The sequence below is a fragment of the Pleurodeles waltl genome, chromosome 8 (assembly GCF_031143425.1).
Source record: "Pleurodeles waltl isolate 20211129_DDA chromosome 8, aPleWal1.hap1.20221129, whole genome shotgun sequence".
NCBI classification, from domain to species: Eukaryota; Metazoa; Chordata; class Amphibia; order Caudata; family Salamandridae; genus Pleurodeles; species Pleurodeles waltl.
The window spans coordinates 1,067,628,756-1,067,772,934 of NC_090447.1; positions in this window are offsets into that span (position 1 = coordinate 1,067,628,756).

Sequence of the window (144,179 nt, forward strand, 5' to 3'; positions counted from 1 at the left end):
CCTTACGCTCCTTAGATGGGGCTCTCGGGCCCTTGCCTCCCCTAGACGTTGTGGCAGGTGAAGTGGGCGAACTCTGCTCCTTGGGGGCAGCCGTGTCAGTCTTCGCACGGCGGCCCTTGTGTTTCCTGGTCCTCTTGCCGGGGGGGGGGGGCTGGATGTGTCCTTGCTGCTGATGGAGGTGTCACTGCTGGCAAAGGGTGGGCTCCAGAACCCATGCACAACAGTGACACCCGAAGTTGGGCTGGTGGTGGCTGTGGTGCTCTTGGGACTCTTTGCAGATGGAGGGGGTAGGTCATCGGAGGGGAAGAGGTCAAGATTAGCCAGGAAAACTTTTTTAGGGCCAAGGTAAAAGGTAGGAGAAGTGGAGATGGAAGTGGAGGAAGAGGATGTGGTTGTAGGAGAGTCAGGTGTGCTGTAATTGGGTGAAGGTGCAGGTGCTGTAGGCTGTTGTGAGGTGGATGTCTGTTGGGTGGGTGTCTGCCTGCGTTTGTGTGTCTTGGAAGGGGTGGTGACAGACACAGTGGGAGAGGACACAGGGGACGTGTAAATGGCAGTGGGGGTGGTGACTGCACGCGTGCGGACTGTACAGGATGGTGTGGTGGTGATGGAAGCACTGGCTGATGTTGGTGTGCATGCAGGTGTGAGTGGAGACGTCACAGGGAGGGAGGAGGGAGACGAGGAGGAGGGGGACACAGGGGTGGTAGTGACTGTTGGGATGTCTGCATCTGTGTGTTGCTTGGGTGAGTGTTTGTGGGATCTGTGGTGCTTGTGTCTGGATGAGCTGCCCTTGGGTGTTGAGGTGTGTGCAGGCTGGTCAGATGGTGTGGATGGGATAGGCTGAGGAACAGGAGACAGAGACAGGGTGGAGGCAGTCAGAAGAGGGAGGCTGGAAACAGGGACAATGGCTGCCGTCAGTGCTGAGGCCAGAGCATTGAACGATCGTTGATGGGCAGCCTGACCCGAATGAATGCCCTCCAGGTAGGCATTGCTCCGATGCACCTCCTTTTCTACCCCCTGGATGGCATTCAAAAGGGTAGTCTGCCCAACAATGAGTGTCCTGAGGAGATCAATGACATCCTCACTGAGGGCAGCAGGGGTAACAGGGGCAGGGGCTGAGGTGCCTGGGGCGAAGGAGACGGCCGCCTTCCTGGGTGAGCGGGCACGGAGCGTAGGCTGAGGGGCTGCTGGGAGGGCGGGGCTGGTGCGCTGGGTGGCGGCTGTACATGTAGAGGCGGGGGGCCCGGATGTTGCCGCCACCGCTAGGGAGCTCCCATCCGAGGATGTGTCGCTGTCGCTGCTCTCACCAGCGGTCCCCGTCGTGGTGCTCCCCTCGCCCTCCGGCTCACTTGGGCCCTCGGTGTCTGTTCCTGTGCCCACCGGGGCCTTGTGGCTTGCAGCTCCCTCGTGCTCCGATGCCAAATCTCCTCCGCCTGATGATGCTAATGCACACATGCACAAGAAGATGAAGAAAAAGGGTGGGGGGAGAAAGAGAAGACCTGGTTGAGTGCATGCAATGTCAACACCGTTGGCGGAGAGGACAGACACAGGAGCCGCATGCACTAAGCCGCGCATTCGGGGCACACTACTCAGTACTTCTGACTCGGACAACAGGTCAGGAGACGACAAGCGCGCACATGTGTGAGGCTGGACCATCAATAGCTGGACTTGTCACCCTACGGAGGTGGGGGCCGGGAGCACAGGGCCATGCCTAAGGGAGAGGACTACACTACAGAAAGCGCCCTGGCCTAATGTCACCCCCAACCCTCCTCCCCCACCCAGACGCCTCCACTGCGCAGAAAGATAGCTGAATGTGCTGATACTCACCCCCTTGTGTCTGCTGTGATGCTCTCAAGCGCCCATCCAAATCAGGGTAGGCCACCGCCAGGATCTGGGACATCAGGGGGGTCAGGGTACGACTGGCACCCCTCCTAGGTTGGGAGGCCATCCCCAGCAGTGACTCAGCGGTCTTCCTGGTTCCGCGGCGGATGTCCTCCCACCTCTTGCGGCAGTGGGTGCCCCGTCTGACGTGAACCCCCAGGGCCCGGACTTCCTTGGCGATGGCACGCCAAATCCCGACTTTCTGATGGGCGCTGACCTATGTGAAATGTACAGGGTGGGAAGGAAACAATCATCAACTTACTGCATGTTAGATGTGATTGGCCCCCCTCCCCAACCTTGCAATATAGCACATGCTCTCATCTGTCGTGCGTTGCACTCCTCATTCGCCCCCCACCCCACCAACTTACATCCACCCCACTCCACACAGGCATCGCCCATTCCATGTGCACCTGGTGTACTCACCTGTTGGTCTGGAGGACCGTAGAGTAACGCATACTGGGGGAGGACCCCATCCACGAGCTTCTCCAACTCTTCAGACGTGAAGGCAGGGGCCCTTTCCCCAGTCGCAGCAGCCATTGTCACTTCCAGACCGAGTTCACAGCAGCACTTGCAGTATAGGTCCTCTCCTGTGGATGATCAGGTCTCGAGTGATTAAGCAGATAGAAAATGGCGGTCACGCCCGCGGCGGTGCGTACCGCGGCGGTGCGTACCGCGACCGCCGGCGCACATCGTCATTGGCTCCTGAAACCCATAGGCTTCAATGTTATCCAATGCGGCTCCGTATAGCGGTCTTCGACCGCCTACCGCCACGGTGTGCTCCACCAGCGCAGTGACCTCACATCCCATTGTCCCACTTCACAGGTCAGGCAGCCACCATTTCAAGGGCCCACATGGCATAATCTCTACTGCGACACACAGGCCTAGGCCTGGCATTGCCACACATACACGCCTTTCAATACCTAGATAACCGTGTGCCATGCAAGCAGTGGTGAACGTACCAGTGATTATCTTGACTCTGTGCTCCATGTTGTCCTTCCTAGGCACCGTCCGCTGGGATTTGCGAGGAGAAGGATGAATCCTCGCGTGTACCGACCGCTGGTGGACCTGTCGACAATGGAAGAACGCCACATCATACTACGATACCGACTTGACCGTGCCACCATCCATGAACTGTGTGCCCAGCTGGAGCCAGCCCTGATGTCCCCCATCCGCCAACCCACAGGAATTCCCCCTCTGGTGCAGGTGCTGTCAGTCCTCCATTTTCTTGCAAGTGGCTCATTCCAGACAACAGTGGCCATGTCATCTGGAATGTCTCAGCCAATGTTTTCTAAGGTTTTGTCTAGAGTGTTGTCTGCCCTGACGAAACACATGCGGAGTTACATTATATTCCCAGAGGAGGTTGATTTGCCCACTGTGAAGGGTGATTTTTATGCCCTTGGACATATTCCCAACATAATTGGTGCCATTGATGGTACCCATGTAGCCTTAGTCCCCCCAAAAGACGATGAGCAGGTGTACAGAAACAGGAAGAGTTACCATTCTATGAACGTCCAGGTGGTCTGTTTGGCTGACCAGTACATCTCCCATGTGAATGCAATGTTCCCTGGTTCAGTGCATGACGCGTATGTGATGCGTAATAGCAGCATCCCTTTTGTGATGGAACAGCTACAGAGACAACGTGTGTGGCTAATAGGTGACTCTGGTTACCCCAACCTGCCTTGGCTATTGACCCCAGTGAGGAATCCCCGGACCAGGGCTGAGGAACGGTACAATGAGGCCCATGGGCGAACTAGGAGGATCATAGAAAGGACCTTTGGGGTTCTGAAGGCCAGGTTTAGGTGTCTGCATATGACAGGGGGATCCCTGATGTACTCACCAAAGAAGGTGTGCCAGATCATCGTGGCCTGCTGTATGCTTCACAATCTGGCATTGCGACGTCAGGTGCCTTTCCTGCAGGAGGATGGTCCAGATGGTGGTGTTGAAGCAGCTGTAGAGCCTGTGGAGAGTGAAGAGGAGGAAGACTCAGAGGACGACCCAGACAACAGGGACAGAGTTATCCAACAGTATTTTCAGTAGCACACAGGTAAGAATCACACACGCCATTTTAATTTTCCTGACTGCCTCGTTTTTCTCAACTTTGTCTATGACCCCCCAGTTATTTGAAACTGATGTTTGATTCTCCCTTCCCTTCTCAGTGCTGTATGACCCACTGCGTGACTTCTGCTTGGTTAGCCCATGGACTAATGCTGATTGATCTCGGTATGTGTTCAGCACAAAGTTTGCAGAACATAATTGATCGGTAATGTGTTTTACATTTGTAAATAATACAGCCTGACTCCAGCATGATTTCAGTGCATTGAGTGATTTATTTTTGGTGCTAGATAATGGTACATGATATAAACACGGTGATGGGTGGGGGTGGACTAATGTCCATGGCAGAGTCCAGTTCTCAGTCTCACAGGTGCATTGTCCATATGCCTGTGGAAGGATGGAGCAGGGGCAGTTCAAGGTTGGACAGGGTGGCAATGTGGGACAGTGGGATGACTTCAGGGGGTATCTCATGCTGGCGGGGGTCTTGACATCCTACTCTGTCTTTTTTTTGGATCTCAGGCTCCTCTTGCGGAGTGGTTGTTCTTCAGCAGGAGGTGGGGTTCTGGTGGCCTGTCATTGTGGTGGGGCCTCCTGTCCACTAGCGCCGGCGGAGGTGGTAGGCTGTTCCTGGTCCGGGCTAGTGACAGGGGCCCTGTGTGGTGCCACATGGTCCCGCAACGTGTCTTCTATCCGGTGGAGGGCCTGGACTAGGCTCCCCATGGCGGTAGAGATGTTGGTGAGATGATTGTTGAACCCCATGTAGCGTTCCTCCTGCTGTGCCTGGATCTCCTGGAACCTGGCCAGTACCGTCGCCATCGTCTCTTGTGAGCGGTGGTAGGCTGCCATGATGGTGGTGAGGGCCTCTTGGAGAGTCGGTTCCCTGGGCCTCTCCTCCCCCCCTGTCGCACAGCACCCCTCCGAGTTGCCCTGTTTCCCCCGGCCTCTGTCCCCTGGACGGTGTGCCCACTACCACTGCCCCAGGTCCCTGTTGTTGTTGGGGTGGTGGGTTAGCCTGGGGGCCCTGTAGTGGCAGACACACCGCTGATTGACCTGTCCTAGAGACAGAGCCATGGGCCCGCTGGGTGGGAGCTGTGCTGTTGTTCACAGAGGGGGTTGGGTCTGCTGTGGCCTGTGTGTGGGGAACCGACTGTCCAGAGGTCCCCGATGGTCCGGGCTGGTCGTCAGGTTCCAGGTCGACAGAGCTGCTGTCATCACTGGGTGCCTCTTCCGGGGGGGGGATGGACATTTCTGGACCCTCCTGGCCGGTGTGTTGGCGTTCGGGTCCTGCATGGGGTAAGAGAGTATGGTTATTGTTTCTGTGTGTGCTATTGTGTGTGATTTATGGGTGCCCTTGTCCCCCAGTGCTGTCATTCCCTTGGGGGAGGTGTTGTGGGGGTGTTGGGGGGGGGGTATTTGCAGTGGTCATGCTTAGGTGATGGGTGTCCATAGTTTGTGGTGGCATGCAGGGGTTGGTGTTGGGTGGGTTGTGCTGGGGAGACATTCTCAGGGAGGATGTGTGATGGGGGGTTGGGGGTGAGGGTGGTGGTGGGGGTTGGCATGCTGGGGGGGGGTGAAGTAGTTGAGATTGTACTTACCAGAGTCCATTCCTCCGTGTACTCCAGCGAGGCCATCAGGATGCAGGATGTTTAGTACCTCTTGCTCCCATGCTGTGAATTCGGGTGGTGTGGGTGGGGGTCCCCCGCCAGTCTTCTGCACTGCGATGTTGTGTCGCGAGACCATCGAGCGCACCTTTCCCCGTAAGTCGTTCCAACGTTTGCGGATGTCCTCTCGATTTCTGGGATGCTGTCCCACCGCGTTTACCCTGTCCACGATCCGCTGCCATAGCTCCGCCTTCCTGGCTATAGTGGTGTGCTGCACCTGTGAGCCGAAGAGCTGGGGTTCGACTCTTATGATCTCCTCCACCATGACCCGGAGTTCTTGGTCCGAAAAGCGTGGGTGCCTTTGGGGTGCCATGGGGTGGTGTGGATGAGGTGTGGGGTGGTGTATATGGTGAAGAGTGTGTTGGTGTGTGGTGCTTTGTGCTTCTATGTGGTGTGTGTGATGGTGTAGTGTGCCTCTGTGTGATGTAGCTCTCTATTCTGTGATGTGTCTCTCTCTCCTTCGTATATGATCTTCGGTCGTAGGGGTTTGTGGGTGATGTGGGTGTGTGTTTTATAGTTGGTTGGATGTGTGGGAGTGTTGTTTGTATGTGTTTCAGGTGTGTGTATTTCAAATTGTCCAATGTGGCTGGGTTTTGGAGCTGTGTGTGTATTTTGACCGCGGCGGTGTGTCCCGCCAATGGAATACCGCGGTTGAAAGACCGCCGCGTGGATTCGTGGGTCAGAATGGCATGGGCGTGTTTGTGTTGGCGTGACGGTGGAGGTTTGGTCATCTCCAGTTTTCCGCGGCCCGCTGATGTGGCGGCCTTCCTTGGATGTCAGGATTTTGGCGGTTCCGCCGTTGTGGGTCAGAATGACCGTGGCGGTTTACCGCGGCCGCAGCGGTAGAATGGCGGACTTCTGACCGGCGGTAAGGGCCTTTTACCGCCGAGGTCAGAATGACCCCCTTAATGATTTTTTATTCATAAATTTAAAATTGAATTTAAAGATTTTCTGATATGCATTTCCACATAAAAGATATGTTTTTATTTTTAGGAATTTGTATATAACATATTATAAATATTGGTTGTGTAGTGGCTCTATATTTTACACATTTTGCTTGTGGTGTCTGCTCTGTGGCACATCTAGCAGGGATCTGATTTAGTTAATTCACTCAGTTTGTTCTTCAGACTAACAACTTAGGGCATTATTACGAGGGTGGAGGTCCTCGCGGTGACAGTTAGACCACTGCAACTGTGGTGGTTGGACCGCCACATTACGACCCTGGGAGTCGAACCGCCTGGGGGACACCATTCCTGCCAGGAATATGATTACCAACAGTCCAACCGTGGTCTGAGTTGTACTCAGAAAGGGTGGCGCTGAATTTAGTGCTACCTGGCTGATTACAGCTCTACTTGCCTGTAGAATTCTGACGGTGCTGGGAGGCCCCCTGTGTGAAGGCATTGGCCTTGGTTTCATGTGGAGCTAAGACCAATGCTGTTGCACAGTTTCCATTCAGTTGACTGATGGAAACATAAGCCCAGTGGAGACTAGTAATGGGGCTGGTGGGGAGACCGCCAGCTTCACTGCAGTCTCCTCACCACGAGTCTGGCGGTCAACTTGTCTGAACACCAGTCTCATAATGAGGCCCCTAGTGTTATTATTCCTAGAGGTGAGTGACATTAACCATAAATAAGAATCCAGGCTACAACAGTAAATTCAACATAATTTTTAAAATGTAGTTTAATTTACCTATACATGTGTCACATCTGATATAGTCTAGAGATGCCATGACATTCTAAACATTGTAACTAAGTCTACCTTTACATATATTTTACAAAAACTAAATATGTACATCTAAATAGCATTGTAATTATTTCTAACATGCAGGTTTTATGTTAATATAATAAAAGTGACACTTACAAGTACTAAATGGATCATTGAAAATGAAGATTTTCATATCATCAAAGGATACTAGTCTATTTGCAAGAAAGAAACTTAGGCCCTCATTATGACCCTGGCGGTAAATCCTGCTTACCATCACACTGACAGCCACCAACTTATCACAGTGGTGGCGGATATCCGTTTACCATATTATGACACACACACACACCAATCCGACAGAATACTGCCACAGACACAAATCGGCCAGCCCAAAGATCAGTGCCAAAGTGGCAGTTTCAAAACCCACACTGTTACGCCAAAAGAACAACGCCCATCACATTTTGACCCATGAATCACCACGCCAGATATTCAACGGCGGTAAACCATTGGTGGTACATACCATTGCGCTCACAATGGACATGCACAGACAAAAAAGCACCACATTGGCCAATTTAAACAACACACCTGACACCCATTAACCCCTTCGCTGCCAGGCCTTTTCCCCCTCCTGTGCCAGGCCTTTTTTTGGCTATTTGGGGCAGTTTGTGCTTAGGCCCTCATAGCTTTTTGTCCACATAAGCTAGCCAAGCCAAATTTGTGTCCTTTTTTTCCAACATCCTAGGGATTCTAGAGGTACTCAGACTTTGTGGGTTCCCCTGAAGGAGGCCAAGAAATTAGCCACAATACAGTGATTTTTTTTTTTTTTTTTAAATGGGAAAAAGTGGGTGCAGAAGAAGGCTTGTGGTTTTTTCCCTGAAAATGGCATCAACAAAGGGTTTGCGGTGCTAAAATCACCAGCTTCCCAGCTTTCAGGAACAGGCAGACTTGAATCAGAAAATCAAATTTTTTAACACAAATTTGGCATTTTACTGGGACATACCCCATTTTTACAATTTTTTGATGCTTTCAGCCTCCTTTCAGTCAGTGACAGAAATGGGTGTGAAACCAATGCTGGATCCCAGACACCTAAACATTTCTGAAAAGTAGACGAAATTATGAATTCAGCAAGGGGTCATTTGTGTAGATCCTACAAGGGTTTCCTACAGAAAATAACAACTGAAAAAGAAAAATATTGAAATTGAGGTGAAAAAAACAGCAATTTATCTCTACGTTTTACTCTGTAACCTTTTCTTGCAATGTCAAATTTTTGAAAGCAATATACCGTTACGTCTGCTTGACTCCTCTTGTTGCGGGGATATATAGGGCTTGTAGGTTCATCAAGAACCCTAGGTACCCAGAGCTAATAAATGAGCTGCACCCTGCAGTGCGATTTTCATTCTATACCGGGTATACAGCAATTCATTTGCTGAAATAAAAAGAGTGAAAAATAGCTATCAAGAAAACCTTTGTATTTCCAAAATGGGCACAAGATAAGGTGTTGAGGAGCAGTGGTTATTTGCACATCTCTGAATTCCGGGGTGACCAAACTAGCATGTGAATTACAGGGCATTTCTCAAATAGATGTCTTTTTTACACACTCTCTTATATTTGGAAGGAAAAAATGTAGAGAAAGACAAGAGGCAATAACACTTGTTTTGCTAATCTATGTGTCCCCCAAGTCTCCCGATAAACATGATACCTCACTTGTGTGGGTAGGCCTAGCGCCCGCGACAGAAAATGCCCCAAAACGCAACGTGGACACATCACATTTTTTGAAAGAAAATAGAGGTGTTTTTTGCAAAGTGCCTACCTGTAGATTTTGGCCTCTAGCTCAGCCGGCACCTAGGGAAACCTACCAAACTTGTGCATTTTTGAAAACTAGAGACCTAGGAGAATCCAAGATGGGGTGACTTGTGGGGCTCTGACCTGGTTCTGTTACCCAGAATCCTTTGCAAACCTCAAAATTTGGTTAAAAAAACACATTTCCCTCAAATTTTGGTGCCAGAAAGTTCTGGAATCAGAGAGAAGCCACAAATTTCCTTTTACCCAGCATTCCCCCAAGTCTCCCGCTAAAAATGATACCTCACTTGTGTGGGTAGGCCTAGCGCCTGCGACAGGAATTGCCCCAAAACGCATCGTGGACACATCACATTTTTTTAAAGAAAATAGAGGTGTTTTTGGCAAAGTGCCTACCTGTAGATTTTGCCTCTAGCTCAGCCGGCACCTAGGGAAACCTACCAAACCTGTGCATTTCTGAAAACTAAAGACCTAGGGGAATCCAAGATGGGGTGACTTGTGGGGCTCTGACCAGGTTCTGTTACCCAGAATCCTTTGCAAACCTCAAAATTTGGCTAAAAAAACACATTTTCCTCACATTTTGGTGACAGAAAGTTCAGGAATCAGAGAGGAGCCACAAATTTCCTTCCACCCAGCCTTCCCCCAAGTCTCCCGATAAAAATGATACCTCATTTGTGTGGGTAGGCCTAGCGCCCGCGACAAGAAATGCCCCAAAACGCAACATGGACACATCACATTTTTTTAAAGTAAACAGAGGTGTTTTTTGCAAAGTGCCTACCTGTAGATTTTGGCCTCTAGCTCAGCCGGCACCTAGGGAAACCTACCAAACCTGTGCTTTTGTTTAAAACTAGAGACCTAGGGGAATCCATGATGGGGTGACTTGTGGGGCTCTAACCAGGTTCTGTTACCCAGAATCCTTTGCAAACCTCAAGATTTGGCTAAAAAAACAAGTTTTCCACTCATTTCGGTGACAGAAAGTTGTGGAATCTGAGAGGAGCCACAAATTTCCTTCCACCCAGCGTTCCCCCAAGTCTCCCGATAAAAACGGTACCTCACTTGTGTGGGTAGGCCTAGCGCCCACTAAAGGAAATGGCACAAAACACAACGTGGACACATCAAATTTTTTCATAGAAAACAGTGCCTACCTGTGGATTTTGGCCTCTAGCTCAGCCGGCACCTGGAGAAACCTAGCAAACCAGCACATTTTTGAAAACTAGAAACCCAGAGGAATCCAAGATGGGGTGACTTGCGGGGCTCTGACCAGGTTCTGTTACCCAGAATCCTTTGCAAACATCAAAATTTGGCCAAAAAAACACTTTTTCCTCTCATTTCGGTGTCAGAAAGTTCTGGAATCTGAGAGGAGCCACAAATTTCCTTCCACCCAGCGTTCCCCTAAGTCTCTCAATAAAAATAGTACCTCACTTGTGTGGGTAGGCCTAGTGCCCATGAAAGAAAATGGCCCAAAACACAACGTGGACACATCACATTTTTTCACAGAAAACATAGGTGTTTTTTGCAAAGTGCCTACCTGTAGATTTTGGCCTCTAGCTCAGCCGGCACCTAGGGAAACCTACCAAACCTGTGCTTTTGTTTAAAACTAGAGACCTAGGGGAATCCAAGATGGGGTGACTTTTGGGGCTCTGACCAGGTTCTGTTACCCTGAATCCCTTGCAAACCTCAAGATTTGGCTAAAAAAACAAGTTTTCCACTCATTTCGGTGACAGAAAGTTGTGGAATCTGAGAGGAGCCACAAATTTCCTTCCACCCAGCGTTCCCCCAAGTCTCCCGATAAAAATGGTACCTCACTTGTGTGGGTAGGCTTAGCGCCCACGAAAGGAAATGGCCCAAAACACAACGTGGACACATCACATTTTTTCATAGAAAACAGTGCCTACCTGTGGATTTTGGCCTCTAGCTCAGCCGGCACCTGGAGAAACCTAGCAAACCAGTGCATTTTTGAAAACTAGAAACCCACAGGAATCCAAGATGGGGTGACTTGCGGGGCTGTGACCAGGTTCTGTTACCCAGAATCCTTTGCAAACATCAAAATTTGGCCAAAAAAAACACTTTTTCCTCTCATTTCGGTGTCAGAAAGTTCTGGAATCAGAGAGGAGCCACAAATTTCCTTCCACCCAGCGTTCCCCTAAGTCTCTCAATAAAAATGGTACCTCACTTGTGTGGGTAGGCCTAGTGCCCACAAAAGAAAATGGCCCAAAACACAACATGGACACATCAAATTTTTTCACAGAAAACAGAGGTGTTTTTTGGAAAGTGCCTACATGTGGATTTTGGCCGTAGCTCAGCTGGCCCCAGGGGGGGCAGAAATGGCCTAAAATAAATTTACCCTCCCAACCCCCCCCCCCCCTGGGAGCTACCCTAGCCTACGGGATCACTCCCAGTGTAACATTGGCCCCAAAGAAAAAATCCCCGGTGCCTAGTGGTTTCTGCCCCCTTGGGGGCAGATTGACCTAAAATCTGCCAATCTCCCCCCTAGGGGGGCAGAAATGGTCTAAATACAATTTGCCCCCCAGGGGAGCCACCCTTGCCTAATGGGTCGCTCCCCATCTCTAACAAAACAAAAAAAAATAAAAAATTGCCCTGGCGCCTAGAGGTTTCTGCCCCCCCTGGGGGCAGATCGGCCTAATAATAGGCCGATGAAATGGCCTAAAATAAATTTGCACCCCCACCCACCCCCTCCTGGAGCGACCCTTGCCTACGGGGTCGCTCCCCCTGTGTGACATTGGCGCCAAAAAAATAAATCCCCGGTGCCTAGTGGTTTCTGCCCCCCTAGGGGGGAGATTGACCTAAAATTGGTTTGCCCCCAGGGGAGCGACCCTTGCCTAATGGGTCGCTCCCCATCTCTAAAAAACCCCCAAAAAATCCCTGGTGCCTAGTGGTTTCTGCCCCCCTTGGGGGTAGATTGGCGCAGCAAAAAATGGCCAATGGGGCAGAAATGGCCTAAATACAATTTTCACGTCTAGGGGAGCGACCCTTGTCCAAGGGGTCACTCCACATCTGTAAAACAAAAAAAAACAAAAAAAATCCCTGGTGCCTAGTGGTTTCTGCCCCCCTTGGGGGCAGATCGGCCTAATCAAAATAGGCTGATCTACACCCCAGGGGGGCAGAAATGGCCTAAAATAATTTCCCCCCTGGGGGGGCAGAAAAGGCCTTCCTAAAAAATGCCCCCCATTGGGAGTGACCCTTGCCCAAGGGGTCGCTCCCTTATGTCTATTTAAAAAAAAAAAAAAAACATCCCTGGTGTCTAGTGGGCGTTTCAAAAGCCGGATTGCAAGCAGTCCGGCTTTTGAAATGCTTGGAGAGACTTCAAAGGGAAGGAAATACATTTCCTTCCCTTTGAAGCCTCTCCGTGCCTCCCCCACATGATCGAAAGAGAAATGCAAAGCATTTCTCTTTCGATCACGCTGGAAGCTGAGCTTCCAGCGCGATGGGGAGGCCCTGTGACAAATCACTGCGCGCTCGCGTGCTGACATCACAGGGGGGGTCGGGGGTGGAATGGGAAGGGCTTACCCTTCCATCCCTGCCTTGGGGGGGTGGAGGGGGAGCACAAGCGCTCCCCCCAGTTCCTGTGACTTGGACGAGGTGACCTCGTCCAAGGCACACAGGAACTGGTGCCTTGGACAAGGTGACCTCGTCCAAGGCACAGAACAGGTTAACATACCACACACACACACCCCCACATTATCATAAAACACACACCCACATTACCCACAACTCCTTATGAATACAAATCATTGGCATAGGACTGACACTAAGACCACTGCGACAACTACACACACACCACATACACCCACACATCTCTTACGCACCCCACTTCACACACCCCAACACATTACGCAACACACTCTCACAAACACACATCACATAATACCCATGGCACCACAAAGGTACCCCTGTTTCACTAAGGAGGAGTTAAGGGACATGGTGGAGGAAATCGTCAGGGTAGAGCCACAGCTATTTGGAGCACAAGTACAGCAAATATCAATAGCCAGGTAGATGGAGCTATGGCGGAGAATCGTGGACAGGGTCAACGTCGTGGGACAGCACCAAAGAACAAGGGACGACATCTCGCAGAGGTGTAATGGCCTACTGGGGAATCACGCTGTCCAGAGGACTGCCAGTGGACACACACTCCTCCCCACATCTCACAGTATAGAGAGAGCAAGTCTTTGCAATACTGCATCCTGAGGGTCTGGCTGGAGTCGGAGGAGGACTGGACTCTGGTAAGTCAACTTTCAACAATTATCACCCCCCATACCAGCATGCCGTCACATACCCTCACCCTCACTCCCACCATTCCACTCCATCCCACACACTCCACCATCACATCGCACTAATCCCAATGCCTAGTCCTGCATGCTATACCAATGCATGGACACCTTTCACAGCTCTGCATGGACACTCATCACTAAAGCATGCACAGCATAGGGAAACTAACAATCCCACCATACACCAACATACACAAGTAAAAGCTAGCAGGGCAACGGCAACTATAGAGGGGAAGCCAGGGATGTACAATATGTCATACACATGAAGCATAATACATCATTTACATCCCCACAGGTACCCCAGCCAATGTCACTGGAGAGGAGGTGCCAGCACTATCCAGTCCCCCAACAGAAGAGGCCACAGTGATGAGAGTAACTCTGGTCTTCAGGATCTGGACAATCTACCTGGCCCATTAGGGACCATGGACAGTCGGTTACGCGAGCCCAGTCACAGACCACCACAGAGCCTCCCCCATCAGGAAACAATACCACAGCACCCACCCAGCGTGTACAAATTTCTGTCCCCAGGACACGTCAATCAGCAGTGTGCCCACATATACAGGAACCCCAGGCCACACCTTGCTCCCAAGACAATCAGGGACTTGGGGTCAGTGGCAGTGAGCACACCGTTCAGGGTACAGAGACAAAGTCCAACAGGGACACTTGGAGGACTGCTGTATGCCAGGGGGAGGACAGGAGCAGGGAACCGACTCTCCAGGATGCGCTCTCTGAGATCCTGGGAACCAATCAACAATCCCAGGACACGATGGGCCAGATCCTATACAACATGCAGGAGAACAGGCAGCTGCAGGAGGGACAGTATCAGGGGATCAAGGAGGACTTGCAGGCCATCAACAACATCCTGATCCCTATAGCAGGGGTGCTGGCACACATGTCCAACATTATGAGAGAGGCACTGTCACATCAGTGGGCCCCTGCCACTATCTAGTAATCTGAACAGCCTTCCACTTCCACTGCCGCTAGTGGCCAGGAGGCCCTGCTACAGGACCAACTGGCCACCAGCACCCATCCAATGCAGAAGGTGAACCACCCCACAAACATTCCCTGTGATTCAGACAGAAGCTAGAGACACTTGCCAAGACCCCGCCAGGAAATTAGACTTTCCTGGTTGTCCCCCTTGTGTCCCACACAGTCACCTTGTCCACCGTGAACTGCCATTGTTCCCCTTTCTATGTCCCCTTGGACACTGCACCTGTGATACGAACAGACTGGAACAATACCCTGGACTTTCCTCCATCATCACCCCATCCCATTGCACTTTCCCCTCTAAATATTAGTACCACAAAAAAACACCCTTTGATATAAATCGATTTCGAATATGTCATGTATTTTAAATATGTATTGATTGAAACAGGTACAACCATTGCAAATAAACTGAAAATAGAATGAGCATAGAATGAATGACCTGTAGCTGGCTGTTGAGCTCACATCAGGGGTATTTGTTAAATCACTAACATCTGCAAAATGAATAGACAGAGGTAACTGCAAGTGGGCATAGAAGTGAGAAATACCAGCATGCCAATGCCACAGAAAACAACCAAAGACACCGAAATGTAAAGCTTCACTGCCTTACCTGTGTTTCATTGGAAGTACTGACAGATCACAGATGTTCTGTTGTCCACACCCACATCTTCTGCCTCCTCATCCTCACTGTCCACAGGGTCCACTGCTGCCACAGGGGCATCTCCAGTCTCCTCCTCTTGAAGAAAAGGTACATGGCGCCTGAGGGCCAAGTTGTGCAACATGCAGCATGCCACGACTCTCCGGCAGACCTTCTTCTGTGAGAAGCACAGGGATCTACCTGTCAGATGGAGGCACCAGAATCTGGCTTTGGCCAGGTGCTTTCAATGATCCTTCTGGTTCGCCCATGTGCCTCATTATAACTTTCTTCTGCCCTTGTCCTGGCATTCCTCACAGGTGTCAGCAGCCACAATAGGTTTGAGTAACCAGAGTCACCTGCAAATATTGAGGGACAACATTCAGCCACACGCTATCCTATATGGCCCACATCATAGGCATACACCAACATATACTCGGTGGGTACCAGGGCTCACCAATTAGCGACACCATGTGCCTCTGTAGTTGGGCCATCACAATTGGGATGCAGCTATTCCTCAGGACAAAGGTATCATGCACCGACCCAGGATACTTACCATTGACATGGAAGATCTACTAGTCCGCCAAGCACACCATCTGCACATTTATTGAGTGGAAACTCGCACGATTCCTGAACACCTGTTCATTCGGCTGAAGGGGGGACAAATGCAATGTGTTCCATCAATCACCCCAATTATATTGGGAAAATATCCCATAACATAAAACCCGGCATTCACAGTGGCCAAATCCTCAACCTGGGGGCATACAATGTAGCTGCACATGTGTTTTTATCAGGGCAGACAACACTCTTGTCAGCACTATTGAGAACATTGGCTGTGACATTCCTGCTGCCAAGCCCACTGTCACTTGGAAAGAACCAGCTGTCAGGAAATGGAGAACTGATAGCACTTGCACAAGAGGGGGGATCCCATTGGGCTGATGGATAGCAGATATCAGGTCAGACTCCAATTGGGCACACAGCTCTGTGATTGTGGCCCTGTCCAGTCTATAGGTGAGGATAATATGCCTGTCGTACAGTGTAGCTAGGTCCACCAGTGGTCTGTATATGTGGGTATGTCTCCACCTTCTATTCATCCGCAGAGGTAGGTATCTAAGGGACAAAAGAGTGAGGAGGCTATCACAAACAGAACAATGGGGCCACAACAGAATTCTGCAATCTGTAAACATTTTATGGGACAGTGTAAATAGTGAGGTATGTGCCTATGTATCCTGTGATGCAGCATTATTCCATAGGCCTCTTCCACCTCCCCTGAAATGGCATCCGCCTGCCCTGTGTAGAGGGACAGGTGGAAGTGAGGTAATGCCGCTGATGTTGTGCGCCGTGGCGGTAGGCGGTCGGGAACTGCTGTACAATCCTCATTGGTTATAATTGGGTCCTATGGGGTACAGTGGCCAATGGTGATCAACACCTGTGGCGACAGTATGCCCTGCTGCAGACGTGACCGCCATTTTCTATGTGATTCCTCACTTGTTTCCTACCTTCCATAGGAGAGGACCTCTACTGCATGCGCTGCTGTGACCTGTGTCTGGAATCTACCATGACACGTATGACCAGGGGAAGGACCCCAGCCTTCACTTCTGAGGAATTGGAGACTGGTGGATGGGGTCCTACCCCAGTACGGGCTGCTGTATGGGCCTCCAGACGAACATGTGAGTATACTGTGGGCACGATGGATGTGGCATGAATGCATGGTGTTGTGTGTGAGGCATTGTGTAAGGGGGGATGTCCACTTGGCAGTGTACACTTTGTGTACTGGGCTATGTGTGTCCCAATGGTGATGGTAACAGGTATGGTGGGCCAATGTGTGACAGGCTGGACTGTTTGTCTAATGGCGTTCTCCTGTCTGTATTACCACTGCAGGTCAGCGCCCATCAAAAGAAGGGAATATGGTGGGCCATCGCAACGAGGCGTGGACCCTGATGGTCTATGACAGATAGAACACCCACAGTCGGAAACGGTGGGAGGACCAGAGATGCTGGGCATGGAAGACCGCGGAGGCCCAGCTGGAAGGGGGGCCAGTCACACCTTGACACACTTCACACGTCACGGCAGTCACACCCTGACACCACTGATTTGTCACACGTCCCCTGTGTCCTCTCCCACTGTGTCTGTCCCCCACTCCTAAAGTACACAGACGCAAGCACTCAGACACCCAACAGCCATCCACATCACAGCAGCATACAGCCCATGAACCTGCACCCAAATCAGCAGACAAACACATCCAACAACCACTCCCTCATCCTCCACTCCCATTACTCCTCCCTCTTCCTGCCCCAATGTCCCTAAAAGTTCTTCTTTTACACCATTGACCACTCCCTCCCCCTGCCCCCATCCTGCATGTATGGCCAGGGTGTCAAGGACCCTGCCAAGCACCTGAGCCATTCAGTCCAGGGGCCCAGTTTCAGCAGCACCTGGTCATGGTGGAAGGGATTCCAGGCCACAAATACTGAAGGGGAAGGAGCCTGCACCAGCCACCAAGAAGGGGAGGGAGCCTTCACCAGCCACCAAGAAGGGGAAGGAGCCTGCACCAGCAGCTGTCACAGAGCCCCCACAGCCAGCCGTGGTTGTGCAGCCATCAGAGAATGCAGAGGCTGATCTCACAACCACCACCACAGTGCAGTCATCGGAGGGTGCAGGGGCTGAGCAGGATCCTCCTACAGCCACCACCACAGTGCAGCCATCGGAGGGTGCAGGGGCTGAGCAGGAGCCTCCCACAACCACCACCACAGTCCTTCGGAGGGTACAAGGGCTAAGCAGGAGCCTCCCACAACCACCACCACAGTCCATCGGAGGGTGCAGGGGCAGAGCAGGGGCCTACCACAACCACCACCACAGTGCAGTCATCGGAGGGTGCAGGGGCTGAGCAGGAGCTTCCAGCAACCACCACCACAGTGCAGCCATCAGAAGGTGCAGGGCTGAGCAGGAACCTCCCACAACCATCACCACAGTGCAGCCATCACCGCTGGCATACGCCATATAGTCCAGTAAACATGGGCTGCTGTGCGGCCTTCCCTCACCAGAACCAGTGGTCAAGTCACCCACTCCAGAGACTGTGACCTTGCCCTCCCCAGGGCAAAGTAATGGGCATTTTGCCACCTCCAGAACCAGTGGGGAAGACACCCACTTGAGAGACTGTGGCCTTGTACTCCCCAGGACAAAGCAATGGGCATGTTGCCCCCTCCAGAACCAGTAGTCAAGACACCCACTCGAGAGACTGTGGCCTTGCACCCCCAAAGACAAAGCAATGGTCATGTTGCCCCTCCAGAACCAGTGGTCATGACACCCATTGCAGAAACTGTGGCCTTGAACTCCCCAGGACAAAGCAATGGGCATGTTGACCCCTCCACAACCAGTGGTCAAGACACCCACTCGAGAGACTGTGGCCTTGCACTCCCCAGGATCAAGCACAGGGCATGTTGCACCCTGCAGAACCAGTGGTCAAGACACCCACTCCAGAGACTGGGGCCTTGCACTCCCCAGGACAAAGCAATGGGCATATTGCCTCCTCCAGCACCATTGGGAAAGTCACCCACTCCAGAGACTGTGATCTTGCACTCTCCAAGACAAAGCAATGGCCATGTTTCCCCCTCCAGAACCAGTGGTCAAGACACCCACTCAAGAGACTGTGGCCTTGCACTCCACAGAACCAAGCACAGAGCATGTTGCCCCCTCCAGAACCAGTGGTATTTTTTCTGCATCCAGCTGAGGTGCCCCCCGAAGTGCCTGCCAATTTGCCAACTGATGCCCCTGCAGTGTTCTCTCCATATTGGTGCAGGAATCAAGTGGGGCCTTGGACTTTGCCCTGTGGCCATGAGGCCCCTGTGAACTATGGACTGAGCAGTGCCCCTTTTTTGTACATTTGTACTTATCGGTTGCATTACCCCATTGACTGACTATTTTGATGTTGATTACAATCACTTTAGTCAATTCATGTTGTACTTGCATTATTCAGCCGTTTATCAGGGACAAATTGTTTTCTTATGCAGCTGGTTGTGTGTATGGTGTGTGTTGTGCATGTGTGTGTCACTCTCATTTTCCTCCACCCCTCCCTTGTGTGCTAGGTGGCTGTACTCATTGTCATCGTCTTTGCCGGTGTTGGTGTTCGTGGTGGAGCATGACGTAGAAGATCATCGGTAAGACTTGCAGTTCTGGTTCCATGGTGGCGTGGTTCTTCCCTGTGTCTCCAATGATGAGTCCTTTGTCTTCTCTGCTCTGGTTCCACCAGGCATTTGATGGCTTTGGTACCGCCCCAGAAAAGGGCGTCAGATTGTGTTGTCATGATGTGGTGGGTGGAACTTTGTCTTCCGCTTGGCTGTAGGCGGATACTGCCGTGGTGCCTGTTGTTTCCTCCCTGTCGGTCATTGTGGTACATTGGTTGTCTTTCGGAGATATCACTGCCATGGTCATAATTTGGCAGTAGTTACTGCCAGCCTGTTGACGGTATTACTGTCACTTTATCACCAACCGCCAGGGTCGTAATGAGGGCCTTAATTTTGTACATCAGTACCTAAATATATTTGCTAAGCTGACAATATTTGTGTGATAACACTAATTACTTTTTTTAACAAGATTTATTTTAAAGATGATTAGCTTCTTTTAACAAATAGGGCACCTAGGATAAATTGTATTGGTACAGGGAATATTGAAAATATTATTAAGACTTACCCACTTCCACTTCCACTCCAATCTTAATGCCAAGATTGGCAAGAAGATCTCTTTCATGTGATCCAAAATCAGCCTGTCTGTTTCACACTTGCAGAATGCCCTGGGACACTTTGGGCACATCAGCAGCTGCCTTTCATGTAAATAGTAACTTTGACCGTCTCATACCCTAGTAGTAAGCATGCATAGAAAGCAATGGACTACCAGCCATATTAATGTACAATCTCAAATCTATGGGCCTCATTACGAGGTTGGCAGTACGAGGACCGTCAACCTCGCATTTGCAGTCGGACTGCTGCATCTGTGGCAGTCTGACTACCACATTACAACCCTGGCTGATTACAACCCCACTTTCTGCCAGCCTTTTTATGGTGAGGACCCCTCAACAGAAAGGCCACAGGGAGGCACCTGCACTACCCATGCCCATGGCATGGACAGTGCAAGGACCCCCATACCCAGCACAATTCATTAAGGGAGCCAAGCCCAATATTGTAACACTGTTCGCTCCGGTCATCCCGGCAGTAATGTGTAATACAATGTTCCCACTGGTCAGTCCGGTGGAAACATTGTAATATGCTTGGGGGGAATGTTTCCGCCATGGCGGTGGCATCCTCCTCGCAGCTTTGGTGCTCCCATTGAGGGAATCCCTCAAACCTATCAAAAAAGTGTAAAACAATTAAATGATGAGGTGAAACATTTACAAAATAGCATTGATCTGTGTTAAAAAAGTGACCAAACTACAACATTTTACTGTCACTGAAAAAATGAGGGATTAATTTATGCAGCATAGTTTATTTGACTTGCATGCAAAATATCCAATCAAGCTTACCTGGCTGCGTGCTTTTTGGACAATTATTGGCATATGACATAACAATAAATTCAATGCTGTTTTTTGTTTATTTGTTTTAAATAGAAAGCTTTCTTAAGCTCACCTGAATCAATCACAAAGAGGTCCATGTGACATTTCTAAAGAATGTTGCTGGAAAACTGACAGTCTCTGGTGGTTAATGCTCAATGTGAAGTAGTAACACCCTATTGTTGAAATTTCTGGCTTTAAAGAAAGAGAAAAGGAAAAGACACTAAGATATTCTTACGTTTAGAAGTATAGCATATTCTAAGGCAAAACAACGAATCAAGAAGCTATGTTATTGTACATTTGTTAGTATTATTTCTTTTATCTCCGTAGGTTCACCTCTGTAAGTTATTTGTTGTTTTCTATATCACCATCTATTGTGTCCATTCTGTGTCCCCTTTGAGGTATTATTCTCACTATATTAAACAGCTTATAAATAAGTAAAACAATAAACAAACTTGGCCTGCTAACAAACTGATGCATTTAGTTGCAGATGAAGTGGTTAGTACATGTGTCCAAATGTCCTATTTGCTACATCTACAAATACTGAAAAATAGACAAGTTAACACAATTCTTAATGAGTTCTAGATGTTATTCTTACGATTTCTGTAATTCCAGTGAACATAGTAATGTCCATTGACATTTTGCTCTCCTTTTGTTGTCCTAATCCAGTGATTCAAAACATACATTACTAGAAAATAGAGTCAAGGGTCGTGGCTAGGAAGCCACCTAAGGTGGCAACCTAACCGTGGAGCTCCGCACCGCACCGGAACTTTGGAAGCTTTTTAAAAGGTCATATTTTAGTATGGGGTCGATTTCTACCAACATCTTTATGGCAGACGATGCCAGTAATTATTATCTGTGATTACAAACCATTTTAAGGAACTCTTTGTTTTTAAAAATGCAGTTTTGCTGACTACAGCCACCATTTCTTTTTTTTAGCACACTGTTTCTTTAATTCTAGTTACCTCATGAAAGGTCATTTTGCTCAAGTATGTCATCATTTTTTATATCTCTTGCATTTTTTGGGGAAATCATAGTGAATATTTGAAACTGGATTTTTTATGCTCCTTGTCTTCCTGGATTTGCTCTGTGAAGGTTTTGAGAAATCACTATATTAGTTGAACTTCAGTCCTTTTTTCTTAATACTAAGCCTGAGGTCTTGTTGGCTAGTATCTCGCATCGTCTTCTTAAGACTTTTCTTCAAATTTGCCTGATATGGGAAAAAGCAGGAAACTTTTGCAGTCTCTTAAACCTTCTTCAAAGAAGGTCTCGGATAAATCTTTTATGTTTCATTTGATGGAAGCTTCAATCTCTCTGGTTGACATGGCTCAATCTAGTTCCCTTCATCCAGCATCATCCACGTTTCTGCCCTCAAAGTCATCTTTATCATCTTCGGCAAATAAGAGACGTAAACAGGGTCCTGCTTCTCCTCCGAAGTCTACATCTCCTATTTCTCTGGATACTGTTTTAGAGGAAATTAAAGCCTTGAGACCGTTTATCGAGGAAACCAACACTTGCATTCACAATCTGGATGATAAGTGGTCTTCCATGGAATCTAGATTAAGCTTGGTTGAACACAATGTCACCATCATACAGGAGTCTGCTTCTAAAACTGCATCTCTGGAGAAGGATGCTTCACTACTAAAGAAACAGGCTGAAGATCTTGAAAACAGGAATAAACATAATAACCAGCATTTATAAGGTCTTCCAGAAGGTATTGAGGGTGGAGATCCAGTTGCTATCTTCACTTCATTTCTACCAAAACCATTGGACTTACTTTCATCTTCTACCTTAAGTATCCAACAAACCCATAGACTGGGACCCCGTCTTACTCTATTTCTGTGCCAACAAGACCCAAAGGTGTAATTATTCTGTTTCTGAAGTTCACAGATCATCAACAAGTTTTAAATGCAGCCAAAACAAACAAAAAACAACTTATATGTTGCGGTGCTTAACTATTTTTGACCCATGATGTGTCTACAGCTACTGCTAAATTAAGAAAAGACTTAATTGAACTTAATTGTGCATTTATTGGGTGCATGATATGGTTTGTTTCATCCTTGCACTTTCAAAGTGACATTCCAGAGAAACACATCCTCTTTTGAATATCCTGCAGACCTCAAAAATATAACCATTCTCACTCAAAGGATCTGATGATTGTTACTGGCTTCTCCTCTCCAGGAAAAATTAAATATTGACTCCAATTGTTTTTGCTTTTCATCATTTGACATATAATGAATATATATTAGTGTTTATTGCTGGTTTAATCCATATTTCTTTATTCTTTTCACAGAATCATTCCAGTCATCTATATCTCTGTTTACTCTTTGTACTCATGTAAAGTTCTGGTGTGGTCCGCTCCTTCATGTTGATTGTGCTATCTCCTGTGTGTTGCTACTCCCTATTTCCTTCTTGTTTCCTAAAAAGGTAAGTCGATCAGTCGTCATTTAGTAATCAATCAATCAGGAATCTGTAAAGTACACTATACACCTGTGAGGGTCTCAAGGCACTGAGGAGGGTGGGTGGAGCAGGGGGGAGGTGTTGCTACTGCTCGAACAGCCAGTAATGTGCTGTCATCTTTTTCTGCACTTGCTTCCTTCCTCCTTGTTCCTTCCTTTTTCTTTTTTCTTTTTCATAGTTCCTGTCTTTTTCTTTCTCTTTTTCTTTTCAATATACCTGAAAGTATTTTTGGCTTCACTTACAAGCCATGCCTTATTAATGTTTGTGTAGTTTTATATTTATTTCTTGTAGGTTAGATTCAGAGTGATATCTTGGGATGTGAAAGGTTGTGTTAATCCTGTGAAAAGGCAGACAATATTATCTCATCTTGCCTCTTATAACCTAGATTTCGTATTTCTGCAAGAAACTCACCTCACAGAAATTGAGGCATTAAAACTGAAACGTAAATGGGTGGAATCAGTCTTTGTCTCCCCTACCTTTACTAAGAAAAATGGAGTAGTTATTCTTTGTCACAAAAGGTTAAATTGCATTGTTGTATCTCAAGAAAATAATTCCAAAGGTAGATGGCTGATTATAAAGTTTGATAATAATGATATTCCGTTAACTGTTCTTAATTTATATAATCCGACTATGCTAGATTCTTTGTTTTGACCTACTATTACTAAGAAATGTTTGCAGTATAAAGATGACTTTTTTATTTTTGATGGTGACTGTAAGCAGATTATGGACCCATTTATTGACTGGAAGTCTCAATTTCATTTTCTTCCAAATAAATCCCTTTAGCAATTCCATTCCACCATTTTCCAGAACTCTTTAGCTGATGCGTGGAGATTATTTAAAAAGAGTATTGCTTTTATTCCCACCCACATGGTTAAATTTCTCGCCTAGATCATATCTTTCTTAGTAAATCGCTAACACAGAACCTTAATTCTGCCTCAATTAAACCTATATTCATATCTAACCATGCCCCAGTCGTTGCTTATTTAGATCTGGTTCAATGACATCCCAAATCAGCTAGGTGGAGATTCAATAATGCACTTTTGTTAGACTCAAACTTTTCCTCCTCCTTTAACTCTTTTACTAATGAATTATTTTTATTCAATCCTACTACTGACACAACTCCCCAATTGGTATGGGATTCCTTTAAAGCCTCTGCTCATGGTTTTGTTACAGATTTTGTTTCTAAAAACTATATATTTTTTTGCTTGTCATCAGAAACTCCTATTGTCTGACATGAAACATTTAGAGCATACATTTTATTCCTCATCTTCAGAATCCTCTTTGCATGAACTAATTCAGGTCAAATGATCTTTTAACAAAATTCACCTGATCAAACTTCCTCCGCATGATTGCTTAGTAGTGCCCATTATTATGGTGGTCATAACAAATCAGGAAAATGTTTAAGCAATTATTTGAAAATTTGTAAAGAACACTCTTTTATTGAATCCATTAATTTATCAGGTGGGAAACTTTAATTTAAAGATGGGGACACTTTAGCTGAATTCACAAAATTTTACAAAAATGTATATACTCCGGAACAGCCAATTCATTCTACTTCTATTGGTTCATATCTTAAAATTGTTTTACCTCCTTTCCAGTATTACTGTATTTTGAGCCTCTTGAATCTGATTTATTGGTTATTGAGTTGCTCAAAGCACTTAACACAATGAAAAAAGGGAAAACTCCTGGCCCGGATGGGTTTACTGCAGAATTGTATTTACATTTCTATAATATTTTGCTATCTAAACTTCTACAACTCTATTAATTTTTCTTCCTTACTAATAAAGCTGGTGGTACTTTTCAGGAGGCTACTATCTGTCTAATACATAAAGATGGATGAGAACCTACACAATGCAAGAATTATCGCCCTATATCTCTTGTAAATGTAGATTATAAAATATTTGCCAAATTACTCGCTCTTCGAATTGAGTCCTTTTTTCCAAATTAGTAGGTAAAGGTCAATGTGGTTTTGTTAAAGCAGAGTAACTTCAGATTTCTCTTGTTTATTTTTTAATGCATTAAATAAAGCCCCTTCTCTTTCGTATCATTTTGCAGCTATTTCTATCAATGCTGAAAAAGCCTTTGACAGAGTAAGTTGGTCTTTTTTACTTAAAGTGTTGAAATAGTATGGTTTTGGTCCCAGAATTATCTCTCGTATTTCTTTGCTTTCTCAGGCTGCAGTACTAACTAACGGTTGTGTATCTCACTATTTTTCCTTGCAACAAGGGGTTCGTCAAGGTTGTCCTTTAGCTCTTCTTTTATTTTTTTTAGCCCTTCAACCTTTCCTTTTTTGTATCCGGGACAAAACTCTTATATCAGGCATTCAATATGGAGATAAACATTTAAAACTATCTACCTATTGTTAGACTTGGCATCCTGGGCGTGGTCTCCCCTAACTTTTTGCCTCTGTTTTCCAGGTTGTTGATGTGTGCTGGACTCTGTTTTTGCTGTTTGTTGTTACTCTTGGCTCTTTACCACTGCTATCCAATGCTAAGCTCCCAGATAAAATGTGTATGTAATAGGCTTTCCCTGATTGGCATTTTTGATTTACTGGTAAGTCCCAAGTACAGTGCAGGAGAGGGGCCCAGGGCCTGTAAATCAAATGGTACTAGTGGGCCTGCAGCACTGGTTGTGCCACTCATATGAGAAGCCCTGTAATCTTGTCTCAGACCTGCCACTGTGTGTGCTGTTTTAAACTGCCAATTCAACATGGCAAGTGTACCCATTAGCCAGGCCTAAACCTTCCCTTTTTTTACATGAAAAACATTCCTAACGTAGGCCCTAGGTAGCCCCAGGGGCAGGGTGCAGTGTATGGTTAAGGTAGGACATATACTAATATGTTTTATATATCCTGATAGTGAAATACTGCCAAATGCATTTTTCACTTTTGCAAGGCCTATCTCTCCCAGAGGTTAACATCGGGCTGCCTTTAAAAATGATTAAAGCGTAGATTCCCCTTGGGAGCAGATAGATATATGAAGTTTGGGGTTTCTGAACTCACAATTTAAAAATACATTGTTCAGTAAAGTTGGTTTTTAGATTGTGTGTTTGAAAATGCCACATTTAGAAAGTGGGCATTTTCTTGCTTAAACCATTCTGGGACTCTGCCTGTTTGTGGATTCCCTGTTTGGGTCAGTTTGACAGTTGGGCTGTTTGCACCTCTCTCTACACAGTGACACAAAGGGAGCTGAGGTGTAGCCTGCATATCCTGATGAGCCACCTGTGCTAGGTGGGAGGGGAGGACTGGTCACTTACACCTGAAAGGGCTGTGCCTGCCCTCACACAATGCAGTCTCTAACCCCCTGGTGTGTGTCTGGGGCCCGGCCTGGGCAAGGCAGGATTTCACAAACAAGAGAGACTTTCCTTTGAAGTAGGCCTTCTACAAAGGCAGAACTGGGAATAAGAAGGGCACCCAAACCCCTGAAAAATGTGAACCCTTCTGGAATCAAGAGGAACCTCTGCCTGGAGAAGAGCTGAAGAGCTGAGGAGAAGTGTTGCCCTGCCTGTGACTGTGCTTTGTGGAGCTATCCTGTAGTTGCTGCTTCTGCCTGAGCAAGGGGACAAAGACTGGCCTTTGTTGTGCATTCTTCCTTGTGAAGAAATCTCCAAGGGCTTGTCCTGAGCTTGCCTCCTATGGTTGAAGTCTCAGGGCCATCAAATACTTCTCCTGCCAGCACCTGGACTATCTGCTGAGACTCCTGCCCTGCCAAGTGGTGCCCTATCTAGTTCCTGGGGCCTTGGCAGGTGAAGCTGGCAGACCAAGACAGAAAATTCACGTACAGACCACCGCGCGGAGAAAATTTCGACGCACCTTCTGAGACGTGGCTGAAAAATGACACGCCGCCAGCTTCGCAGTAGAAATCGATGCTCCACCTGCATCGCAGTTGGAAAATTGATGTACGCAGCTGGATAAATGACAAGCATTACCCCCTGACGGAGGCTGATAACGTCGCAACCCACACAGCGCAGTTTCCTGATACCGTGCGGCTGGATTTTCGATGGACCATCGCTGGGAGCGGAAAAATGACGCACCACTCTCCTGTGGAGAGAAGAAACAATGCATGCCGACATGACTGGAGGAGGAGATACAACGCAGGGTCTTGCTTGCAGGTGAGAAATCAATGCATCGTTAGCCCTTTCCAATGCACACTCGCCCGTGCGTGTTATTTTGACACTACCCAGGTACTTTTCAACACTAACAGCATTTTTTATGTTTTCTCAAGGATTTAAGACTCTTTCTTGCTTTTTTAATTCATAAATTGACTTGTGTATGGTGGATATTTGTTCTTTTGGTCTTGTTTTGTTTAGATAAATATTTTCTATTTTTCTAAACCTGTGTTGTGTAATTTTGTAGTGTTTTCACTGAGTTACTGTGTGTGTTGGTACAAATACTTTACACCTAGACTCTTAAGTTAAGCCTGCCTGCTTGTGCCAAGCTACTAAGGTGGTGAGTGGGGGTTAACTGAGGGTGATTCTCCTTTACCTTGACTAGAGTGAGGGTCCTTGCTTGGACAGGGGGACCGCCAACCAAAGACCCCACCTATGCAACTGATATTCTTCTTTTTCTTTCTAACCCTGACATCTCTATACCTGCTTTACTTAAGGAGCTTTCAAACTTTCCATCTGTTTGAGGTTATAAAATGAATGCAGAGAAAACAGAAATGTTGCCCCTTACTAAATTCTGCACTAAACATTCCTTTGACTCCAGTGGGTTCCATTAGGCTAATTTTAAAATCAAATATTTGGGTGTTTGCCTTACTCATTTCATTTTAGAGTCTGTTATTAAAAATATAAAGGAATGTTTCAATAGAATTGATAAATTACTGTCCTCCTGGAATCTTTTCAATTTATCATGGTGGGCTCATAGGGATTCCATAAAAATGATGATTATACCCATTGTTTTATACATTTTATCTATGACCCCATTTCATAAAGCAGATACTTACTTTAAAACAATTGACTCACATCTTTCTAAATTCTTTTGGAATAAGAAAAAATCATAAATTTCCCTATCACTTCATAAAAAAACTAAAGATAATGGCAGTGTGAACTTCCCAGATATGGGTACTTATCATAAAGCTTTTTGTCTGAAACAGGCTGCCAAATGGATTTCTTCTCCTCCCTCTCTTTTTACTCCCTTATGGCTTGACATTGAACTGTCATTAATTGCACCTTTCTCTAGCAAAGAAGTTATAACTTTTTCTTTAAAAAAAAACATAACATCTTCACCGCTCTTTAAGCACACTTGATTTTAATTGAATCTCTATTATCAAATAAAAATCTTATCATGAGCCACTTTTTTTTTACAAAACCCACTTTGGCATAACAGGCTCATAACTATTAATAATAGGCCCTTATACTGGAAATCTTTGAGAAGCAGGGATATTATCTGGGTTCAAGATGTTTGTGATGGCCTCAATCCACATTCCTTTGCTCAATTTCAAGTGATTTTTGACTATCCTCAATCATTTTGGAACAAATTTTCAATATTTATGAGGGCTGTTTTGGATATTTTCTGTTCGTTCCCATCAGATTCCATACCTCATTCCCTCTCCCCTAGACACACTTTTACATGTACTGTCTCTCAATCCTAAATATAAAAATATTTTTGGTCATCGGATCCCTCTCAAACTAAAACCAAAGAAGAGCTTACTTGGGAAGCGGATTTGGAATGTGATTGAACTGTTTTTTTTTCTGCAGCAAAATATGGTCCAGAATCTTTAAGATTTCAAGATTGACCTCTACCACACAATCTATGTTTTTTCTTTATCATAGATTATATCATACACCAACATCCCTGGCCAAATTTGATATCACCTCTAGACCTATTTGTTCGTCATGTCATTGCTCGAAAGGGGATTTGCTACAGCTGTGTTTTGGCAGAAAGTCTGGGCCCAACTTACAACTATTTTTAAAAAAAATTGCCCTGTTGATTAGCTCAATTCTTTTAGGTAGCGTATCAGATAAAATTGAATTACATGATCATGAAAAAGGATTATTCGATCTCTTGTTGGCTTTAGCTTTTCAACAAGTTACAATTAACTGGAAATCCTCCTCTAGCATATCTTTTACAGCTTGCTGGAATAATGTTTGGCATTATCATCACTTAAATATTATTTTTGCTTCTGTTTGTAGGCCTCTGGTAAATAGAGATTTATATTAGTCCATATTGATACATTTTCTTAACAATAAGGTTAAAACATGTGATCAATCCATTAGATCTGAGAATTTTAAACCACTGTGATTTGTTTTTCTCTGTGTCTTTTCTCAGAAATATAATTCTAGTTTTTCTCATTATACTTATATAAAATTGAATTTACTTACTTGCTTTTCAAATATCGACTTGTATTCCCCTCTCCCCTTTTCTACCCATCCCTGTCCTTTTCACAACAGAAAAATGTAAACAGCTTTTACCTTGTATAGCGCTTATTAACTTTGTAGTTTTGATGCTTTTTGTGATATTGACTATTGCTTCAATTTCATACATTGCATAATAAATCTGATTAAACTTAAAAAAAGAATATAAGACCACATGTACAAAAATCTATTTATTGGTGGCAAAGCCTGCAATTTGCTAATAACAGGATTTGTAACTGTTAAATGGAGTGTCCAAATGTGGTAAACTAATTTAGCAATTTGGCAACATGTTAAAATGGGTTTAGGAAATCATAAGTAATTGCTATTTGGCAGAGGTGTATTTAGGGCACCCCTTCCAAACAGTGAATGTTTCTGATATGTATTGATATCATCCTTATGATTGTTGTCTTTCCTAATAGGTTGTAAATTGCTACGTGGCTTATTATTATTCATATCATAGGTCAGTTTGCGACCACACAACAAATCAGTAATTTAAAAATAAAATGTTTATTTATTAGGAACAGATGTTACCAATTAGCGATTCAGAAAAAAATCACTATTAGGAAATTGCTATCCTAAACGTTCATACGGATGGTCCCTATTGCTCAAAAGTGTGACAGCAACTTTGAATAACATTTTTAAAGAAGCTAAAATGTGTACTTAGATAGAAAATCTGGAAGTAATATCACACAACAATACGACGTGAACAAATAAAAGATGTATCATCCTACATTGTGGTAGGATAAGACTGATCAGTTCTACTGATGGACTTGGCATTAGTGAGATTGTCCCACATATGCCTTATCTAATATTGGGAGGGCACAGTTTCATTCTACTGCATGCATTTACTGTTGTCACACAAAGCTACAATTGTATTTTTTTTCTGTGCACTTTGAACATTATTGGTACAAGAATTATTATTGTGAGCTTATAGATACTTGAATAACAGTGACTTTAGGTATAATAATTATGGAAACATGATTCCATTAATTATGATATGTGGATTAGAACATGAAGGAATTACTGGCCATTTACAGGTAAAATATAGATGATGTTTTTAACCAGCTACACATTAAGCATACAATTTACAATTTTTGACTTTTTGTTTAGCTCATTGTAGGTTTTTGCCTATCTTGCATGTTCTTTCTCTCCTTTTTTATTTCTCATATTTCTGGCACCTTGCGTCTGTCTGAAATAAGTACGTTTTTGTACTTTTTGTTAAATAATACAAAATGAGAATGTTGTTGGTAGTCTGTACAAGGGGAATATTGCCTTCCTCTTCAGATATTGTATCCAAATGTTTTGTTTGAATGTTAAACTTACGTTTATGGTTTATGGTAGTTTATGTAACTAGGGATTTATTTGATCCTTCTAGAACAAGACTATTTGCATAAAGAAAACTTTTACACTGTCATGCATTTTTTATTTCACATGCAACCAATAATTTGTTATTCCAGAATTCTTATTTCTGCAGCACTAAAGGTATTACAATAGGCATTGAAATGAGTACAATATAATAAAGTATACCAATTAATATTTTTTATCGATCTCAATATATTTTACCATGTGTAGTGAGGGTTATGACCACATTTCCTTAAGAAAAGCATTTTTTAGTTTGCTGATAACAAATATTCATGATGTGTTCCAAACAAATAGTTAGTCCACCTCAGCTCCTTCCTGACTAGAAAGTTTTGGGAACTTGAGGTTTCAAACTTTGTATATTTCACACTAATCTGATTGGTTGCCACCACATAAAAAAAGATACAGCAGCAGTTATTTTGGGACTGAGAGACTTAGGGCCTCATTTTGAGTTTGCCGTTCCACACGTGATGGATATCCCGCCTGCTGTATTACAAGTTCCATGATATCCTATGGAACTTACAAAATGGCAGACGGGACGGACGTCACGTTTGAGACGGAGTAATCCTCTCCACCAAACTCGTAATGAGGACCTCAGTCATTTTAGGACTCAGGCACCTAGGACCAGATGTATGAAAAAACCCTTAGCGAATTGCAAATAGCGATTTTTAAGAAATCGCTATTTCTGAGTCGCAAAATGCAATGTAACAAAATTGTGATTCGGAAATATCAATTTCTTAAAAATCGCTAAGGCAATTTGCAAGGCCCAAATAATGAATTACAAACATATTTGCGATCCGGTATTTGAAAATCGCAAATTGCAAAAACGGACACCTGGCACAGCCTGATGACATCACAAGCAGGAAGTGAGTCGGCCCAGGCTGTTTCCAGGAGCCACACCCAAAGGAGCAGTGAGAGAGACACAGCCCAGCCCCAGGGAGCAAGTCTGTGAGCAAGCCAGGACTGTACATCACCATGGCCAATGCTGCTAATGGGAAGGAGAAGGGAGAGAGGAAGAGAAAAACTGAAGATCAGTGAGCAAGAACTGGAGGTGCTCACTGAGGAGGTGGTGAGGAGCCATGACCGGCTTTTTGGGAAGAGCTCACTCCAGGTCCCAGAGAGTGAGAAGCGCAAACTCTGGGCTGACAGACAGACCAAAATCTGAGCAGTGGGGGTTGCGCAGAGCTCAGTGGAGGAGATAAGAAAGAGGTGGTACGAGCTGCGTTCCCGTGCCAAGGAGAGGGAGGTCAGCAGGGTACAGGAGGCAAGGAGCACAGGAGGTGGACCATCCACCCAGACACCCTCCACCCCCCTGGAAGACCTGGTGGAGTCGACACTGCTCCCAGAAGCTTTCAGTGGGGTCACTGACATAGACATGTCCGGTACACCCAGCACCAGTAAAGGTAAGTCCAATAATGATATGTAACCCCATATGTGTATGTACAAATGCCCCTTAGGAAATAGCAAGTAGTGCAAAGCGTTGTGATAAGTAGTCCGTTCCACATCTTAGATGTGGCACAACAATGCCTTATGGGAGTTGTAGTCCACAACCCAGAGCTGAAAGTAGCACCTAGATTGTAATTAATTAGAGCGACACCCAGAAGAACACAACACCCACTACACAGTGATACATTTATTATCATTGTGCAACATTTGGTGATACATACATAAATGACATGTGGCACATTGTCGTTTCAGATGGCCCATGCCCAGCATCAGCAGATTGTGCCATTGTGGGGGATGCTGAAACACAGCCTCCATCAGACTCCAACACCAGCGAGTCAGTGAGTATTGCGTCAATCAGACGCAGGGCAAAGGTTGTATCTCTCCCCAATTTGAGCCTAGACTCGGATGACATGCAGGATGAAGGCCACATTCCATCCCCAGAAGCCAGATCCACCGTAAGGCAGCAGTCCCTGCCCCAGCGTCATTCAACACCCCGCAGGAGGCCTCACGATGCAGGCACACAGCACGTGGAAGTAGGTGAGGGCCCATCATTCTTCGGTGGCCTGCAAAACAAGAACATGAGGGCAATGCACAGGCAGATGCAGGCACACAATGCCAACATGGGGGGGGCTGTAGAAGAAGTTGGAGTACCTTAATACAAACATTTGCAAGCTGCATGAGGGACAGCTTAGAGCTGCGGAGAACACCACGGAACTGACCAATGCAGTAAAGTAACTCTCTACAGAGATAAGGCATGAGAGAGTCAGCCACCGCAGGCATGAAAGGCAATTCATGGGGATGTTCAGTGGCTTTTGTAGATCAGCCAATTGCCTTGCGACATTTACTTCCCTCATATGACGGCGTGCTATGGCCGCACAGGTGGAGGCAGCCCACAGCAGTCGTGATGTAGCCCAGGGACTGGTCCAGATTACAAACATTCTGGATACTATGCAGGCAAATCGCAGTTCTACACCCAGTGAACTTGGAGTTGGGGATACTGACGAGTCATCTAGCCTCAGTAGCCTTGCAGTGGCCACGATGGATCCTAGGCGTCTCAGTGCCAGGCACAGCACTGCCACTGAGGCTTATACAAGAGGTGCCGGCGAGGCCACTGCGCACTCGAGTGGAATGCGTGGCAGCAAAAAGTGACATTGATGGCCACAGGGGACTAACTGCACATGTTGAAGTACAATAAACTATGAAGACAATAGTGCAACACTGAAAATGGCTCATTTATGACACGTGTATTGCTATGTCATAGTGACACGTATGTTACCTGAAGTCAAGGTAATAAAGGTGCTAACTACCAGAACACATGTCAGTGAGGTTGTGTTGTCATGACTTACATCTGAAATGGTTTGCATGATGTCAGCACACCTTTGCCTGCCCTCTGCTGCAATGGTCCTGTCTGCTGGCTGTAAGGGTGGTATGGGATAATCATCATCGTCTGTGTCTAACATTTCCACAGGTATGCCCCTGGTGGTAGCTATATTGTGCAAAATCGCACATGTCGCCACTATTCTGCAGGTCGTGTCCGGGCTGTACTGTAGTGCCCCGCCACTTTTGTGGATGCACCGGAAGCAACTCTTCATCAGGCCAAAGGTGTGCTCCACCACATTGCGGGTTGCCCTGTGTGCTAAATTGTATCTCCGCTCTGCTGGTATTGCAGGATTTAGGTAGGGCGTCATCATGTAGGTGCACACTGCGTAGGTACTGTCTCCTGGAAAGAACAGAGGGTATAATGAATAGCTGAGCCATCTGACGTCACACTGCCATCAATGCACCATTGTAAAGAGGGGAAATACCTAGTAAATATCCTTCACCAAATTCCCCAGCTAGCAGTCTTGTGTGAATCCCGCTGTTGCGAAAGATGCACGAATCATGTGTGCACCCTGGGTACCTGGCCACGAGATCAGTTATGATATAGGAGGCATTGCATATCACCTGTATATTCATGGAATGTTGGTATTTACGGTTGCGGTACACATACTCTGTGGCCGATGGTGGACAGATTGCAACATGTGTCCTATCTATGGCACCTAGGACGTGGGGGAACTGTGCTATCTGGTAGGAATCTATTTTTGTCTGCTGTATTTGCTGTGGGGTGTGGGGGAATCTGATGTACTGGTGTATCCTACTAAGCACGGCATTTAGAAATGCATTGAAAAATCTAGAAAGGGCACTCTGTGATGCCCCTCCAGCTGCTGATTTTACCCCTTGATAGCTCCCTGAGGCAAGTAGGTGCTGGGAGTATAATACCTGCACATGGGTGGTTATGCTATTGGTCCTGGGTGTTGTGCACTCCAGTATGGGTTGTAGCTCAGCTATCAGGTCAAGTATCATGGCTGAGTTCAACCGGTACTTCTCATATATTCCCTCCTCAGTCTGGTCAAAAAGGGTAATGCGCACTCTGAAAATGCGCTCCTGTCTCCTCCTCCCTCTCCTCAAATGTGCCAAGACCCTCATTCTCCTCGCCATGACGTAGAGTGCAGCCATTGTGGAAAAGAGCCTGAGGCATTCTGGGCCTCTTTATATAGGATGCACCTAGTTACCACCTGGTTTCAATCCGTGGTAAATTGCATGTGCAAAAGGCCATTCTGTGAAAATGAGCAATTTGCAAATTTTTGATGCATCGAATTGCGACATGGTTTTGCGTGTCGCATTTAGCATCTCACAATTTCCGACATGAAATACCGATTCTGTATTTGTGAGTCGCTATTCTGACTCGCAATTTGCGAAATGCTAACAGCGATTCAGTATTTTATGTCGCAAATAGCAAGACGCTAAATGCGACACGCAAAACCATGTCGCTTCGCAAAAAATCAAAATTTTTGTGATTCTGTGTTTTTGGCCTGCGAATGCCTTTCATGCATTGCAGACCACGTTTTTGCATCGCAAATGGACGAATTCTGCGATTTGCACCGTTTGCGAATGCAAAATCGTTTGATACATCTGGCCCTTAGCCCCTTGTCCTGTAAAAAAAACTTGAAAAAAAAATATAAAGGCACGTGGGTAAGCCTGGTGGAGGGTCTCAGGGGGACCGCCCCTTGGGCCAAAAACTAAAATTCACGGTCTTTCCATGCACTGCTTGAGACCTCATATATATTACATTACTCATGATGTATTCCATGATATCATTGATAAGATCACTGATGAAATCTGAAATGCCATCTTTTATAACAGCACTGCTCTTGGCGGATGCATGACATTGTTACTTGAAATCACTATAACTGTTGGATTTCAGTGTTTTTAGTTTAAAATGTCACATTTAAACTGATATTTTCACCTAACTATAACATCATTCTGACCTTAAGTTTTGTTCAGTGAATTTCTGAGGTCTTTTTAATGCAAAGTAAGATATTCTAACCATATCTGAATAAACCTTCACTTTAACCTATGTTTTTTCAATTCATTCCTAGGGGATTTTACACATGAAGTAATGATTTATTAGCATATGTAACTATGCCAATACCCCACCTCGCACAGCCTTCAGCCGTCGTAGTGCAGGTTTGAGCACAGGGGCTGGCCTGCGATCCGGCCTTGTCCCCATCTCCCCACAGGCAGCTAACCTTCTGCTGAGCACTCCCTTTGGCCCTGCTTAGTGTGGATTTGGTCACAACGCCTGGCTTCTGCCAAGCCATGAGCCCAATCCCCTGTGATCAGTTAATCCCCCACCAACCACAGCATTCATGCACTGCTAGCACCTTGGCCAACAAAATCACCACAGACACTCATATCCTCATTTTTTATTATTGGTTTTGTAATCCCACAGATCTTTTCCAGGAGCCTGTGTGGCCCTTACACTCCTGATAGGTCCCCAGAGAGGCCTGCAGGATCACAGCAGTGCACAATTTGTTTTTTGTACTATTCTTTAAGATACTTAACAATGATATAAATGTATTTTAGTTAAGTAAGTTTTAATATACATTTATGTTCATATACTATAACATTTTAATTGTTGATTCTCGGTTTAAAATGCATTCATTCAATTATTTTACATTAATATTTATTTTTTTTAAATACTGTTAATAGTGCTTTAAAGATTAATGTACTTTGATAATATTAACTTTTTTCCCTATAGTGAGGTTCTTTGCAATGGTGGCAGAGATGTCCACCTATTTAGTAAATTTATGATTACTAAATTATCACTCATAAATACGGGTTCAGAAAGCTCCACCAGGGCACGGAGACATGAATTTCTCAAATAGAAGTAACTTGGCACTTGGAAATGGTAAGAAGTAACAAATTATAAATTTACAACTAAATACAGTAGTAGTTTTACACATGAGCAAATTTACACATGTAAATGTATCTTTGTGAATAGGCCTAACAGAGTCTAACTGGTTATGATGTGATATATCAATGTGACTAATACTGTAATTTGAGGTATTTCTTCATAGTATTCCCATTTTTTAACAATGAAAATACAATCATATGGAACAACAGAGGAAAGGTCCACCATATCTGAATTAATTTAATTAGTAACTCTTGCGCTATTAAGAAGCATTCATTTTTGTTTAGCTGACTATAACATTCACCCTCTCTGGAATAGATATTATAGCTCTACAAAAAAAGGCCCTTAATGATTGATTCCATTATGCGAATGTGACCCATTTTGTTATTCACTATAAAGCCAAACCTATGCATAGAACCCACACCACATGCCACAAAGGGACCAAAAGTACAAAATATGTGTTGACACCATAAACAATAACACCAGGTAAATTGAGATATCAATGTTAACAACACCAGAAGAAAGTTAAACTATACCACAATGTAATAAATTATGAAACAATCAGAGTTTCTTATCCGAAAAGGCCAGAGTAAGGTCTATAAAATAAATTGCTGCAAATGTAATCAAATAACGAACTCAAAGCCTAAGGTATGCACAGATTTGCCTTCAAAGATGTAATTACAGATGTTGTTGTGCTGTTATCAATGATGTAATAGAACATGTAATGAGTGCTGTAATATGTGAAACAGTCAGACGTTCCACTGTGAGGGTGTGAGTTATGGTTACTTTAGGGCATAAGGTATGTTGCTTGAGATAAGTATAACTAGTGAGGTTTTGTTTGTTTGAAATTGTATGTTTTAACTGCCATTTTCACCCAACTATAACACCCCTTTACCCTTTGGTTATTTCTGTGAATGTTTAAGATGTTTTTAATGTAAAGTAAGATATTAATACAATTCTGAAATACAATGTCCCTTTAGATTTTGTTTTTTTCATTGAATTTCTATAGCATATTTAACGTAAATTACGATATTAATTTCCATGTGGTGTGTGTGATTTGGCCGCAGGGCCTGTGTCTAACCCCGTGGGCAGCCTAACCCCCCATAGTGCACAGCCTTCAACTGTGCACTCTAAGGGGTTTGGGGCAAGGCCTGGCTTGGAGCCAGACCCTGTGCCAAATCCTTGCAGGTTTGCACAGCTGACTATGTGATAAAACAATATAAAGGGTGCCATTTTAAGTAAGGCAGGTCTGTTGACCTTGTCAAAGAGTCAGAACACCATAATAGAAAAAGTGGGCCTATTGATTTTTATCAAGAAATTATCATTCTAACCTCACCATGCAGAGCTTTCTCATCAATAATTTTACTACAAATGTTATAGTTATTTCATCAATGATTTCATAGCAGATGTCATGAGTGATGTAATATCTGGTCTAAATAGCAGTGCATAGCAATGAGGCGAGATATAGTTACTTTAAGGCGAGAGTTATAGGTTTCTGAAATAACTCTAACTATAACAGCTGAATTTCTATGGTTTTGTGCATGTAAAATCTGAAACTAACTATAACGTTCCTGTAACTTTTGTTTTTTTTAGTGAATTTCTATGCTTTTTTTTTAAATTCTATCCTATCACATACCTGTAACCTTTGTTTTTTTCAGTGAATTTAGTGAATTTCTAGTGTTTCTTAATGTTAGGTAAGATGCCTATTGCAACGCAAAATGGGTCAGGTCAGACAAAGAGCCTGGCCTGGAATTGTGCTGCGCCTAGCCAAGCTTGCTGCTCCTGTACCCTCTCTTCCTTGTCATCCATTCTCGAAGCCCATGACCCTGCTTCCACATTACATCCCCATTACAGGTCGTTGTTCTGCCACTGCCCATCCTGCCTGCCCTGAACAGTTAATTTGCTGCCCTATCCACCTCTTCCCTACCCTCTGTTGTCCGAGTTCATGCACCAGACCACTCCTACCTGCCTTGCATGGTCTGATATGCTGCTACTGCCCTCCATTTAGCTTAATATCCCTGCTCAACCCCCACCCCCCTTTGCCCTATTATATGCACTATCATTGCCCTGCAGCTTAGCCTTAGTGCTTAGCTTGCTGGCCCTACCCTCCTTCCCCTTGCCATCCAATGTCTATGTGCATACCTCCATTGTGCCCATCATGTCCCATGGACCTGCCACTATCCCTCCTTTTTACTCAGAGTATTCTGTTGAGCTGCCATGGCCCCTCCTACCTGCCTAGAATGGTCAGATGGCTGCCACCAGTCCCTGCCATCTCAACCCTGAGTTTCACACCCTTATCCCCCCCCTCCTGTTCTCTACGGTCCAATTGCTATCACTCCCTTCTGCCCTCAGTGCTCTGTTATGCTGCAAATATTCCTTCTGCCTGCTCGTCATGGTCTGTTGTAAATCCCTTTCCCCTGCCCTCTCTTATTTATGTCCAGCTCCTACCCCTCCCTTCTGTTTCCCAAGGTCCTTGTGCATTGTTCCTCCCTCTTGCTCACCATGGCAGTTGTGCTGCAACTAACCTTCCAGCTTGCCATGCATTGTCTTCTGTGCTGTCACTGCCACTCTCACATGCCCTGTGTGGTCCATTTGCTGCCTCTGACCCCCTCACATCTTCCCTTTACTGCCTGTGTGTATGCCATTATACTCTCAATGTTGCCCTTCATGGTATGTTGTGCTTTCAGTTCCCATCCTGCCTGCCCTCCCTGGTCAGTTTTTCTGCTCCTGGCCTGCCTCCTTGCTCCCTGCCCTCCGTTTTCCATGTGTAAGGCCCTATACCCTCCCTCCTGTCTTGTTGTGCCCCTGTCCACTCCCTCCTGCTCTTCATGATCTGTTATGATGCAACTGTTCCTCCTGTCTCTCCAGTATAGTCAGGTTGCTGCCCTTGCCACTTTCCCCTCTGCTTGCTGTTGTCCAAGTGCAAGGCCCTGTCCCCTCCATATTACTTTCCATAGCCTGTTGAGCTACACTTCCATCCCGCTTGTCCTGTGTGGTGTATTGTGAGGCTGCAACCCTTGACACCTGCCCTGTATGCTCAGTTTGGTGCCCCTGTCCATCTCTCTCCTGCCCTCTGCGATCCAATGTACCATACTTGCCAACATTTTGAACTTGGTAAGAGGAACATTTTGACAGAAAACCTGGGGAATAGATTTTACCCATTGGCTTAAATTAAAAAAGGAGATATTAGGCAGGAGAAAGATAAAATAAAACCCTTTTGAGCATAAAAAAATCAGGAGTCTGCTACCTGAATTGTGTTTGTTGGCATTTATGATTGTACTGCCACTGTCTCTTCCTTCTGCACTTAGTGGTCTGTTTATTGCCACGACCTCTCTTGCCTGTCCCGCTTGGTTGGTTTGTTGCCCCTGTCCCCCTTTTCCCTCCCTCCATAGCCCGTTTTGCTGCCACTGCTCATCCCTACTGCCCGGCATGGTCAACTTTTTCCCTCTGCACCCTCATCCCAGTCCTCAATTATCTATGTCTGTGCCCCTGACCGCTGCCTCCCCATAGTTTTCTAATGAACAACTAGATTGGTAACATTCTACATTGAATACAAAAGTGTGGCATGCCTGACAACATATTGATGTAACCAGACCTACAATACCTAAAGCATTTCCTTTAGAAACTGTACAAATGAAAGGGTCTTATTTTTATAGAAATTATGATAAGTGCTCAAAAATACTAAAATGAGGACATATTTTTCTAATACTGTTATATATGAGATCATAAGCAGTGCATTGCGGGGGCCTACGTTATAGTTAGGTATTGGGCCACATTTGCTCTCATTGCTCTGGAACAAATGTGTGTATGTGTGTTTGTATTCATATATATATATATATATATATATATATATATATAATTTTTTTTTTTTTTTCAAATGGCCCCATCTAGGCACGCTCCATCAAGTCGGTGCTCCTGCAGGGATGCGCCAGACCCTGCAAAATATTCTCCACAAGTTGACAAAGGTCAAACACGGCACTCACAGGAATCCTTTAATTTCTTCATTATTCATTAAATAATGATCAGAATACCCAACACCAACGCGTTTCATCCAACAAGGTCTTGATCACGGTAAGTGAGTGATCCATTTAGAAACAATATATAGTCTCTCCCATTTCATACCATAATGAGGCATTATGGGATATGTGGTCCTACCATTTTCATATATTACACCAAATAGTGAAAAACACCAATTTCCCCACTAAACCCAATCATTATAAAACAAATAAAACAAAATACCCTACTGATACAAACATCCTTTGACCTTTTCTCACAAAAAATCACTACTTTTAATTTTCCATGTTTCAAAAATACATGGAACCGACTCACCACTCACCTTTTATTTGACTTTTACGCTGTTTCTTAATTTATATAGACTGGGGGCCAGAAGTCTAGTACTTTTAGGAGATTTACATCTATACAACTATCCGCAGGGCGCTGTAGGATATCTCTCTCATTCTACATACTGTTTTTAATTTTTTATAAAAATTAATAGCTGCGCATTAACCTACAATTGTCCACTTGATCAAATGGATAACTACATAGATAACTGTCCACAAGGGAAAACAGTCCATTAAGGGGGTGGTTTCACAGATGGCAGCACAGTTCTTCATCCCCATTGATCCTATATGGGATCTTTGTTTAAAGTCCAATATTAAACCTAGATTCCAAACGTCTTAGCTGTTAGCCTCTATCTCCCCATATTTCCTGTTTTTTAATCATCGCTACACCAAAAAATCTGATATGTAACCAGTCAGCTTTTTCATGGTTTTTCAGATGTTTGGTCACTGCAAAGTTCATATCACCATTTTGAACTGCCCTAATGTGTTCCAATATTTGATTTTTCAGTGGACAGATAGGACTAACTACATATTTTAAACCACAGAGACATTCTATTACATATACTACAAAGGTAGTATCACATGTGATCCTTTCTTCAATTAGAATCTCTTTACCCTGGGAGTCCACTATGTTTTTCCTATTGCACCCTATCTTACATGCTTTATATTTGGTACAACAGAAAAAACTTTTTTTCGAATCCGTTAACCAATTCGACAGAGTTGGTAATTCAAAATGGCTTCTTTCTAACATACCTTTTGAAGATGGCACTTTTCTGTATGTTACATAAGGTTGTGCTCCCACTCTAGGTCCAATGTCCATGTCTTTTTTGATCAAATGCCAATGTCTATTTAATATATTCAGAACTTGTGAATTTTCTTTACTGTAATTCAAAATCCATCGTATTTTATCATCTTCCCCCGCTGATCTTTGTTCCACCACTTTAGCCAAAGTCTGTGTTCTTGTTTTCTGTTTTGCTTTCTGTTTCCCTGTTTTACATGTCTAGCCCTATAACCTCTTGTCAGAAATCTTAATTCCATTTCCTATCCATATCTTCTTCATTTGAACAATTTCTCTTAATCCTAATGAATTCTCCATATGGGAAACTTTATAGGAGTGATTTTGAATGGAAGCTTGATCCATGTAAGACACTATTGGTAGCTATTGGTTTATGATATAATGTCATTTGTAATATATTCTTTTCTATATATACCATGACATCCAAACACTCAGTAGAAATCTTACTCATTTTGTACATGATTTGAAGTCCTATGTCATTATTGTTTAGGTTGTTAAAAAACTCCACAAACAGATTTTCAGTACCATTCCAGATTAAGAATAGATCATCTATATATCTGAACCGGACCATAACATTTTCCATATAGTTTGCATTTTCTTCTCCCCAAGCTATGTGCTTCTCCCACCAACCCGTGGTCAAGTTTGCGTAGCTTGGAGAAAATTTAACACCCATGGCAGTCCCACAGATTTGTTTATACACCTCATGATTGAAAATAAATACATTGGTCCTCAGACACAATTCCACCATTTCTGCTAACATTTCAGAGTGTTTTAAAAACTGAATATTTCTCTGCTGTAAGACATATTTGACCGCTTTAATTCCCAATTCATGAGAGAGCAGTGTATAAAGGGAAACAACCTCTGTGGTGATCGATATATAACCTTTCTGCCATAGTACTTCTTCCAAAACTCTCAAAAAGTCCCCTGAGACTTTTATATATGAACTAAGATTTTTCACCAATGGTTCCAAAAAATAATCCACATACTCAGATACCTTTTTGTATAGTGATCCACAACTGGAGATGATTAGTCTCCCCGGAGGATTTTTAGCGTCTTGTGAATAGATACAAGGTGGACAAAATTGGATTGTCATTCCTCATGAACTTCAATTTATCCATACTGACCACCCATCTGAAAACCTCTTATCTAGTTTCTGATTTAAATCTAGTACCAAATCTTTCATCAGATTTTTATCTAATTTGCAAAAATTCGATCCCACATTCAATTGCTTATAAGCCTCTTCTAGATAATCACTTTTTTCCCAAATCACAATATTTCCTCCTTTATCAGCAGGTTTTATCTCTTTGTTCTGATTATCCTTTAACCCCTTCAATGCCAAGCATTGTTCTTTTGTCAAATTCTCTTTGCCTTTGTTACCCATATTCAACTGTATTTTTTCCAAATTCTTAACAACCAAATCATGAAATGTATTAATCTTAGCTCCTGGTGTTATAACTGGACAGAAGGTAGATTTAGGTTTGAACTTGGTAAGCTCTTGCTGTTCGATATCAATCCCTAATGTAGATAATACTTGTGTTTCTGTCAAAGTCTCTTCCTCCAAATCATGCATTAGATCATATGCCATTTTTAAATCCAATTTTTGGTCTATTGTCGGGTTTGACTTCCAACCAGTTTTCATTTCCCTAGTTGTGCCCATGTTTTCTACTTTCAAGAAATATTTTACCAGTTTTAGCTTACGCATAAATTTATATAAATCAATTCTTGTTTGTACCGAATCTTGATGTTTTTCTGGGCGGAAGCTCAACCCTTTCTGCAAAACCCTTGTTTCCACATCTGTTAGTTGAAGATTTCACAGATTTACAACCAAATTTTCTGCCTTTTCCAAATTTGTTACTGTATCCTTCATTTTTTTCCTGCTGCGTAGTATGTAATCATTTCCTCTTTCTGGACTCGTCTCGTTTTCCTACATTCCTTGTTTCTTTTATTCTTTCCCATCCTCTGCCTCTTCCTCTGTTCCTTGGTGTATTTTGATCCAAATACACTAGCTTCATTTTGTCTTAAAAAGAGGTCTTCTTCCCGCTAGTACTTGCCCCTTCATCTTCACTTTGATCTGTCTCTGATCCGCTACTTTCTATAACTTCAGACTCAAAACTCCTGAATGCATTTGTTGTTTCAAGATATCAAACCTTTTTGCAAAAATCAAAATATGACCTGTTTCATAATCCTTCTCATCCCTTATAAATTTACTTCTCTTGCGATCTTCTATTTGATTCTCATACTTATCCAAGGTTGTATTTATCGCTCTTTTATATTTTTCTTGTTCCTCTCCCTGATCCAATGATTGTATCCTCATCTCTAGCTCTTTAATACTCTCTCTTATCTTCTCGATATCCTTTTTGGCATACTTGATTATAATTTCCTTCATGTGTTTGGAACATTGCATACTATTTGCTCCCCATTCCTCTAACATTTCAGGACATGTGTCTGGATGATTTGGAAGAGTGAATATTCTTAGCCCTATTGGTACTCTTTCCATTTGTATATTTTTTTCTCCAAAGTAATAATTTCCTAACTTTTCGCGATCTCTTTTTTCATTAAACATTCCAATTCTATACATAGTTGTTTAATATTGTCTTTTGGTAGCTTTGTCCCATCCCCTCGGGCATATTAGAATTTAATGAGCCATTTATTTAACAAAAAGTTAGTTCAGCTCGTTGTCTTCTCCTTGCCACCCTTTCTTCCATGTTTGTAGACAATTTATCCTCAAAATGCAATACTTTATAAAGAATAACTTTGTAGCAGGTCAAAAGAAAAAACGAATCCTCAATTGCTAAATATAAATCACTCTTATTGGGTATTCTTGATCATTATTTTTTTTTTCTGTATGCCCCAAAAGAAACTAGGAGCCCCGTGTTTCTAATAAATAATGCAATTCTGTTCTTTTTTTAAACCACTCTGAAAACTTTACTTTTATATACAAAGAAATCGTGCCTCATTACCTAAAAAACAGTTCATCCGTCCATTATGGTGTCCTCGTACCCCACAAGTTTGGTGCTATTTTCTGTACATGGTAGCTTGATTCCGCTTCACATTTATGTCTCGGGCATGCTGACATTTGTATTTTTGAGGGCTTCTCGCCAAAAGAGTCTGTTCCTTTTTCCTTTTTGTCTTTTTAAAAGCGTGATTTATCGCTCATACGGGTGATACAATAGAAAACAATGCCGTTTTCAGTCTGTAAACGTTTCACTCTTTTGTTTACACAAGATCACGCTTGAGAACCTTTTCTCCTCTCAAACGTGTTGCTTATCCATGCCGTCTTGTTCACTCGTCTTTCTGCTTGTCAAAATGAGTCAGACAAGATTTTACAAGTAAAACGCCATTGCTATCTCCACAATAAGGAGAATTTTATGAGTGTTTTCGCCAGCCGGTTTCGTTTTAATCCTTTCCGCACAGCAAGTAGTTCTTCTCATGTAAATTTCCGGCGTTATTTAGTAAGAATATTACTTGATAATCCTCTCGATAATACTCTTCATATAGCAGTTTCTTTTCTCCACAGAACTATTCTATCGCGTTTCTCACATACTTTCTCCACATCCTTTTCAGCTGTTATTTTTCACTTTCAGCTTCTGTAGATATAATCATTCTACCACCTGATATCCGTTCGATGGCAAGTAGTTAAATATGTGCCTCTCAACATGAGCTGCCCAGAAGTACATTTCATGGCGCTGCCAAGAATAATTCAACATTTCTCCAAATGGCCCCATCTAGGCACGCTCCATCAAGTCGGTCCTCGTGGATCCTTGGTTTAAGTGCTCCTGACTGGGTCTAGAGCATGGGGGGGGGGGGGCACATCCATGTATTTTGAGGGGGGCTCAAGTTTAGTTACACCCTGCCGATACCTAGTTCTTGTTGCATGTTTTACCCCCTTATATAACTCTGAACTCCCGGTGCAGAGTAAGGTGAAAGTACTAGGTCACCATTTTTAGAGTAAGTCATCATTATGGCTGCTTGTTTGGCAGTAGAATTCTCTGTAACTTGCATCCTCTTGTCAACATCCATCAATTTCTAAGTGATTAAAATGTTTTGCAGACTTAAAAAGCCAATCTGAGTATTTTTTAAGGGTTGTTGGTTAATTCCTTCCAGTACTTCAGGATACTTACCTCTGAACCCCTCAATCTATACCAATGCTTCGAGAATTGAAAATTAGCTGTTGAACTCAGATTTGTAAAAACTAAATTCTAAAAGGAGTTGGGATGACGTAGTACTACCTGGAAGGCCAAAAATTGCTCTGAGACAATCGGAAATAATTTCACCTAGACCGGAGTGCAATTTCTCACAGTAATTGGGGGATCCATAAATTATTGCAGTTATAAATTTAACTTGAATAATCTCTATGATCGAGTAGCTGAGTGGTCTTTGAAAGTTGGAATACAATTTCCCCCGATTTATTTGCAAGACACTTGGTTTCTCATTGGAGCTAGATGGACTTTGTAACCGAGTTTCCCATCTTACCAAACTCCCAAATATTGGTAGCAGTGGACAGATCCACCCTTTCTCTGCTTACTCAAATGATTTTGATCTTTTTTCCACACTGAATTATTCATTTCTATTTTTTGACCTTCTATAAATTCCGGAAGTTCTCCCTTTAGATCAAGTGAACCCATAAAGGAGTGCCACATTGTAGGAGGCTGGACTGGCTTGTAGTGAGTACCAAGGGGTACTTGCACCTTGCACCAGGCCCAGTTATCCCTTATTAGTGTATAGGGTGTCTAGCAGCTTAGGCTGATAGATAATGGTAGCTTAGCAGAGCAGCTTAGGCTGAACTAGGAGACGTGTGAAGCTACTACAGTACCACTTAGTGTCATATGCACAATATCATAAGAAAACACAATACACAGTTATACTAAAAATAAAGGTACTTTATTTTTATGACAATATGCCAAAGTATCTTAGAGTGTACCCTCAGTGAGAGGATAGGAAATATACACAAGATATATATACACAATAGCAAAAATATGCAGTATAGTCTTAGAAAACAGTGCAAACAATGTATAGTTACAATAGGATGCAATGGGGAAACATAGGGATAGGGGCAACACAAACCATATACTCCAGAAGTGGAATGCGAACCACGAATGGACCCCAAACCTATGTGACCTTGTAGAGGGTCGCTGGGACTATTAGAAAATAGTGAGAGTTAGAAAACTAACCCCCCCCAAGACCCTGGAAAGTGAGTGCAAAGTGCACTAAAGTTCCCCTAAGGACAAAATAGTCGTGTTAGAGGGAAAATGCAAGGAAAACACAAATCAGCAATGCAACAACGATGGATTCCTGACTGAGGGTACCTGTGGAACAAGGGGACCAAGTCCAAAAGTCACAAGCAACTCGGAGATGGGCAGATGCCCAAGAAATGCCAGCGGTTGGTGCAAAGAAGCTCTTACTAGGCTGAAGAACTGTGAATACTGCAGGAACGACAAGGGCTAGAGACTTCCCCTTTGGAGGATGGATCCCTCACGCCTTGGAGAGTCGGGCAGAAGTGTTTTCCCGCCGGATGGACGCCAACAAGCCTTGCTACACGCAAATCGTGCGTTTGGCGTTTTTGGACGCTGCTGGGGCTCAGGAGGGACCAGGAGGTCGCAAATTGGACCTGCAGAGAGAGGGGACGTCGAGCAAGACAAAGAGCCCTCACTGAAGCAGGTAGCACCCGGAGAAGTGCCAGAAACAGGCACTACGAGGATGCGTGAAACGGTGCTTGCCGAAGTTGCACAAAGGAGTCCCACGTCGCCGGAGACCAACTTAGAAAGTCGTGCAATGCAGGTGAGAGTGCCGTGGAACCAGGCTTGGCTGTGCATGAAGGATTTCCGCCGGAAGTGCACAGGGGCCGGAGTAGCTTGCAAAGTCACGGTTCCCAGCAATGCAGCCCAGCGAGGTGAGGCAAGGACTTACCTCCACCAAACTTGGGCTGAAGAGTCACTGGACTGTGGGGGTCACTTGGACGGTGTCGCTGGATTCGAGGGACCTCGCTCGTCGTGCTGAGAGGAGACCCAAGGGACCGGTAATGCAGCTTTTTGGTGCCTGCGGTTGCAGGGGGACGATTCCGTCGACCCACGGGAGATTTCTTCGGAGCTTCTGGTGCAGAGAGGAGGCAGACTACCCCCACAGCATGCACAAGCAGGAAAACAGTCGAGAAGGCGGCAGGATCAGCGTTACAGAGTTGCAGTAGTCGTCTTTGCTACTATGTTGCAGGTTTGCAGGCTTCCAGCGCGGTCAGCGGTCGATTCCTTATCAGAAGGTGAAGAGGGAGATGCAGAGGAACTCGGCTGAGCTCATGCATTCGTTATCTAAAGTTTCCCCAGAGACAGAGACCCTAAATAGCCAGAAAAGAGGGTTTGGCTACCTAGGAGAGAGGAAAGGCTACTAACCCTGAAGGAGCCTATCACAAGGAGTCTCTGACGTCACCTGGTGGCACTGGCCACTCAGAGCAGTCCAGTGTGCCAGCAGCACCTCTGTTTCCAAGATGGCAGAGGTCTGGAGCACACTGGAGGAGCTCTGGACACCTCCCAGGGGAGGTGCAGGTCAGGGGAGTGGTCACTCCCCTTTCCTTTGTCCAGTTTCGCGCCAGAGCAGGGGCTAAGGGGTCCCTGAACCGGTGTAGACTGGCTTATGCAGAATTGGGCACATCTGTGCCCAACAAAGCATTTCCAGAGGCTGGGGGAGGCTACTCCTCCCCTGCCTTCACACCATTTTCCAAAGGGAGAGGGTGTCACACCCTCTCTCAGAGGAAGTTCTTTGTTCTGCCATCCTGGGCCAGGCCTGGCTGGACCCCAGGAGGGCAGCTGCCTGTCTGAGGGGTTGGCAGCAGCAGCAGCTGCAGTGAAACCCCAGGAAGGGCAGTTTGGCAGTACCAGGGTCTGTGCTACAGACCACTGGGATCATGGAATTGTACCAACAATGCCAGGATGGCATAGAGGGGGCAATTCCATGATCATAGACATGTTACATGGCCATATTCGGAGTTACCATGGTGAAGCTACATATAGGTAGTGACCTATATGTAGTGCACGCGTGTATTGGTGTCCCCGCACTCACAAAGTTCAGTGAATTGGCTCTGAACAATGTGGGGGCACCTTGGCTAGTGCCAGGGTGCCCTCACACTAAGTAACTTTGCACCTAACCTTTACCAGGTAAAGGTTAGACATATAGGTGACTTATAAGTTACTTAAGTGCAGTGTAAAATGGCTGTGAAATAACGTGGACGTTATTTCACTCAGGCTGCAGTGGCAGGCCTGTGTAAGAATTGTCAGAGCTCCCTATGGGTGGCAAAAGAAATGCTGCAGCCCATAGGGATCTCCTGGAACCCCAATACCCTGGGTACCTAAGTACCATATACTAGGGATTTATAAGGGTGTTCCAGTAAGCCAATGTAAATTGGTAAAATTGGTCACTAGCCTGTTAGTGACAATTTGAAAGTAATGAGAGAGCATAACCACTGAGGTTCTGGTTAGCAGAGCCTCAGTGAGACAGTTAGGCACCACACAGGGAACATATACATGCACACCTATGAGCACTGGGGCCCTGGGTGACAGGGTCCCAGTGACACATACATATAGGCCACAAACCTATGAGCACTGGGGTCCTGACTAGCAGGATCCCAGTGACACATAACAACCATACTGAAAACATGGTGTTTTCACTATGAGCACTGAGGCCTGGCCATCAGGATCCCAGTGAGACAGTGAAAACAGTGACAAACACCCTGACATACACTCACAAACAGGCCAAAAGTGGGGGTAACAAGGCTAGAAAGAGGCTACCTTCTCACACAACCCCCCCCCCCAAACGAAGGACAATAAGGCTAACCTTGGCCAGTTGAGACTTTATTGTCTAAGTGGTGATAAGTAGAGAGTAGCTCTGCAATAGACTAGTTACTCCCTTTATCATCCACTATATGGTTACTTCCCTGTGGGGATGTAAACCACCCTGTTTGAAGTTTTTTAGCTAAGCAACAATGTGAAGATGTATTTTCAGAGTTTCTATCAGTAAGTTTTAGTTTAGAGCAGTGGGAATTGTCCACTGAACCTATTTGTAGTGATGGAAATGCCAGACAGGGATGCTGTCTCAGAAAAGCCATAGCTGGGCAAAAACTTTGTCCATCTGGCTGGAAGAGAGAACAGGGATGCTGTTTCTCTTGAGTTGGAGCAGGGCAGGGATGCTGTCCTATGAGCTCCACACTAGGGCAGGGATGCTGTCCTAAGTGTTGTGAGGTAGTGCAGGGTTTCTGCACTAAAGTTTCTCTGGGAGGGTTGGAGGGATGCTCCATGTTAACTAAAATGGTGCTGTTTTTCTCACCAATGTTAGTTATCCCACAGAGAGGTACTTCCACCTCAGGGAGTCCAGCTTTGCCAGCTGATGATTCCCTTGGAACAGGTGCCACCCCAGGAGAGGTGTCTCCCACCACAGGAATAGTATCCTGAATGGTAGGGTGGTTAGGGGATACTGTGATACCCTTTTTACCTGTTGATGGAGAGGGATCCTGAGTTTTCAGGCCTTCTCTCCTTTGCTTTTTCATTTCACTTGAAATGAGAGGGAACAATTCCTCAGGGATGCCCAGCATGGCTGCATGGGCATAAAACTCTACATCAGCCCAACCTGAGGCCTCCAGGTCATTACCTAAGAGACAATCTACAGGTAAGCTAGGTGATACCACCACCTGCTTAGGGCCAGTAACTCCACCCCAACTAAATTGAATTATAGCTAAGGGAAGAAACTTAGTGGAGTTATGGACATCAATAATCTTATACTGTTGTCCAATGATGTGTTGATCAGGGTGCACTAGGTTGTCAGTCACCAAAGTGAAACTGGCACCTGTGTCCCTGTAGGCCAAGGCCTCAACACCATTTATTGAAACTGTCTGCCTGTACTTATCCATTGTAAGGGGACAAGCAGCCAGTGTGGCAAGGCCAATGCCACTAGGTGTGACAGAAACTGTCTTGGGACTGATGACATCAGTTTCCACTATGGACCCATAAGTGAACCCAACTACACCCTTTGCTTGACTGTTGCCAGCAGTCCCACCACTAGTACCACTACTGCTAGGGGCACTAGAGCTTGATGTATTAGTGGTGGTAGGCTCAGGGGGTTTACCTGGACAGGACTTATCCCCTGGCCTATGGCCTCTGTTTTTACACACAAAGCACCAAGGCTTTTTAATGTGTGCAGGTTGGGAAGAAGAGGAAGAATTTTTTTTATCCCCACCCTCTGAAGAGTGTTTAAGATTTGAAGTGGGATCTTTGGTTTTACCCTTATCCCCATGCTTATCTTGAGATTTTTCACCATCTTTCTTCTTATTGCCATCTTTGTCACTCCCTGTATGAACTTTTCTGTTCACCCTTGTTCTGACCCATTTGTCTGCCTTCTTTCCCAATTCTTGGGGAGAGGTCAGATCAGAGTCTACCAGGTACTGGTGCAACAAATCAGACACACAATTATTAAGTATATGCTCTCTCAGGATTGTGTTATACAGGCTTTCATAATCAGTAACTTTACTGCCATGTAACCACCCCTCCAAGGCCTTCACTGAATGGTCAATGAAATCAACCCAGTCTTGTGAAGACTCCTTTTTGGTCTCTCTGAACTTTATCCTGTACTGTTCAGTGGTTAAGCCATAACCATCCAGGAGTGCATTCTTAAGAACTGTAAAATTATTGGCATCATTTTCTTTCACAGTAAGGAGCCTATCCCTACCTTTTCCACTAAATGATAGCCATAGGATAGCAGCCCACTGACTTTGAGGGACATCCTGTACAGCACAGGCCCTCTCAAGTGCAGCAAACCACTTGTTAATGTCATCCCCCTCCTTATAAGGGGGAACTATCTTGTGCAGATTCCTGGAATCATGCTCTTTTGCAGGATGACTATGGGGAATACTGCTGCTGCCACCATGGGTATCTAAACCCAACTTCTGTCTTTCCTTCTCTAATTCTAAAGACTGTCTATCCAAATCCAGCTGTTGCTTCTTGAGCTTCAGTCTGGTTTGTTCCACTCTCAATCTATTGAGCTCCCTTTCTAACAATCTGTCATCAGGGTGGGTGGGAGGGACATTTCTAGATACAGAGGTATGATGGGAATGAACAGAAGGAGACCTGTCCCTTACAGAGGGCACCCTAACAGCTTGGCTACCAGTATAATGTGAGAGCACACCATCAGTATGGTGTGATTCAACCTCTGTACCAACTATGCTAGACTGTCTAGTAATGGGCAGGCTGAGAAGTTTCTTTCCTGAACCTTTTCCTGGGGGAGTCCCTGGGTCAGATTGAGAACCATTAGCTACTTTTTCTACAGATTGGGCACTTATGGCCTTATCCTGTACTCTAAGCATATTAATTAACAGTTCTAAAGAAGGATTCTTCCCTACACTCAAACCTCTCTCTATGCAGAGACTCCTTGCTCCTTTCCAGCTAAGGTGATCATATGCAAGTTTGGACAGTTCAACATTTTTTCCTGTGCCAGACATTTTTTAGAGAGAGTTGAAGTGATAGAAAAAGAGAAAAAAGTTTTCAGAATTTTTTTGGAAAGACAGAAAAAAAAACTTTTAAAACTTTTAAGAACTTTTTGAAAGTTTAGAAGTACTTTTCAGCACTTAGAAAAGAGTGAAAAGAGGAAATGCAAAACTTTTTGGCTATGTGTATATACACTGACCTTGTTTTGTATATTTTTCTCTTATGAAAAGTACAATGACAAGAGTGGTAAGTAGTCTCAAGCACTTATCCCACCACTGCACAACCAATGTAGGAGGCTGGACTGGCTTGTAGTGAGTACCAAGGGGTACTTGCACCTTGCACCAGGCCCAGTTATCCCTTATTAGTGTATAGGGTGTCTAGCAGCTTAGGCTGATAGATAATGGTAGCTTAGCAGAGCAGCTTAGGCTGAACTAGGAGACGTGTGAAGCTACTACAGTACCACTTAGTGTCATATGCACAATATCATAAGAAAACACAATACACAGTTATACTAAAAATAAAGGTACTTTATTTTTATGACAATATGCCAAAGTATCTTAGAGTGTACCCTCAGTGAGAGGATAGGAAATATACACAAGATATATATACACAATAGCAAAAATATGCAGTATAGTCTTAGAAAACAGTGCAAACAATGTATAGTTACAATAGGATGCAATGGGGAAACATAGGGATAGGGGCAACACAAACCATATACTCCAGAAGTGGAATGCGAACCACGAATGGACCCCAAACCTATGTGACCTTGTAGAGGGTCGCTGGGACTATTAGAAAATAGTGAGAGTTAGAAAACTAACCCCCCCCAAGACCCTGGAAAGTGAGTGCAAAGTGCACTAAAGTTCCCCTAAGGACAAAATAGTCGTGTTAGAGGGAAAATGCAAGGAAAACACAAATCAGCAATGCAACAACGATGGATTCCTGACTGAGGGTACCTGTGGAACAAGGGGACCAAGTCCAAAAGTCACAAGCAACTCGGAGATGGGCAGATGCCCAAGAAATGCCAGCGGTTGGTGCAAAGAAGCTCTTACTAGGCTGAAGAACTGTGAATACTGCAGGAACGACAAGGGCTAGAGACTTCCCCTTTGGAGGATGGATCCCTCACGCCTTGGAGAGTCGGGCAGAAGTGTTTTCCCGCCGGATGGACGCCAACAAGCCTTGCTACACGCAAATCGTGCGTTTGGCGTTTTTGGACGCTGCTGGGGCTCAGGAGGGACCAGGAGGTCGCAAATTGGACCTGCAGAGAGAGGGGACGTCGAGCAAGACAAAGAGCCCTCACTGAAGCAGGTAGCACCCGGAGAAGTGCCAGAAACAGGCACTACGAGGATGCGTGAAACGGTGCTTGCCGAAGTTGCACAAAGGAGTCCCACGTCGCCAGAGACCAACTTAGAAAGTCGTGCAATGCAGGTTAGAGTGCCGTGGACCCAGGCTTGGCTGTGCATGAAGGATTTCTGCCGGAAGTGCACAGGGGCCGGAGTAGCTTGCAAAGTCACGGTTCCCAGCAATGCAGCCCAGCGAGGTGAGGCAAGGACTTACCTCCACCAAACTTGGGCTGAAGAGTCACTGGACTGTGGGGGTCACTTGGACGGTGTCGCTGGATTCGAGGGACCTCGCTCGTCGTGCTGAGAGGAGACCCAAGGGACCGGTAATGCAGCTTTTTGGTGCCTGCGGTTGCAGGGGGACGATTCCGTCGACCCACGGGAGATTTCTTCGGAGCTTCTGGTGCAGAGAGGAGGCAGACTACCCCCACAGCATGCACAAGCAGGAAAACAGTCGAGAAGGCGGCAGGATCAGCGTTACAGAGTTGCAGTAGTCGTCTTTGCTACTATGTTGCAGGTTTGCAGGCTTCCAGCGCGGTCAGCGGTCGATTCCTTATCAGAAGGTGAAGAGGGAGATGCAGAGGAACTCGGCTGAGCTCATGCATTCGTTATCTAAAGGTTCCCCAGAGACAGAGACCCTAAATAGCCAGAAAAGAGGGTTTGGCTACCTAGGAGAGAGGAAAGGCTACTAACCCTGAAGGAGCCTATCACAAGGAGTCTCTGACGTCACCTGGTGGCACTGGCCACTCAGAGCAGTCCAGTGTGCCAGCAGCACCTCTGTTTCCAAGATGGCAGAGGTCCGGAGCACACTGGAGGAGCTCTGGACACCTCCCAGGGGAGGTGCAGGTCAGGGGAGTGGTCACTCCCCTTTCCTTTGTCCAGTTTCGCGCCAGAGCAGGGGCTAAGGGGTCCCTGAACCGGTGTAGACTGGCTTATGCAGAATTGGGCACATCTGTGCCCAACAAAGCATTTCCAGAGGCTGGGGGAGGCTACTCCTCCCCTGCCTTCACACCATTTTCCAAAGGGAGAGGGTGTCACACCCTCTCTCAGAGGAAGTTCTTTGTTCTGCCATCCTGGGCCAGGCCTGGCTGGACCCCAGGAGGGCAGCTGCCTGTCTGAGGGGTTGGCAGCAGCAGCAGCTGCAGTGAAACCCCAGGAAGGGCAGTTTGGCAGTACCAGGGTCTGTGCTACAGACCACTGGGATCATGGAATTGTACCAACAATGCCAGGATGGCATAGAGGGGGCAATTCCATGATCATAGACATGTTACATGGCCATATTCGGAGTTACCATGGTGAAGCTACATATAGGTAGTGACCTATATGTAGTGCACGCGTGTATTGGTGTCCCCGCACTCACAAAGTTCAGTGAATTGGCTCTGAACAATGTGGGGGCACCTTGGCTAGTGCCAGGGTGCCCTCACACTAAGTAACTTTGCACCTAACCTTTACCAGGTAAAGGTTAGACATATAGGTGACTTATAAGTTACTTAAGTGCAGTGTAAAATGGCTGTGAAATAACGTGGAAAGGCCTGTGTAAGAATTGTCAGAGCTCCCTATGGGTGGCAAAAGAAATGCTGCAGCCCATAGGGATCTCCTGGAACCCCAATACCCTGGGTACCTCAGTACCATATACTAGGGATTTATAAGGGTGTTCCAGTAAGCCAATGTAAATTGGTAAAATTGGTCACTAGCCTGTTAGTGACAATTTGAAAGTAATGAGAGAGCATAACCACTGAGGTTCTGGTTAGCAGAGCCTCAGTGAGACAGTTAGGCACCACACAGGGAACATATACATGCACACCTATGAGCACTGGGGCCCTGGGTGACAGGGTCCCAGTGACACATACATATAGGCCACAAACCTATGAGCACTGGGGTCCTGACTAGCAGGATCCCAGTGACACATAACAACCATACTGAAAACATGGTGTTTTCACTATGAGCACTGAGGCCTGGCCATCAGGATCCCAGTGAGACAGTGAAAACAGTGACAAACACCCTGACATACACTCACAAACAGGCCAAAAGTGGGGGTAACAAGGCTAGAAAGAGGCTACCTTCTCACACACATTGCTTTCACTGGAACCCATAACTTTTGAAACAAATGTTGGTTTTGTTATTTGAGTCTAGAGATTTTCACACAATCTCAAAGAAGATGTATTCTAGTTTGGAGTGGAATGTATACATTTTTAGATGTTGTGTTACCATACTGCATAAAATTGAAACATAAAGGTAAATTAGATGCCAGGCAAGGCTATTAGTTATGGCCAGAATATCCCCAAAACAGAGAGGAAATTATTAGGTATTGTCCTTAACTCATCCACCAATAGCAAAAGCATTCTGAGGAGTAGGAATAATTAGCAGCAGGCACTGACCTTTTCTATTCACCATTCATGCACTGTCCATCCCCAAGTTGTCACTTCCCAGGGGACCGTAAGTTGATAAAACCACCATTGCAGAAGGGGCAGAGGCTGGAGCCATGACACAGGAGCAGTTTAAATTACCTCCAAATGATGTAGGGAGACACCTTGAATCAAAGAATCTAGATAGCATAAGGGAAACAAGAACCCAGGGCTGTGGTGAAAAAAACACAAACTGCCCATACACCTTCATCTGTAACTCAACATAGGCAAACATCCATAGGCAGTCCCTCATTTGAGAGTGTTCAAGTTCTAACTAATTAATTAACTATTCATTTTACAATGTATGGGGATCAACCCTGGGTCCATGTACAATATTAAATGACAAAGTCCCCTCACATTAACCCTGCATTGCCACACAAGTGTAAACCTGGGAGTAAAATCCCATGGTGGTTCAGGGGTAATTTGTTTGTTTCAGGCTCTGCATTTGAATAAGCTTTAAGACCTTATTTATGAAGACAAAATGAGAGTCTGTTGCATTATTTAGTAAACATGTACTGAATATAGAACAGTTATATGTCCTAAACGGGTTTAGAATGTTGTGGTCGGTTTTTTATATTATTTTATACAATGTTAGCAAAAGAAGGATCATTGCTCAGGAGGAGTTGACTCTACTATCTGATGCGTGCTTTTGTGGGCCTCATAGTCTAGGAAAGTACCCTCTTTCTTGACATGGTTACCACCAGTTTCTGCCTGTTTGTCAGTGTGCTTGACTGTGTCTACTGGGAACCTGCTAATCAGGATCCCAGTAGATATGCTCTCTCCCTTCCAAATTGGTCACTGGATACTCTTAACATAGTATTCCAATCATAATTGGCATACTGGTGCCCCCTTATTAGTCCCTAGTATATGGTACCTAGGTATCCATGGCATTGGGGTTCCAGGGGATCCCTATGGTCTGCAGCATATATTTTGCCACTCATAGGGAGCCCATACAAAGGCTTCTGCAGGACTGCCATTGTAGCCTGCGTGAAAAGGGGCAAGCACCCTTTCACTCCCATTTACACCCCACCAGGTAACTTATGAATCACCCTATAGCAGGTCCTCCCGCCCTGAGGGCTAGGAGCAAAATGCCTGTGTGTGTGGGCATCTCTGCACTAGTAGTGGTGCCCCACGACCTCCAGGACCATTTTCCTCGACTTTGTGAATGTGAGGACACCATTTTATGTGTTTGCTGGACATAGGTCACTACCTATGCCCAGCTACATAGTTGTAACTCTGAACCTAGGCATGTTTGGATTCAAACATTTAAGCTTCATACCCCAATGCTTTTGCAAACTTTGGTTATATGATTCCATGTACTCTGAGGGCTCCTTAGAGGACACCCAGTACTGCCATTACAGCTTTCTGAGGTTTTCCAGGCATCCCAGTTGCTGCAACCTCACAGACAGATTTCTGCCCTCCTGTTGCTTGAGAAGCTCAAGCACAGGAATGCAGAGCAACAGATTTCTTTTAAGAGAGGGGTGTTACACCCTCTCCGTTTGGAAATAGGTGTTACAGGCTTGGGATGGGCAGCCTCACCAAGTCACTTGAAATGCTTTGAAGGGCACATTTGGTGCCCTCCTTGCATAATCCAGTCTACACCGTTTCTGGGACCTCCAGTCCCTGCTCTGACATGAAACTCGACAAAGGAAAGGGAAGTGACCACGCCCCTGTCCATCACCACCCCAGGGGTCATGCTCAGAGCTCCTCCAGAGGGTTCCTGGGTTTTGCCATCTTGGTTTCAAGGTTGGTAGGGAACTCTCTACCCCGTTTTGCTGCTCCCACTGGGTGTTTGTCCCTTTTCTATCTCCTGAAGATCATTCTTAAGCTGGCTTCCATAAGCCTCCTGAAACTATTTTCACCAGCGTTTGCTCTGCTGCACAGACATACATTCTGCAGGTAAGCGTTTAATTGCAGGTACTCTTACATAACGGACACTATATTTCTAGACTGCGTTGGGGTTCACCACATCACGATCCGTGGTTCAGACTTTGGGAGGCACGGATAAAATAATTTCATGCTGAGTTTATATTTACATGTGTATTTTGTCTTGCGTTAATTTCAAAATGTCCATGCTGCGTTTAATATGACACCAGGCACCCCAACAGATCCGGACACCAGCGGGTTTGGGTTCGCCGCGATAAATATCAATGGACACTCTGAATATTCCCAACACTAGCTCCTTTGGGAGTATTCGATCGGCACTGACGTCGGCAGCTATTTCACACCACTCCTCCCTTCTGTTAAGATGCTCGGTTTGTTTGCATGTATGTTCACAATAAATGCGGCATACCACTATTCCCCCATTTGTCGGCAGCTTTCTGCTAGGAGTTTTTCAACTCCTTAATATCTCTCGCCTTTTAAATATAACCAGTGTTATCCCATCCATTCCACTACCATAATTGGTATCACATCCCTTTCCATAAACTCGTATGTTTTTTTCACAAATATGTACTTTCTTTTCATATGACATATCCACGTGTAATCATCTATGATACTTATTTATACTTCACTCTGTCCTCTTAACGATGGGCTTGCACATATATATTTTTCAGTTTTTATTGGGTTTATCATGGCCCCACTCTCTATGTGAGCTTGTAACCATGATGACTACACAACCCCCGGCTCGGTTACTTAAGAGACCACCATATCAATTGATGTCATAACCAGAATCCTAATCACCACATCAACGGCATTGGATCCTAGGATATTATCCTTCTTTTTCATGTGAACTACCTACACAAATTTTTCTGGTATGTTACTCTATCATCCTTCAGTTATGATTCACATCATCTAATTACTGGGTCCCAGTGCCTTCTTTTCATTTCATTTCTGGCCTAGGAATAACACGAATTAAGCAGACCAGTTTCTCTACCTGGCACATCATATTCACACTTTTCGTTAGTGTTGATCCCACCCACCTCTACGCTCTCTTCCCCCCACTTTTTTCATGTTTGCATGATTCTGTAAATGTGCACTACTCATCACCCTGGTCACTATGGATAATGGTTTTTACTCACAATTTTGTCATGTCTTCCATACCTACTCACCCATAATTCTCCATTTGAGTCTGTTTTAGTGTAATTGTTTGGTAGCACATCCTCACATTCACCTAATACCTATTCTTTCACTTTCCTCAGATTTTCTTACTTTTCTACAATCTGTGCATATTACATCTTTTTACATGATATCTTATTTGTAGCTTCTTAATTCGCTTGTTAATATACACTATCACATTTTGATTGCATTTTTCTGTGTCCATGATTTTTGACCGACAGCCTTGAAAAAGTCCTTGGGACGAAACACGTGTCGGCTGTTTACTGAATGTACCTTTTCCACAACGAATAAACCTCGCGAATATCAACACAGTGTTTGGACTTTGAATTCTTCTTTCCCCTTTGGATTATACATTTTTGGACTACCTTTTTGAGTGCCGTGGTATCCTTTTATGATTAACCTACTGCAATGACGACCGGCTGCATGGATCACCTCACCTGCTGAGCTGCGTGGATCCTGCAGCATGGGGCGGTAGACTGAAGTGGTCCTAATGGTCCTGATGCCCTACTGTCCAACTTTGGTGGAGGTAAGACCTTACCTCCCCATGCAAGATAGTACCCGTGTGCACTGCATGTTTGGCAGTTGCCAACGTGTGTTGGCACCCTTCCACGAAGTTCTTTGTGCATCTTGCAGCTCTGGCCCCCATCACTCTATCCTGTGACCACAGCTTCCTGAGTGGTTCTCGGTGGCGTTGGAAGCTTTGTCATTGTGCTGCATGGGCCTCCTTTTGCACCTCCTATGTCCCAATGCTGTGGGACTCCTGTGCATGCTGCCGGGTTTTCTGTGATCTCTCTGAGTTGCTGAGAGCCCCCTTTGACTCCTCCTCCGGGGTAGAGTCCACCTGGTCCTTCTGGTCCGGGCAGCGTCATTTTCTGCTAACTGCGAGCTTTGCATTTACCAAAGCTTGTGGCAGACTCCAATGTTGCAAACCAGACTGCAATCTAGCGTCGGACATCATTTGCACTAAACTCGGTCTTCTTAGGTGCAGTACTGATTGTTCTTCTTCACCGGTGGTTCATCTTTTGCACCTTCATCCGGGGCAGCAGGGTTTCTGTCCTTCCTGGACTGTGCATCTTGGACTTGGTCCCCTTCTTCCACAGGTCCTCAGGTCCAGGGATCCACTGTTGGTATATTGCAGTCCCTTTGGTTCTTGCATAGATAGCCCTTCTTTTCGTTTCTGTGTTCTGGGAAAGTTACTATGTTTTGCTCCTACTTTCCTGGGCTCTGGGGTGGGTTCTAGTATTTACCTTTGGGGTTTTCTAGTACTCAGAGCTCCCCTCTACATACTACACTTGCCTAGGTGGGAAACCAACATTCACATTCAACTTTCTTTGTATATGGTTTGTGTTCCCCCAGGCCCATTTCTAACTATTGTGATTTTCACTAATTGTACTGTTTTCTAACTGTTTTTATGCCTATTTCTGCATACTAGTGTATATAATTTGTGTATTACTTACCTCCTAAGGGAATAAAGTCTGTATGGTATTTTTGGTGTTTGTGTCACCAAAATAAAGTACCATTTAAATAAAACAACAATATTTATAATCTCAATGGAGTTACAGCATATTATTAAACACTACAGAATCTTACTGTTAGGCAGCTAATATAGCTCATCTTTATTTTACATTTTGATAATTCTAGTAACTAATTCATGTTAGTAAATGTTTGGAAATCTGAAACGAACTCTAAGCAAGTTTCATGAGGCTATGCTGTTGGGCATGTTAATACTCGACAAATGTAAAAAGACACGTTTACAAATTGCCCCATTACGTGCAAGTCTACGAAATGCAGATTGTTTAGTGTTTCCTTTACATCTTTCTGTGTACAATAGTGTCATATAAACAATTCATCTGCTGACACAAAGTGAACAACTTTCACAGCATCTCAACTGTTATCCATTTGCTGAAACCTAGCAATACTATCTAGGCTCTAGTGTTGTGGGGGCATTTTAGTCTATGTCGCTTGCACTGTAATTTTTTCCCATTCTAGTAGCTAAACGAGACATATATTCCCTGCACAAAGGGTGACTGCTGCAAAAATGACAGCTTTTCTTTGGGTGATAATTTCGCAGGATATTTAATTTAATGGCATAGTAAACGCCGCAGCTTCCACAAGATGTATCTGCTTAAAAATGCGGTCCCTATAGAGACTTTTGAATCAGTTTCTGTACAAAATAAAGTCATTTATTTTGCATGGAAAAAAGGCTGCCATTTGCTCCCCTCACGTCCTTAGAAAAATATAAGGATCATTAAAAAGTGATCTGAATCTGTTCTAGACCCAAAGGGGTCTACGAAGTCAGCTTCTTCACAAATCCGGGTTTGTGAACTCATTCATATTTGATCGAGGAAGTTCACTCTGTGATCCCCTGCCCCACCCGCCTACAGAAACATGAGATTTGGAGCACTGGCAGACGTAGTTTGATGTATTATTTACATTTTATGCAGCAGTTTTCGGGGGGAACGAAAAAGTATGTTTATGAACGCTCGCTCATTACAGTAAAATTGTTATGTTGGAACCACTAGAAATAATTTCCTGGAACCTTGCTGAAATTTAGGAAGTAGTCAATTTCGTATCTGAAGAAGCGATTGAAGAGTTGTTTTTTATTCTTATGAACAGTCCAGCCATTAGTCAAAACCAGCAGACATACCTTTTTGTGAGAAAGACAGCATGCTAATAGACCGATTTGCACTAGCTGACGTGGCACTGGTTGGTGGGGCCCAGATTCACCAACGGCGTGATTTAGGAAAAGTGGCAGTGCACCCAGTGCAGCTCCACTTTTCTTGCACCCTTTAGCACCCCCCTAACACCACCATGCGCGCACCGTATCTCGGATATGGTGCACCATGGTGGTAGTTAAGAGAACTAGCCTCAACATTTTTCAGGCTAGTTCAGACATTTGCATGATTAACGTCAAAAATGTTGATGCTAATCCTGCAAAGCCCATTGAGGACCATTGTAAACAATGGTGTGCCTCATTTTAATGCTTGCTCTGTGCAGGCGTTAAAAGTGACCAAAAAAAAGTGTCAAAAGCAAGAACGCTCCACTTTTCTTGCACCCTTTAGCACCCCCCTAACACCACCATGCGCGCACCGTATCTCGGATATGGTGCACCATGGTGGTAGTTAAGAGAACTAGCCTCAACATTTTTCAGGCTAGTTCAGACATTTGCATGATTAACGTCCAAAATGTTGATGCTAATCCTGCAAAGCCCATTGAGGACCATTGTAAACAATGGTGTGCCTCATTTTAACGCTTGCTCTGTGCAGGCGTTAAAAGTGACCAAAAAAAAGTGTCAAAAGCAAGAACGCAACAAAATCTCTTAGATTTCTTTGTTGCATTTTTTTGGCCGCTCTGATGGGGGAACGCCCCCTTTGCATACATTATGCCTGATGCAGGCATAATGTAAGGCAAAGGGTTACAAAGTGGTGCAATTCATGCATTGTGTTGGAAAGTGGGATATTGGTAAGGGCAGGTAGGTACCTACACTTAGCAATAAGCCACTAACCTCCACTAAGGTCCAGTTAGGTCTCAGTAAATTAAACCCAGCTCAACCCTTGGTAGCTTGGCAACGAGCGTCAAGGCTTAACTCAGGAGACAGAGTGTAAAGCATTCAAATATCACAAAACAGTATTTAAATAAAACACAGGAAACAGTTTAAAAATCCAAAACCAATTTATAAAAATAGATTATATTTTTATCTTTAAAATGACACCAAAACAAATAAAATCAGATAAGGGGAACCGGAGATATTAATTTTTAAAGAATTATTATTTTTTTAGCGCCTAGAAACAAAAAGCGCCAATCGGGTCATCTGGTTGCACCTCGACCGGGGCAAAGTCAAAGTTTCAGGCCGACCGCGATGGAGCCCTGCTCGGCTACAGGCCACGGGAGGCTTCGGTTAAAAGTTTACCTTCACTCCGCCGCCCGCCAGAGTTCCCCCCTCCAGAATACCGCACCGCGGTCAGAAGACCGCTGCGGTTATTCTGGGTTTCCCACTGGGCTGGCGGGCGACCGCCAAAAGGCCGCCTGCCAGCCCAGTGGGAAACACCCTTCCCACGAGGAAGCAGGCTCCGAATGGAGCCGGCGGAGTGGGAAGGTGCGACGGGTGCAGTTGCACCCGTCGCTAATTTCAGTGTCTGCAAAGCAGACACTGAAATTCTTTGTGGGGCCCTCTTACGGGGGCCCCTGCAGTGCCCATGCCATTGGCATGGGCACTGCAGGGGCCCCCAGGGGCCCCACGACACCCCAAACCGCCATCCTGTTCCTGGCGGGCGAACCGCCAGGAACAGGATGGCGGTATGGGGTGTCAGAATCCCCATGGCGGCGCAGCAAGCTACGCCGCCATGGAGGATTCAATAGGGCAGCGGAAAACCGGCGGGAGACCGCCGGTTTTCCTCTTCTGACCACGGCCAAACCGCCGCGGTCAGAATGCCCTGCGGGGCACCGCCAGCCTGTTGGCAGTGCTCCCGCCGACCCTGGCCCCGGCGGTCCTTGACCGCCGAGGTCAGAATGACCCCCTTAGTCTCTTTTTCGAAGATTTTCTTCAGCGGGACGAACCTGCTAGTCTAATCCGACCTCCTGGAGACCTTCTCCGGACACGCGATGCTGGAATCCTCGGTGGAGATTTTTACCTTCGGACTTATTCGTTTTTTCGAGGTGAAAATCCTTCGACTGGGGTAAACCTGGATCTTGATCCGACATCCATGGAGCCCTCCTCGGATACGCTGGCTGGGAGGTCCCGGTCAACTTTTTACCTTCGGACTTAGTCTCCTTTTCAGAGATTTTCTTTACCGGGACGAACCAGCAAATCAGGCCGGGTCGCGGTTGAGGCAAGCTGGCTAGAGTTGCTGCGGCGGGTCGGTCCCTCTATGGAGCTTTTTTACAAAAGTTGTCCAAACTTCTGGGGCTTCTCCCAGATGTCCTTTTAAGGTTCTTTTGGGGTCCACACCTCACCGCAAGGGTCCAGAAGTTCTGGGATGGTCCTTGGGGGGTGCGGACTACAGCTCCCAGAATGCACCTGGTGCAAACTGCTTTTTGGACACAGGACAGTGGTCAGCTGGTCGCTTTCTTCAGGAGTTGGTGCAGGGGACTCTGGTTAGCAATTTTTCACCTGTAGCAAACAGGGAGTCCCTCCTTGAACCAGTTGAAACCAGGCAAAGTCCTTCTTGTGGTGAAGCCCAAGTGTGCAGCTGGTGCAGTCCTTCTGAGTGCAGGTTCCAGGTGCAGGCCAAGGGTCCAGCAGGGCAGTCCTTCTTCTTCTGTTGTTCTTCCTTGTTGGATGTGGTAGGGAACTGAGGTGTGGGCGCAGGTCTGCCAGTTTTATCCTTGCTCCTGGGTGAAAAGCAGGGGGGTCCTGGTTCTCCAATCAGGTGCAGGGTCCTTCCCCCTGTGATGACCACTTCCTGGGAAGTGTGGCAAAAATCAATCCCAGGAGGCAACATTCTCTAAAAATCCATCATGGCTGAATCTGATTTTTGGAGGTTGCATCTGGCTGAGCCCACCCACTGGTGTGGCTAAAAATCATAAACACACCCCTCTCCTGCCCTCTCCTAATCTAATCAAGGGGGCACCTAATTGTCTGGGGTTGCAGGATGTGGGGGTGTTGCTGGTTGCTCCAAATGTCATTCTCTGCCTTTAAAGACCAGTTTGGCAGCCCTCCCCCTTCCTGCCTCACCATCTGCTGAGGCGAGATTCCTTCCCACAGGCACATTCCTTTGTGTGAAGCCAGGCCACTTCACACCTCATCAAGGCAGCTTGGCCAAGCTGCTAGAAGCTGGTCAGTCATAGCACAGCAGCAAAAACAATACAGGGCTGAAATTGGCAACTTTTCAGGTAAAGTTTAAAACTCTTTACCTGAACAAGTTATATTAAATCCCACAACTGGAAGTTGTGGGATTTATTACAACAATTAATTTGATACCAAATTCTTGGTATGCATCACTTAAGGAGACTTTAAAAATTAAAATAAAGTCTCCCCATTTGAGCCTATGAAGGCCATTTACTACAATGAGGGAAAAATGAATTTGGCTGTTTTTACCTCACCAGGGCTTATAAAACTATTTTTATAAAGTCCCTGCTTATAGTTACATGGCACCCAGCCCTAGGGGCACATAGGGCACACCTTAGGGGTGACTTATATGTAAAAATAAGGTATTTTAAGACTTTGGAACTACTTTTAATTCCAAAGTCGAATTTGCATATAACTTTAATTTAAAAGCAGCCAGCAAGGCAAGCCTGCCTTTAAAATGACATGGGGCACCTCAGCAGTGCACCTATGGGTGCACTACCTATGCTGTGGTCCCTAAACCACATGCCCTACCATATACCAGGGACTTATAGGTAGGTTAACTTAGCCAATTATAATTAGCCTAATTTGCATTTTGATTTTACACAGAGCACAGGCCCTGGGACTGGTTAGCAGTACCCAGGGCACCATCAGAGTCAGGAAAACACCAGCACAAAGTGGAAAATGGGGGCAAAAAGTTAGGGGGCCTCTGTAATCAGCCCTGTTTTCTCACACATTGCGCCACTTTGTAAATTTGGCACTGTGATTTTACGCTCATGTGGCGCAAGGAGGCGCTAGGGGCTCTTAAATCTGCCCCTAAAATCCTTATGATTGCAAACCAAGAGTCCCTAACTTTGCAAAAGGAAAGTATAAATTCAAAATGAGCAGATGTACATTGCAGATCACAACTGCCATTTAAAATAACATTTCACACATTGCAAACAATTACTAATTACAAAAGAAATGAGAAGAAAAAGTGCCTCTTCCCTACCTTGATGCTTATTGTGGAATGCAGTGCTTGGTCCTGTTTCCGCGATTACAAAGCACTGAACGGTCACCAACTGGCGAGTCAAAACAAAATATGTTAGACAGACACAGTAAAGAGAGATTAACATACAGCCTGCATCAATGGCCCTAAAGAGAAAACCCCATCAAATGCCCAGGCATCCCGCTAAGATTGTAAATCATAATGCACTGTAGAACGTTGCAAATCACCATTTGCATTATTCCATGCCTAACTGTGAGCTCAAAGTAAATCATTAATAAATCGTCAGATCACGTGCTAACTATCCTGGGAACGGTGGCCCCGTAAATAATGCCCTATACAGTATTATTATTTAACACTGAAACTACCAGTCACAGTATATGCTAGCGACAAAGACATGAGTGCTACTCGTAGTGGTGAACTATGTACAAATTAATATCCCTTCATAACTATCCCAAAAACACAGGCCCCGTAAATCAATATTCCGTACGGTACTGATATTTAGCACTAAAATCCCCAGTCACAGTATCTGCTGGACAAAATTTACCCATACAATTCTCACTAGACATGAGTACTTACTTGAAATTTTGTAATAGGTCTTGATGTGGAGTGTACTGATAAAATACAGTGTGTAGGCTGATGTTCTACCTAAGCACAATCTTTGAGTTCCTATTTATCCCAGTACAATACACACACATATATATATATTTTTTTTTTCTTGACTTGGAAGCCTGACATTTTTTCATGCATCTTTTACTTCTGTTCCAGGGAGTTCCTGTCATAGAGTTTTTTTTCCCTTTAGGGTTTTTTCCCCCTGGGACTCCTTCTGGAGGGCACGCATTCCTTTGACGTACCACTGTCAGCAGCACCGTAGCTACCAGAAAAGCCCGCCCTAACCTTGGCCAGAGCAGGGCCTGCAAGAATCGAGGTCGCCCTCCAGTTCCAGATGGCACAGGCCATAAGCAAAGGGTAGATCATGACAATGTGGTCCTGACTGCTCTGCAAATGTTGGACAATGCTCTGTGTCAGTGTGAGAGCCAGCATTCTCATTTTACTGCTTGCTTCCACGTGGGTGGGGTGCTGACTTTGCTGTGCTCCCCATACTTCAGAGATGGGCAGAGGAGGTGCCCCTAAGGAGGGGGCCAATATAATAGTGAGGCTAGGGCTCCATGCATGAACTCTCTTAGCTGAAGTACAAGTCTCTGGAGAGCTGGGGTATCCCTGGAGGCACTTTTTAGTTATGAAGGGAGAGTAAAGATGCACCCTTCCCAATCTGTTACATTGAACTTCGTCCCTGTAGAAATGTGGTCCCCAGGCTTTGATGAGAGTTCTTTTCCCTGGGGGATCTAGCTCTTTCTGTGTTTTCTCTGCCTCTTTGTGGGTCATAGGTTTTGGTGTCCTTTTATTCCTAGAGAGTTCTCACGGGCGAGTGTGCGTCAAAAACAGTAAGCAGTCCGTCGATTTCTCACCCGAAAGCTCGTGCGTCGGTTCTCCTTCTCCAGTCAGACCGGCCTGTGCCGTTTTTCCTCCCGCAGGGGAGCGATGCACCAATTCACACAGCACTCAGGTCTAGGCAGTCGTTGTGTAATTTTTCCATGCCCAGCAAGGTTTGTGGCGAAAATCCTGCTGTCCAGTGATAGCAAAACCGCACTGTGTGGGTTGCGACAATATCAGCCTCGATTAGCGATGCAGCAAGTACTTTCTCCAGCCACATTCATTGATTTCACAGCCGCACTGCAAGCGTTGCATTGATTTCAGCCGCAGAGCCGGCAGCGAGTCGTTTCTTCCGCTGCTCTCGGCGGTTGTGTCGGAAATTTCCCTGCACGGCAGTCTGTGCATGGATTTTCATGCTTGGTCTGCCAGCTCCACCTGTCAGGGTCCCAGGAACTGTATAAGGCACCACTTGGCAGGGCAGGAGTCTCAGCAGAGAGTCCAGGTGCCGGCAGGGGAAGTCTTTGATGGCCCTGAGACTTCAACAACACGAGGCAAGCTGAGGACAAGCCCTTGGAGATTTCTTCAAAACCAGGAATGCACAACAAAGTCCAGTCTTTGTCCCTTGTCACCAGGCAGAAGCAGCAACTGAAGGATAGCTCCGCAAAGCACAGTCACAGGCAGGTCAGCACTTCTCCTCAGCTCTTCAGCTATTCTCCAAGCCAAGGTTCTTCTTGATTTCTAGAAGTGATCTAAAGTCTGTGGTTTTGGGTGCCCTTCTTATACCCCTTTTTCCCTTTGAAGTAGGCTTACTTCAAAGAAAAGTCTCTCTTGTTTGTGAAATCCTTCCTTGCCCAGGCCAGGCCCCAGACACACACCAGGGGGTTGGAAACTGCACTGTGTGAGGGCAGGCACAGCCCTTTCAGGTGTGAGTGACCACTGCTCCCCTCCCTCCTAGCACAGATGGCACATCAGGATATGCAGGCTACACCCCATCTCTCTTTGTGTCACTGTCTAGTGAGACGTACAAACAGCCCAACTGTCAAACTGACCCAGACAGGGAATCCACAAACAGGCCGAGTCACAGAATAGTTTAAGCAAGAAAATGCTCACTTTCCAAAACTAGCATTTTTAAACACACAATCTGAAAATCAACTTTACTAAAAGATGTATTTTTAAATTGTGAGCTCAGAGACCCCAAACTCCACATGTCCATCTGCCTCCAAAGGGAATCTACGCTTTACTCATATTTAAAGGTAACCCCCATGGAAGTGACCTTATTCCGCCGGCAGTAGCCGGCATGGCAGAAGGTGATCAGAACTGCTGTGCATCGCCTCATTGGTTAACATTGATGTCAATGGGAAACTGGGGATAGTGACAATCACCGCTGGTGCTGACGGTCATAACCACTACAGCTGTGACTGCCATTTGGTTTAATCCAGCTCACTTGACTCCTGGCACTCGGGCAAGGAAGACCTCCACTTCGTGTGCTGCTGTGTCCTGTAGCTTGTAGCCACAATGGCACGCACTGCAGGCAATGGGGCCCCAGCCTTCACTGTTGAGAAGCTAGATAAACTGGTGGAAGGGGTTGAACCTTTGTATGGGTGGTTGTATGGGGCTCCAGAGCAAAAGGTCAGTACAACATTCATTAACTTGCATTTCGGGTGGTGTTTGACAGTGACAATGTGTGCACATTGACATGTGATGTCTGAATTAGGGAATTGCATGCACATGATGTATGCAGTGCATGGAGTATTGGCTATGTGCATGGGCTGTGTATGTTGTTTGTTGGCAAATGTTGCAGCTGTATAGGTATAATCTACATTATGTTCTCCCTTTTCTCAATATTTCCCAGGCAGGTTAGCTCCCACCAAAAGAAAGGGTTATGGAGAGCCATTGACAAACAAGTGCGGACCCTGGGGGTCCAAAGCCGGTGGAGCACCAACTGCAGGAAGCAGTGGGAGGACTAGAGACACTGGGCACAGAAGACCGCAGAGGCCCAGCTGGGGATGTCCTCCCAATGTAGAAGGGGTGCCCGCCGGACCCAGACTACCCTAATGATCTGCATACTGGTAGTGCACTACCCAGAGTTGGATGGGCGCCTGAGGGCAGCACAGCAGCCACAAGGGGGCAAGTGCAGACTGTTATGTGACTTCTGTATGGGCGTCTACTATGTCCCTTATTAGACTTAGGCATTGATGAGGTCTGATAGAATATGAGGAGGATACAGTCTTGGATGTCACTCCAATCATGTTGCACTGTAGTACTTTAGCTATGTAAAGCCATGCAAGACATGATGTGGTGGTACTGTACCACATTTTCTACTGTACATGTGAGTTACTCCAATGTTGGGATATTTTACTGCCTTCATACTCTATCCCTGAGTCTTCTGTAATTGCCCAAAGTGATCTTGTTGGCACTGCATTTGGGTAATTAAAAGTATGTGTAGTGTACATTGGAAGCGGTATCATTGTAATATGACTGGACATCTGTACTGAATGTATTCCATAGATACCTGTCATATTGTTTGTGTACACAGTAACTTTGAAGTCAGATTTGTTTCATTCTGTAATGACTGATATGTAGGTGAGTATGTTCATGGAATAAATTGATAGAGTTAAACAGTTGAAAGGCATGTAGGATGTTCAATCATGTGTCTAGGCTGAAGAGGTGAGGTAATAGGTGATACTTTTGGATACGGCTTCCAGGACTCTACTGTCCATAACTCTTTTATGTGCTCTTGTTGTCATGACAGGGGAAATTAGGTATCTTGTTAGTATGTGTAGTAGATGGGTAGGTACTTATCCCTTTCTTTCTCTCCCACCTTCATTCTCTCGCCACCGCTGTGTGTATTAACATTATCTGGCAAAGGAGGAAGGGCACCGGTGAGTGGGGAAGTTGCAGCACATGGGACCCAGGAGGCTGCCACCAGTGGAACCGAGGGGACCAGTGGGATAGAGGGCAAGAGAAACACCAGAGGGGAGTCTGGAGCTACTACAATATCTTCTTCAGCCTCCTGGGTGAGTGGGCAAGGGCAACTGGGAGGGGAGCTAATGGGAGGGCGGTGCTGGGAAGGGGAATGGGAGACAAAGATAGTACTGGGGTGGTCCCAGATGAGTCCGCCACCACCAGGAAGCCACCATTGAAGGAGGAATCTGAAGAAGATGTCGTACTAGCTCCAGAAGGTGCCCACTCACCCAGGACAGTGGGCGTCTCCTTTGCCGCAGGCACCTCAGCCCCTGCCCCAGTCAGCCCTGCTACCCTCAATTAGGAGGCCATTGACCTCCTGAAGTCCATCTCTGTGGGCAGACAACCATCATAAATGCCATCCAGGGACTGGCATCCCAGATGCAGTATTCAAATGCCTACTTAGAAGGCATTCACTGTGCCTTGTCTGGCCTACAGAGATCATTTTAGGCTCTGGCCTCCTCATTGAAGGCAGCAAGTGTCCCTTCATCTTGAGTCCCTCCACCAGCTACCTGTTCCCAAGCCACAACACCTTTCTCTTCTCCTATCCAGAGCATACCTACGGACAAGCATACACCCAATTTAACAGAGAAGGTGCGCAAAGAAAAACACAAGCACCACAAATGAACCCACAGGCATGCACACACACACAACACACATCTACATACACAACAGACACTACCCACACTGCTTCCCCACACCTTCTCTTTTACAGTCGCATCACTACTCACATCTGCTCTCACTGCATCATCACACCCTGATCTTGCCACTATTCCTGTCATACCCTCAGTCACCACAGCAGCAGGTTCACAGATACCCACCCCCCAGACGATATCAGTACTCACCGTGTCCATCTTTTCCACCACCTGCAGCACACACACCTCACTTACATACACTACCCCAACATTCACTCACAAATCTTCCATTCCCTCTCCCTTCATCTCTTACCCCTCCTCCTAACAGAAACACACGCACCCACTCATCCACCCAACATACACCCACCACACATGTGCACACATTGAACACACAATCATCCACATACAGCACACATGTCACACAAGCACTCCCTCTACCTCCACTCCAGTCCCTTTTCCATGTGCTCGCCCTGAGTTCCCAAAAAAATCTTCCATGCCGCCCTTGACCTGTTCCCTAGTTCTGTCCCACCCCATGTTGCACCTAAACATCATGCCTCCCTGCCCCTACCTGGACCTTCCTCCTCCCATTCCTCCACTGCCCCCTCTGGTGTTTGCCCTGCTTCTCCACCCAGTAAGAAGTCTGCCCATCCCAGAGCCAAAGTCCCCCATCCCAAGCCCAAACAGAAATATCCCCTTCCAAACCCAAGCCACTCTCACCGCCCCCACTCCCTGAGGTGCCTGCCTGTGGCATTGATAACCCTATGACATGGAGACCTATTTCCTGTCAGGAGTCAAGTTGGGGCAGTAACATGTGGACTATGTGCTTTGCGCAATTCTGCACTTTGGCCTTGCCATTTGGCACTTTTTGTATGTAGTTAATTTTTTTAAGTAATGATTACAAATACATCTGCCCACATTGCTTTGGTTGGCAAGATGAGATACATGTCCTGGTTTCCTTCTACATGGTGGTGTGAAATCTGTGTGCAACGGTGTGTGATGTTTGTGTATGGGTTGTGCCTGTGTTGTTGCATATGCTGGGTAGATGATTTGTGCCATGTGCATGTTGTGATGTGTCTGAAAACTGGCTTGTGGAATTGTATGGGGTGGTGTGTGCTTCTGTGTGTGTTGTGCTGCATCTGTGAATTCCTTTGTATGTTGGTTGTACGTGGCATCTCACCTGTGTTGTCTTTTGGATGTCTGTTCCGTGATATTGATTGTGTGTCATTGCAGCATACAGCTTTTTTTTGTGTAGCTGTGTGGTATTTCTCAATGTCCCTTTTTATGACTGTGTTTAAGTGTTTGTGGTCTGGTTGTTATTGTATGATTATGGGGTGTTAAGTATGGATATGTATGACTGTGTTAGTGGTGTTTGTGTGTAGTGTGTTGTGTGTTTTGCACGCGTGTGGTTGGCATTCTGTGTATATTTGGTTCTTGACTTTTTTGTATTTTGTGTGTGTCGTTTAGATGTGTGTGCTGGTATGGTATGTTTGTTTGCGTGTGTGTGTGGTCTTTACTGTCCGTGCCGGGTGTGTGCTGCTCTTTCCTCCAGTGTGTGCTTGGCGTACTTGCGGTTGTTGTCTTCACCATAGTCGCTGGTCCTGAAGGTGTATGGCGAGATACAATGCTGGAAGACTTACAGTTTGTTTGCCATGGTGGCTGCAGACACATCTATGTACCTGGAGGTGAGTGTCTCCTTTTATACTTTCTGTTTCCGCCAGGCTTTTCGTGGTGGTCGAACCACCCCTGAAATCCTGGCAGTCTGATGACTCATAATATGGTGGGCGGTACATTGGTTCCTGCCAACCTGAAGATGGCTACCACTGCCTCAGGCGGTCCGACCGCAGTGGCGGTACTGGCAGTAAGATGGTTGTGTTGCGTTGGGTTCACAGCCGTAGTCATATTATGGCAGTCTGCACCTCCAGCCTGGTGGTGATCTCACAGCCACGGCCGGCATGGCAGTCTGGTTTCTGCCAGACTTGTAATGAGGGCCCCTGTATCTGTAAAAATATTCAAACACCGTAATCTCTCAGAGGAGACACCTTTGTGCTGGGGTGAATTATTCAGTAAACACTCTTAGACTCAAATTATAACCTCTACAGTCATATTAATAGAGCTGGAAAGTTCTTATAGAAGTAATCTAATTACTCTGTATAGAATTATATTACAAACCTCTGCTTTTTCATCAAACTTTATTAATCCTTATCGCCCCTCTGGTAAATTGTAGTCGCACAGGGGCTAGAGTTTTCCCTAGTCCTTTTACACACAACCTTTACTCTTTTCAAATATATTAGTAGATACCTTTCTGTTTATAAAGCAATGTAGCTCAGCAGATACTAGGTCTCACGATCTTCTTAACAATGTAGTTGCCCTCTGTTGATCTGTCACTGACAGAGACTGTTATTACAGGTACCATGAGATAGGATCACTGTTTGATCAAACAGTACCATGCCGAATGTATAGTATACCAAAATATAGTGCACAGGGCCTACTTCTCTCAAAGCTTGTGTAGAGACTGTCCATTTTGCTCAGTTTCATACTGTACTGAGCTAATCACACTATTTATTCAGATGAAACCTATTTAGAGAGGGATGACTTTCTCAGTAAAGATGTTCACACCCTGCTCTTACCATGAAGAAATCTCTCAACAGATGCCAAGTTTGTCACAGAAAAGAAGCATTTATTCGGTTTACACTTCTAGGAAATGGTAACCCTCTTTCCTGAATCTGAACCATACATCGTTGTTGGATTGTTGAAGTGTGCTAATAGAAGGCCTGCTGTTTTCATGGATCCTTCATATATTCCTAATCCACTTCAAAAGTGTCAACACACAGACAGGTCTTTTTGATCTGAACCAAATACTCTCTTCACTCTGAGAATACATGGGTAAGAGACATGGGTCTATTACTAAATCCCTTCATATCCAGTATCAAAGATTTACAGGACTTTCAGGAGAGATGGTGCACTATTATAACTCTGAATTGTTCACTTTACCTATGCTTGCATAAGAGAGGGTTACTCTTTCCTGACAGAGTAGCACACCGAAAGTGTACCCATTGACTCACCACATTCTGTTAGAAGAGATGCCTTTTTGTACAAGTGAATTACTCTAAACCCTTTTACAGCTAACTTACAACTTCTACACAGTTATTAATAGAGAATGGGAATCTTCTGATACAAATGGGCTTATCACTCTGCATAAAATTATGGGGGTCATTCAGACCTTGGCGGACGGCGGAGGCCGTCCGCCAAGGTACCGCCGACAAATGACCGCACCGCGGTCAAAAGACCGCGGCGGCCATTCAAACATTTCCGCTGGGCCGGCGGGCGCTCTCCAAAAGAGCGCCCGCCGGTCCAGCGGAAATGCCCCTGCAACGAGGATGCCGGCTCAGAATTGAGCCGGCGTAGTTGCAGGGGTGCGACGGGTGCAGTTGCACCCGTCGCGTATTTCAGTGTCTGCAAAGCAGACACTGAAATACTTTGTGGGGCCCTCTTACGGGGGCCCCTGCAGTGCCCATGCCATAGCAATGGTGTGTTCTATAAATATGGATTGTGTGGTGTTGGAATTACAATCGATGATGGTGTGTACATGGTGTGTTGAGTCATGTGTTGTGCAGTGGGACACATGTGGCTGAGGTAAAGTGTGTGTGTGTGTGTGACTTACCTGTATTCCATAGCCAGTGCCATTGTCAGTTGTCCATTGGGTCCAGCAAGGGACCTCCTCCGTCAGCAATCCAACTGTGTGACACCGCCTGCATAGCTGACACATCTAAATCTGGTCGAGGAAGCCCCCCTGCTTGATGGCTAGGAAGGGCAGTCTTCTGCTCAGTCGCAATACATTTAAATATGGCAGGCAGAACACTGTTGACTTGAAAGTGTTTTTGGGTCTGCCGTCGATTCAAATTGGCGGCAGACCCGAAACCACTTTACCTCAGCCACATGTGTCCCAGTGCACAACACGTGACTCAACACACCATGTACACACCATCATCGTCGGTGCTGGCTGTGGACTCAGTGGCATCGGTGCTGGCAGCGGTGTCAGTAGCGGCGGTGCTTGCGGCGGACTCTGTGGCATTGGTGCTGGCGGCGGACTCTGTGGCATTGGTGCTGGCAGCGGGCTTGGTGGCGGCGGTGCTGGTGGCGGGCTCAGTGACTGCAGAGCTGGTGGCGGGCTCAGGGACTGCAGTGCTGGTGGAGGGCTCAGTGACTGCAGAGCTGGTGGCGGGCTCAGTGACTGCGGTGCTAGCGGTGGCCAGAGTGACTGTGGTGCAGGTGGCTGTGCGTGTGGTGGTGCTGGTGGCGGTCTTGTCCACCATGCAGGTTGCGTGGACGTGGACCTGCCCTTGATCTTCTGGCCCTTCACCACCTTGGATGGTGGTGCAGCTGTCTTGCCAATACCCATATTTGTTTTGCCGGAGCCCTTGGTGGCAGGTGTTTTCGCCTTCTCCCTCCGGGATGTGGGCAACTTTTTTACTTTTGGAGGTGGCGGAATGTCCTTGCCCTCACTCTGTGGAACACTGGCAGCCCTGTTGCTTGGCGCACTCCAAAAGACCGCAATTGCTGGCACCACTGTGCCCGGTGATGTGGTGGCTGAGGTGCTGGGTTGGGACCTGGAAAGGCGGGCCCTAGGAAACAGACGTGGGGTAGGTGTAGGGAAGAGGTCAACATTAGATAGGAAAAGCTTTTTAAACACACTGGGACGGGGATGGAGGGGGTTTGGGAGTGGAGGAAGAGGTAGTGGATGTATGAGGTGTACGTTTGCTGACTTTGGGTGAAGGTGCATGAGCTGGAGGCTGTTGTGAGGTGGATGGCTGTTGGGTGGGTGAATGGCTGCATTTGTGTACTTTGGGAGGAGGGCTCACAGACCAGTGTGGTAGAGGACACTGGGGATGTGTGAATGGTAGTGGGGGTGGTGAGTGCACGTGAGCGGTGTGTGGTGATGGAGGTAGCGGCTGAATATGTAGTGCTTGCAGGTGTGAGTGGACATGAGACAGGGAGGGAGGAGGGAGACCTGGAGGAGGGGGACACAGTGGATGCAGTGGATGTTGGTATGTGTGCATGGGTATGATGCTTATGTGAGTGCCTGTGGGATGTGTGGTGCTTATGTTTGCCAAAGCTACCCTTGTGTGTTGAGGTGCGTGCATGCTGGTCTGATGATGTGCTTGGGATAGGCTGAGGTAGAGGGGATTGGGTCTGGGTGGAAGAAGTTGGGGGGGGAGGCTGGACACAGGGACAATGGCTACCATCAGTGCAGAGGCCAGAGCCTGAAATGCTCTCTGTTGGGCTGCCTGGCCAGAATGAATACCCTCCAGGTATGCATTTGTTTGCTGCAAATGCCTCTCGACACCCTGGATGGCATTCAGAATGGTAGACTGCCCAACAGTGAGGGATCTCAGGAGGCCAATATCCTCCTCACTGGGGCAGGGCCTGAGGTGCCTGGGGCGAAGGAGATGCCCACTCTCCTGGGTGAGCAGCCACGGGACACACGCTGAGGGGCTGCTGGGAGGGCGGTGCTGGTAGGGGGGGTGGCGATGCGGTGGGCACAGAGGGGCCCGCCACCGCAAGGGAGCTCACGTCAGAGGAGGAGTAGCTGTCACTGATGTCACCTCCTGTCCCTGCCTTGGAGCTCCCCTCGCCCTCCGTCTCACTGGTGGCTTCAGACTCCATTGTCTGGCCCTCCAGAGCCATGTGGGAAGCAGCTCCCTCCTGCTCCGGTGGCACTGCTCCTCCACCTGATGATGCTAATGCACACAAGAACAGGGAGACCACAAAAAGTGGGGGGGAGAAGGAAGAAAGACATGTTCAGTACATGCAATACCGCTACTGTTGGCGGACACTACAGACACAGCAGCCCTCTGCACTACGCCATGCACTTAGAGTTCCCTAATTAATCCCAGGGACATGGGGTACAAGGCCTATGCCCGATTGCTGCACACATGGAAGTCACAGGAGCCTGACTAGATGTAGTTGGCTCTTACCACTGGTGGGGTTGGGGTGCCACATAGCCTGCTTCACCAAGGGACCTTGCCTACAAAACTCACCCTGGTCTAGTGGGAACCCACAGCCCACCTCCCCCACCCAGACACCTCGTAATCTGCGCACAGTCAGATGGATGTGACTGTACTCACCCCCTTGTGGCTGCTGTGATGCCCTCAAGCGCCCATCCAACTCCGGTTAGGCCACTGCCAGGATCCGGAACATCAGGGGGGTCATGATGCGACGGGCACCCCTCCCGCATTGGGAGGCTATCCCCAGCTGGGCCTCCGCCGTCTTCTTGCTCCAGCGGCGAATGTCCTCCCATCTTTTCTGGGAGTGGGTGCTCCGTCTGTGGTGGACCCCCAGGGTCTGGACATCCTTGACGATGGCACGCCAAATATTCTTCTTCTGGTGGGTGGTGACCTAGAGGAATAGTACAGGGGAAAAGGATCATCTTTAACTGTCCAGACCTTCACAGTCATTGACCCACGTTCCCACCCTTGCCCTGACACACATACACTCACTGTCCGCTCATGCAGGCCTCACCCTCCTAGTATCTTTCATTGACACCACTCCAAACAGGCATTGCCCATACAGCATGCTCACAGTGTACTCACCTGTTTGTCTGGAGGACCGTAGAGAAGCGTGTACTGGAGGAGGACACCATCAACTAACTTCTCTAACTCCTCCGAAGTGAAGGCAGGCTCCCTTTCCCCAGATACATGAGCCATCGTTGCTTCCAGACTGAGGTCACAGCAGCACTTGCAGTGTAGTTTCTCTCCTGTCGAAGGTCAGGTATCAAGTGCGTGAACAGACAGAAAATGGCGGTCACGTCCGCAGTGGTGAGTACCGTCACCACCGGCGTACATCATCATTGGCTCCTGGGAACCATAGGGTCCAATGTTAATCAATGCAGGATTGCACCGCTGTCTTCGACCGCCTACTGCGACGGTGTACAATGCCAGCGCAGGTACCTCATACCCCCTTGTCCCACATTACAGGTCAGGCAGCCGCCTTTTCAGGGGGCCACATGGCATTAATTTGAAATGTGTTACACCTATCTAGGCCTTGCATACGCACTGTGACAGGCACATTGCGGATTGACAAATTTGTGCAATTAATAGGTTTTTTTAATACCTCAGTGTTGGCTGACTCTGTGCTTGCTGTTCTTGTCCATAGGGCACGTCTGCTGGAGCAGGTGAGGAGATGGCGGCATCCTCCAGTGTACATGCCGCTGGTGGACCTGTCGACAATGGAGGACAGCCACATCATTATCACTTACAGCCCTGATTGTGCCACAATCCAGGAACTGTGTGCCCAGTTGGAGCCAGACCTGATGTCAGCTATCCGCCATCCCACAGGAATCCACCCTCTAGTGCAGGTCCTGTCTGTACTCCATTTCCTGGCCAGTGGGTCTTTTCAAACAACAGTGGCCATAGCATCAGGGATGTCCTAGCCTATGTTCTCTAACGTGTTGTTCAGAGTGTTGTCTGCCCTGCTGAAACACATGCACAGATACATCGTTTTCCCTCAGGTGGAGGATTTGCCCACAGTGAAAGGTGACTTCTATGCCCTGGGACATGTCCCCAACATCATGGGGCCATTGATGGGACACATGTGGCATTGGTACCCCCCGCAGGAGTGAACAGGTGTACAGAAACTGGAAGAGCTACCATGCAATGAATGTGCAGATGGTGTGTTTGGCCAACCAGTACATCTCCCAAGTGAATGCCAAGTTTCCAGGCTCAGTGTATGACGCTTACATTCTGAGGAATAGCAGCATCCCTTATGTGATGGGGCAACTCCAGAGGCACTGTGTGTGGCTAATAGGTGAGGACAAGGACCCTATACCATGTGAATGATTGTCTGGGGTTGTCCCTAAGGGTTAGTGTGTGTCTAACAGTTGTCCCTCGACATTTGCAGGTGACTCTGGGTACCCCAACCCGTCATGGCTACTGACCCCAGTGAGAAATGCCAAGACAAGGGCAGAGGAATGTTACAATGAGGCACATGGGTGAACTAGGAGGATTATAGAAAGAACCTTCGGCCTCCTAAAGGCCAGGTTCCGGTGCCTCCATATGACAGGTGGTTCTCTCTACTACTCACCAAAGAAGGTGTGCTAGATCATTGTGGCCTGCTGTATGCTGCACAACCTGGCTTTGCAACAACAGGTGCCTTTTCTGCAGGAGGATGGTCCAGAAGGAGGTCTTGTGGCAGCTGTGGAGCCTGTGGACAGTGAAGAAGAGGAGGCAGAAGATGAGGATATCGACAACAGAAACAACGTTATCCAGCAATACTTCCGGTGAGACACAGGTAAGAAGACATCACCGCCTCCCACATCTCATACAATTGTTAGACCTATCATATGTCATTCACCCTCACCCAGTGTATGGACCCTGACTTGTCACTTGCATTTCCATTTCACAGATGTGGGTCCCACTGTGTGACCTCTGCTATATTACCTCATGGACTAGAGCAGTGTCACATAGGTATGTTGACAATACAATCGACATTGCTATTTTCCTTAGTTATAGCAAATACACATCTGTGAAAGCACAGATTGACTCCAGATTGTTTTGTGATTCAAGGGTGTTTATTTAAGTGCAAAATAGTGGAGGGGGTTGTAAAATGGGCAGGGGTGATTGTGGAGGAATGTGCATGGCAGAGTCCAGTCTATTTGTTTGACAGGTGCATTGTCCAAAGGGGCATAGGAAGTGGAGCTAGAGCAGTTGATGGATGGACAGGGTGACGAAGTGGGACAGAAGGATGACATTCAGGGTGGTCTCATTTCTTGGTGGGGTCTTGGTATTGTTCTTTGTCTTTGTCGTGGATCTCAGGGACCATTTGCGGGGTGGTTCTCCATCTGCGGAGGGTGGGGTGCTGGTGTCGTGCTCCTCTGGCGGTGCCTCCTGTCCACTAGCGCCGGCGGAGGTGGTGGGCTGTTCATCATCCAGGCTAGTGTCAGGGGCCCCTTGTCGTGCCACAATGTCCCTTCTGGTGTTCACAAGGTCCTTCAGCACCACTACAGTGGTGACCAGGGTGGTGTTGATGGACTTAAGTTCCTCCCTGATCCTCAAATACTGTTCCTCCTGCAGCCGCTGGGTCTCCTGAAACCTGGCCAGTACCGTTGCCATCGTCTCCTGGGAATGATGGTACACTCCCATGATGTGGGAGAGGGCCTCATGGAGAGTGGGTTCCCTGGGCCTGTCCTCCTCCTGTTGCACAGTAGTCCTCCCAGTTCCCCGGTTTTCCTGTTCCTCTGTCCCCTGAACCATGTGCCCACTGCCACTGCCCCCAGGTCCCTGATATTCTTGGGGTGGTGGGTTTGCCTGGGTTCCCTGTAGTAGTGGACACACTGCTGCTTGATGTGTCCTGGGGACAGAGGTATGGGCCCGCTGGGTGGGTGCTCTGCTGGTGTTTCCTGAGGGGGGAGGCTCTGTGGAGGCATGTGCCAGTGTGTGGTGAACCGACTGTCCCGAGGTCCCAGATGGGCTGGGCTGGTCATCTGGATCCAGTTGGACAGAGCTGCTATCATCACTGTGGGCCCGGGAGAAGGGGAACTGGACATGTCTGGAACCTCCTGTCCGGTGACGTTGAGTAGGGGTCCTGCAGGGGTGTAAAGGCATGATTATTGCATCTGTGTGTGCTATCGTGTGCAATGGGTGGGTGACCCTGTACCCCAGTGCTTACATGTGTGATATTTGGTTTGGGGATCTGTGAGGGTATCTATAGTGGACATGCTTTGGAGATGGGTGTCCATGCTTTGGTGTTGCATACAGGGCTGGTGTTGGGATGTGTGGGTTTTGATAGTGTGGCATATGTGAGGTGTTGGAGTGATGGGGGAGAGGATGAGGGTGGGGAATGTGATAGCATGCAGGTAGGGTGGGGGATGTAATAGTTAAGATTTGACTTACCAGACTCCATTCCTCCTGCTACTCCTGCAAGGCCCTCAGGATGCAGGATAGCCAAGACCTGCTTCTCCCATGTTGTTAGTTGTGGCGGAGGAAGTGGGTGTCCACTGCCAGTCCTCTGAGCTGCAATCTGGTGTCTGGACACCACGGAACGCACCTTCCCCTGTAGGTCGTTCCACCTCTTCCTGATGTCATCCCTTGTTCTTGGATGCTGTCCCACTGCGTTGACCCTGTCTACAATTCTGCGCCATAGCTCCATCTTCCTAGCTATGGAGGTGTGCTGCACCTGTGCTCTGAATAACTGTGGCTCTACCCGGGCGATTTCCTCCACCATGACCCTGAGCTCCTCCTCAGAGAACCTGGGGTGTATTTGCGGTGCCATGGTGTGGTGTGGGTGATGTGTGAGGTGGTGTCGGTTGTGATGTGGGAAGGGATGTGTTTGTGTGTGTTGTCTGAGGTGCGTGGATGTTGTGTGAGTGATGATGTTGTGTGCCTGTGGATGCTAGTATTGTTGATAGTAGTGTCTCTCTCTGTGCTTCTTTCTCTATTTTTGTCATAGGGGGTTGTGGGTGATGTGTGTGTGTGTTTTATATTGTATTGGGTGTGTGGGAGCGGTGTGTGTATGTGTATCAGGTGTGTGTATTTCGAATTGTCCAATGTGGTTGTGGTTTGTAAATGTGTGTGTATTTTGAGCGCAGCGGTATGTACTGCCAATGGAATACTGCGGTTGAAAGACCGCCGCGTGGATTCATGGGTCGTGATAGTGTGGGCGTATTCCTGTTGGCGTGATGGTGTGGGTTTTGTTACCGCCAGTTTATCACCGACCTTTGGTGTGGCGGACTTGTGTGGGTGCCTAGATTTTGGCAGATTCTGGCCTGTGGGTCGGAATAGCTGTAGCCGAATTCTGCTGCTGCATCGGTGTATTGGCGGTCTTCTGCACGGCAGTAAGCAGGATTTACCACCAATGTTGTAATGAGGTCCATAGTCTTTAAAGAAGGAAGGCCTTCTGTTGTTTCATCACAGGTGAGGATATTGTCAGAGTGGCACCTTACTGATTTTGATGAGACCAGAGTAAATGCTGATCAACATGTGTAATAGTGCTTAATTGCTTGTGAGGGATCTGTTTCTCATCTGAGCTTATATCCCATTTTTGACAAGCATCAGCCTTACAGAAAGTGAAAAAGTTCTGAGATTGTAGATTTTTCAAAAGTTTCTAAATGAAAGACTGCAAGAAAGCTAAAAATGAATGGTCAGCAATGTGATAAATAAGTTTCCCATTTTCTAACACTTCTGGAGTTTCATGTTACTGTTATACAGTAGTTAATGTTCTATTCCACTTACAGCCAGTAGTTGAAAAACATTGGGCCTGAATCACAAAGGTAAAATGAGACTAAACGTCTAAATTTACACCTGAAATCTAAGTCTAGACCTAAAGTCTAACTTTACACCTTAAGTCAAAGCTTACATTTGAAGTCTAACTTTAAACCTGAAGTCTAATTTTACACCTGAAGTTTAAGTTTAGAATTAAAATCCAGGTTTAGACCAAAAGTCTAACTTTACTACTTCTAGGTATTCACAAAGGTAACTTGCTCCTAGTACGTTTACTACTAGTAAACCTACAAGTAGTAAAGTTACCTTTGTGAATACCAAAAAGTAGTAAAGTTAGGGCCCGGTTCACAAAGCTAAAGGTAGACCAAAAGTCTAACTTTAGACCTGATGTCTAAGTTTAGACCTAAAGTCTAACTTATACCAAAAGTCTAACTTTAATCATTTTCAGTATTCACAAAGGTTAGTTACTACTAGTAACAGAAAACTAGTGAAGTTAGACTTTGGCCTAAGTTAGACTTTTGATCTAAACTTAGACTTCAAGTCTAATCATAAACTTCATAGACGTCAGGTGTATAGTTAGACATTAGGGGGGTTATTCTAACTTTGGAGGAGGTGTTAATCCGTCCCAAAAGTGACGGAAATGTGACGGATTTACCACCAGCCGTATTACGAGTCCATTATATCCTATGGAACTCGTAATACGGCTGGTGGTATATCCGTCACTTTACCGTCACTTTTGGGACGGATTAACACTCCTCCAAAGTTAGAATTACCCCCTAGGTATCTAAACTTAGACTTCTACTCTAAAGGTATGCTGTTGACCTAACTTTACCTTTGTGAGTTGGGCCCTTAGACGTTTGGTCTAAGTTAGACATTTGGTCTAAACTTATACTTCAGGTGTAAAGGTAGACTTTACATCTAAACTTATACTTCAGGTCTGAACTAAAACTTTTGGCCTAACTTTACCTTTGTGAATTGGGCCAATAAACCCAAGGAGAAACCTTTATTTCAAGCTTTGACAACTCTTTTCAATTTGGAACATACTAAAAAACATGTGTAATTCTACTGCCTTTGTACACGATATGGCTGATCATTATAATGTAGGTATTCCCAGTTTACGTTGAATGATGCACAGGAGTTTTTAATGGTAGTGCTATGTGTGTTGCAATTAATGATTTGTTCACAATAATCTATCCATGGAAACATGAATGTGTTAATTGTCATTATTTAGGCTGAAGAGACATTCAATCAGAGCGATCTGAGTACCTTACAGTACCAGATTGCAAGTCAGTGTAATTTGAAAGAACTATTTGTGAAAGATATACTGAACAACTCCTGTTCAGACAGTACATCATATGTGTTGTCTACATTGGTTGTAAGACACATTTCAAAATTTCTCATCTTTCAAAGATGCAGAGTGAATGGTAGCAAAATGAATGATGATAGCACCAATTTCAAGGCTGGTCAGATATTAGTTCATAAGAAACCATTGACTACTGTGGCTTGTGTTTTCCATCATGGACACTCAGTCAACTCTGGTCACTACACAATTCTCCTTAAAAATGTTTTTTTTGTATGAATTGGACATGTAAGGCATGAGACATGAGACTTTGAGGGTGGAAGGATCCTTCACCACCCCCTCACAGCTGCAGCTGCTGATGTGCATCCTGCCAACTGCTCGCTCGCCAACTGTTGTTGTTCACCTACTGTTCGTCTTGCTGCCCACCCGGCCACACACCGCTACACGCAGTTGCTACTGCTGCCTGCCACTTACCACCAATTCTCTGCATCCTTTTGTTCTCTTGTCATAGGAGGAAACAAGAGGACGGTGAGCAGGGCGGAGGTCAGAGGACAGGGGACAGGAGTCTTTAACCCTTCAATCCCAGGGGAGCATCTTAAGTTAGCTTTCACCTCCTAGCACTACAGTGCTTTATCGCTAGTATACTCCTGATTTCTATTGTGGGCAGCAAGGACCAAGCATAGCCAACGGGGCCAATTGAGTAATAGAGCAATGGCCTTCACAGGTGGGGATCCAGAAAGCAGAAACAGGGTTGCATTAAGGACAGGAAACTGGACTAAGCAAAAGGCAGAAAGTGGTGAGTGTAGAGGCAGTGCCTGCAAGGTGGGATGGAGATGTGGCAGCAGCAAGATTTGGGCTGGGGCAGGCAGGCTTAGAGCTGCGGATCCTGTAGGGAGTGGCAGAAGTGGTCAGCATTAGGCTGGTGTGGCTTGCCTCACCTGGCAGACCCATCAACCCATCCACCCAGGCCCCCTAAACCCCCCATCTCTTCCCTCCCTTTACTTTAAGGGGACCTCCAGAAGAGCAAGTTTACCTAAGGACCACCAACATAGCGTGCTCATGCCCCCTGCACTAGGACCGCACAAGGGGTGTGGAGACACTCCTTGTGAGGAAATATTCAAAGACAGAGAGACAGAGAGAGAAGAAATAACAAAGTACTTTTTTAAAAAACATGTATAGAACAAGGCAAAATTCAAAGAGGGACAAGGAAGTCAAGGGGCATATTTATACTCAGTTTGCGCCGAATTTGCATCGTTTTTTTCGACGCAAATTAGACGCAAAACTAACTCCATATTTATACTTTGGCGTTAGACGCGTCTAGCGCCAAAGTTCATGGAGTTAGCGTCATTTTTTGGCGTGAACACCTTCCTTGCGTTAATGAGATGCAAGGTAGGCCCTCCCCTGCCCCCAGGGACACCCCCTGCCACCCTTGCCCACCCCAGGAGGACACCCAAGGATGGACGGACCCATCCCAGGGAAGAAAAGGTAAGTTGTGGTAAGTATTTTTTTTAAAAAAAAATTGTGGCATAGGGGGGCCTGATTTGTGCCCCCCTACATGCCACTATGCCCAATGACCATGCCCAGGGGACATAAGTCACCTGGGCATGGCCATTGGGCAAGGGGGCATGACTCCTGTCTTTGCTAAGACAGGAGTCAAGTTAATGGCGTCTGGGCGCCCCAAAAAATGGCGCAAATCGGGTTAAGACGATTTTTTTGCCTCAGCCTGACTTGCCCCATTTTTGGACGCCCAAACGCCATTTTTCCCTACGCCGGCGCTGCCTGGTGTACGTCGTTTTTTTTCACGCACACCAGGCAGCGCCGGTCGGCTAACGCCATTCAATAAATACGGCGCCCGCATGGCGCTTCAGAATGGCGTTAGCCGGCGCTAATTTTTTGGGCGCAAAACTGCGTTAGCGCAGTTTTGCGTCAAAAAGTATAAATATGGCCCCAAATGTGCAAAAGCAATTGCCCACACACCGTGCTGGAATCAGGCATATTAAATATGTTGGCTACAAACCCTGTAAAGGAATCATAATGTATTCCAGAGGGCAGTTTGGGCTAGAAACCATGACACAGGCTATATCATTGCCCTGTTTGATTACCACCTTATCCTCTCCCTCCGCTTTTGGTACATCAAACCTGGATAAAAACAAGCTTACCCAGTATGTTGCAACATATACTGCAGGGCATGCTAAGGGGTCCCAGCAAGACTCAGGAGTATTGATGATAATAATGCAAGTCTGGGAGAGTGCACAATTGCACCTAATAGGTGTCAGAAATGGCTGATTTAGTTCATCATAAAAGCAAAGAGATAAAAAGTCAACATCGACCATCATCTAAATTGTGATCAAAGACCCAAGTACTGTCAACCCCTAAGCACACTTGTCCAGTGAACACTATGACAAACTATTATAATAATTTCAACACATATTTAACAGTTGCATATGACGCCAACTTCTCTTGTTCCTGCTTTTGCCCCTGAACAGCAGCACTGGAAGAGAGTAGATTTTACTCTCAATAGCCCAGCAGGCTCCCTATTGCAGTCACACCTGCTGAAAAGAATATCTGTGCTAAATTGCAACCAGCTGTAGCTACAATTACCATTTTAGATGTCAATTCAGTTGTTATCCCAATTACAAGGGATAATAAATTGAAACACTCACTAAGAACGCAATTAGTGCAATCACAGTTGTCCCCTATCCTTCCAGCCAGAAAAGATTGTTCTGCACTAGACGGACAGGGCCTGGGCTCATTAAGCCTGGAGCCTTCCTCATTAGATAACCTTAACACCAACATGACAGACCTTCAAATGAATAGTATAACATCAGATGACCTAAAGTTCATGGATGATAATCTTCATAATAATGCAAGGGGCAAAGTGGGGAACCAAATCAATGGTCAAGGCATAGACCAGGTGCAAATCGAGAATGATTACCCCCTAGATCAATCTATACTTAGTATCATGAAGATCAGGTGCACAACATTTGATTCAATTACAAATGTGGTCATGATGCAATCCCTAAAACTCGATAGCCAACTAGAACTCACTAGGCAATTTACAGCCTCGATTATTGACTATAAATCACAGGATGGCCTTAGTGGAGGGTGCTGTAAGAGGAAGTCCAAGACTAATCCATCTTGGAGCCCAGGGTAGTAAAAATTATGCTCCTTTGTTGGGAAACTGTTGGAAGTCTAGAGGGATATATATGATATCATTGAGGATTGCAGGTCTAACCTAAGAAATCGGCCAAAAGCTTGCAATTGGAGATCTCACCCCTAGAAACCTAACGATCAATCCTGGGCCGCCATCCCAGGGGCAAAAATCTGAGGACCATACAGAATCTCAAGGTTGCACTGGAGATACAATTGATGAGTTAAGCGTGACCTTCATGTCCACTGTAGATGCACCTCTAAATCATGGAAGGAAGACAGAGAGGGAGAGGAACAATATAAAAGAAAAAGTTAAAGTCATTGGGGAAAAAAGCCAAAAGCAAAAGGAGTACTGTCAAAAAAATAAAGAACTTGTTACTACAGTCAAAGGTAGCAGGACAATATCAACCGCACACTGCAATGGACTCAGGGATCCAACAGTAGAGAGAAGTATTCCGGATGGTAGCCTAGGAAAAAAAAACAACAAGATGAACAGTGACTTTCTAAATCAAAATCCAGGTCTGCTGTGTGATAAAACTTGCATCCTTCACTCCCACATAAATCCACAAAAAGTAAAAACGGGATATAGTTCAAGTTACCTATTGAAACAGGTCACTATGAATGGCAGTGAACAACCCGCATTAACACATTGTTTACGTGCTGCTGTAACCAGCAATAATGCCCACCAACCAGAGCCCCAGCCTAGTATTTACGGTGTAGCTTTAGATTCCATCAATGCATGACCCAGGATTCCAACAAACCATGCGCTAGAAGATATAGAGCGAAGCATAAGAAAGGTAATTCATGGGCACTCTGACGAAGTTAGAATAACCCCCTGGGTATGAAACATTCGATTAGCGCATTACAGTCACTGCCCAGTTAATTTTAGCATTCAAAATCCAGGAAAAATCTTGTGACATGGTCCAGATAAAATCCCATCTAATGTCTAGCATTATGGCTACCAATATTAACCTGCTCTTATAACAACATATGGTCCTTAGAAGAAATTCCTCCGTCATGGAGAAAGTCAATAATTGTGCCCCTATACAAAAAAGGTCCGATGGATCTAGTATCCAAGTACAGCCTGATTTGTTTGCTTGAAAATGTGGCCAAAATATTTGGTAAACTGATGCTATCCTGCCTCGATCAGTGGATAGAAGAAAGAGACTTAGAGGCATATTTATACTTGAAATAGTGTCATTTATTTTACGTAAATTCAGTGCAAAACTAACTCCATATTTATTTTTTGGTGTTAGACCTTCTAACGTCAAAATATTGGAGTTTGCACCATTTTTTAGATGACTGAACCTTCCTTGCATTAATGAGATGCAAGGTAGGCATTCCCATCTAAAAAATGGTGCTAACCCCATAGTCCAATATATATCCCCCCCATGCACAAATGACACACAGGTGGGAGGAGGGTCTAAATAATGGTGCAAAGCTTGCTTTGCACCATGATTTAATGCCTTGGTTAGACCAGGTGTTAGGGGACCTGTGGACCCATTTCCATGAAATGGATACAAGGGGTGCCCTACTCAAGCTCCAGGAACACCCCCTCCCACACCAGAGAGACACCAGAGGATGGGGGACCCCACCCCAGGTAAATGAGGTAGGTATAGGTAAGTATTTTGTTTTTAAAATTAAAGTGCCATCAGTGGCCCAAATTAGGACCACTGCGTGGCACAGCGTGCAATGGCAATGCCCAGGGGACACTGGTCCACTGTGCTGGCCATTGGGGTGGTGGGCATGACTCCTGTCTTTTGTAAGACAGGAGTCATATGGTATGGATGATTTTGAATCAGAAAATGATGCTAGGCTGGTTAGAGGCATTTTCATTTGCCTCTAACCAGCCTAATGTAATTTGTTTGGTGCAAAACCCCCTTCTCCCATACCACCACCACCACCCGCTAATGTCTTTTTTTCACACTAGCCCAACCTTTGCACTGGCTTGCTCCATTCCATAAATATGGTGCCCAGCTGGTGCTCAGAAATGGCACAAGCTGGTGCTAAACATTTTGATGCAAAACTGTGTTAGTGCAGTTTTGCATCAAAAAGTCTAAATATGCCCCTTAATATCATCATTTCAACCAGGCTTCATGAGGGGCCAGAGCACAGAAGATCAACTTTTCATGACAAACTTAATTTGCTCTAAATATGTTTGCTTAAAAAAGTCTGCCAGTATCTGGTATTTGTTGTCCTTCAAACAGCTTTCGGTAGTGTTGATCGCTCTGTATTGTGCCAAATTCTGATGGAGATGAGAGTCCCAGAAAAGACTGTGAAGTTAATAATTTCATTGCATTCTGGCAATACCACCAGGGTCAGATATAGAAGTAGGGGTAATATAATCAGAGAATCCAATCCAACAAGGCATTAAACAAACCTGTGTCCTCATACCAACTCTTTTTAATTGCTATGTAAATGATGTTGTTCAAATCTTGAAGGACCTAAACATCAACGTGCCAAAATTATACAATGAGAGCATACAAAAGCTGCTCTTTGCTGACGATGTGGTGCCATTGGCCAGAACAGAGATATTGAGGCATCACCTATTGAGAGGATCTGAGTACTTTTGCATTATAAGAAAACCGATGATAAACGTTGGGAAAACAAAATTCATTATACTTCTCCAAAAACAGAAGCTGCAAGCTACCTTCAATGTCAATAATATACCTTTGGATCAGGTAGCAACTTATGACTACCTGAGCAGCCGTGTGGATAGAAAGCTTTCTTGGTCCCCAAAGTTAATTAAAAGTACTACCTTCTTGGCCCCGCAAGCTGGTGTGGTGCTAAGATTTTCAAAATCATTTGGTAATCACTCTGTGAGATCGACAGTGATGGCTTACAAAATGAAAGTATGGTTGACAGCTTTATATGGTGCTGAGATCTGGGGATTTAAGAAGACAACGGTAATACAAACCACCCAAAACTACTTCATAAGACAACTGTTACACCGGGGCCGTGGACAACCAATGGATGCTGTACGAATAGATCAGCATAGTGAAAAAATTGAAGATTGTATTCCATTGGCACCAATAAAATACAAGTTCCGCATTTGGTCCAAGGAGGAACTTCCCTTGATTTAGAGCAGCACTAGTACACTTTATGAAGCTACAAAACTATCCTAAGTTGCCATTGTTTACACGTGTCAATCGTTTTAGTCACCATTGGTCTAGAAAAATTCTGACTTTATCCTGAAGAAAATCACGAAAGGAAGTTTACCCCCTATAAATATCTGATGATATACAATCTAACAGGCCCTTTGCTAAAACGTTATTTGTCATTTAGCCAAGAACATGACCCAGTTACCTTCATTAATAACATGAACAGAGCCGAAAAAATATTTCTTTATTTAAACCTTCGCATGGGAGAATTGCCGGTGGCCACAGTAACCAAGAGGTCGTCCCCAAATCCTTGTGAGGGATATGATTGTTTCCCTTGTGCTCTGGATGGTCAAGAAACATTATCCCACTTTCTCTTGTTATGCCATTTTACACTCCATCTTCGTAAGCAGTATCTATGCCCACCCTTCCAAAAGCATGAGAGAAAAAAGTGCAAGGAGGCTAAAGCCCTGTGTATGTGATCTGATGATGTAGACATTGTGATGGTTGTCTCTTTATATATGTTTGCTACATTGAGGCTAAGAACACAAGTACATCAAACAATCCATGCGGACACACAATGTTCGTTATGCCACAATGGAAACATTGTAAACAGATCCTTCTGAGCCTTGTGTGCCATCTAGTAAAGTCCTATGCAAAGCAGTGACTTAATTGTGACTTAATTGTGCCATTGACATAACAAAAGTAGGACTCTAATCTTACGCTAGGGGTTTTGATAATTTTCTTTCTTTTCTTTAAAAATAGCATTATAGATTATTGCTGGCCATGGCAAAGTCCTTTAAAAGGTTGTCTTTGGATGAACCTTATGGTTCGCTAAAAATATTGATAATGCTCTTGGGGTGACTTTTGTCCGCTGAAAGTATTTTGAGCTGCGTTTGCTGTGCTTTTATTGTTAAGGCAGGGCTATCTAAGTGAATCTACATGCTATTGACTGGATGAATTATTTTTTTTGATAGTCATTATTGGCTTAGTATTGGTTAGGGGAAGTGTATCAGCACCGTAAATTGGTAGCATCTTCAGAAATGTCCTGGTTGTGCCTTTCCTCACCGGCTTTAACCTTTACCATGTTATGCACTTTATGTCTGTTACATTTCAGATCCTAGGCCTTTGATATTTTATAATTCTTAGCAAGATCTATAAATAGTTATCCTGGAAATTATTAGTATTGACCTCAGCACTATTGAAGCTGTAATGGCCATATGTGAGTCTCACGTTAAACACAACTTAGTGATAATCGTGGTTGGCTTAGCACTGGTGGGGGTAGGTGCATTAGCACTTTTGGTTAGAAGCATTCTGGGACATTTCCTAGTTGTGCCTCCCCATACCAGTTTTCAGCATGAATACGCTATAAAGTTTATGCATTGATTATTTCAGATTGTAGGTCATTTCAATTTTATATTTCTTAGCATGATTTGTATGTAATTATCCTGGAAATTACTATTAATGACCCCAGCATTATTAAAACTGTAATGATTCCATCCAAGTTTTATGTAAAGATGTAATTTAGTGAATTGGTCCAAAAAGAAAGTGTATATTTTATTGGTCACTGACAATACCGACCCATTCTTAACTTGAGGTTATTTCTCTGTATTTTGTTGTGACATTTGAAATGTAACTTGTATAAATTGTTATGGCCAGTTTGTCAGAAACAATAAAAATGTGATTGATTAAAAATGCATTTGGCTGGACTGAATGTCATAATGCTTCTCCTAAAGTAAAGCAAAGATTACCCCTGAAACTTCTAAATTCCTTCAAAATTTCTATCTTATATTTCTACAACCAAAGTTCTAGAAAAAACAATATTTAGAAACACATCTGTAGATACAAATAGGCACAAAAAAATTGAAGTTCCTTTCATTGTCGGTTTGTGGCCAACCAAGGATAACGACTATGTAATGATTGAATTGTTCTAACAACAATAATCATAAATAGATGTGAAACAAATAAATATCAATGTGTGCTATGTACCAATGTTGATTTATTTATTTTTCCCTACAAATATATAATGGATTGCATTTCATTTACAAGAGAAAACCAGGAAGCACGGGTTAAATGTGAGGGATTGCCTCCCTGGTTTTCCAAACTCTCTAGAACTCCTGTGAGAGTCTTGTGGGAGCTAATGATTATAGTGGCTTTCTCCAGCTCTCGCAAGTAATTTTAGGAAGGGGAAAAAAGAGAAACAGCGCAAACAACTATAATTTTTTGGGGTGTTTTCCAACATTTTTAATTTTGGGGGGTATTTTTGTAAAAGGTAGAACAAAAACATAGTTGGGATGTTAAATAAACACCAACAGCATCTCCTTAAAACAAAAAGGATGACAATTTACAAGAAAACTGTGAAAAAAAACTACTGAAAGGAGAGTACTTGTGCTCTTGGACAAGCTTGTTCTTAGCAGACCTGCTTGTCGCTGATGAAAATGATCTGCTTACACAAGCCGCAGATAGTGCTTTATTCAAGTGAGCAGAGTTATTGTCCACCTTTGCACTTAGAAATTGTGCAGGGACAGTATCTCCTGCAGCAAATTCTGTTGAAGCCCCTGTAGATTTGTCTAGCTCTCCAGCACAAAGGGTATTTTTTTCTTTCTTTCACAAGTGCCCATTGCATCCTTGCTACACTACTGCTCCTGTTGAAGCATTCTGCTATGTATCCTGTGACTTACCTTCTACAAAAAATGTACAAACCTTTTTGGATCTAAGTGAGCTGTATACCTGCTTGAGTATAACAGAGAGTGAAAGATTAGTAACTGTAACTGGTCCGGCATGTAAGTGTAGGGGATTGTGAAATCTTGGTATATTTCCTTGTTTCTTCCAGCATGTGCACTAGTGGGTTAAAGTAAAATTACATGTTCCTGGTTGTGCTAGAGTGTATAAAAGAAAGATTTTATGCTCCTGTGATCAGTTATGGTGGATGAAATGTGCCCCTGGTCCTGTCTGTGTTGGAGATGTGTTTGATGCATGTGTTAATTGGGATGGAGGATGGGTGGCATGTGTACAAGTTTGTTTTCAGTTTTCTGTGTACGGGTTTGCGTGGAACTGCTGGCAAATTAGGTGGCTTCTCCACATTGATGTGTGTTGTAGTTCTGTTTTTATTTTTTATTATTTTCAAATGGGAAGGATGTGTTTTATACTATACTATACTGTTCTTTAATCCTTTCAGGCTGTGCTCTGCTCAGCTATGGGGTTATGGGATTATTGGTTGTCAGTGACTTTTGGCTGGGTTGGTAGAGAGTGTGAGCTGGGCAGAGAGTGTACTTTTCCTGGTGGCACATTCTGCTGAGTAAATTGTAACTTACCTTGCAACCTGTTTATGTTAATGAGTTTACTACTGTCTTGGGATCATCTTAGTGCCTTGCTTAGGCACATTTATTTTAGCTTCAGAACTGCGGTCTTTGCTCTTTTACCCAGATACATATTCCATTTCATTTCTTTATTTTATTATATTTTAGCATGACTTGCTTTGAGCAGGGATGTTTTATTTTCTGATCAGTTGCTTTGTTTGCGAAAGCATTGCTGTTAGTTCCCATGCACAACATTTCATTCTGTGTGTCTGTTCAAGGCTGTACATGATAAGTTACTTAGTATTGCCAGCTCAAGAGTATGAAGCCAACCTTCCAAACCTGGACATATTATCACATCACGCCTGTTCTCAGAACACAGCATGTCTTGTTATAAAAACCCTGCACAGTCCAAAGGAGGTTGGAGGGGACATTCCAGTCAACAGTTTTATGCTGTGTATCACTTCATTGCAGCTTTGCTGATCTTGGCTTTGTCTCTCCAGGCAACCAGGAGGACTGCCAGCAGACAACAGACAAACCCCTACTTGTTGTACAGATATGGGACAGGGGGTCCTTCCATTGACTAGTATAGTCAGAAAGGGCTATTGTTGGTATGCTCTCATATTGGACACTGTAAGTGTAGGCAGGAATTCTTAGACATGATTATGTCAGAATGCTAGGACTGCTTGTTTGTTTTACTCTAATGGTCACAGTAATAGCAGTAGTATGTTTCTTTTTCCTAATGATCGCAGCTCATGTTTTTTTAGTTTTTACACAGAATGCAGTTGCTTCAATAAAAATACTGTACATTAAAACCTATCCTGCACTTCTCTGTCTGTCTTCACATGTATGAGTTGTACAAATAAGATAAAGGTGAAAAATCTGTTCTACCACAGCAACCTGAAGAGTTAGAGTGTAATGTGTTAGGCTGCCATAAATCACCTGTACTTTCTAGGTTTGGGTGAGATGCTGCTAGCTGGCTGAGTAGATTGGGCTGACAGCTTCCAGTCGGTGTGGGATGGACTCAGTCCCCCACACGTGGTGGTTCTGCCACACAAAACCAGACAGGCTTACCCCCATGGTTAGAGTCCTATGACATGGCAACACCAAAATTGGTCAGGGAATAACTAAATGGATCACCTGAGTATCTCTGTCTCTCACATGCTAAAGTCACCATAAATACTTTATACAGAGACATCTATGGTGATAGGAAATTTTCCTCCTCAGCTAAACAGGAAATACCTATTTTAGACTGTAGGTTGTTCAAGTATGAACCTTAAAAGTATTTCCCCAAATTGATGTTTCTATCTCTTTTCTATTCCTGGGTTACTTTTATAGCAACAGATGAAAACTCACACACTATCCACAATTACACAATAGCAAACAACCCCCCACAATACAGACTTTATGCGTATTTAGAAGTACCCGTATCTTATCAAGAACACCAAAATTGTTTTGAAGGCGCCCTCCCACATGTTGTACAAATGTTAGTTTAGGTCTGTTAAGTAATAAAGGATCTACATGGCCAGAACTAGCCACATTCACACAACACCCTAATGGAGAAAATATGACAGTAGCATATTTACACCACTTATATAATAATGAGGTAGATATATATAGACACTTAATACAATTTGTAATACAGATCTTAAACTCTGCCCCAACAAGGGAAGGTCCAGCAGCATCATATTTGGCTGCAACCAGAATAAATTCTGTGATTGTGCATTCAATAATGGGTAAGATATGAACCAAATGTGAAGAAATTCCATTTTGGTAGCACAAAAAATAAATGCACTGGAAGCATACACTACCCTAAGATAAACATATAATTCTCACAATGTGCTTGCCCTTTGGGATGGCCCACTCAGTAGATAACTATGCCACATGGGTTGCACTATTTGTTGCAATTTACACTACTGCACATGGTACACCAACACTTCCAGAAGTGTTAAAACAGATTCAAGACGAATACAGGGCAGTGCCAGCCCTGGACTTGGAGATGCAATTAATGGACAATTTTGCTACAGTGTCCTCAATTATATTAAGCAATCTTAAGTGGGAAGCAGTGGCCCTGGGATGATCCTCAACAGTAACAGGAGCACGCGCTGCCTGGGATTATCACCAAGACTTATACCAGTATAGTTTGGGATAGTCTGGGAGCCAGACCAAGTAAACCACAATTACAAGGGTAATCTAATAAGGATAATACTAAACAAGCACAAGGAAACAAGCACAAGTGGGTTCTAAAAAATTCTGAGATACACAAAAAATTTATAAAGATAAGCAAGAACAAAGAGGATAATCTCCCCATTCAGAGACCTCAGAAATTGGGTACAATTTAGGAAATAGGGAAACTTTAAAAACACTTGATAGATCCCAATATACTCACACTCGCCAATCTTGTTCCTTTCAGGAATCTCCCAATAAATGCAGTGAAAGAGGAGGGCGGTCCAAACACTGAAACGAGTATGTGAAACTAAGAAAGGAGTCACAAAGCTCTTCAGTTTTGGTTAAAAAGGACAAGAAACTTACACAACAAAAACTCTAATTCAAAAAGAAAAAGGTTGCACCGGTTTTAGCTAAACATGCTACCTATATTGAGAACCTTACTGAAGAGCAGGTATGCTGAGAAGTCAAGAACTGTAAAAATTGGTACAGATAGCAGCATGGATGTGTTCAGAGTCCAGAGACCATGGTAAGTCTGCAGCGCGTCTATGCTATTCTGAGCCGTGTGTGTATGGCGTCGTCTCTGGGGCGACGTCTCTGGGGCGACGCCATACACACACGGCTCATAATAGCATAGACGCGCTGCAGACTTACCATGGTCTCAGGACTCTGAACACATCCATGCTACTATCTGTACCAATTTTTACAGTTCTTGACTTTTGGAATCCTTTCAAACATAATCCTATAGTCTATATCTAATAAGCCTTGAAAAAGTCAATGATGATGAAACACGTGTCAGCTGTTTTTTCACAAACATGAAAATTGTACAGTGCTTCCAAACTATGTATCTAGTGCGTTTCATGAGATCAGAGGATTTTTTGCCCTGATTTATCACCAATGAATAAATTGTCTTCACCTTGATCCTGTGATGTGCCGTGGTTTTCTTCTTTTCATACATGGACTGTGACCTTTTAGGTAACAGCTTACCACACCCTGTGGCTGGGTGTTCTGCCACTTGAGCACTCCCTTCTGTCTAATAAGACTTACCTTCATGAACTTTCGATATCCAGGACAATAGAAATTCTGGAAGTGCGCACCATTTATACACAGCCACAACTTGTTGATATAATAAATGAACGTGTCACTAGCTTGTAGGAATTACAACAGTTCTGTGATGAAAATTAATCTGCACACATGGCCACATTGGGAATTAGGGATTTGCCACCAACATCCACAGGCTGAATTCCTAAAGTTGGGGATATAGTTTGTGAAAAGATACCTCTGATGAAGGAGTCTGGCCTATCATACAGAGTACCGGTTCCAGTCGTGGGAGTACATTGTACCAAAACTGTGATTCTACCACCACTGCCTGGTCCTAGAGAAACTGTGTCAATTGATGTCAAATTACACCATGTGGTCGATCCTGCATAGTACACCACAAGGACTCCTGGGTAGTACCAATACCCGTCCGACCACCATCTAGGAGTTACTGCTTCAATCATTTCAAAATGCTGAAATATTTACTCTGAGCTTTGGGAGGGCAGACAATGAACATTTGTTGATTCCTGTCACCACTGCATCAACAAGAAATGTCCAAAATACTAATTTGCATGCTTCAGATGCACCACAAACAGATGGAATTGTTTATTATGAACTACCAATGTATACAGCTACCAGTTCCTTTTCACATGCACCTGCTTCAGTTTTTGCACAAACTGCTTCTGGTTACTTTGCCTACGTTGACGACTTTTCCTCAAATTCTTCAACATCATCTGCAGTACCTGTAGCAAAAGACCACAAAAGCAGCTCCACATGTGACTTAAACATGATTATTTGGTTTGTTCATGTCATTATCTGTGGATACTTTTTTTGGCTTTGCTTGTCATCATTTTCTTTCTACTGAAACATGGTCATTATCTTCCTGAACGCTCTGCTGTTGACCTTACCTGTCCTCAAATAAGGTCTGAAGAGACTTGTCCTTTGTGAAAATTTCAACTGTTACAGTTCCTGATGGGATAATTTGGGAAAAAGTACAATTTATTATCTTTAGCTTTAATGAAATGAATCAAATTCCATATGTTTTTAAAGTATCAATGAATGATAATATTACACCAGGGGTTGTTTATGATGACTGGGATGTAAAAACAGTTGATTCTATGCTTTCTGAGTTTGAATATTTGAGATGTTTAAATGAGAACAGGGAATTATGGGGAAATGTTTTGTTATCATCATTACTGACATAATTTCGGCACCAAGCTGGTACCCAAAGAATAGTTTGTAATTACACACAATGGGAACAATATCCAACTCCACCAGTAGGCAGTTCAAAAACATATGTCGAAAAGTTTTCTTATTTTACTGGGCATGATGATAAAAATGCTGAGTCTTTTTATTGTAGATGGACCAATCTGGTCTCTAACAGGTGGTAGACTCCCTTGATAGGGACAAATCAAGATCAACCTTGAAACTGCTACCATTGAACACCATGACAACTGGAAAAGATGAGTGATTGAGACATGTTGGTCTATTGGGGGGTGACTATCCAAATTTCCCAGTGTCAGTAGGTGGTAGCATCCCACCTCCAATTTCTATCTGAAGGTAGAGGTGAGCAATGTATAGTGTAACCCACTATCTGTACTGCCCCAATGCATGGGCTTCATTGTGATGGTACTTCTCACACCTCTTTGTCTGATACTTAGGAACTTTTTGTTGGGTCTTATCTTCCCCTTGCCTTGGGCCCACGACCATCATGTTCTTGATATACACCCATCAGATCACCTCCCGATTCTCTCGAATATTGAATTTCTATGCTGTGGTCTGAATGGGTTATGATCATGGCACATAACTGTATATTGGGAAGCATGACAGCCCTATTCGAATGATGGGGCTATTCACCTTAACAGAGGGGGGCTGCCTAGTGCAGTTTGCGTAGCACCAGAGCTAGCTCCTGAATTAAAGGTTTTATCCTTCCTTTCTTTCCATCCCCTCTTCTTCCTGTCCGGAGGCCCAATATCCCCTGATGAGGTTATCTGGGATCAATCAGGTATCTCTTTCCAATAGATCCCAGCTAGTACTCAAAAGCATGTCAATGGGACATTTGTGGGATATGCCTAAACATTGTCTTAGTTCTCTTGAAATGTCAATGGTCTATTAAACTACATTAAGCGTAAGAACGTTTTACGCTATATTAACACAAAACATGTTGACACTGCCACTGTTCAAGCAACTCACCTTTCCCCTGGGGAGTCCCTCAAACTCAAACTGAACTGGGTGGGTACACTAGTGAAAAGTAGCAGATTGGTAGGAGCTGAAAGTGGGTTTCCTCTTTCTATGTTTTGTTCAAGAAATGTGGGTGGCCATTCTTATTGGGCTGAGGTTCTCCCCAGGGTATTGAAGGTGATGATGAAGGTTGGTGGGTTTTTGCTAAATGATGTTTTATGAACAAGACAGTGGTTGTGGATTCAGTCTATGCCTCACATAATGACTAGTCACATTGTTTGACTCCCCTCTTACCACTCTTGTCTCATTGGTGACGACTTGAATTTGACCCATGATCATATCATGGATCTTACCAAGAAACATTACTGTCATGATTGCCATGACCTTACACTGCTGTGGGTTTTTATTGCCAATCCTGTCTTGACAAATGTATAGCAAAATCCAACTTGCTTGACATCTCCCAATCAGGATTCTGCGCCAACCACAGCATGGAGATCACCCTGATCACAGTCACAGAAGAAATCAGAACACTCCTCAATAACAGGGAGACTGCAGCCCTCATCATCCACGAACTCTCAGCTGCATTCATCACCGTATCCCACCACAACCTCAACAGACTCTACAACATGGGCATCCAGAATAACACCCTCAAGTGGATTGCTTCCTTCCTTACAGGATGTACGGAAGCATTCGGAGACATAGCATTTGGCTGTCTCCCTTCACCTCTGAACCCAAGAACATAATCTGCAGTGTACCACAGGGATCATCCCTCAGCCCCAACTTGTTCAACACTTGCAAGCATCCCCTCATAGACATCATCAGATCTTGCGATCTCAACATCATATCCTATGCAGATGACATACAATTCATCCTCTTGTTCATCTCATTCACCAAAGCCCACCCCACCCCACCACCAGAAAAAATTACCCTGACACCATGACTAGTGTCGCCAACTGGATGAGAGCTAATTGTCTCAAACTCTACTCTGACAAGACAAAAGTACTGATCTTTTGGAGAAACACATTCATCTGGGACATCAGCTGGTAGCCATCCGAGCACTGACCCACACCCACTCCAACAGACCGTGCACGCAACCTCTGCATTATCCTCAACAATGATCTTACCATATAGCAACAAATCATTGGAGTCACCTCCTCCTGCTTACACACACTCCACAAGCTCTACAGAATCTTCAGCCGGACCTCAGTCAGCACCAGAAAGACCATCACCCAGGCCCTCATCACCAGTCACCTTGACTATGGCAATTCATTATACTTTCTCATCTTGACCCAACTCCTCAAAAAACTCCACAACATACAAGTCATTGCAGCCAAACTAATCCTGGACCTCCCCAAACAAACCCACATCATTCCCCACCTCAGAAACCTTCACTGGCTCTCCATGCAGAAGTGATGCCAGTTAAAGATCCTCACACACGCCTACAAAGCATTATACAATCAAGGACCAGCTTACATGAACCACAGTCTGAACTTCCATCAGCCAACAGACACCAGCGCTTCTCCTCCCCAGCCCTTGCACACATATCCTCAACCGTCAGAGCAGTAGCATTGGCCGTTCCATCTCCACCAAGATGTGAAATGACCTGCCCCTCTCTCTTAGAAAAGTATCCTTCCTTTCAGACTTCAGAGAGAAACTCAAGACCTGGCTTTTCAGCAGGGACCTCACAACCCAGTGCCCAGGTACCCCTGGGGGTGACAGTCCTGAGCTCCACAAACACTGATTGTTGAACATGTTTATGGAAGTGAGCGCAAGCACTTCAGCCCTGGTTAGCTGTGGTAAAGTGCAGAGTGCTAAGACCAACAAAAATGAATTTTAGTAAATGGGAGGGGAATAATCAAAACATTTGGAGGAAGACCAACATAAAGGCTGCCAGGTCTTACAGTTTCCTAGCCCTCCCGTCTGTCACCATGCTTTTGGGTGGTGTAAAAAAACACTATCACAACGTAGAATTGATCCAGTCATGTATCACTGTTTGAAATCACAAATGTTTATGAACTAACAATGGGCCTTTTAGTAATCCTCCATTCAACCACAAGATTCTTGGTGAGCATGTGACACTTGGTTAAAGATGCAGATGCTGCAGACTGTTTTAGAACACATTTCTGAAGTCCTGCATTGCAACTTGTGGCTCATTACATGTAGCCCACAGAACAGCAGCCATTTTCTAATATAGGTTTGGCTCCAGTATGTAAAACCTTAATTGATCCTTATATCCTTTTACTTGATTTTGTTGGCTGAGTCATATTCATAACCCCTTGTCTGTGAGTGCATGCTCCAAAAGAGGACTAGCATTGGCACAGGCCTTATGAGGCATTTTTAAGGTTGAACTAGAATGGTCAATTTTGATGACATGTCTAACTACTGTATGGTATCAACAAATCTAAGCATTGGTATGTCTGGGGATTTTGCTACATTAGACATAAAAAGTCCTAGAAAACATGGACAATCCATGACTGGTATTAAAAGAGGGTCATAAATATTGAGACAACCCAGATATGTACCCTATTAAGGGATTAATAGGGCCTACAAATATGGTCAAGCTTGGATGAGCACAAATAATCTACATTTTATACCAACCTTATCATAGCATGCATGATAAACGTGGAACTAGGGCATGTCAGAAAACATTTAGGTGAAACGGGAACATCTACTCTTTGACAAGCTTGAAGTCATTATAAAGCAGTCATACTCTAGGCCTCATTCTGTAAAGATGGTTAATACATATAGGCATGCCTGGATATGGCAAAAGATGAGGATTAGTCAAGTGCAGGTCCGCTTGAGTTTCAGAAAACCAGGATACACATGGCGCCTCACGCGTCCTTTACCTGGATCCACTCCCTACATGTGGACTGAGCAAATCATGCCGAGCATTAAAATATTGCATTGAACAGGTCTCTCTCTAGAAATACCAACGAAGCACAACCAAGGTCACATCTACATCAGTAGTACAGTGTTCATCATTTTAAATATGAAAGTGTACAGATTCAGAAATTTTTCTCTCTTCAAAATTATCTTCTTTAAAGGGTAAATCATGCGACGTTTTCTATTCTCACAATTATTCGGGCCATTTAATCTGTAAGACATAAATGTTTTCATTCAATCAATGTTTAAATTATTATAATCATGTTAAATTATATGAGTCAAATAGGCGTAATCAGCCAAGTAAGAGTATGAGTCATACTTATTAAGATTTATATAGAAAATCATATCAAGTTTTCTAAAGTTTAGCATACAAAGATTTGGTCAAAAACTATAGCAAAATAATATGTATGTTTTTAAAAACTGTGGACCAGTCTAGATATATTTACTAAAAAGTTTGAAATCTACAAACTGAAAAAGTGCAACTATAATTTGAAAATATTAGTAGCTTTCTGCGGATTAAAAAAATACTTGGGAAATTGAACAAAATGTAGCTTTCTATGCACAGCCTTCCTCCTCTGCACATTTTCTTTGAGCAGTTGACAATTTGCATGAATATTTATGTCAGGTTTCTCCATTTATGCAGCTAATTTATGTTTCTTCAAGAAGAACTACTAGTAGGTGGGACATTGTTTCCTCTTTCACACCTTGAAAGCACGCTTAGAGCCATTTACAAGAAGTTAGCGCCTCATTAGTGTAGCAAAGTTTAGCGCAACCATTCGAAAAAATTAGCGCCCTATTTACAAAGTGGTGCTAGACCTGTTAAGCACCACTTTCCCGGACCTTGCACAATTTTTTAGTAGTGTTACCTATCTCTGTGCTGTTTTATTAAAATAATATGCAGGGTAGGCATTGCCTACTAAAAAATGGTGCAAGCCTCCTAAATCCATATTTACAAGCCTGGTGAAAAATTATGTGCAGGTGAGAAAAATGCCGCAACTGCCCATTAGTTCTGAAAATATAATGTCTGGTAAGACCAGGTGTTAGAATGGGGCAAAGGCACAGGTATAAAAGGAAAACACACCTTAGGCACTCTGGCAACCACCAGACCTGTTGCTGCTCCAGCTAGGCACGAGGTGAAGAAGACAGAGACGAGGCCAAGCACTGACAGCCCCACCGCTGGACCCTCCATCAACAGAACACCAACCACAATGGCAGCGCAGGAGGAGAGAGCACATCTGTTGACAACGGATATCCATTCTTGGCCAAAGAGAGCAAACTGTCATCAGTTACTACCGGCTGAAGCCAGAGTCCGTCGTGCAGCTGCTTCATGATACATCACCAGCAATCACACCTAGAATGCAAAGGTTAACCAACATACCACCCATGACCAAGCTCCTGGCTGTGCTGCACATGGCGGCCTCTGGCACTTTCCAGTCAATTGTGGCAGAAATGGGTAGATTGCTCCTGTCCTCCCTCTCAACCCTACTGCAAAGTATGTTGAATGTCATCCTCCACCTCACTCCTTGCCATATCATGTCCCCTAACACCCAGCAACTACAGCAGGAGACCAAACAACGATTACATGCATTTGCTGGGTTACCACATATTCTGGGTGCCATGGATTGCATGCATGTGCTACTTGCCCCTCCTGCTGAAGCTGAATACCTGTAGAGTAACAGAAAACACATACATTCAATCAACGTGCAGGCCAGCGTGGATTACAAGGGGCTATTCACCAATGTCCTGGCAAAGTATCCTGGAGTGCATGATGCCTACATCTTCCTGAATTCCACCATCAAACAGATTTGACAATGGCCTACTAGTAGGTAAGCAATCAGCTGTCACTTTACACCTACAACACACAACACACATGGTGCATACTATAGACGCACAACTCACCCCACACATGGTTAGGGACATATGAATCAACAACACACATGCAACACGCATCACGGCAAACTTACAATACACATCTTCAAAACATAAGGACCACTGTCTAAGCCCCAACTGCCACCTGAGTTGCATTCACAATGATGTTCCTGTAAAATATTGCCAGCTCTGCATTCAAAAGGTGGTTTTCAACAAGTCAATTGGCTCTTTTATGCAGCCGTGACAACATAGCTGTATCACATCCACCCCTGAGTGTGGAAGGCCCTCATTGGGTCATGATGTGGTTCTGCCAGCACATTATATATTGCATATTTGCATTGGTACACATATATAGCAATATGTACAACTGAGGTAACAACACAAATCAAGCCGACCATAGGGGTGAAAATATTAGTGTGCAAAAAGGACAAACATCTTCTCTTCAAATTATTTACACCTCTCACTGTGTACACCAGTCTACAGTAAACACAGAATTAGCCACTTATCTGCATTGTTATGTCATGTGCAGAAAAGGTGACAGTCTTGAACACAAACAACTACACCTGCAATGCAGGCATCAGGGTATCTAGGTGCCAGAGTACTTGTGTTGCAACTTGGTAGCTAAACAAGGGTCACCACAGTGGCTGAGGATACCAGTGCTCTATATATAATAGTCATGGCATACCGCTGAAATGGCCGAGTGGTGTAGTGTGGGTTTCAAGACAATTCCTGTCACATCCTGTGCTACAGGGGCTACCCCAAAAATCCCAAACATGCCAATACATTCCAATCTACTATGTCTTTGCATGATGCCCACACACACATGCATGTGAGTCACAAAATATAGAAATTAGTTATTTGGCAGTGAAAGAGTACTGTGACCAAGGGGGCTGTGTTTCACATGCTACACACACAGCACTACACCTGTCACATGGCACAAAACACACAGAAAGGGATCAATTGCACACAACATGGCACTTTGGTAGGTCTCTTGTAACAATTATCTGCATCTACAGACATATAAATCACACACATCCTACATAGGTGAACTGTAAAGCCATTTAAATGACACAATGCCCATGTCCCTGGGGCTGCTCACACAACTGGAAGGAGTGCCACTACACAACAATATAATCATGGATGCACTTAGGAGACCATGCAATGAGTGAGGTAAGTGTCAACCTTTAAATCAAGCTCCAAAACTGTTCCAGGCCAGTAGAAATGATATACAAGGGCAAATCTAACACTGTGGCCCTCATTCGGACCTTGGCGGGCGGCGGAGGCCGCCCGCCAAAGTCCCGCCGTCAGGTTACCGTTCCGCGGTCGAAAGACCGCGGCGGTAATTCTGACTTTCCCGCTGGGCTGGCGGGCGGCAGCCTTCAGGCCGCCCGCCAGCCCAGCGGGAAAGAGGCTTCCACGATGAAGCCGGCTCGGAATCGAGCCGGCGGAGTGGAAGCTGTGCGACGGGTGCAGTTGCACCCGTCGCGTATTTCACTGTCTGCGCAGCAGACAGTGAAATACATTTAGGGGCCCTCTTACGGGGGCCCCTGCAGTGCCCATGCCAGTGGCATGGGCACTGCAGGGGCCCCCAGGGGCCCCGCGACCCCCCCTACCGCCTTCCGGTTCCCGGCGGGCGGACCGCCGGGAACTGGATGGCGGTAGGGGGGGTCGGAATCCCCTCGGCGGCGCAGCTAGCTGCGCCGCCTTGGAGGATTCCAATGGGCGGCGGTACACTGGCGGGAGCCCGCCAGTGTTGCCGGTCCGACCGCGGCTTTACCGCCGCGGACGGAATGCCCATTGGAGCACCGCCGGCCTGTCGGCGGTGCTCCCGCGGTCCTCCAACCCGGCGGTCATGGACCGCCAGGGTTGGAATGACCACCTGTATCTACTCTCTGATTACAGCAGCCCAGGGATATGGCATCCAAAGGTGGGTGGAGGCCCCATTTGCCAACCCACAAAAGGACTCTGAGAAGGCATACAATGACACAACAAAAATATCAGGAACATGGTGGAGAGGACATTTGGCATACTAAAGGGCAGCTTCAGATGTCTGGATTCATCAGGAGGCAAACTGTTGTACGCACTACCACTTGTGCGCAAAATCATATTTATGTGTGGCATATTGCACAATATATGTGTGAGGACCAATGTCTCCTTGGAGGAACAGGTTGAGGTCCCCAGGAAGGAGGATGAGAATAATAATGCCCCATCACATGAAAGAGGACTACTCAATACTGCTGCTGGGGCACACAGAAGGGTAAGATTAGTACAACATTTTCTTTTCTTGACTTCTGAAAAAATATATTCACTAAGCACTATTGCTGTAAATACATTATTCTTCATCACAATTGTCTTGGAGTCATTTATAATATTAGTATGCAACGTTTAATCATCCATACTTCTCATTCAATGAGTAGCCTGTAAATGTTGTCAGACAAGGACTCACATGCTCTAGAACTCCCAACATACATGCAAAGTACACTGCAGGGGAAATGTGCAAGTCTAATATGTACAATGCCATATGAGCATACTTATCACATAGCTGCACTCAAATTGCACAAGTCTGTCAGAATGAAATATGACAGCTGAAACATTTTATATATAAGTCATGTATGCCATCTATAGGTTTCCCAATGGTGGGAACAGCAGTAGTAAGTGCTTGCATAAAAGGGACACTGTGAGCCATGTCACAAATCTATGTTTGACTGGCACCATCACAAGTTACAGCTATCAACACACCCCTCAGTGGGAAACACGTGTGTAACACATTAGTTTAGTTTTGTTTTGAGGATTTGTAGAGTGCATGGCTGCCCGAAGGCCTTCGAGTGCTGAGGAAGATCACTAGGTAAGAGGAACAGACCTAAAAAGGGAACAATACAGTTTTCAGTTTTCTGCGAAAAGAAGATTCAGACATGTCATGACGAAGTTCCATGGGGAGGGAATTCCAGATCTTAGCTGCTCTACAGGCAAAGGACCTACCCCTCCATCTAACTTTCTTAGCACGAAAGGAGTTAATTACAAAAGCTGGAGAAGATCTGAGCATTCTCCGGGTGGTACAGGGAGTGATCATTTGTCTGAGGAAGACTGGACCCTTGTTTCAAAGGGCTCGGTAAATAAACACATAGCTTTAAAAATAATGCATTGTTCAATCAGAAGCCAATATAGGGAAGCCCAGGCTGGAGTGGCAGATGAATGTCTTGGGGTGTCTGTGAGTAGGCGAGCATCAGCGTTCTGCACCACCTGAAGTCTCTTTAGAACATGCGAAGGAGAGCTCAGGAGCAGAACGTCTCCATAATCGAGACGTGAAAGTATCAGAGCCTGAGTAATTGTGAAAGAAATACAGAAAACATAGCACCCCAATGTCTAGCTTTTCACACTCACGTTTTCATTGCACCATTTTTCGCATCATTTTTAAAGTTTGCTTTAAGCAGGCTTTAAAAGGACACACCTGTTGAAGTCAATGGGCCTCCTTGCACTTTGCTGCACTAGAGTCAAATGGTGAGCACACTGGAGCCCCATCAGTTGTTTACAAGTTACATTGTTGCCCTTTCCCAGAGGTACAGGTAGGCCTTTCCCAGCCATTGGTGCCCACCCCCTGCAGAACCTGCCTGGTCCATGTTGCCCATTGTGAGCCAGAAATGGCTAGGTGGCAAAGTTGACACAGTGAAGGTAGTGAAGTAACGGTAGTGAGGTGGTCTGTGCACATAGGAGGAGGAGAGTGATCAGTGGACATTACAAGCATTTAATGTTTAGTCAATAGTGTGCCCCTATACAACCCATAAGCATGTAAACGGTACCTGCAAAGTGCCTCCCACCTTATGTCACTTGTGGGTAACAACACTGCCCCACATTGCTACTTTCCCTGTGTTTGTTGTGCCTTCTGGGTTGCTGCAGTGTCCTGCCCCTGGATTCCTTCCACCACCTCATCTGGGATGATCGCTGCCACCATCTACTCCAGCACATCCAGCTGCTCCTGGGGTGCGGGTCTTCCACCTTCGGTCTGCAGTGCTGCAGTTCTCTTGCTGACTATTTTCTCTTTGGTTCTACACTTGTAATTGTGCAAGCGCTTCAGACAATCTGCCACAGTTCTGCTAACCTCTGCCACACTGTTGGCTTTAACAACTATGGTCTACCAAATGGCCTCCTTTCTACCTATTGGCATTTTAGAGGTGACAACAAGCTGGTGTTGGTGCTTTGTCATCTCTATGATCAGTATTTTATTCTCCTTCTGAATGAACCTGCACTCTTCCTTTTCTCCTTCTCCTGTGAGTCTGCATGGACATCCTGGCTGGTACCTGGCTCATTGGGGTCTCTCTGGGGTCTCTGGTGTCCAATTACCTCAATTTTCCTAGTTTCATACTTCTGTTTGTCATTTTAGCAGGCTTTTTCAGAATGCTTTTAGCAAAAAAGTGATGCTAATACAATTACCATCACATAACCTGCCGCAAATCTGGTTAGGGCCACTTTTCTGGCAATAGCAACATTTTCTTTTGTGACACGCCACTTAGGTTAGCACCATGTTTTGTGGCGCGAAGCTTTCCTTACTGCCACTCTGCTGGACTACTACTCTGAAGGACTGCTGCCCTGATGTGCTGATCTACAGCCTGCTACCCTCTTGCCTGGGAGAGAAGGTCTGGACACGCATCTGTGAAACCTAAGACCCCAAAGTGATTCCAGGTGCCAGTCGGCTGGCCTCCTGTTTAGGCCTCAGGGACAGAAGGCTCCACCAACCTCAAACCCAGCACCTGGACTCTGACATCTTTGAGTCCTACCTTGCAAAGTGGTGCAACACCAGTCCTGGACCCTTTGAAGTGGGCTTAAAGGAGCTCTACCAGCCTATCTGTAGACCCAACAGAACAGACGCAGCTCCTCTGCTGCACAGTGAAATCATGAGCAGAACACATGCATCATCTCTTTTGCAAGGGTTCTCCAGATGCAAAGGACTTCACATTGACCTCAAAGCCCACATTGGAACCACCGCCTGTGAGAAACCATCTCAATGCAGGCCCTTGCATCACAAATCTCTTGTCAGCAGAAATGCAGTTTCTCACATTACGGACCCTCACCTCTTTGGAAGGAATGCACTGTTTTGACTGCATGACGCATTCCTGACACCAACTATTATATCACAAGTCTCCATTAATGAGATCCTCGATGACTATGTAGGACCTCGCATCTCAGCTTGGCAGCTCTTCAGAAGCAACGCATCTACTTGGCTGCACATCGCATCCTCAGCCTGGGACCTCACAAGGCTCAGCATCCAGGATCTAAGATGCTCTGTTCTGCGACTGTAGGAGGCTGGCCTGGCTTATAGTAGGCATCCGATGGTCCTTACACCTTATGCCAGGTCCAGTTATCCCTTATTAGTAGATTAGTAGTGTTCTAGCAGCTTAGGCTGATAGTGGTAGCTAAAGAAGAGCAGCTTAGGCTGAACTAGATTTACAAGGCCCCTGAGGAGGATGCTCCTTAGCCTACTGGGGAGGACATTGCCACCTTGGGTGACCTACCTGAGTTAGTAGAAAGGTGAGATGAAGGTCAGCCCACCAGGGAGGAATTCCTCAAGCTGCAGACAGAGTGGCCTACTTCAGAGGGCTTAAGGTGGCAAGCTGAGGGCCAAGTAATAGGTGATACTTCTCTTTATCACCTTCTATATTGCGAGAATGACCTCCAATACAGTGGGCCGAAGGCTCCTGGACCTGGGGAAGCCCATGTGCTGGTTGCCTCCCAGTGAAACAGGGCCTTTCTACTGGGGTTGACTCATGTGATCCCCCTAGCAGGCTATCAGGAGCAAGACAAGACATTAACCTGACGTTTTGCTCAAGTTTATTGGTCCTGGATGAAACGCCTCAGATGCATTCTATAGGTGCTGTCTCACCTGTCAAGTCAGTGGGAAGTCAGGGATCTAGGCTCCCCTGGCCCCATTATCTGTTTTTGATACTCGCTTTGAGAGGGCAAGCATTAACATTATTGATCCCTTGGATTCCTTTGACAACTTTAGGCAACAGGTTCTTCCTACTGTTGGTGGACTACACCACTCGCTACCCAAAGGCCATCCCTCTGAAGTCAGTGACTGCACCTGAGGTGGCCAGGGCCCTGATGGGGATTTTTAACCATGTGGGGTTCCCCAAAGATGTAGTATCTGACAGTGGCACTAACTTCATGTCAGTAAACATGAAGTCCATGTTCGATGAATGGAGAGTGACTTACAAGTTCTTCACACGCTATCATCCCCAAACACCAGGCTTGTGGAGAGATTCAACAGAACCTTAAAAGGCATGATAATGGGCCTACTTGAGCCCTTGAGGCGAAAGTGGGACAACCTTTTGCCATGCCATCTCTCCATCCAGAGGGAGGTGCCACTGAAGAATATTGAGTTAAGCCCCTCCAAAACCCTCTGAGGACACCCTGTTAGGGGATCTCTCAGCCCTATCAGAGAAAGGTAGGAGCAAGCTCCCAGGAAACTCCCTCAGTAAGTGGCCATCTACATGCTGGTATTCTGCATTGCTTCTGGAAAAAGGCAAAAAGCAATCTTGAGGACAGTCAAGAAATTATAAAACTATGGTAGGACCAGAAGACCACTCTGGTAGAGTTTCAACCTAGATAAAAGATGTGGGCTATGGAGCCTGTGAAGGAGTGGAGGAGAGAATCCATCTGCCTGGTGGATTTTAGGACCCCTAAAAATTCCTCATGGGTGCTCCGTATGAACTGCATCAAACAATACTTTGAGATATCTGAAGTCAACATGCTTCCAGTGACAGAATGAGGTGGAATAGAGGAGCAAGACTCTCCCTGATCTCCTGTATGCCCAAGAGCATGGTGGATCAGTAGAGAGTGTCAACCTCTCCCCAACTCTGACCCTCAAAAAGCAGAGTGACTGTCATTGATTGCTGAGGAAAGTTTTCTCTCTCTTCTCCCTCACATAGGGCTCACACATATTTGTACCATTGATATCAACACTGAAGACAGCCTACCTTTTAAAAATAAATTTAGAAGCTGTCATAAAAAGTGTGGGTCAGTAGCAAGAAAAAGGTCTCCACCATGCTGGGTTTAGGAGTGATTGAGCCCTCCAACAGCCCCTAGTCCAGTCCTGTGGTGCTCGTACCAAAGGCTGTTTCACTGGGCACCACTCCAGAACTCAGGGACTCAATTTGGTCATAAAGACTAATGCAAACCTCAATCCTAGAGCTGATGAGTTAGTTGACAGGCTGGGTGCCACCAAATTTCTGACTACCTTTGATCTCACATCCGGGTACTGGCAGATAGAGGGCCTTTCCCAATTTAGGGTGATGCCCTTTGGCTCAATTAATGCCCCTGCCACCTTTCACAGGTTGGACAATAGGGTCCTAGCTGGGAAGGAGGTACTCTTTCTGTGCCACCTACCTTTATGACATAGCTGTCTTCAGCTCCAGCTGGGAGGAACACCTGTACATCTTCAGGAAGTGCTTCACACCCTGCAGTAGGTGGACCTGACTATCAAGGCTAGTAAGTACTAGATAGGGCATGGTTCCATGATACATCTGTGACATATAGTGGGTGGGGTCAAGGTGTAGCCTCTCCAGGCCAAGATTGAGGCTACGCTGGAAACCCCCTAAGACACAGACTGAGTTGAGGGCCTTCCTGGGCCTCACAGGATACTATAGGAGGTGTGTTAAGGGGTATGGCACCATTGTTTCCCCATTAACATGGCTGACTTTGAAGAAGCAGCCCTGGAAGGTGATCTGGACAGAGACGTGCCACAAAGCCATTGGCATCCTCTTGGAGGCCATGTATAAAGCACCTGTACTCAAAGCTTTTTTTTTTCTTTAAGGAGTTTATTGTGCAGGTGGGTCCATCTTCTTACAGGGAATAGACTTTATGGTGGAGAACCATCCAGGTTCACACCGCCCCAATGCTGATGGTCTATCCAGGTTTCTGCACCTTAGTGGTGAGAACTTCCAAGGGGTTCTGTAGTTCTCCCTACTTTCAGCTGGAGGGGACACGTTGGGACCGTCAGTCTTAAGGTGGTCTTTTCCCAAATGTATTGTCTCCTTCCTCCATTTTTTTTATCTTGGTTTTACTTTAGGGCCTGTGTACTTTACCACTGCTGACAAGTGCTAATGTGCATGTGCTCATGCCTTAAATGAAGGTAACATTGGTTTATCCCCAATTTGCATATTTAATTTACTTATATGTTCCTTGTAAAGTCGAACTTCATGTACCCAAGGCCTGTAAATTAAATGCTACTTGTACACCTGAAGAAATGATTCTGCCATCCACTTTAAACAGGTCTTAGGCCTACCATTGAAGCCTGTATGTGCAGTTTTTAAACTGCTACAATTAACCTGGCAAAAGGAGCATTTTGCTAGGCCAGAGATGTCCATTTTAACACATCTAAGTCACCTCTATGGAAGGCCTTCAAAAGCTCATAGTGCAGGGTGCAGTACTGTATATTTAAAAAGTTGGATATGTATTCTAACTTGTATATGTCCTGGTATTGAAAAACTCTTGGATTTGTTTAGTCACTATTCAAGGCCTTTTATTCCCATATAATAACATTGAGTTACCTTATTACAATAAGTGACAACGTTTAATTGGGAACAGGTAGGAAAGATAACTTTGGTCGATAATTAATTGTAACTTAAATCCCGCTTTCTTAGTCAAGTTGGAATTTAAGTTACAAGTTTGAAAATGCCACTTTTAGAAATTTTGCATTTTCCTTTCCCTGCAATTTGGTGCTTGAATCCTGGGTCACATGACTAGGTTTGTTTATGACCCTCAGACATTGAAACAAAGTGGAAATAGGTGTTGGCAGAATGGCCATCTCTTTCTTGATAGGGGAAGAGCAGTCACCTCTGTAGGGGAAATTCTCTAGAAGATTCCCCCACTTTAAATTGGACCTCAGATCCAACTCTTCAGTATACCACTGGACATGTGGATAACTCAGAAGTACTGGTGTGCTGCTTTGATTTAAGAAAGACTGCTACTCTGCTACCTTGCTCCTCTGCTGCCCGGCTGCCTGAGTGAGATGGGCTGCACATTGAACCCAGGACCACCACAGTTACTCCAAGGGCTAGTTCACTGTCTTCCTGATGAGAGCCACAGGGACAGAAAAGGCTCCTATCACCTTGACCCCTGTACCTACACTCTGCCTACTGTGAGTCCTGCTCCCCAAGTGATGCTACCCTGGTCCCTTGGAAGTGGGCCTGAAGGTGCTCTGCCAGGCCAGCTGTGGTCTTTGATGGGAACCAACGCAGCATTATGCACCTTCATGCAGCTCCACAGGGGAACTGCCATTGTGGGACACATTCCCAACACAGGACACAGCTTCTCTTCAGAACCACTGCAGGACTTCAATTCACAGCACCACAGGTCCTCGAACCATCAATATGCGACACATCCTTGATGTAGGACTTCACAGTGTAGCTCTGCAGCTTCTCCAAACCACCTCTACATGGCTCATCCTTGATACAGGCCCTTGCACTGCAGCCCACAGCTCATTGTAACCACTGCTGCACAATGCATCCTCAATGCGGGATCTCACAACGCTCCTTAACTAGGATTTAGGATACCTGTTTCAGTGGGCCTAACTTGGTCCTTGAATCCAAACTGTGCTCCATCGCACTCAGCCTGAACTTGTGACTCTGCCCCAGTTCAGCGTGACAGAGTTGGCATTTTATGCTGTTAGGCATTATTTTTAACTAAATCTTTAAAATTGAGAATCCATGTTTCTACTGACTGCATTTTTGTCATTTTGGTGCCAGTTTAATACATTTTACTCTATTGATCAAAAGTTGTGTGGGATTTCATTTTTCCTGTTGTGTTCTACCTTTATTACTATTTGTGTGCTGCATAAATACTTTACATATTGCCTCCAAGTTAAGCCTATCTGTTTTTGTGCCAAGCAACCAAAGGGTTGAATACAGGTTAGTTTGGAGTTTGGTTATATTTCACCCTGACAAAAAATGGTTTCCCATGTTTTAGGACTCTTCACACGTTGCCAAAGCTAACTAGTGCTAAAATGCTTGTGCTCTCTTCTTAAAACACAATTGAATTGGCAAATATATTTACTTATAAGTCCCGAGTAGAGTGGTACCCTATGTACCCAGGGTCTATAAACTAAATGCTATTAGTGGGCCTGCTTCACTGACTGTGCTGACCACTTACGTAGCCCTTTTTAACATGTCTCATTCCTGCCATTGAAGCCTGTGTGTGCAGATTTAAACTTGTCATTTCGACCTGGCATGCTAAACCTCTTGCCAGGCCCAAATCTTCCTTTTTAATACATGTAAGTCACTACTAAGGTACTCCCTACCCAGCCCAGATGGCAGGGCATAGTACATTTGAAAGTTTGGACGTGTACTTCTATGCTTCACATACCCTGTTAGTGAATTCTAAAATTAGTTTTTCACTACTGCAAGGCCTACTTCTCCCATAGGATAACATTGAAGTTATCTTATTGCATTTGAGAAGGTGTAACTTCCAAGTTGGAGCAGGTTCACTGATTGAGTTTGGTATCTAAAGAATTGAAATTAAAAGCCATCTTTAATGGTAGTCACAATTCTAAAAAATCAACTTTTAGAAAGATGCCATTTTCTTCTTCTAACTATTTGGTGTCTCCTGTCTGTCTGTATCTTGGGTCATAAGACTAGGTGTAGCTGGCACTCCGTCTTTGTGTATTGTTCCCAGACAGTGAGAGAAAGGGAAGCTAGGTGTTGGCAGGATTGACCAGTTATCGAGGGCAAGGAGCTATCACCTACCACACTTGCACATCACAAAGGCCCTCTCTGGGCACTCTCATAAATGGTTTGATACTAGACTATTGTGACCCCAGACAATCTGGGGCAAGCACAGGGAAGCAGGCAGGAAATCCCAAGGATTTCAGTTGGTAAATATGGCGCAGCAAAAATGCCACCTAAGTGCCCCCTTAACGTAAACAAAATGACGCAATGACTGCACTAAGGTGGTGCAAGGGGATTGTATATATGCCCCAAAGGGTTCAATTGCAGTAGGCCTCTGCAGTTGTTCAAGGGGGTGACACAGTCAATTAAAAAAAAAATCTATACCTTACATAATTGCTTTTTATACGAGGATCGTAATAATTTCCACTTGTACTCCTGCCGAGACATGCCGTGTTGTCGTAATTGTATATCATGGGACTGATTTACTGTGTAACAAGAAGCGCTAGGCCTCATCTTTCAGCATAATTGTTAACCTGGCATGGCTGAACATTGGCAGGGCCCGCACTGGTTTTCATACAAAGCTACGACCCAGGGCTCCTTAAAACGTTTCCTCGTAGTTCGCAGTAACATCAACACCTGAGAAGTGATTGATGTGCGCCAATTTAAAGCTCAAACTCCTATTCAGTCGTGAATGAATGATTACTGAAGTGATTGTGTCAAGCTGAATCAAAACGATGAAGCCTGATTGGCTTACAGGCAGGTGGTCCTATGACTATATAGGAGGAGACACGTTTTCATTCTGTTTTATTTCGAACTGGAGTAATTTCATAAAATGCATTCGGCATGTCATGGACAGGTCCTTTATGCCTGGCTGACAATATTGCCCTTCGTGTTGGTGCCTCGCTCTCAGCGTCATCCAGTTTTGTAACCCTTCCTAAAAGCAGAGTTCAGTTTGGCCTTGTTGCTTAATCACAGTTTTAAAGGAATGCGTTAACATCGCACTGCTTTCATAAATAGACAAGAAACGTCAAATCATTCTCTCTTCATTAAACAAATCAGTAATAGTGCGAACTCCCCAGTATAGATAACTGCATCTGCTCCTTTCGGTACTCGCCCTTTCTGGGATGCCTGACTCGTCGATTTATGACCTGAACACTTTGCCTGTTTGGTTTCGTTCAGAATTGGCCAGTATATCCTGCTTTGGGGAACAGAGTGGATGTTGACATTTCTTTTTTGAATTGCAAATTTGTGAATTCAACTACCCATAGTGACTTTTTCTCACGCAAACAGCACAAATAATTGAACACTATGGGGCACACTTAGCGCCCCCTAATGCCACCATGTGTGCGCCACATTTAAAATACGGCACACCATGGCTCTAGTTAGTGGACTAGCATCAGAACTTTTTATGCTTGTCCGACGCTTTGCAGGATTAGTGTCAACATTTTTTACGCTAATCTTCCACAGCACCCAGAGACACATTGTAAGCAATGGAAGCCTCTTTTTATCGCCTGCTCTGAGCATGCCTTAAAAGTGCCAAAAAGAATGACGGGAAGAAATCTCTTATGGGGCATATTTTTAAAAAATGGTGCTTCACACAGTGCAGCACCACTTTTCTTGCACCCCCCTTAACACCACCATGTGTGGCCATATTTAAATACGGAACACCATGATGGTAGTTAGGGGACTAGCGTCAGAAATGTTGACACTAGTCGGGTGCTTTGCAAGATTAGTGTCAACATTTTTTACGCTAATCCTGCAAAGCACCCAGAGGCATACTGTAACCAATGGAAGCCTCCTTTAACGCCAGCTCTGAGAAGGTGTTATAAGTGCTTGAAACAAATTATGCAAAGAAATCTGTTTGCATACGTTAGCCCTGGCATAGGCATAATGTAGCTCAAAGGGTTACAAATTGGCTCAATGCATGCATTGCGCCACTTTGTAAATGTGGCACAGCCTTTATGGCCTTCAAATGCCACATAAGCGTAAAAAAATTATGCTAATGTGGCGTTAGAATGGCACCAGGGGCTCTCAAATATGCCCCTTATTGTGCAGGGTCGCCCCTAAAACTATGTATGTTATAGGCAGTGATACATTTTCTTAGGTCAATAAAATTGGTACACATGTTTACAAAAAGTAGAGATTTCTTCTTTGGTAACATTTTGTCAGTCAAATTGAATATATCATGCATGTGACTCCATAAGTGACATATCATGGAATGTGCACGAGACAAAGGTCCACTGAGCGTCAAGCACAATATATTTGGCTCTTATGGGCTCCGGTCTTTTTACAAGAGATAATTGCTGTCCTATGAGAAACTGTAATGTGCACTGGTGTTGGGTGTTTCTTTGTTCTATCCTGTTGGCTCCTACTAACATCCTAGAGGCCGTCCCCATCCCCTCTACGTTTAATACGTGAAACCCCACTGACACATGAATGATAATTAAGCCTACTCTGTATGGCCTACTATTGCCTATATGCCGGAAAACGTGCAAAGGCTGATGGCATAACTAAAACACACGCATGCACAGCAACTAATGGAAAACTAGTGACTGGGTGGGTGTACCACAGTGCGACTTTGGGAGGGGTAGTTTATGAAAGCACTCCTAGGTGGCAATTCTGTGAGACAACCCTTTCTCCACTCACAACAGGCAATAGTGTGTGAAAAATGTGGGAGTTCTGGGGGACTATAGTATATATTTTATAATTATATTATAATTTAAAATATTGAGCTATAACTATTATATTACTCAGAAGGTCTGTACACTTTCCTACCAGGCTTATTTCGCAGACATTCGTCCTTCTGTTATACAATCTCTGCATGATATCTACACTGGAACCTGGAAACTTCGATCCCAGCCTGATGGAATCCGTCTTTCACACAGCATCACCCGAAATAACAACTAAAAACAGATTACCCACCCTTATCTTTGCAGCTATAACTAGAACAAAACCCACCCATGTTCATTAAAATAATCTTCATGCAGGAAGGTATCGGTGACAGTATGTACACCATCGTACATTTATTCATAAATGAAATGTATATAAGGGCGGTCTCATTTTAGAAAAGGGAGATTGAAATAAAAACAAGTGTCATGGTTACTTGGGTTAGAAAAAATGAGAAAATAGAAATCAAACATGTTCACTCCATCTTGAAGACTTAAAGACGTAGGCCAATATTTATGAAAAAGTGGCACATCAGAGCTAATGCGCCACTTTTTCTGCGCCCCTCTACTGCCACCTAACGACACCATGCTTTCACCGTATTCATAATAAAGTACAATATCTTCAATGTTTTTGATGCTATTTAGGTGCTTTGCTAAACTAGCATCAAAAGTTTTGACACTAGTGTAGCAAAGTGCAAGGAAGCCTATAGGTTTCTATGGGAGAGTCATTTTAACGCCTGCTCTGATCAGGCATTAAAAATTATGCCAAAAAGGGTGAAGTGAAATCTGTTAAATTTTATTGCGCCATGTTTGTGGACCTCCTAGCTCCGGAACGCCTCCCTTGTTTACATTATGCCTGGCTCAGGCATAATGTGGTGCAAGCGGTTACAAAGTAGCACAATGCATGCATTGTGCCACTTTCTAAATAGGGAGCAGGGTAAAGCCACCTTATTGTAAAAACAATGACACTAAGGTGGTTCTAAGGCGTCATAAGGGGTTCTTATATATGCCTCTTACAAACACATCCAGCTTATTGGGCAGTTTTGAAAGCCTATTTAGCAACAGTAGACTCTGCATGTGAAATCATCATGTTTTGTTGAGTTATGCAGACACAACAGGGCTCACAAAGAGTCCCACAGGAGTTCAACTTTGGATGCAAATGAACAATACCCAATATTTTCCTGGACAATTTCTCTTGGTAGAAATTGTGTTGGATAGAAACACACAATTCTGTGTTTGGTATCTCTAATGTAGGAGTAACATATTTTGCTACTCCCCATTGAAAGGTGTGAAAACTGCAATGATGTGGTACTACCTCTCCCAGTTAATACCACTCTCACTTTTTAGATATTTACCTGATGCAGTATTGCTGCATTGAAAAGACTGCTTTACCTGCAAAGAGTCCCAAAAAGTAAAACCATCAGGATTAATTTATCGAGAACTCTCTCTGTGACTATGTTCACTCCTAAAAGTACTGTAAGATTAAAGGGATTATACATAGTTTGGTAGGCAGGGTTCTGTACCAAAAATGGGGCATAGTATTCCGCCTGCCAAACTTGCAACTTCCACACTCTATTTGTAATGGGGTAACTATCTTGTTACCAGCTTTGGAGACTATGCTGGCTATACTGTCAGAATTCTTTGGCCAGCAGCCCACTCATATTGGATGATTGGTCAAAATACCTCAGACCCAGAGCCAGCGTTAGGGAAGTGTGACTGGTGCAGCCACACTGGGTGCTGCCCTGGGTGAGGTGAGGGGGAGCACTGACTTCAGAGTGGGGTGTTGTGTTTAGCAATAACTTATAATTTAAAAACACCTGCTGCAGAATCCCTTATGAGTCCAGCACACAGGCAGCAATCAAAATGTCAAGATAACTCTTGTGATTAATGTTCCTCTTAGAGAGAGAGTTCAGAATGTGTCTAGTGGCAGTTTTTACTTGCCATAAAGTAGCACAAATGGGTAATATACCTGGTGCTAAGAACAGATTTGTCTTTTGTGTAGATAGCCTCAGCCTTTACCAGCGCAGTAAAACAAATGATATGTATGTGAGAGAGGGGCTTTGAAAAGATGAGGGGCACTTTTGCTGGGCGGTAGTGAGGTGATCTGAGGAGGGTGACAGGAGTGGGGAACGTTACAAAAACATTGTTGCACTGGGCATCACCAATACTAAAGCTGTCCTTGGGCAGATCACCTGCCCTATTAAGGGTGGACATCCCTCATTGTCATTTCCTGTTCAGCACCAGCCAGGAAAGCTTAGTAATCTTGAACAGAAAAATAAATATGCCACAAGTACTGAGAGAAAACTACAAAAAAAACCACTCTAAGAGTGCCACAGCCATTCGTTTTTACTTGTTTTGAAAAACAGAAACACTTTGGTGTGCATTTGCATTGAATATGTTATGGGCACATCAATGTTTCAGTGCCTTCAGCAGAGCTGCTGTTGAATGTGAATTATTGTCAAGAGCACGTAAAACCACAACTTCATCACCTCAGTTCTGTTCATCTTGTAACTAGACGCCCTTAAAATAAAAAAAATAAAAAAATCCATTGCCAAAGCCTTCTGTAAGTTCATTACAGCTATCCTCCTCCAGCCATCAAGCTAGTTATCATCAGTGATTTCTAAACCCACTAACCCTAGCTTCTATTTGGAGGCATTACAGCTTCTCCCAATCCTTTTGTCCTCAAACCTACCTGCTCTGCCGGACGTACCATTGACACTGTTTGGTAAACCATTCCAAAGCCTTCATCCCAGCATCCTACCTGTTTACATGCAGTAATCACTACACTATCCTGTTTGCCACAGCTACATCAAACCAGTGCAATTCAAAAGAAAAATGTATAACCTGGACAAGTCGTCTTCTTTATATATCCTATTTCAGACCCTTCACCCCAGTATTTCAGAGACTGACAAATTTAGCTTCTATACAAATGACATCTCAGTTTTCCTCTAAATGTTTTCTGATGACTTGAATATCACAGCACCACCCTTGGATATCAAAGTCCGCCAAATCTAACTAAAGAGCTCACCATATTCTAAGACACCCAAAGGACTGTGAAATGGGAGAGGACAAGGACAAAATTATTTTGAATAGGGCTTCCAAGGAGGAGCCCCACCTAATACATCCAGTGCTGATAAATAAGGAAGGGTTAGCTCTTGTCAAAAAGAAAAGTTTTCATTTTTTTTTTAGAAATTGAAATTGAGATTCCTCTACACAGATTTATTGGGAGCGAATTCCACACTTGGCTGTCAAGACTGTGAACAAACTTCTTTCTTGCCTTAGCTTAATAAATATTGGGACAGGAATCAGTAGACGATGGTTTGATAAAAGTGCTTTACATTGTTGATAGGGATGCAGACTTTTTTGCAGCCATGCAGGGGCCTGCCCAGAAAAAAATCTAAAAGCTACTATTATAGCTTTAACCTTGATCTGATTTATCACAGGTAGAACCTGAAGTTATTTCGAATGAGGCGATATTGCCTGCCTATATCGTCTTTTCAGATCAGCCTTGCAGCTGCATTCTGTATGATCTGAAGTCTACAATTTAAAAAAGCAGGGAGTCCAGATACAGATGTTTAGCAAAGTCGAACAAAGATGCCCTCAAGGTATGAATTTGTTTTAGTATTGTTGGGTGACCTTTTCAGTAAAGTAAGATGTGAGGGAAAGAAAGAGGTGCCCTCCGGGGGCCAACAGTCCCATTCAGGGATCAAAAATATACATGAGCTCACCAAATGGTGGGATGGGGCCACTTTGAAGAAGTACATTCACAATAAACATATTCAAAGGGGCCTACATTTATTTATGTTTCCCAACTTCGATGATTTAGATGTGGATCTCTTGGATGATTGGGAAGAGGGCCTCTATGATACCTCGTACATGATGATGAGAATTTTGATTACAAAGTCCAAAAGAAAGGTCAAGAAACTAAGGAAGGAAATAATGAAATTGGAGAAAGAAATTCAAGATACAAACTTACATGATGCAATAAAGAACAATTATGAGATTTTGAAGAAGGAGATCAAAAGTTATCAGATATATTTGAAGAACAAAAAATGTCAAAAATTTGATTGATAGTGACTATGCCCCAGTCAAAAAAGAAGCAGCAGATAGGGGTGGTGCAAGGGAGGCAAGATTTATTTTTGAGCAGCAGCCCAGAGTTGTTAGTAGAAAATGATGCAGGTGAAGGGCCAAGCAGGGGAAGATCTGAATAAAACCTCCTCCTCTATTTTTTTAGGGGTGGTAGAAAGGTATTGCCTGGGCAACAAGAATAAAGGGACAGGACAGAAGAGGGGAAATGTCAGGAGGGGAGGAAGGAAACATAAGAACAGGAGTTCAAGCCAAACTGCAGACAAGGTTAATACAACCAAGGACGAAAACGTAGCTTTAGAGTTGGCACCTATTAGCACAACAAATAATAAATGTGATAGATTGAAGACCATTAACTTGTCTTGTAGGAGTCTGTCAGAGGATTAAATCAATGTTCTTAGTAAGGGAATTCATTTTTGCCCAACCCAAAAGTGTAATTTTGTTGATTTACCTGTTGATTTGTACAAATTTGTGAAAAAATTAAAATTGAAAAAGTACTTCAATGAGCATACACATATGTCTGTGGAACCCTGCAAAGTATCCAATACTTCTACCTTTACCATAGCAAACATTAGAGATATACATATGGTGATGACATTACATGGTTGTGAAAATGGGAAAAACTTAACTGAAATGATGAAGGATTTGGAGGTAGATGACGATCTATCGGTGAAAAGTGGTCTGAAACCCCCATCAAAATGTATTCCACCATCTAGTCATACTACAATCTTAAATGGGTTTCAGCGTGTAACCCTAGAGCTGTACATTTTGGAAGATCAACACTGTGAAAGCAATAGGTGTAGGCACTCTTTTAATCTGACAAGAAAGAACAGGGGGTCATTGCCAAATTAAAAAATGACAGCAATATTGTGATATGCAAAGAAGCCAAAGAATGCAATGTTGCTGTGATAAACACAATGGATTATGGGCCTGATTCTAACTTCGGCGGGCGGCGGAGGCAGCCCGCCGAAGTTCCCCCACCAAAATACCGCTCCGCGGTCTAAAGACCGCTGAGGGTATTTTGGGATTTGCCCTGGGCTGGCGGGCGGCCTCCAAAAGGCCGCCCGCCAGCCCAGGGCAAATCAACCTTCCCACGAGGAAGCCGGCTCAGAATTGAGCCGGCGTAGTGGGAAGGTGCGACGGGTGCAGTGGCACCCGTCGCGTATTTCAGTGTCTGCATAGCAGACACTGAAATACTTTGTGGGGCCCTCTTACGGGGGCCCCTGCAGTGCCCATGCCATGGGCATGGGCACTGCAGGGGCCCCCAGGGGCCCCGCGGCACCCCCTACCGCCATCCTGTTCCTGGCGGGAGACCCGCCAGGAACAGGATGGCGGTAGGGGGTGTCAGAATCCCCATGGCTGCGGAGCGCGCTCCGCAGCCATGGAGGATTCTGTAGGGCAGCGGAAAACCGGCGGGAGACCGCCGGTTTTCCTTGTCTGACCGCAACCGAACCGCCGCGGTCAGAATGCCCTGCGGGGCACCGCCGGTCTGTCGGCGGTGCTCCCGCCGACCCTGGCCCCGGCGGTCTGAGACCGCCGGGGTCAGAATGACCCCCTATACGTGTGAAATCGAGAGGCAATTGTCAGACTTTGACTGCTATGAAAGGCTAAAAGATAATTCCATTCCCAACATAGAGAGGCATGAAAAGGCACAGCTTAATGATTGGTATAAATTATTTCTCTTTAGTGATTTGGAGTATAGGTGCCTTAGGGTGGATTCCCCAAGATATCCATGTATCTATATATCACAACAAATTCTTAACACTGCAGTCTTTATTCATGGGAGGCATTTATGTCTGGCAAGGTATCACCTACTGCGCACTTGGGTCAGTATTTTGATGGGTTTTTACAGCCGCTTGTGAAGAACATACCCTTGCATTTACAAGATTGTAATGATGTCCCACATAGATTGGAGGACTCCCAGGAGGAAAGGGATAACTTAACTTTTGTGATGATGGATGTGGAGAGTTTGTACACATGCATTAAGCTTGAATGAGGATTGGAAGCACTCAGGTTTTACATGTATAAAAGAAATGCTAGTCATTTCGAACATGCTAGAATCCCATTGAAGATGTCAAAAATCGCTCTAACCAGGAATGTCTTTCTACATGATGGAACATGATTTCCCCAAAACAACAAGGGACTGCAATGGGTTCGGTATTCACACTATCAAAAGCAAACCTCTTCATGGACCTCAATGAATAGAAACATGCATGGGACTCGGAGCACAGTATTGGACCAATAACATTATCTTTTATGGCAGGTATATTGATGATAAATTGATGCTTTGTAATGGCACTGAAAACAATCTCCTGGCTTATCATACATTTCCTAATAACAATCAATTTAATGTGAGGCTTACACTTGAATGTGATAAGTGGGAGATAGACTTCTTGGATTTACAACTTTTCGTTTAGGACAATACCATACAGAGTGATATACATGTGAAACAAACTGCTTGTAATAGCATATTACATACCTCTAGTGCATATCCCAGATGCACCATGGAGGCCATCACCTATAGGGAGATGGTAAGGGCAGGACGTAACTGCAACCAGAATATTGGAGTTAAGAGGAGACTGGAATTGATAAGAAAAAGTTTTTGGATAAAGGTTATGGTAATAAATGCTTACAAAAAGCAGAAGCCAAGGATTTGAAGTTAAATTGGAAGCAAACCTTAATTAAAATCTAGAAACATAAAAATAAGAGGAAGGATGAAGTTATTTTCATAACCCGGTATAATACCTATAGTAATTATGTGTATGACATTTTGAGGAGAAATTGGCACATATTGAGTTCTGTGACGTTACCTGATCGAAAGATTCCTGAGAGACCTAAGGTCATGTATTGTAGGGGAATGCCACAGAAAAGATCTCTCTGCCCCAGCTATATAGGGGGACACCAAAATGACAGTTCAACTACATCCTGGATCCCAGGGAAAGCAAATGATTTAAATATGTGGGGACGGCAATGTCTGTCCATTTGGGAGGAATAAGACTGTTAAATTTTGATATAACAATGCAAATGAGTATATCATTTGCATTTATCAATTGTAATACCACATGTACTGTGTACATATTAAGCTATGCATGTGATAAACTTCATGTGGTAAATAGTATTTGTCCTCTTAAGATTATATCCACGAAAATTTAAGGGCAATAAAACACTGATGAAAAAAAAAACGTTGGCGACCCATGTGCGGGAAATTCATCCCACTTATAGTAAAGTTTGGTCTATTCCATTCAAGCATGCCCAAAAAAATCAGAGAAGGGGGAATAGGGAAGTTTCACTGCATCTGGTAGAATCAAGGTGGATCTGCAGACTGAGGACAGTGTTGATGGGGCTTAACTCAATAATACATTTCATCACTTCCCGTGACAATAATATGACCCCAGTATATGATAAGACTGCCATTTGGCAAAAATGAATCTAGCAGAATTAAGGTGGATTGGCAGACCCAGGACGGTGTTGATGAGGCTTAACTCCCACAATGAATTTCATTGCCTTCTGTAACAATAATATGACCCCAGTATATCATAAGACTGCATTTTGGTACAAACGTATGGGAAAAGGTGTTGGAGTTGAAATCTAGACAAAAGGCCTTTGACATAAGGTTGTACTACAGTGTGATGTTTATTGATTTAATGGTGAATCAGCGCACTGTGATGAAATGGAGATGAGTTCCTATTTGGGATGAGGGCATAGGAGAATGTGAACCCCACTGACCTAAATGATTTGAACCTTCAAGAAGGGTAATACTAGTAGAAACAAAACACCAGTTGTGTGGTATTTTTAAATATGGCCTCCAAAGCAAATGATTATGGCATAGATAAGAAGGATGGTTCTCTGAGGGCTAGTAAAAGTGTGTGTACTCAATGTACTCCATATATTCCAAGTGCTAAGGATGTAGAGCTATATGAGTGTTGGACCTGGCCCTTTTTGCAGGTTCATCCCCAAACTCTTTGCCTCCTTCATCCTATTTTTTCTGACCTCTTGTTGTTGGCTCTAGGACTCCGAGCACTTTATCACTGTTGATCAGTGCTAAATTGCCGGTGCTTCCCATTCTAAAGTTAGTATGATTGGCTTATACCTAATTGGCATATCTTATTTATCTGTAAGTCCCTTGTACAGTGGCATTCCTACACCCAGGGCCTGTAAATTATGTGCTACTAGTGGGCCTGCAGTGCTGCTTGTGCCACCCACTGTAGTAGCCTTTCAAGCCTGTCTCGGGCCTGCTAGTGCAGGACATGAGTGTGCAGTTTACTGCCACAAGGACCTGGCATCTAAATTTACTTGCCAGGCCCAGAATTCCCCTTTTACTGCATATAAGTCACCCCTAAGGTAGGCACTAGTTAGCTCTATGGGCAGGGTGTTATGTATGTAGAGGGCAAGACATGTGCCTGGTAGTGTGGCCTGTCCTTGTAGTGACAAACAGCCTATTTGGTTTCTCAATGCTGTGAAGGATGCCTTCTCATAAGATTGCACTGGAAATGCCCTGCCTCATGTCTAAGCGGTATTGTCTGATTTATTAGGGGTAACATAGGCATATTTAGTATGGTTGTAATGGTAGTGCGAAATGCTGCTTACTGGTGGAAGAGGATTTCTTTTTTTACTATTTCAGACATGCCACTTCTAGAAAGTGAGCTTTTCTCTGTGCTTATACCTCTGGTGGTTTGCAGCTTGACTCCAATCCACATCTGGGCAGGGTGACAGTTGAGCTTTCTGCATACTTTTCATACATCCTGGGATGGTGCAGGTGTCACAGAGGTGAATCTCCCTTTTGAATGGTCTTCCTGGGCTAAGAAAAGGGGAAAGCTGGGCATTCATGCATTTGTAAAGGCTGTGACATGGCCTCACACAAAAAAAGGGTCATTTACCTTCAACTGATGTTTGGAGCCTGTGCTGGAGGAGTGAGGGGGCACTCCCAGAACCAGTTGTAACTGTTTGAAACCTCCCCTCCCCTTCTTTGTTAACACACTGCAAAACTGATCATAAGTACAGGGGATTTTTCCCCATAATTTGGAGACATTTTGGAATTGGACACAGCATTTTGCTGAAGGGACCCACCAGGAACCACCATGGACTTCTGCTGATGTGCTGGCCTGTGACCTGCTTGGTCACATTGAGGAACCGCCGACTGCCTGCATCCACCCTGCGCTGGCCTGCTGCCGAGCCCTGCTGCCCTGTGTTCCATTGTACTTTGTCCCCCACGGGCAGGGTGCTGTGGCCCCGGGCCCCTGCAACCGTTGGAAGCTCAGGGGGAGTGCTTCATTTTTACTGCTAGTAGAGCCTCACTTTATTTGTTGAAGGCGCCTGGAGAGCGTTTTGCTATTATCTTTGGGAGCATCTTGTAAGTGCTTCCCTGGTGAAGGATCTGAGTTTGGAAGCGCTTGGATGATCCTGAAATCACTGCTGCAACCCGGGTTCTTTAAATCGCCCCAAGCACTTTGAAAAGCGTGTTGTTGTGCTAGAATCAATTTCAAAGGTTGCAGGAGACACACTGCCCCTGGGACCCCCAGGGCACCCCTGAAGTTTAGGAAGGAGACAGTGCGCTCCTAGCACACCCCCGGGGCAAAGCACACTCCGACTCCACTTTGGTGCCTGCCCTCTGCTGCGGCCCGGGCAGGCTGTTTCCCATTGTTTGGAGCCGGGAGGGGAAGGAAGCCTCATTGGGGGCTCCCCGCTCCACTGGACCCCTTAGCTGTGTTGGTAGATGGGCAGGGGGGAAGGAAGCCTATTTGAAGTCTCCCCCTGCCCCACTGAAGCCCAAATTGTATTTTTTGAGACCGTGGGCAGGGGTAAGCCTTGCCGGAGGTCCCCCACACCGCAAGGTCCCCTGATTGGGCCCCATATTATTGTTCTGGCTTTGCCTCCCCCCTGGAGGGCCAGTTGCGGCCCAGGCCCTCAGAGATTGCCGGCCTCAGGGGGGCCTGATACAAAAGCAGGAGGGGGTGCATGTTGCCTGCCATCCCCCGAATTACTGCAAGGCCCCCGTCTGGCATGGAGGAGCACCGGGGCTCCCCATTGTTGTACATTGTGGCACTAGAAGTGCTGTCCTCACCATAGAAACAGGTACTCTTCTTTTGCACATATGATTTTGAAATGTTCCTGATATCAACATTGTAGACTTTTATGTTAACCTGGTTCTTTGATAATGTGCCATATATGTGCTGATGTTCCTTTTATGGGCATGACATACTGATATGTTTTATTACTTGCCATATGTTTTACATGTTCCTGATATGGGCATTTATAATATTTCTATGGCAAGTGCATTTCCTTAGTAATGTGATTCCTTACTACTGCTTATATTGCAGAATAATAAGTAACCTGTGTGTTATGTGTGAATACTACTGGTTTCTGCAGAGTAACTATTGTGTAACGTTCTGACAACTGCTTGGGTAGCAGGATATTACTGACATGTTGTGTTTGGTCTAATTATGTTGTGTACAATACTGTTTATTTTTGTATAACTTGATGTTGTGTTTCCTTTGTGGTGGGGATAGTGTGTCATGTGTGTTGTGTGTGTTGTGCAAAAGCTTTACACCTTGCCTCTGGGATAGGCCTAACTGCTTATGCCAAGCTACCAAGGGAGGAGCATGTGATATCTTGGATGTGTAACTCCCTTGCCCTGACTAGAGTGGGTGGGTTCTGCCTGGCTTAGGTGCATACCCTAGCCAATCAGAAACCCAATTTTTAACAATGAGGATATAAGATATTGTAATTCAGAGGGGAATAGTATCTTATTGAGACCTATTTTTTGGTTGTGTGCAAAGATATATAATGGTGTACTTTTAGCTTGTAAAGATGTGTGTATTACATGCGCTAACCTATTGTTTGTTGCAAGGATCTATAACGGTGTACTTTTAGCTTGCAGACAAATGTGTATTCCATGTGCTAAGGATGTGGATCTCTATGGGGATATGAGATATTGTAATTCAGAAGGATCTAGTCCCCTATTGAGACCTGTTTTTCTGTTTGTGGGCAAAGATATATTAAGGTGTACTTTTAGCTTGAATGTGAGACAGTACTGTGATGCAAGCATATTGTAAATGGCTGCCAAGTTATATAGGATGTTTGCTGCTCGTGTACTGGGACACTGAAGGTACAGCTTGTTAAAAGGAGGCTTAAAATATCCTTCAACCACATGCTGTATTCTTTTTTTATAGATTCGGGATATGTGACAGTGCTACCGGGGGTGAAGTGCCTACAAGGTATAAAAGGGTGTTTTGTTGAGCGCCATGTAAAATGTTTGTAAGATATATTTAAGAGCACCATGCAAGCAATACACATACTCCATGTACCGCTCAGTGATTTATAAAGACGGCCGGTGTCTGTAGAGTGCTTCAGGATGGTCGACTGACAGAGATTTATGTTAAGGGCATCTGACGCTCCATGTGGTTGTGACATCATCTTCATCACGTTATCCTTGGAGTGAAGGATTTGTGGACCATAGATCAGCCATTGCCCCAGGATTATATCTTGTACAAATATGGCCTGCAGAAATGCTCAATAGAGATATTTGAAATTTTATATAAACAGTGAGGTACCACTTTGGGTCCCGGGGCATAATTAAGATACAAAATGGGCTTTTGTTTGGTTTCTTTAGGACCTTACCATGTTCCCAGTAAGGTAGTGATTAATGGGATGACTTAAAAAGTGTTTTTCTTTTTTCTTTTAGGACCCTACCATGGTTCCAGTAATATTGTGACAATTGCCAGAATAGAGGCAGTATTGATGACTTCTAGGATCGTAATTTGAATAACCAGGAAGTATTTGAGTTGTGTCACAGTAGAGATTGTTGAAACATGATGTTAGACAAAGAAACCAATAAACCATAAACAATATATAGGTAACCATATAATGAACAAGAGGCACATCACAGTTTATTAAGTGATGCTAAATGAGTGAGCTACTGCATCATATAACATATATTGGTATATGTATAATGAATAAGTGGTACATCAGAGCCCTTGGATAGGGGAAAAAGATTGGCATTTGAAGTGTTTTATTTGTATGTATGGCCCTTACCTGTATTGCACATTGGATTGGTAGCAAGGGCGAGACACATTAAAAAATGGCCTAACACAGAATATTAAATAGATGGAGGTTTTTAATGTGTAATTGGGGCAGGGTTTGAAAACTCATCTTTTTTCCCCATTCCACCCATGTCTTCATCTGGACATGACTGGACAGCACATGCTATCTCTGCTGTAATGACCCATGGAGAAAACACAACCCTCCTGTCGCCAGACTCAAAGGTAGGGACACCGCATTGCCAGGGTACACTGTGTGAGCACTGCAAGAGTGGTCCACTGCAGGCATATACATGTCACAGTGATTTTTGTAAATCACTATGATGTGCAGATGTGGGGTACACAATGGTGTCACACATGGCTGGGGACACATTTGCAGAAGACGCATAACATACACACACATAACTGTCATTGTGGTGTCATCATTCATTGCCAGATTAATGCTGTCCCCCCACTGATGGTAAACTTACACTGGGTCATGATGTGTGTCAATATGTGTTTTTTGGCATGTACAGTTTGTGTTGTGTTGGAATTGTAATAGATGATGGTGTGTATGTTGTGTGTTGTGTAATGTGTAGTGCAGGGTGTCACGTATCTCTATTCCATTGCCCCAGCCATTGTATATGGTCCATCAGGCCTGCCTCTGTCTCCCACCATCAGCAATTCATAACCAGTCCTCTGCTTGCAGAGTTTTAACATCTAAATTCAGTGAGTGGTACAGCATCAACTTGACAGTTTTCTCGGGTTTGCTGTTGATGCAGCTTGGCTGTAACACTGCCGAAATTCAAATCATGCCGTAAGGTAGTTAAAACAAGCACATGACAACTGATTGATTTGTGTGGAGAAAGAAAGACTTGAGTCAAACATGACTCCTAAATTTCTCACATAGGCCCTCGTTACTACTACGGCGTTCTTTTCCCAAGACCGCCAAATCCGCGGGCGCCAGAAGACCACCACATTACAAGTTATGTCAGATTTCTGCCTGTTTATGGGCAGAAATTTGACACCATTGGCTTGCCCGACAGCAGAAGAGAGGCGTTTCCACTGCCAACACCTCCAAGCCAACAGGATACCGCCCACCGAATTATGATATGTAATATGGCACAGCGGTTTTCTGAATGGCAGTGCGGTGCTGGCAGTGGAAATGTTGAGTCCCATTCCCTCCGGGATGACCACCTCACCAGAACAGACAGGTGGACCATCCAAAAGGTGGGCAGAGTATTGTGTGCATGTGTCTGTTTTTGTAGCGCTATGGGTGTGTGTGAGTGAGTGTGTGTATGTATGTGTGGGTGGAGGGTGTGTGTCCCTGAAAGGAAGTGGAGGGGGTGTGTTGTGGTGCGAGTGAGTAGGTGTGTGTATTGGGCTGCTTGCAAGTGGGAGTGCATGTGTGCAAGTCTGCGAGTGAGTGGGGTGTGTGTATGCCTGTGTGTATGTGTGCGAGTGAGTGGGGGTGTCCGTGCGTATGTCTGTGAGTGAGTGGGGATGTCTGTGTGTATGTGTACTGTCGGGTGGGGGTGTTTGTATGGAAGTGAGTGGATGAGGGTGTGTGAATATATGCGTGCATGGAGGGGGTGGGTTCGTATATGTGAGTGGGGGGGTGTATGTCAGTGTGAGAGCAGGTGGGGTGTTAGTATGGATGTGTGTGGTGTCTGCATGTGTGTATGAATGTAGGAGGAGGGGGTGTCTGTGTGTACGTTTGTGAGTGCATGTAGCCCAAGGGAGTGTTGTGTCTGTGTGTATATGTGTGAGTGCATGTATGTTTATGTGAATACAGAGGGTCAAGGGGATGTCTGTTTGAGTGCATGTGTGCAAGTGTATGTGTCTCAGTGCATGTGTGCGAGTGAATGGGTATATCTGAGTGCATGTTTGGGGTGAGTGTGTGGGGGTGTATGTAAGCAAATGCATGGGTGAGTGCGGATGCATAAATGTAGGTGTGGTCATGTGGGGGGTGTCTGCCGGTGACAGGAAAAGTGATTCCTGTCACCGGGTGTATGACCACCAGAATTTGTTGTCGCGGGCGACTGCCACAAAAATGCTGGTGGTGTGCTGAGTCGTAATATCGATAGTGGTATTATGGCTACCGCCGTGATGGAGGTCCTCACCTCCGGCCCAGCAGACTAATCGCCCTGGTGGTACAGGCGATGTTGGCTTTGGCCAAACTGCCAAAGTCATAAAATGGCAGTCCAAGGACTTCCAGACTCGTAATGAGGGTCATAATCGTCAGGGGCCAGTTCACAGTATACAGGTCACAACAGGTAAAGGGAGACAGACCTATTCAAGATTATTTTGGAATCAAGTAGACTTTTTTCAAAACGTGTCCTCAGTAGCTTTTCATTGCACCAGCTAGCCATTTAAAAGAAACAAGCTAAGTTAGTGATCCCTATTAAACTGCCAAAATGTGTTAATTTCCTTCCTTATGCTCTGCTTCTTTTTCTATTTCACCTTGACATATCACTTCTGTTGCCACACTTAGGGCCAGATGTAGCAAAGGGTTTTTCCCATTCTGTGTCAATGGGAAATTGTGTTCCTACATATGGCCCTTAGAGCCTGCTCTCTTTTTCATTTCGTATTCCAATATCTTAACACATTTTGCATTAGAACAGGTGATCTCCAGTAGACTTTTCATGCTTGCTCTTTTCAAACAAATCCTGTGCTCCATTGTACAACTTCACTGGCCAAACCAATACTGAGTTCATAAGAGGTGGGAAAATGTTTGAAGAGCCACACACGAAATACCAAAATAAAGTGCACACACAGCAAGCAATGATTGTACCAAGGTAGCCTTAGAATGTGATACAAATTAAATCATCCATGCAACTGGTATTATTCTGCATTGCTCATTTAAGAAACAAAAAATAGTGTGTTTAGGGTTTCAACCAGTAGGCAGTGCTTCTTCTTTGGTTTTCCGACCTCAAACATTTTTTGGGACAGAAATTAGAATGTAAGGATGACGTTTTTTAACAATTTTATATCGCTTTCTTTCAATATAGTTTTGAATAATATTGTTTTTTAATTAGGTAGTCGAACTGTTGTATAAAAGCTCTTAAATCCTCCTCAAAAGTTTCTCCTGCTGTATGTAGTGTTAGATATACCTCACGTTTCTGGAGTATCTGATATGGGATGTGAAAGAATGTGGAGAAGGAGCATATTATGCACAGATATATAAAAAAATTATCTAGGAGTGTAGTGATATTTGTGTTTTGACCACTGACTCTATGTCGCACCACTTCACACTTGGCTTAGCTGTCCATGTCACATTAGCGGTCTCAAGTTACAGACTCCATTTTGTATTCAGCTTAGCCTTAGCTTCACCACCATGCTAAAGGTGTGAGTATTTTTCCATACAAAACATGTTATGCAATGTGTTTTTTATTCTACGTGTCTGTGTGTTATTTCTCACCAAAGGTCTAGTACATAACGTGGAGGAGTCAGTGAGTTGGCAAGATAAGGATGTACTAGAATGATGTTTATGGTACAGTTGGGAACAGTTTAGTTTTGGGAGAGACACCTTGGCAAACTGGCCAGTTCCAACGTGTTCCTTTCAAAACTGACCTAAAGTAGCCAGCATTTTTTAACACTTTTCGTGGAGCGGGAGGGGTTTCCTAGAAATCCCTTTCATGGCTTGTTCAAGGTATATTAGAGACCCAGGTCGACAGTGGGGGATTCAGAGACATCAATCAGGATTGAGATGTCGAATGTCTGATATATTTCCAGTGAGGGCAGATCTTTCTTTTTCTCATTCGAAGTCACACCGGGGTCAATGACTTGCTGGCAGGGGAAAGATGAAGCACCCGATAGGCCCCACGGTGCTGAATTTTTAATAATTATTTGCTTTGCATTGTGTATGAATATATATGTCAATGTAAGTATTTGTATCTTTGCATGTATATGTTTGCTGTTTATAGATTGAAGATTCTTTGTACATGTTTTCACTTTATCGTTGCACATTTTGAAAATACACTTTTGGTTATACTGACCTTCTTTCACAAGCCTTGTGAAGTGATATAATAAATGACTTCTTTAGACTAAGAAGTGCATTCCAGACATTCTTTTTTTACTCTTTTCAGTGTGTGTATTTTGGCTCGGTCCGCAGTGAAGCAAAACAAGGCAGGATATCACATTCTGTCACGAGTGTCAAAAAATCCATTACCTCCCCGTTAAGAAACATACCACCAAGAGTAAAATGACACACAGTATCCCAGGAGAGGAGACACCCAATGGGCAGGGTGCTGTGTATGTAAAAGGTAGGACATATATTTTTATGTACTACATGTCCTAGCAGTGACAAACAGCCTATTTCATTTTTCACTGCTGTGGGTGCTGCTCCTCTCATATGTTTGCATAGGGAATGCCCTTATATATGACTAAGTAGTAATTTCTGATCTATAAGGAGTAGCATGGGCATGTTTAGCATGTTTGGAATCGTAGTGAGAAATTCAGCTTACTGGTGTAGGTGGATTTTTTAATGACTATTTTAGAATGCCACTTTTAGAAGGTGGCCATTTCTCTGTGTTTATAACTCTAGTGCTTTGTAGCCTGACTCTAATCCACATCTGGGGCAAAGTGACAGCTCTACTTGGTGCATACTTCCCAGACAGTGATAGCATAGGAAGGGCTGGGTGTGACAGAAGAGGCATCTGCATACTGATAGTCATCCAGTGCTGGGGAGAGGGAGGGTTGTTCACTCTCTACATCTCAATAGGATGTGTCCTGCACTCACACAATTGACTGATTACCCCCTAATGATGTCTGGAGACAGGTTTGAGTTAAAGGGGTGTTGAACCTCACTCGAAAGGGTCCCTTGGAAGTTAGCCACTGAACAAAAGCTTTTTTGAGCATAAGTAGAGGGGCTTTGCCTCCTGATTATAAAGCACTTTTGGGACTGGGATGGAACCTCTGCCAGCAGGACTGCTGGACTGTAAAAGGTCTCATCTGGATTGCTTATCTGCTTGTTGCCCTACTACCTCCTGTTGCTGGGTGGCATGAAGGACTCATTAGGATTCCTTTTCTGCTTGTTGCTCTGCTGCCATCTGTTCCGTGACTTTTGGAGGACTGAGGTCCCATAGAGAGTATCAGTAGGAACCACCATTACTTGTTTTATGTGCCCACATACTGTCCCCCCTTTCATTCCCTCCAGCACTCCCCAGAGGCTGGTGGGTTGCTTCCTCCACCGCTGTTCATTTGGTAGCTTGGGGGCTCTCTCCCTGATGGTCACAACCCATGCCGAGAAAGAAGTGCATTTTGAGCACTTTGGTTGTTCTGGAAAGGGCACATGGGCCTCAGTCATTGGGTGCTCCCTCACTCAAGCTGCAACACGTGGGCGTCACAAGAGCTGTGCTCGGGACCAGCTTGTCCCTGGCTTTGTGTCACCCGCCTGGAGTGCACTCACATAATGGGCATAATATTCATAATTCATTGTTTTGCCAGAGGAACTAATCCACATTTCCCAGCCAACCTGTTGCCAAATTACTGGCCTGGAGTGTGTAATTCAGCCCGCCAAAGGGAGTGTCGCTGAGCGGAGAGAGCAATACAGAGCACAGCAGCTGTGATGCATGTTCACGGGCAGCTACATGCAAGCACTGTTGTTGCCCCAGAAGGACGAGACTCCCCATTTCAGCTGCAGTGAGAAGTGTGTATGCATTATAACAGTGGTCCAGGAGGCTTGTTTAGAGTTGTAGGGGTCAACAGCTGCACCGTGCATATGCAGACAGTTGTCTGTTACAAGCAAGGTCTCTGAGGAGTTTCTGAGTCAGGAGGCTCACCCCTACTGTATTCCTTTTTGCGAGGGAGCCCACAGTGGCCACAGAGGCCATTCAGTTTCCTAGTCACTGGGAAGTCTTGGTGAGGTCTCCCCACCAGCCTGGGTAGTGGGTGAGTGCCCCCATCTCTGTTTGGCATACCTTTGGAGGCATTTGTTATCCAGCCAGTCGGACTGCAATGGAGGCCCCAACCCTGCCATTTCTGCAGGCCATTACTGCCTACCATAAAATAGCGGTGCAGGTTTTCCAGATATTACTGATGATGATATCTTGTGGAGTTCTGTAGCGCTAGTTGTATTTGGTGGTTGATGTGTTTCTTGATGATGTCCATGCTTTCATAAAGACAGATGATGATTTCCGTAACGTAATGCTGCTTTTTTATGTCCTGAGTGTAGGCCCTGATGTTGCTATGTATGTTGTGCTGATTCTTGTTTGGTCATCATAACAAGTAGTACTGCAGCACTCACATAATGGGCATAATATTCATAATTCATTGTTTTGCCAGAGGAACCATTCACTTGCATTATTGGAGTTGCCTAATGCATAACCTCATGACCTTGGCATTAGCATGATACAGAGCTTTACTACAGTAACTGCATTTGATTATCTGTATAATTTATGTCAATATGCTAACTTATAATATATAATATTTACAATATAAAAAGCCTATAATATTTTAAAACCCTATGTGGAGTCTCCTTTGTGGTGTATTTATTGTGTCACTAGTGTGAGTGTGTTGCACAAAAGCCTGACTGCTCTGGTCATGCTACCAAGTGGGTGAGCAGGGGTTATCTTTGGTGTGTGACTTACTCACTGACTACAGTGGTGGGTTATGCCTGGCTGAGGTACATACCCTAGCCAACCAGAAACCCCATTTCTAACACCAACAATGTATTTGCCATGGCTCAGCAAGTCCTTGCCACCCAAAGCAGCCCTGTAGATTGAGCACCCAGTCGGGTGTGGGGGAACAGAAAGTAATTAATGGATCTATTTTGTAAGTCTACCATAGTGAATCCTGCCACCAAAACAGAGAGCCCAGACAGCCACCAAGCCACCCATTGGAGTTGCACAGCTGAGTAGCAACTTTCAATGTCTGGGAGGTCTAATCCATCTAACACCAGGAGCTTCAATGTGGCAAGTGAAACCCAGCACTGTCCATTTCTGTCACTAAGGAGGAGTCAAATGATTTAAAGATGGAGTGTGGAAATAAGGGCCAGATGTAGGAAGCCAAAAAGTTCAGAGTCAGAAATTGCGACTCATTGCGACTCGCAATTTCCGACTCGCAAAATGGTATCCAACAAGAAAAAGCAACTTCATTTTGCGACTCTCAAATGAAGTCGCACCGCAGATTGCGAGTCCGCTGTTAGCGAGGTCGCGAAAAAACGGACTCACAAATTGCGAGTGGGTATCGTAAATTGCGACTGTGCCGCAAATTGCATGCTGGTGCAGCAAAACAGTTTGAAAAACACTTCCTGGCTCTTGCTGATGACATCAGAGCCAGGAAGACATCAAATACACCTGGGAGGAGGGAGGACCACACCCTTTTCTAACTGCTGAGCAACCACCTGGAGGAACAGCAGCAACAATGGAAGACTCAGGCAGTGCAGGCAGGAAGAAACTGAAGTTCTCTGAAAAGGAACTAGACGTGCTGACAGAGGAATGCTGCCAGCACCATGACCAGCCGTTTGGAAAGGCTGCACTGAGTGTTCCAGACACGGAAAAGAGGAGAATCTTACAAGACATCCAGGAGAGGGTCAATGCCATAGGGGTGAGCCACAGAAGTATAGACTAAATCAAAAATCGGTGGTATGACCTGCGCTCCAGGACAAAGGAGAGGGTGGCAGAGCGCCTCAGGGAGAAGAGAGGCACAGGAGGAGGCCCATCCACCGTCCCACCACCCACAGCCATGGAGGAACTGGTAGAACAGACCCTTGAGCCTGAGGCAGTGTCAGGAATGGGAGTACTGGACACGTCAGCACCAGGGACATCAAAAAGTGAGTACCATGAAACATGCATGTCCACCCATAAATGCAATACCCCCACCCACCCAGTACACAGTAGCATGCACAACCAAACTAGTGCCATTCCAGACTTGCAACCACCAGAATGGTGCATTATGTGCAATGTAGTACAGTAGTTAGCTTATAGGCAACTGTTTAATAGGAGGCATACAACAGATGTTACATACTCAGGTCTCCCACAAGACACCCCCACAAGCCACCCCGTCCAGTGTGAAGAAAGCAGTCAACAGGCAGGGCAGGAGTCTGAAGCAGCCACTACAGGGCCAATCACCACACCACCACAGTTCCCTAAAGCTGAACAAATGGACATGTTGGAAATAGACACAGCACCTGGTCCCAGCCACAGTGTCAGACAGCAGGACCCCAAAGCACCACCGCGTCGCAGATGCAGAATCCATGTCCAAGCAGTGTCCCAGGAGGATATAGGTGACTCATCCATATCTGCAGCTGAGGCAGCCCTCATATCTGGTCAGCGCCTGCAAACAAGGCAGATGAGAATCATTTCTGGGGCAATGCAACGGATGGAGCATAATTTCATAAATGGGCTGGCACAAGTGAACACACAGTTCACACGTTTGAACGAAAATGTTGGTGACCTTGCTCTATCCATACGGCAACTGGTGACAAAACTGGTGTCGGAGAGACAGAGTTCAAGGCGCAGTGAGCGGCAACTGGTACACAGATTGGACTGCATGGCTGCATCCATCGTCCGTCTCGCAGTGAACACTACAGGGCTGTCGCGCTGTACTGTGAGCATGCAGGTGGACTTGGGCCACTTTGCAGGGGATGTGGCTCGGGGACTGGGTCGCATTAGCCACGCTGTGGACATGCTGGAGGCTAGACAGGTGGCTAGGGGCACGGCAGAGACACCTCAGGACAGTGAGGAGGGTTCCACCATCAGCAGCGCATCTGCCACAGACACACGTGTCTTGCGGAGTGGCAGTGCACGTCAGGGGTCTGCTGACACACCTAGCACAAGCCATGCTGGGTGTCCCAGGCGGAGGTGTTAGGCCCAAGCACTGCAGGACACATGAGGCACATGGAGTGAATGTGTCCTCATTGAGGGTGGACATTTACAGCCGTGTAACAAAAGTTCAGTTCTTTACTTATTAGGTTCACTTAATATAAAGTATTGTTTGATCCACTTCACACATGGGCTCTTTGTGTGTGACATTAGTGTGTGTGGTGACAGTTACCACGTACCTTCCAAAGTATTGGTTTGCAATGTGGTCCCGTCTCTCTCTGCCTTGATATGCAATGCTTCTACCCCCAGGCTGGCGATGTGGTAGCTCTTGCTCATCATCCTCCACATCTGGGTCTTCATGGGTGAGATGTAGCCCACGTCTGGTGGCAATGTTGTGCAGTATAGCGCATGCGCCAACTATCTTGAAAGCTGTTATTGGGGCATACTGGAGCGCACCTCCACTTCTGTAGAGGCATCGGAATCTCGCCTTTAACAGTCCAAAGGTCCTCTCTATGACATTTCTGGTCCTCCTATGTGCACTGTTATATCGCCTCTCATTTTCATTGCTGGGTGTTAGGTACGGGGTAAGTATCCATGGTCTTAGCGCATATGCACTGTCACCTGTTTGGCAAAAATGAACAATGTTAGCAGGGCATGGATGGTTTCTACAGTGACCTGTGTGTATGGCTTCAGGGTGTCTGCAGCAATACCTAATAGATATCCATCTCCAAACTCCCCACGTTCTAGGCGTTGGTGTATTCCACTGTGCCTGAAAATGTAAGAGTCATGTGTACTCCCTGGAAATTTGGCTACCATGTCAGTGATGACATAATGGGCGTCACATACCACCTGGATGTTCAGTGAGTGGGTACACTTCAGGTTGCGGAACAGATATTCCAGATTTGCAGGAGGGCATATTTGTATATGTGTCCCATCCACACACCCTATTACATGGGGGAAGTTGGCAATTCTGTAGAATTCCAACTTGGTGCTGTTGATTTCTGCCTAATTCCTGGGTAGGTATATGTATCTGGACATGTGTGTGAGTATGGCATCTAAGAAACATCTGAAGAACCATGAGAGTGCACTTTGAGATACCCCACCTGCCACAGCAATCACCCCCTGATAGCTACCCGAGGCCAAGAGGTGCAGTGAGCATAGCACTTGCACATGTGTGGGGATGGCGCTGCCGCGCACAGTCTGTCGTTGTAGCTGCGGATTGAGTAGATCTATTAGTTCTAATATTGCTGCACTGCTGAGTCTGTATTTATCATAAATCTCCTCCTCAGTTTGTTGAAAAAGTGTCTGCCTGGTTCGGTATTTCCTCTCCTGGCTTCTCCTCCTCCTCTGCTGTGCGGCGTGGACTCTCCTCATCCTTGCTATCAGATATATTTCAGCCATTTTTAGTAACCCAGATGCCTTCTGGGTCTCCTTTTATACTTTGGTTCTGGTTACCACCTGCTCTGAGTTAGTGGTAATTTGAGTGTGCAAAATGGGCTTTTTGCGACTAGTCGTAATTTGCGAGTGGCTTTTTCATATGGTTTGCGACTCGCAAATTACGTCTCCCTATTTGCGAGTCGCACAATGGGCTTGCAAAACTTGCGAGTCGGTAATGGCTCACATCGCAATTTGCGATTCGGAAATGGGGTTTTTACATCCCATTTCCGATTTTGCGGGGTCGCAAATTGCGATTCGGGCCATTTGCCACTCGCAAATTTTTGCTACATCTGGCCCTAAGATTGGGAGATTAGTGAAGTAGGTAAGGAGTCTGATGCCACTCAGCCTATGACTAACAGGGGCAGAGAGTACCAGAATGTAATCTGCGTTTGCAGCTCAGGGATTCCCTTGCCGAGGTTCCTGTCCATAGTTATGTGGGATATGACATACCTGGATCCCAAGGTATCTGAATGAAGTCACTTCAAAATGAATCCTATGCTCTGGCAGTGGGTAAAAAGGAGCCTACCCCTTGCTGTAGACAGTGGAGTTGGTCCTATTCACCTTAAGACAAGAAAGGGTTGTAAAGTCAGAGATGACCTGTGCCCCTACAGTTAGGTCAATATCCAAATACACATCAGAAACATATTGAAGGAGATTATCCACATACAGTGATACAGAGTTATGGTGCCCTGCACAAGTATGCCCCAAGTAGCTCCTAATAAGTGCAGGCGGGCAGCCAGGGGATCTATGGCCATAGCAAAAAGTAAGGGTGTCAGGGAACAACCCTGGCTTGTACCTCTGTGTGTGGTTTATGAGTCATAAATGCATTTTCCAGTTCTCACTCAAGCTGTAGGGGAAGCTTAGAGGACATGAATCCATCTCCTCAAGTAGGGCCCTATCTCAAACAGCTGCAGCACTCTATGCATATAGCCTCATAGGAGAAAAGCAAAGCCTTTCTCCAGATCCATTACTATACACGCAGCATTGGGAAAGTAAAATTCCAATTGATTTGTTTGTGCCATAGCCTGCATATATTCAGGAGGGTGTTACCACCCAGTACAATGCCTGCCTGGTCTTCATGTTTTATAGCAGGTATCTCCGGAAACCAGCAACCTGCTAGTAGCTTGATCAGGATTTTATAATTAGGGCTCCCTGTTTTATGGTATTTATTTATTTAAGATTTTCCATCTATATTTATCAATATTCATTTTTTGTCCATCTTATTGGTATTTAACCATATTTATTTTGTGTTTAAGAATAAATGAAGTCGTAAATTTTTATATTTCTACATTTATTTAACTGATAAACATGCACTCATATTTTGCTGCCTGGCGCAGTTTAGCAAATTAAGCAGCCACCCACAGGTGAATATCAGCCTTTTATTTTTTTATTGAGCACTTGCAAATCTCAAGAGCAGTACAGAAATCAAAACATATTATTACACTTCATTGTCCAGAACTTTCCATGATACTTGGTACTTGCAGACGATGATTTTAATAACGTTTTTCGTAACACATCATATCCTAGATACATCTCCCAAATACCCCTAAACTTGAGACCTGCACCTATTCTTTGTGCGTAAAGCTTTTCCTTTGCGCATACCACATTCATCTTTACCTCCCAAGCTGCAAATGTAGGAGGAACAGGTGATTTCCAAGCTTGTAAAATCAGTGATTTCACGATCAATGAGGCTCTAAAAAACAACTGCTTTGCTCGCAACCTTTGGTCCGGATGATCTGAAATTCCAAACAGAGCCCCCAAAGAATCTGGAATAAGTACACAACGTAGCTTTCTGCTAATCCACTGAAAAACTTTACCCAAAAATCCATAAGCTTGGGACATGTAAAACGCATATGCAGCCAGTCCCCTGGATTATCATTACAGCGCAGACACAAACCTGAAACAGTCAGAAATACTTTTTTAATTTGAGCTGGAGTGAGAAAAAGCATCCATTTTGTGAAAAAAGCCATTCTTTTAAAGTTAGGCCCCGAATTGCCTCATGCAATATGCTATTAAAATACCTCCATGTTTTCAACTCAATTTTACACCCGGTGGACTTTTCCATCTTTTCCAGGTCGACCAGAAGATAGTCAATGTAAGATCTCAGAATGCCTCCCTTAAAGGTCGGGTGCAGGGGATTATCGGAATAGGTATTGCCATTAGCAATTATTAGGCAATTCTCCATTATCAACTCCTCTAGTTGGCCAGCTACAGCGATAAATTTGCCTGTCGTTTGTGCGGCTGCCGGAGAACCTTGGAGATTCTGCAAATAGACTATCTCCCTCTGCCATTTTGCAAGCATTATGTTAAAATCACCTGTGATCAGTTTTAAGGTGCTGAACAGTATTACGAGATGGACTACTGTGGGGGAGGGGACGTTTAAAAAGAACTGATCTAATGTAGGTATTGATTATCGCAATATATCTGGCAAGTCCTTACTTCCCGCTGGAACTACTTTCACTAATGGGAAAAGATCTAGTTTCAACCAGACCCCCAGATGCTCCACCCTTGGGTGAATGGACTACATTAGCAACAAAGGTAATATACCCACTTCTATGTACTGGTTCCACTGCCCACGTCTCCTGTAAAAGTATAATCTGGTGGTTATCAATGAACTCACCTCACTCTGAGTCTGCAAGCTTAGCACGCACACCTGCTACCTTCCAAGTTAGAACTCCAATGGAATTTTTGGCAATCAGTCTGCTATCCCACCTCGGAACCGCACTAGTGCCTGCCTGTCCAGCCATAGTAGAATTAATCTTACTCTGTGTAGCTGTGTCACTCATATCATCTCCCACGGTACTCAGCTCTAGGTCCTCGATGGCGCATGCTGCAGTTTGCCCATTCATGCCTCCCCTAGAGGTACAGTTAAGGACAGAACTTGTCTTACCCCCGATTGTCAATCAATGTCTGCTAAGTTAAAGCATTCCCCCCACTAATGTGGTGCATTGAAGGTGAGTTAAAGAGTTACACCCTTCTGATATCTGTTTATCTGCATTATAACTGGTGAATTTCAGTGTTTTTTAGTTTGAAATGTTAAGTTTTAAAAGGCATGTTACCTTACCTATCTATAACTTCACTTTAGCCTTTGTTTTTTTCAGTAAATTTCAGATTTTCTTTTAGCATAAAGTAAGATAATTACCTGTCCTAATCATAACATCACTTTAACCTTCAGTGTTTTCAGTGAATTTGAAGTTGTATGTTTTACATTAAGTATTATCTTACTACAGCTTACTACAATTTAATAAGTCCAAAATTCTCTCCTTAATGGGGACAAAATACCCCATTGTATCACTTCAATCACTCACTGTAGTGAAGCATAGCAGTTCAAGGCCTACTCAAAGATGATGTGGACTGCTAATCTCCATTCACTGACATGCAGCACCAACACTCAATAAATTATTGGCTAGCCAGCATTTATTTTAAGGAAACATACATTGATTACACACACCTACTACTAAGTACTATGCATTCAGTACATGTAAATTCCTCTAGTGATGTACTCAAATCACATGTGAGCCTTAGTGGGTGTGGCCCCCATATTATCAAACACATACCCATACAAGGTGCAAAATAACAATGTAAGGGGCTACCCCTATAAAGGTCTACTGCCTTTGACCAGGGGTAGCTGCATTAATATATAAAAGGCAGACTTATTGGCTTTGTCAACAGGTGGGCATATGAATATATAAATCAAGCCTATTGGCTTTGTCACCAGATCACTACCTTAATACAATGGAAGTAACATTTAGGAGTCAACATTTAGACCAACAGTATCCCAAACAGTGTTCAAATATGTTTATTACTGATAACAATCATTTCATTGTTGTTAATAATCCTTAAAGTAAAGCATTTGTATTTAAAACAGCATTAAACATGTCAATGTATTTTTTTAATATTCCTCCAGCCATGCAATGCAGCCATTAGATCAATCAGAATTGTCTCTGACATTCTCAGCTGAAGAGCAAAAGTTCCAGCTCTAGAAATGCTTAAAACATCATAAATATTTCTTGCAGTTATGTTCTATATGTCCCAGGACATTTAAGGTTTGTTTTAATAAATCATTTTGGGGGCCTGCTGCCCTCCCTGCAACCACCCGGCAGCAACGCTCAACCTATGTTGGTGGTTCCCCTGCCCAGATTGGGACACCACAAAATAGAAAAAAACATGCTAATTAGCCCATGAAGAACATTATGGGGTGCATCTTTCCTGGAGTACTGGATAATAAACGAGCAGTTCCATATGTTATGATTTCCTATTGCCTCATGCTGCAATATTTATTTTTTTGGGGGGCCCTGGTCACAACGAAGACACCCACAGCCTCATCTTTTATTGGGACTGCTGGGATCCTGAATGCTGCCCCTGTCCACTGGTGCCACGCAGGAGTTGGCAGCATTACCTTGGTGTTCCTGCGAGGAAGTAGCAGCCTTTTCTCTTGGCTAAATGCGGCAGGTGCAAAACAGTGTTCCCTGGCCACTCTGCCTACATCAATGTGGCTGGTGTAGCTTGCCTTGCTCCCATCACAGATAGGGGGGAGCAGGCAATGTGGGGGGTGCTTCAGTCACATTCTGTCCCATTGAGTCCCCGCAACCGTGTTGAGTTGGGTGCTGTGGGATGGGACCCTGGACCCATAAGTTGGTACAGTTAGGGGTCCGCCAAATACCTCTCCTCAAATATTTATTAAATGCATACCAACCCCGGGAGAAATGCAATAAAATACATGGCTTGCCATTTTCTTTCCAGTACCGCAGTACTTTTGTGGGACCGCAAAATAAAAAAAAAATACTTTTAACCATTTAACCACAAGGCCTAGGGGGTATCCATACTGGCCCCCTTAGATGCTTTTTAAAAAATATTTGCAGGACAGGGGACAACATCTACAAGTCCTGGTTGAGTCACTGCATCATATTGCAGCCAGCCAGTCAGAGCTCTCTCTCTAAAAATGCCCCCTCAGGCAATTAGAAAACATACATTTTTGAAAGTCAACACAATATATTTTTGAAAAGCTACTGTATAGATTTCGACTAAATCACACAAAAAAACATACTTTCTGAGTAAATATTTAGCTTTCTGACAACTTTTGTGTAATTCTGTTCAGATGCTTTGAATGTAGAGCTGTTTGTGGCTCCCTTTTTTCTCAGTCCCCACTTGTTTCAGGGTGATCCGTCAAGTCAGGGCTGAGAAAGAAGTCTTAAAACACATTTTCCCAATGCAATTTTGCATTGGAAAATTGAACAACAATAATGCAGAAATGGCTGAATGAAATTTCACCAAATTGAGTAGAAACCTAGATCTTGATCCAGAAAACTTGTTTTTGTGAGTGGTGTATATCCATTCAGCAGTTCTGGGGATGTTAAGGCCCAAACTGAGGGCATGTTAACTAACAAGTCATGCAACACAAGAAGACAACCTGCTGCACTGCATTGCATGACAGAGAGAAGGCAGGAATGTGCCATCTTTTAAAACATTGTGCAAACCTGCTCTCTCCCTGCTCTGGCACACTGACTGCAGCCTAGCACCAAGGCAGGCACCCTTGCACCATAGTGTAGGAGTGCCTGCATTATAGACAGAATTGTTTTGTGCAGGACGGGATTCCTTCCTACACAAAAACAATCTGCTCAGGCTTTTCTTCTTTATATATGTGCTGCACAATGCAGCATATGTAGGAAGAGGAAAGACATAGGATAAATAAACATATTTCACATCTGTACGCCTCACCTGGGAAGGCCTAGCATTTTGCCGCATTCCCAGGTTTACCAGTCATAGTAAATC